The sequence below is a fragment of the Grampus griseus genome, assembly GCF_964374135.1.
Source record: "Grampus griseus genome assembly, chromosome: 1".
Lineage (NCBI taxonomy): Eukaryota > Metazoa > Chordata > Mammalia > Artiodactyla > Delphinidae > Grampus > Grampus griseus.
The window spans coordinates 91,618,879-91,763,057 of NC_139017.1; positions in this window are offsets into that span (position 1 = coordinate 91,618,879).

Consider the following 144,179-nt stretch of genomic DNA (forward strand, 5'->3'; position numbering starts at 1 on the left):
GAGGAATGTTTTTCTCTTTTTGCGAGATGCTGGTATTTATTGTACAAAAGCAGACTATTTTGCTAGTTGTCATAAGTGAAATAGAATGTTATAGTTCTAAAGTAACTATATCATAAATTAATTGCTAAGGCATGCATATGACCAGATTTTTCATTGTGGTATTATTGACTTACAAATATAACCCAAGATTTGAAAATCAGACACATCATATATTGACCCTTGGAAACTTTTCAGAATTTTTAATTTTTTCAAAATATCTCAATTATAGGAAGGCATATCTCTTCCCAACTTGTCACTGATTTTAGTATCAATTTTTAAATCTTATCCTCCTTGGTAGGACTCAGTATTGCTCCTTAGTCTCTTTCTATATAAACTGTCTTTATATGTCATTCATATATATATATATATATATATATATAATTATTGTGTGTGTTTGTGTATCTTTCTACACATCTGGCTTATCTTTTCCCAAATGTCAACCTCAGTAATTATAGGACATTTGGTCAGTATGAAATATATCTATAATCTGAACATGCTTAACATGAAGACAAGTACTTTTGTCCAAGTATCTAGGATAGTATCTGGCACATAGTATGTACTCAAGTAGTTGAGAGACTAGAATTATAATAAAATATTACTCTGAAGTTCTACCTATGCAACACTCTCTTAGAGTACTAGAATATTAAAAAGAATTGAGAAAGAATTCAAACTTGTTTTGCTTCCTTTAAAAAAATAACGAAAGCATGGATAATGCATGAGTAATATAATTATGTCAACAAACTAGTTTCCATCTCTCTTTTGATACATACAGTGGTCTTAAAGGTGTGAGAATCCAAAGACAAATAAAAGGTAAATGATGCAGGTTTGCCCTCAACTATCTGTAAAGTGCTTAGGTGGTAATAATAACCAACTTTACATACGGGGTTCATACATAACCTATGAAAAAGTGCCATTGCCAGCAGTTAGTGAGTATGGAAATTGCTCAGTTCCTCTAGTAAAACCAACTTTTATATAGCTACTAGAAGACTTTTATAGGTTAAGGTTTTGATATGTGAAACTTTGGACTTCAATTTTGGACAAACAGCAGAGACTCAAACCTAGCTGTTTAGAATACTTCACTAGAAATGTAATTACCTATATTTCCTTATGAACAACATATGTCCCCTTGAGGGCTGTCCTTCTCACTCTAATGTACTGCCATTTGATCACAACACAGCCTGTGTGGTTTTATAGCAGCATAAGAGAGATTAGTGACCTGATGTGTAGTTGCCAAATAGTCAAAGTATTGCTAGCAAAGCATACTCTCTGACATTAATCTCTCTCTCTTTTTTTTTAAACTGCAATGCTAATTTATTACAAATATGGCATAATGAACCCAGGTTACTTTTCTTTTCTAATTTTATTTATTATTTTGGCTGCATTGGGTCTTCATTACTGTGCACGGGCTTTCTCTAGTTGCAGTGAGCAGAGGCTACTCTTCATTGTGGTGTGCAGGCTTCTCATTGCAGTGGCTTCTCTTGTTGCGGAGCACGGGTTCTAGGCACATGTACTTCAGTAGTTGTGCGACACAGGCTCTAGACTGCGCAAGCTTCAGTAGTTGTGGCACATGGGCTCAGTAGTTGTGGCTCGTAGGCTCTAGAGCATAGGCTCAGTAGTTGTGGCGCACGGGCTTAGTTGCTCTGCAGCATGTGGGATCTTCCCAGACCAGGGATCGAACCCGTGTCCCCTGCATTGGCAGGTGGATTCTAACCACTGTACCATCAGGCAAGTCCTGACATTAATTTCTGAATATCTGCCTCAATAGATATATCAGTTAAGAATGGAAGCAGTAAACTGGATAAAAACTGTTTTTCTTTATTCTGCATCCTGAAAGACAAATACAATTACTGAATAGAACTAGTGACAGATAAAATGGTTTGAAATTATGTAGTTCAATGGTTCTTGACTCAACTGGCTGCATTTTCAAAATCACTACCTATCCACCAGAATGGCTATAGTAAAAAAGACAGCCAATAACAAGTGTTGGTGAAAATGAGAAGAAACTGGAACCCTCATGCATTGTTGGTAGGGGTGTAAAATGGTGCAACCACTTTGGAGAAAAGTTTGGCAATTGTTTAATATGTTAAATAAAGTGTTACCTTAAGACCTTAGCATTTACATTCCAAGAGAATTAAAAACATAGTCCCACAAAGACTGGTTTGCAAATGTTCATAACAGTGCCAATCATAATAGCCAAAAGTGCAAAGCATCCAAATGTCCCCAGCTGGTTAATGGGTAAATTTCATGTGACCTATTTATGCAGTGGATTTATATTTGACACTAAGATGGGTGAAATTACTGGTACATGTCAAAATGGATGACTTTAATAACATTATGCTAAGTGAAAGAAGCTGGCCACAAAAATCACATATTGTATCATGCCCTATATATGAAATGTCCAGAAAAGACAAGACTATAGAACAGAAAGAAGACTAATGTTGGCCTAGGCTGAGATGGGAATAAGAGGTGACTATCAATGGGCATCATGTTTCTTTTGGGTGTGTGGAGATCTTCTAAATTCGGATTGTGAGGATAGCAGCACAACTTTGGACTTCTACTAAAAATCATTGAATTGTATGATTAACATGGGTCAATTTTATGGTACATAACTCATACCTCAATGAAGCCTTAAAAATTAGATGCCAGTTATCTCCTTCTCAATTTCGTATCTGTAATTAATTAGTTATTTTGGTACAATGATTGTATATTCAATTCTTTAACTTTCCTCATTAGTTTTCTTCTATGAAAATTTTAATGCCTGTGTCTGTGTGTGTGTGTGTGTGTGTGTGTGTGTGTGTGTGTGTGTGTGTTTTAGATTATGGCTAAAATGTACCTTTATTTTATTTATTTTATTTTTTTAACATCTTTATTGGAGTATAATTGCTTTACAATGGTGTGTTACTTTCTGCCCCATAACAAAGTGAATCAGTTATACATATACATATGTTCCCATATCTCTTCCCTCTTGCGTCTCCCTCCCTCCCACCCTCCCTATCCCACCCCTCCAGGCGGTCACAAAGCACTGAGCTGATATCCCTGTGCCATGCGGCTGCTTCCCACTAGCTATCTACCTTATGTTTGTCAGTGTGTATATGTTCATGACTCTCTCTCGCCCTGTCACAGCTCACCTTTCCCCCTCCCCATATCCTGAAGTCCGTTCTCCAGTAGGTCTGTGTCTTTATTCCTATCTTATCCCTAGGTTCTTTATGACATATTTTTTTCTTCTTAAATTCCATATATATATGTGTTAGCATACGGTATTTGTCTTTTTCTTTCTGACTTACTTCACTCTGTATGACAGACTCTAGGTCTATCCACCTCATTACAAATAGCTCAATTTTGTTTCTTTTTATGGCTGAGTAATATTCCATTGTATATATGTGCCACATCTTCTTTATCCATTCATCCGATGATGGGCACTTAGGTTGTTTCCATCTCCGGGCTATTGTAAATAGAGCTGCAATGAACATTTTGGTACATGACTCTTTTTGAATTTTGGTTTTCTCAGGGTATATGCCCAGTAGTGGGATTGCTGGATCATATGGTAGTTCTATTTGTAGTTTTTTAAGGAACCTCCATACTGTTCTCCGTAGTGGCTGAACCAATTCACACTCCCACCAGCAGTGCAAGAGTGTTCCCTTTTCTCCACACCCTCTCCAGCATTTATTGTTTCTAGATTTTTTGATGATGGCCATTCTGACTGGTGTGAGATGATATCTCATTGTAGTTTTGATTTGCATTTCTCTAATGATTAATAATGTTGAGCATTCTTTCATGTGTTTGTTGGCAGTCTGTATATCTTCTTTGGAGAAATGTCTATTTAGGTCTTCTGCCCATTTTTGGATTGGGTTGTTTGTTTTTTTTTTTTTATTGAGCTGCATGAGCTGCTTGTAAATTTTGGAGATAAAATGTACTTTTATACTCCTGTTTTATAGTATTTTAGAGAACATTGATGGAAATTAGATATATAAACTTTCTAAAACCTTGTAAAATTTATAGGAAACAATAAGGAAATAGGAAATGCTATCAGTATGGAAAGAAAGACAAAATTAATATGTTAAAAAATCCTGAAAAGCTGATTAAAACATTTTGTGAAGGTTGACATTGTGAGTGACTGCTTCTAGTTCTTTATTATACTGCATGCACTCTGGTTTAAATGTCACTTACTCATCTCCAAAGGTCAGAAACAATCTCTACTTATGTTTGCATATGAAGACGGCACTGGGGAATGAAATTATAACTGCTCAAGAAACATTTCTCTAAAATGCATTTGTTTTCTTTAATGGCCCAAAGTATACAAACAAAATTCTCTGCCAAAATTCTCTATATTCATCAGCATCATAATAAAATGAGTAAAGGTAACATTTCAGTCTTAGATGGACCTTTATGCTCTTCTAGATCATAATCAGTTATATTTAATAATTAGTATTATAAAAGCATTAAAAATACACTGAGATCATTGTATATGGTCATTGATCTTGAGAGAAAGAAACCTCTGTGGGAACTTAATATAAATGGGAAGGAATCAGCTGATCTCATGGCTTCCATGATTCTTTATCCTGCTTTTTCATTTTCAATTACAGCTGTTTTATATTTTATTTCTACAGAATATAACACTGGTATAACAGGATAGTCTGATTTTATTCCAGTTAAAAGAGTGCTATATTCATATTATATACTTATAACTAATAAACACTGTTGAATTATCTGTCTTAATTGTAATACATTATTTATTATATAACTGTGTATGTCTCAGCCTCAGTGAGAAACATTAATTTTTAGCAAATATCTACTGGCAGATTTTGGGTTTTGGAAGTAATTTTGAGAGTATCTAGTTGCTAAGGAAGTGGGAAACTTAGTTGGAATGCACTGTTTTAAACAATGCTTGCAAAATATTCTGAAATAAAAAATAGTATTGAAAAATTATACTCATGATGTTAATTACATTATTGTCCCCAGAAGTCATGCTTAATAATAAACATGAACATTCAAAATCTTATGTAAAAATTATGAACTTGAGGGGCAATTCAGAGAGACAAATTCTAGGGAACAGCATTCAACATTTCCTCTTTCCTGCTGTTCAGCTTATATTTCTGACTTTCCCTTTTAATTGCAAGTTTTTAAAACAGAGAATTGTAAAATATAGAAATGACCCAGTTTGGAGACATGTATAAATGTTTCCTTCTTTCAACCAGCAATTTAGACATGAGGAATAATAGCTGGCACATAAAGAATAAAAATACTTTCCAATATAACTAAAATTGCATCACCGAGACTCTTTTAAAAAGCTTAAAAATTATTCAACCATCATCCTATAATATTCTTTGTACTGTCTCTAGTGTTATTTTTTATTTTTATTATTTTTTTTTGTGGTACGCGGGCCTCTCACTGTTGTGGCCTCTCCTGTTGTGGAGCACAGGCTCCGGATGCACAGGCTCTGCAGCCATGGCTGACAGGCCCAGACGCTCTGCGGCATGTGGGATCTTCCGAGACTGGGGCACGAACCCATGTCCCCTGCATCGGCAGGCGGACTCTCAACCACTGCACCACCAGGGAAGCCCTCTAGTGTTATTTTTAACAGGGAAAAGATTATGTTTGGCATTTATTAACTTCAACTTCAGAATTATTGTCAGAGCCACTAAGTCATGGCTTCTGTTTGTTTTAATGATGTTTTAATTGAATTTATATTATAAACGAGAAATCTGAAATATAGCTTTTTTAATGAGTGATCTTAGTGTCAAGGGGTTATTAAATCAGATCATAAAAAGATTCATGAGAAAGAGAATTCAAATGACATAAATTCCTAAGTTTTTAATTGCCATAAAATATCTCAGATATATACAAAGAGTAAATTCTGTGAGCCAGGCACTGTCTTGGGCAGGAATATGAGATCTTTTTTTATGAATCACAGTCAGTCAAAGAATAAAAGCAATAATATCTGTGGAAAAATATTTTGTAAGTATATGTAAAATAATACGTATTTTGACCTTTATTTTAAAATTAAAAACACATGGAATAAAATATTATATATTTATTATGTAATTGTATAATGCAAATTTAAGAACCTCACTTATTTTTCTTGCTTGTCTTGCTTTCCATATCATTTTGCAACACTTTCTTTCTTAAGCTTTCTTCCCTTGTCAACATTCTTCTTACATCATCACAGTACATAAATCCAGTAATTTCATCTTTAAATATTTACTTTCCCATAATTCCATATTTAACTCTTAATTATCTTTCTTATGCTTAGTGATTATATGATATTTTCCCCACGCTTTTACTTTCAACCTCTCTTTGCCTTCATATTTAAGTGTTTTTGGCATAAACAATTGTCTTGTTTATTTTTATCCTGTCTGACAACCTCTCCCTTTTACATGGAGTGTTTAGTCCATTTACATTTAATAGTAAGCATTGATATGACCATTTTTACATATATCATCTTGCCATTTGTTCCCTATATGCTTCATTTGTTGTCTTTTCCTCTCTTGCTTATTTCCTGTCTTGCTTTGGCTGAAGTGAGTTAGTTTTTGTAGTCTGTTTTATCTTCTCTATTTAACTGCTTTACTCTACATCTTTATTTTTTATATATATACATTTATTTATTTATTTTTGGCTGTGTTGAGTCTTCGTTTCTGTGAGAGGGCTTTCTCCAGTTGTGGAGAGCGGGAGCCACTCTTCATCGCGGTGTGCGGGCCTCTCACTGTCATGGGCCTTTCCTGTTGCAGAGCACAGGCTCCGGACACGCAGGCTCAGTAGTTGTGGCTCACAGGCTTAGTTGCTCTGTGGCATGTGGGATCTTCCCAGACCAGGGCTCGACCCATGTCCCCTGCATCGGCAGGCAGATTCTCAACCACTGTGCCACCAGGGAAGCCCCTACTCTACATCTTTTTACTAATTGCGTGAGAAATTACAACATGCATGCTTAAGTTATCACAGTATATCTTGAATTATAGTCTCCTCCACAAATAATGTAAAAACATTACAAGAGTACAATTCTATTTATTCTTACCATAGTTTGCATTCTTACTTTTTAAAAACTTTTACACATGTTCTGAACCCAAATGTACATTATTTTTAATTTTGCTTTGAGCAATCTTTTAATTGTTTTATGTATATACAGACATTTATATAATGAAGATTTTTAAATCCCTTTTTTATATTTACTCATATACTTGTGTGGTTTTTTTTCATGCTCTTCTGTTCTTCTTCAGATCTTGCTTTGATCTGTAATATTTCTCTTCCTTCTAAGAACTGTTTGCTGTTCTTATGCATAGATGAGCTAGAAGTGATGTCTGTCAGCTTTTATTTGGCAGAAAACTTCTTTATTTTGTTTTCATTTTTGTATGATATTATTTCTGAGTATAGAATTTTAGTTGGACAGTTTGTTTTGGAGTGTTCTTGCCTCTTTCCATTTTCTGGAACAGATTGTGTAGAAAGATATTAATTCTTGTTTAAATATTTGCCAGAAAATCTTCAGTAGAATCATCTGAATTTGGAGATTTCTTCTGGGGAAGTTTCAAATTATAAATTAAATGTCATTAATGGTTATAGTATTATCCAGGTCTTCATTTTGGTGGAGTTTTGGTAGTCTGTGGATTTTTTTAGAAATTGGCCTATTTCTTTTGAATTTCAATGGACAGTTGCTCATATAATTCCTTTTTACTTTTGTAATGACTATGAGATCTCCTGTTTTATTCATCATATTGGAGATGTGTCTTCTCTCTTTTTATATTTTTCAATCTTACTAAAGGTTTATCAATTTTATTGATTGTTTTAAAGAACGAGCTTTGCAATTCATTGATTGTCTTTATTTTTTTCTTCAATTTTATTTATTTCTACTCTTATCATGATTATTTCTTTCCTTCTGCTTGCTTTGAATTTATTTTGCTCTTCTTTTTCAGTTTCTGAAGGTTGGAAATTAGACATGGATTTGACAACTTTCCTCTTTCTTAATGTAAGCACTTAGTGCTATGAATTTTCCTCTCAGCACTGCTTTAGCTGCATCTCAAAATTTTGTTATGTAGTTTTTTCATTATAATTCTGATCTACTTTTGTTTCCATTTAGAGTTTTCCTCTTGGACTAATCAATTATTTAGCAATGTGCTATTTAATTACCAAGTGATTTGACAATTGCCTGTTTTTTCTATAATTGATTTATAGTTTGATTTCATTAGTGTCAGAGAACCTACTTTGTATAATTTTACTCTTTTAAATTTGTTAACATTTGTTTTATAACCTAGAAGATTTTCTATAATGGTGAATGTTCAATGAGTACTTGAAAGAGGTGTTTATTCTGCTATCATTGAGTAAGATGATCTAAATATGTTAAATAGATCCTTTGGTTTACTGTTTTGTTTCAATCTATATCCTTCCTCATTTTCTTTCTATTAGCTCTATGAGTTCTAGTAACATCCCCAGCTATAACTGTTAATTTATTTATCCTTTCAGCTCTATCAATGTTTGTCTCATGTAACTTGAGGCTCTGTTTTTGGATGTTTACACATTTAATAATGTTATATATTACTGTTTTGTTGTTTATTATTATATAATGTTCATCTTTGTCTCCAGTAAATTTCTTTGCTCTGAAGCTATTTTATCTGCTGTAAATATAACCACTCCTTCTTTTTAAAGTATCTCCTTGCTTGGGATAGCCTTTTCTATCTTTCTACTTTCCACCTATGTGTGACATTGAATTTCAAGTGTACTTCTTAAAAATGGCATACAGTTGGGACCTATTATTTATCCACTCTCAATCTCTGTTTCATAACTTATATTTTTAAATCATTTACATTAAATATATTCCTATATTAGGGCTTACTACTGTATTGTATCATTTCTTTTATATTTGTTTTTCTGTTTCTCTTTCCTTGCCTTCATGTGCATTATCTTGTATATTTTTATAAATTTATTTCATATTGATTTATTTAAAGTGTGTTTGAGTATATCATTTTCCATAGCTTTCTTATGAGTGGCTCTAAATATTTCAATACACATATGACTGTCAGTCTACTGGAATAAACATTTCACCACTTCAAGTAAAGTGAGGAAGGCTTATTTCTATTTAGCTTCCTCTATCCTCCTTACTTTTAAATATTATTGTCAGGAGTATTAGTCTGTGTTATAATTTCTACTTGAATTATTACATATATTTATAAAACACATGAGAAGAGTAATCTATTTCATTTAATCATATTTGCATTCTTTCCATTTTCTTTCTTTCTTAATACTCCAAGATTGTTTCTTTATCATTTCCCTTTTTTTGAAAAATGTCTTTCAGTCATTCCTTAAGTGTAGTGACATGTTCTGTTAATTTTCCTGTAGGTAATAATGTCTATTTCTTCATCTTTTCTGAAAAATAGTTCTCTGGATGTAAAACTTAAGGTGGATAGTTTTTTTTCTTTCAACAGCTGAAAAATGTGCCACTTCCTATCCCATCCATGATTTCAGATGAGAAATTCAATCTTCTTTTAAATCAGGGTTTCCCTAGAGGTAATGTTTCATTTCTCTTTGGCTCTTTTCAAGGTGTTTTTCTGAACATTAGTATTCATAAGTTAAATTATGATGTAGCTTAGCATAGATTTCTTTGGGTTTAGCCTACCAAGTGTTAACCCAGTTTCTTTAATTTGTGGGTTCATATTTTTGCCAACTTTCAGAAGTTTTAAGCTATCAATTCTTTGAATATTCTTTCAGCTCCACTGCCTTTCTCCTTGAACTTTTTGAACTCTGATGATTCAAATTTTTGATCTTTTATTATTGACCTGCAGGTCCCTGAGGTAGGATTTTTCTTCCCTTCTTCCCTCCTCCTCCTCCCTCTCCCCCTCACTCTCTTCTTCCTTCCTCCCTCCTTCCCTCCTTTTCTTCCTCTCTCTTTCTTTCTTTCTTCTCTCTGTTATTGAGATTGGGTAAATTCTCTTGATTTTTTTTTCATAAGTTTTCTTCACTCTACTCTTGATCTCATCCATCAAAATTTTACTTTTTGTTATTTTAGTTTTCTGTTATATTTCACTTTTTATAACATCTGTTTCTTTGCTTAAATTTTCTATATTTTATTTATTTTAAGAGAATTTGTAATTGCCTATTGAATGTTATGATGGCTGCTTTAAAATCCTTATTAGATAATTCCAACATCTTGGTGTTGGTATGAGTTAATTTCTTTTTCTCACTTGTTTTTATTTTCCTGGTTCTTATTAAGATGGGTGATTTTTTGTTGTTGTTGTGTTCTAGTTTTTTGGTCATTATGGTAAGAGACTCTTGGTCCTATTTAAAGTATTTTTCAGCAGGAAGTCACATAGTTTAAGTTTTCCATATAGGTCCTGGACAATTTTGTGGACTGTTGTTCCAATGATGATTTAATTTTCTGTCTTTGAGATACTATTTGGTCTGTTTGGTTTATCTCACACTAGTGGAGCTCACAGTTTCCTGTTGGTACTGCCTGAGGGGATGGAATACCCTTCACTAACTGGGCTATCTGGTGCTCCTAGCTGAGGGAAAGGCATCTCCAGCCCATGGAAAAAAGAGCACTTCTGGTTAGTGCATTGTTGTAGCAAAATCCCCCTTGCAGGTACTCTTGAACTGTGCAGGGTCTCTGGGTGGGTGAGGGAAGTATCAGGTCCAATGGCAAAAGAAGAACACTTCTTCTAGTGGCATATTATTAGTGTGCTCCTGTTGATCCTACTTGTCAGTTTTTCCTGACTTGCCTGATGTTTTCAGTTGGGTTCCTGTTTGATCTTGGTGGGAGGTGGGAGGTAAATCTACTTGGGCTGCCTTCTGTTGCTAGTTCGGAAGTCAGGAAATGCCAAAGTCAGTAAGGTTTTTTTTTTATTGAGTGGGGAATTGTAAGAAACCTTGTGCTATGTTTTTTGTTTGTTTGTTTGTTTTTTCCCCAGTGCTGGGATTCCTAACCTATATGCCTTCCTTCTTTCACCTGTCAGAATTTGTCTTTGGTTGTCTATTGCTCAGGGTTTATTGGTACACTTAACAAAGAGAAACAGGGAGAGATAAGTCCATGGCATTTTGTCTGGATCAGAAGTTTCTATTATTTATTTTGAACCTACACTTTATAGCAAACACTCTTTCTTTTCCTTTTCCAAGAATTCATGGCATTTATAATTTAGTAGAAAATAAATACAACTAATATTTGATTACAATAATCTGTGATACATTCTGTAATAAAGATATTATGAACTATTGTCAAAGTTCATAGCATGAAAACCTAATATATTCAATTGTGATAAGTCAAGACATTTTAGAATAAATTATCTTAAAACAAGAACTAAAGTTAGGGAGCTAGATAAAATCGGGGGTGAAACAGAGAGAATATCATGTGAAAGAGTTTGAATGCAGTAGATGCAGACACTGGATATCCTTGAAGTACCAGGAAACTAGTGAACAGTTTTAAGAAAAGGAATGATAAATATTTTGCAATATCACCCTGAATGCCATGTCAACTACTGAAATGGGAAAAAAAAGGAGATTGAATGGGAATAGATAATAATAGTATTTTGTTTTGTATCAAGAAATATAGGGCCTAATAGATAGTTGGGAATATTTGGTTATTTTGTAACACAGTTCATCAAAGTCTTCATCATGAGAAAATGCCTCTACTGAGTCAGAATTGATTCTGTATCTCTAGCATTTTGAATCACCATTCCTTTTCTATCTTCCAAAAGAAAACACCAAGCCCCACTGCATTTTTCAGCATGGTAGACAGTCCAGAGCCAGCACTAGATATAATGACATGGAGTCTGCATAAACAATTAGAAATAACACTGCTCTAAACACACATAACCAAGCATTTAATTTAAATTTAATGAAACAGTTCTTCTATGTTGTCTGATCATAAATATTAATGGACCTGAAGAAAGCATTTTGCTAAACAAAACAGTTAAGATCAATAAAATGACATGAAGAATACATGAAATTGAATATTCAAAAGGCTAACTATTTGTCAACAACACTATGTGTAGGGCATATTCTCTTTTTTAGTTATAAAGTAAATGACTATATTTTTCAAATTCTGGCCAAAGAAGAGTTTTCGTGCTCTTCTGGAAATAATTGACCATTAAAGAGATTATAAACACAACAGTATCTGCTGAAGCAGAATAGATCAAAAACAATCTATATTTGTTTAATGGAAACTACTTGGTTCATACCACTTAATTTTCCAACTGTATCAAGGATGAAATCTATGTTTGTTACATGGTTTGTGGAAAGATTACAAGAGAGAAGCAAGGCAGAGAAAGGGAGAAAGCTGATGTTATGCAATTAGTATTTGTGAGCACTAATTATTTCTAACAGTATGTTAGATAGTTTATTTATGACATTGAATTTTATATAAAATAATTACTCCTAATTTATAAGTAAGGAATTATATCTGTATCACACAACTATTAGCACACATTGTAGTAGGTGATTTGGACCTACAGTCTAATCTAATTCTAAGGCTCATACCTTCTATTTTTACCACACCGTATGGCTCCCCTCCCACATAGTAGATAGACAGATAGAGAGAAAGATAGATATTTCAAATTTTAAAGGACAGATGAATACACATTATATTACTTGTTAATTTTTTATAGCATATTTTCAGAAGCATCTTCCAGACAAAGATGATTATAATCACAAGCCCTCATAGTATAAGTAGGATAAGAGGGAAGGGCTTAAATTAAAACGCACTTATTTACTCAGAATGGGAGAAAATATTTGCAAATGAAGCAACTGACAAAGGATTAATCTCCAAAATTTAGAAGCAGCTTATGCAGCTCAATATCAAAAAATAAACAACCCAATCCAAAAATGAGCAGAAGACCTAAATAGACATTTCTCCAAAGAAGATATACAGATTGCCAACAAACCCATGAAAGGATGCTCAACATCACTAATCATTAGAGAAATGCAAATCTAAACTACAAGGAGGTATCACCTCACACCAGTCAGAATGGGCCATCATCAAAAAATCTACAAACAATAAATGCTGGAGAGAGTGTGGAGAAAAGGGAACCCTCTTGCACTATTGGTGGGAATGTAAATTGATACAGCCACTATGGAGAACAGTGTGGAGGTTCCTTAAAAACTAAAAATAGAACTGCCATACCCAGCAATCCCATTACTGGGCATACACTCTGAGAAAACCATAATTCAAAAAGAGTCATGTACCTCAATGTTCATTGCATCTGTATTTACAATAGCCAGGACATGGAAGCAACCTAAGTGTCCATCGACAGATGAATGGTTAAAGAAGATGTGGCACATATATACAATGGAATATTACTCAGCCATAAAAAGAAATGAAATTGAGTTATTTGTAGTGAGGTGGATGGACCTAGAGTCTGTCCTACAGAGTGAAGTAAGTCAGAAAGAGAAAAATAAATACTGTATGCTAACACATATATATGGAATCTAAAAAAAAAAAAAAGTTTCTGAAGAACGTAGGGACAGGACAGGAATAAAGATGCAGATGTAGAGAATGGACTTGAAGATACGGGGAGGGGGAAGGGTAAGCTGGGATGAAGTGAGAGAGTGGCATGGACATATATACACTACCAAATGTAAAATAGATAGCTAGTGGGAAGCAGCCGCATAGCACAGGGAGATCAGCTTGTTGCTTTGTGACCACCTAGAGGGGTGGGATAGGGAGGGTGGGAGGGAGACGCAAGAGGGAGGGGATATGGGAATATATGTATATGTATAGCTGATTCACTTTGTTATAAAGCAGAAACTAACACACCATTGTAAAGCAGTTATACTCTAATAAAGATGTTAAAAAAAAAAAACCAAACAACTCACTTATTTAATTTATCATTTTTTCCCTCCTCTGTAGTTGTTTAAACTAATATAATGTACATATACATTACTATGAATGAAATTATAAGATAGGTTGGAAGAGTATCAACATATATGAAAAAATATAATTTATCATGCCAATACTATGTGATATCACAAAAGAAATCTTGGGAAGGGAGAAATCAATGTGCAGTGACATATCAGGTTTCATGGGCAAGGTGATATTTAAGTTAGGCCTTGACTTTGGAGTAAGAAATGTATAGATGAAGGAGAGGGGAAAATCCTATCTCTGGATTTATACAGGGAACTAGAAATAGATAGATATAGTTGGAATAGATAATCCAATTCTAGAAAGTCACAGACTGAAGTTTATGATCACCTCTTCTTATTTTTCTTAAATCTGCAACCACTTGATTGAATGGTTTCAGGCTCAGTCTTGCCTGAGTCTACATTGTAAGATAGGCAGAAGGACGCGCAGGGGCTCTGGGCCTACAATTTCTAACTTAGCTGATAGACAAATTTACAATAAGCGTCCCAGTGTTATTGATTCCAAGCTCATTCTGCTCACTGCACAACAGACCAATAAATTAGGAGACGAGGTATTGGGGCAAGGAATAACAACTCTATTTGGAAAGCTGGGTCTGAGAAAATGGTGGACTAGAGTCTTAGAGAACCATCCATCTTACCAGGGTCTGGATGCTAGTTTATTTTATAGAACAGAGAGAGGAGGAGGTGAGGAGGTAAAGTAAAAAAGCCTATTAAGTTTTGCAACTATTTCCTGGTTTTGCCACACTTGGGGAAGGATGTGTTAATTTCTTCTTTCCTGCAGCCATTCACAGGTGGACAGGGTCAGGATGTTTCCCTTTGAGCTGTACAAAGGTATTTTAGTTTAAAGTTCAGGCAGAGGGGGCAGGGTTCCCTGAAATAGGCCATTATGTATGCATGTAGGCAACATTATGTATGCATATAGGCAACATTATGTTGTTATAGGCAACATTCCTTTAGTGAGTAACTTGTAACAAATGCAGCAGAAAGCAAAGGCTAAAGTTAAAGAAACAGACTTAATATGGAGTCAGATTTGTTCTTCCCTATTACACCAAGTCTTTGTTATTTTTCTGATATTTGGGCTTCCCCATGTTATCTTTAGTTTTGATAATGAATTTGTTGTTTGGTATATATAAATTAGTTTTGGTCTTAGTAAATGATCTAATAATTCATGCTCTGCAGATATTCTACTTGTCTTATTTTGTCCATGTATATTCCTGTCTGGAGCTCTTCTCTAGAAATCTAGCCCAGCAAATGTGTATGTCTATCTCCTAACAGCACTCTCAAATGCTGACTTGCAGAAAGAAAATATTTCTGAGTTGTTTATTTTTTTTTTCTAATCACCTTGTGATCCTGTCACAATATGTATCACAATATATAACCTGCCTGCCTATCAAAACATATAACTCCCCCCCACAAAAAAAGAATATATAACTCCCTCACACTCCTCTATTTTCAATTAGATTGGACCATTATGACTAGTCCCTAGCAATGTCAGATGTATCTCAAGACAGAGTTCTATCTGCTGGTATGGGTATCATTTCAGCATGTGCTCTTTATAATACAAGATAAAATCAAATTTACCTTCAACAACTAGCTTTTATGGTAAAATTATAAGTTAGGAATTATTATTGTTGTTATTTTCCAGATGAAGAAACAGATTCAAAGAAGAGGGAGAATCCAAATTTAAATCTAACCCTGTCTCCAGAATCTGGGCTCATTCTGCTTCATAACACTGTCTTGCATGTTACAGATGAGTCTGCTATTTGCCACATCTGTGTGCCACATGCCACAGAAATAGACCCATCTTGTTGGAAGAATATAGTACTTTCATTTGCAAGGTTTTCCATTTGCCCTATAGACCAGCAATTATTCAGGCAAGAGACCCACATGCTGTTATAAGAAAGAGTATATATCGAAGTGAAAGAGTTGATGGAATTTGTCTAGCAGTATTATACAAGATGGATAAAGTAGTGGTATTTTGGAGCTGTCAAGAGACATTTTCTAGTATCTTTTCTTAAGTCATTTAGTGATTTTACACTGGTAGCCTGAAATGGGCTATGGTGGGATTATTTACCCAACAGATATTGGCAGAGGCTTAAATTTGAGCATTTTCTTTTCAGAAAGCTTGTTGCTAAGCATGTGCTAGCATACCACAATATAAGGGGTTTTTTATGGCAAATTTACAGTAGACTAGTGGAGAGTGTGTAAAGTTATCCAGAGCCAAGACTACAATGTGGTAAAAGGAAATATAGAACAACAATGCAGTTAAGAGATTATCGAAATAAATAATTTATAGGATTATTAATTAGCTTTAGGAAATTAAGAAACTATAAGGCGATATACTTAGACGATAATGCCAACTCATTCAACAAATATTCAATGACCTGTTAGTACTTAAATTATTCTTACAAGGATGATCCTTGTAAGACAAATATTGGTTCCTTCTCTGTTCATGTAATTTGTCTATATATTTTATAAACCCTGCAATTCATTGTAACTGTTTTTAATCTAAATAGTCCATTATCTTTTTTTTTTTTTTTTTTTTTTCGGTACGCGGGCCTCTCACTGTTGTGGCCTCTCCTGTTGCAGAGCACAGGATCCGGATGCGCAGGCTCAGTGGCCATGGCTCACGGGCCTAGCCACTCCGCGGCACGTGGGATCTTCCCGGACTGGGGCACGAACCCCTGTCCCCTGCATTGGCAGGTGGACTCTCAACCACTGTGCCACCAGGGAAGCCCCATTATCTTTTATATAATAAGAAAATATTATTTTTTCATGTATTTACATTTCCAGTGCTTTTATTTCCTTTATCCCTTTAAATAAATCCATATTTCCATTGGGTATTATTTTTCTTCCAGCTGAAGAACTGCCTTTAACAACTCTCATAGTGCAGGTCTCCCGCTTATGAAATTTTTCAGGTATTGTCTGTATAAAAATTAATTTATTTTTGAATGATATTTTTGTTGGTGCAGATTCTAGATTGACAGATTTTTTTCTTCATTAGTATTTTAAAGATAATTGCATCATTGTTCTCTGACTTGTATTGTTGCCAATGAGAAATACGCTGTCATATTTATCTTTGTTCTTCTGTGCCTAATGTGTATTTTTTATTGTCCTCCTTTTAAGAATTTCTCTTTATTACTAATTTTAAGCCACTTATTTATAGTATGTATAGGTATAGTTTTTATGACATTTTTAGTTTTTGGTATTGATGTAGGTTCAGAGTTTTTATTAAACTGGTTAATACTAACTATTATTTATTTGTATATTTTTCTTCCCCACACCCCATTTCTCTCTCAGAGACTCTCATTACTTTTATCTTAGCCTGTTAGAAGTTGTCCCAAATCTCACTGATGCTTTACTCATTTTATTTTCAGACATTCCTTACATATTTAACTTTGCATAGTATTTACTGCCATGTCTTGAAGTTCATTAATTTTTCCTTTTGCAATGTCTCTTCTGCTATTAATTTCATTCCACAAATTTTCCTTCTGCAGACATTATAGATTTTATCCCTAGATGTTTGTTTTGGGTAGTTTTATATCTTCAGTGTCTCTAATTTTGCATGCTCAATCTTTCATCTATCTTCTTGACTATATGAAATACAGTTATAATAACTTTTTAAATGACTTTGTTTAATAAGTCTATCAACTGTGTCATTTATTGATAAGTAATGATTTACTTTTCTTCTCTGTATATATTTTTCTACTTTTTGCATTCCTGGAAATTTTTGATTAAATGTCAAACTTCATGATTTTTTTGGTAACCTTGTTGACTTCTTAATATTTTTTGCATTCTGATTTATTTTATTTATTTAAGCTTTGTTAGGCAGGACCAGAGAAACATTTTGTTTAAGGCTAATTTTTACCCACCACTGAGACAAAACCATTCTGAGTAATCTTCTTGGTGTCCTGTGAACAAGGTTTCTCTTTCTCTTCTCTCTGTCTTTGTCTCTCTCTCTCTGTGTCCTTCTCTGTCCCTCTCTCTCTGCTGTTGGGAAGAGGAACTTTTCCTGGCCCTATGCTAATCCTGAGAAATGTAACATATAATCATTTTGAGGGGTTCTTTCCGCAACCTCACAAACATGCACTGATCACTACTTAGCACAAAACTCAAGGATATCTTCTGTAGATCTATTGAAATCTATCTCTTTATAGCTTATTTCTCTCTCATCATATGCCCAGTGAAGTGTATCTGCCTTAGTCTACCTTGTGTCCCAGGTCTATCTACTCAACCAAGGTAGTCCACTGAGCTCTATCTGGGTACTTTCTTCTCTGTACTATTACCTGGAATTTCGCCAGGCAGTAAACTGGAGCAGTCTTGGGCTCATCCAGCTTGTTTGTCATTTTCATATTATTGTTCTAAAATGCCTAAAGCCCAATGCCTTGAAAGTTATCACTTAATATATTTTATCTAGTTTTTCTGTTGTTTTATGTGACAGGGAAAATAATATTCCTGTTACTCCATCCTAACCCAAGTTATATACATGACTTCTATCTCCATTTTAAATACTTTATTATACTTTTAAATTTATTTTAAAATTTCCTCCATATAATGTTACATGGATCTGAAGATTTATTATTGAGTTAATTTTAAGACAATTTTTTGCTTAAAGTAATATATATATATATATATATATATATATATATATATATATACTCACACTTTCTCTTACATATTCTAAGTAATTGTGATTAGTACTATAAGTGACATTTAAAAATTTATATTATTCATGAACTTTGTGATTTTTATCAATGACTTTAAATAATGGACTGTATATGATCTTGGCTTTGAAATGCAAGCCTTATAATCTGCAAAAACTATCATGTTGCCTTTTGAACTAATTTATATTTCCATAACTATGTTACTTCTTGCTAGAGGTTTTCTTCATTGTTTATATATTTTAATCCAACTTTTCAATCTTCTCTGTTTCTCTGTCTTCTCACTATTCTGAAAAATCATTCTAACATTTAAACAATTACTTCCACTAGGCCTCTAGACCCCCAACACAGAACTATGATGTATAAAATGTGTTTCAAACTACTGTGAAATGTTCTCTGTTTGATATCACAAAACATGCACAAAAATGTTTTTAATTTCAAATTGTGTTTCCTCAAATAGTGTCTGCATAATTTTCCAATTTTGGAAGAATTAAGCTAGCTAAAATTCAGCAGCTAGGTTTCTTTTCAAGTTCCTTTCATTACTGGGATTATGAAGATCTGTTGATTCCCCTGCCTTAAGTGGGGGAATTTTAATTCCCCTTATCTGAAGCATTAACCTCATTCAGGACTTGAATCCATAAAGATCTATGATTTTAGTTTGCTTTGTTTTTATGTTTCTGGTCCATTTAGGTCATTTTTCTTGGTGTAAGTAAATATGTCTTTCTTCACATTTTATTAATTATTGATCTGTGTTTGGAGAACTGGGTGTAGCAAAAAATGAACTGACACAACTGTCTTGACTGAGGTTCATGGTCCATTATGCATTTCATTAGTGAAGCACACTCTTAGGTGTGTGGATGTCAGTCAAGTCCATAAAGCAGAAAGCAAATCTTTATAACTAAAACAAGTATAGTGAGGATTTTTAATGACACAGTTTATATATTTAATATGTAAAATCTTTTCATTTGTCATTTTTCCAGTTTTACTTTTCCTACACATTCTGGTTCATTTGTGAACACTGGGATTTAAAATAACCAAATTACAATCGATAGAATTCTCAAGAATTTTCTGCTAAAATGATTTATCCCACTTGGAGTACTGCACTTAATTTCCAATGCCTCACCTATCCTCCTAAAACATTTTATTTGAAAATAAGTAATGATCTTTGTAAAGACTCATCACGCATCTAAAACTGACTCTGGATATTTTTAGTACGACTCTCAGACTGCCCCTTCTCCAATTACATCTACCTTATACAAAAGCCTCTATTACTCTTATCCAGTGAAAGCGTTATAGTTACTTCACAACCTGAGATTTTATAGTCAAATTTTAAAGCACATAAAGTGACTAATATAAATAAATATAAAGGATCAAAATTAAGAATTTACTGGGTAAGTTCCTCTTATCAGAAAAATTTACACTTGCATTTTCTATTCAGGAGAAACTCGTTTTACAAAAGTAAACATATACTTATATACTGTTTTTCTCATTGATTATTGTTTCTTATTAAGTTACTCAGTGGAACTCTTCCCATTTATAAGGGTTATCTGGCCATTAATGTGGAATATTTGACATGTGCTGAATGTGCTAATGAAAATTATCACTGACACAGCATTTCTCCAAGCTGTAAAATACAAGACACAGAAAAACTGATTAGTCACCATGACAGAATGAACACTTGAGAATTACTTTTCTTTGCATATCATTTAAAAAAATCAATTAGATGAATGTTAGAGATCAATATTATTTAGTGTAGGAAAACAAAGAAAAAGAGCACAACTCTGCCAGGTATTGCCTCCTAAATTTCTTCTTTTTGGACTGACAATCTTGGGAGAAGTCACTTAGAAAAAGATGTAATAAAGGTCACCTTTGGGTGCAAGAATTGCCCTTTTTCTTCTTTTCAGAAGCATGATGCTATCAAATCCAATGCACAGTGAAAAGGTGCCTCTTTGGATGACTGTGATATTTTATAAATAAAATTTGAAAATTGCTTTTTGACAGTAAACCAAAAAAGGAGTATTTTATTGTGTCCTTCCCTTTTCTCTTACCTAGAATTTATTATTGAGTTTTTCCTAGTCTTGTGGTTGCTTGTAAAAAGTCAAACCCAGCATTTGGTATTATTTTTGAGACCTATGAATGCCACATAGCAAGGTACTGAGTCTGAATTTAAAAGTCCCTGATACAAATTAATTCCATAATTTGATATGTTTTTGAGAAGTTCAAGAGAATTTTTTACCTTTATTATAAAACTATATACAGAAAGTAAATCTATGACTTTCTTATAATAAGTAGCATTATAAGAAATTGTATGGAAAGAATATCACATGATGTTTTGAGCAAAGCCCATATTTAAGCTTTGAATCATTATCTGACAGTTGGTTCTGGAGTTGATTTTGGAGTGTTATGATCTTTTGATCTAAGATGCTATAAATTATTTTTAAGCAACTTAAAAAAAAGATAAAATTCAAGGAACATAAATCTCTTTTACTATAATATTATTATAGTATAACAAGCTGCCATGGTCTAATTTGGAAATTTGTAAACAAGGTAAGCTATAGTTTTTGACATCATCTCACTTCTCTACAGTCCTATCTGTTGTTTACATAAGAATGATTTTTATAATTCTTTTAAAGATCTCAACCCTATGTCACTGTCCGTTAAAACTCCCCTATCCTTGTGTTATCTTTTTCCATAGTCTTATATCACTATGCACTTTATTTATAATGCTTATCTATCTGTTTTTTTCCTTTTAAGTATGTCACTTATTAATTTTTCCTTTAATTTTTTATTGAAGTATAGTTGACTTTCAATATTATATTAATTTCAGGTGTACAATATAGTGATTTGACATTTATGTACATTATGAATTGATCACCATGGTAAGTCTAGTAACCATCTATCACCATACAAAGTAGTTACAATATTATTGACTATATCCCCTATTCTATATATTACATTTCTTTGACTTATTTATTATGTGACTAGAATTTTGTTCCTCTTAATCCCCTTCACCTGTTTCCCCACCCCTACCCCCAGTCCTCCTCCACTCTGGCAAATACCACATTGTGCTCTGTATCTATGAATGTTTTTGTTTTGTTTTGTTTGTTCATTTGTTTTGTTTTTTAGATTCCACATATAAGTGAAATCATGTATTATTTGTCTTTTTATGTCTGATTTATTTCACTTAGCATAATACCTCTAGTTCCACACATGTATCATATTCTGTATTTCTATTTATTTTTGTGGCTATTAGATTTCTGTCTTACTTTTCACTATGCTGAAAGCAGCTTGAAGAAGAAGGACTGGATCTAGTTCTGTTTATCAATATATTTTCCATTACCTAGCACAGAATCAGTCATGTGACAAGTACCTATTGAATGCACACATTAATAAATGAAGGATCCAACCTTATATCTAATATGAAAACTCTCTATGCTCAGAGACCAGACTCACCTTCCAACATAAACATTAACTTTACTTTTTTCTGTGTAATATTCCATAAAGAATAGGCATGGGCCATTTAAAAATTTTTGCCTCTTTTTTTAAAGGAACATTCATATTCCATATGCTTTCATAACATTCAACATCTGCTTCCATTGGTTTATTCATAAATGTATTCTAACTCCAAATATTGATTGCTTAACAACACTTTATTTCTAACCCTTTGTGTTTAAAAATACATTGTGTCTTGTATAGTCGTTCTTAAACATATTCATCGCATTGTTTCCAGATTATTCAACCATTTCACAATCATTTTTACGTGCCTACAGTGTGGCGTACATTGACAAAATGAAGTTTAAAAAAGTATCTTTCGGGGCTTCCCTGGTGGCGCAGTGGTTGAGAGTCCGCCTGCGGATGCAGGGGACGCGGGTTCCTGCCCCGGTCTGGGCCCGTGAGCCAGACCGAGCGGCTGGGCCCGTGAGCCATGGCCGCTGAGCCTGCGCGTCCGCAGCCTGTGCTCCGCGGCGGGAGAGGCCACAACAGTGAGAGGCCCGCGTACCGCAAAAAAAAAAAAAAAAAAGTATCTTTTACAATGGCAGCAGAGAAATGCTGTCAGTGATTAGATTTTAATGTGATAAGGACTATTGTAGTGGTGGTTACCAGACATTATAAAAGTAGAGTAATAGGGACTTCCCTGGTGGCACAGTGGTTAAGAATCTACCTGACAATGCAGGGGACACGGGTTTAATCCCTGGTCCGGGAAAATCCCACATGCTGCAGAGCAACTAAGCCTGTGTGCCACAACTACTGAGCCTGCGCTCTAGAACATGCGAGCCACAACTACGGAGCCCACGTGCCAGAATTACTGAAGCCCCTGTGCCTAGAGCCCATGCTCTGCAACAAAGAGAAGTCATCGCAATGAGAAGCCCGTGCACTGCAATGAGGAGTGGCCCCACTCACCACAACTAGAGAGAGCCCATGTGCAGCAATGAAGACCCAATGCAGCCAAAAATAAATTAATTAATTAATTTTTTAAAAAGTAGAGTAATAAGATTTATATCAAAATTGATTCAGGTAAATCTTCCCAATAAAGTAATATATTAAGTTTATGGAAGAGATGGGGGTAAGGAAAAATAAGGAGGATTTACAAGCAGAAGTAATAACATTTTTGTACACACAGAAGAGTGTGGCATACTTCATTCTGGTTGGAGTAAAGATTATTGGTGGGCCATATTTGGTAGGGAAGATAATAGAACCAGGGATGGGCAGCATTATGAAAGGTCCATTGGTAAGGCTATTAGGCAGCAGAATTTTCTCCTTACAAAGAAAATAACTCATATTCAAAGTCATTCCTAACTTCCATATTTTTATACCTTGGACCTGATCTTGTGATCAGGTCTTATAAATTCTCTCTTTCAGTGGATTTAATATCTTCTCCTTCTCTTTATTACCTCAGGCACTTTATTGGTTCAGGCCTCCTTTACTCCAGAAAGAGTACAATAACCACCCACCTGTTCTTTTTGCCTTATATCTTGACCTTGCAGCCATCCTACAATTATCATACTGTCTCCTCAGAACTGTGTTCTCAGCCATTGTTCTTCCATATTGTACCTCTAAGCACTACAACTCCCCTCTTAGAGGATGGAGAATAGTCTTTTCCCTAAGAAAAGGTAGGATAAAGTTTAGATGGTACTTAAAATTATTGAAAATGGTAGATGGAAATGTTGATGTCATTTGTTTCCATGAAGTGGAAGGAGGTGGTGTTGAGACAGTTAGAGGAAAAAGGAAAACGTTTTGAAAATCTACTGAGTTAAATAGAACTAGGAATATAAGGAGGCACTGTTGGTCATCACTGAAGCTTAAATGTGATTTGACATTAAGAACTTACAGTGGCCAGATTCACATTATGTGAGTGTCTCCAGTAACTTTAGGAATTTGTAGGAATCAAAGAAAAAAAAAATGAGGAAAAAAAACAAAAGAAATGGCAACAATAATTTGCCCACACTTGATAGCTGATCAACTACTAAGACCTATGGATTTTATTTTATTTATCCATATTTTCCACTTACTTTAATTGAAAAACTCTTGTTTAGATCATAATGTTTTTCTGTCCTGGAACACAAAATGATTTCCTAATTTACTTCCTACTTTCTATCAACTATTCAAACTTTAATTCAATGATTATTTATTAATACCTACTGTGAGTCAGGCACCATGCTAGTCCTGCTATACAAAGGTAATTAAAAATAACTCTCACACAGTTTATAGTTTAGTATAGGCGATGGATTACATACACAAATGGGAAATCACAATAAACAAAGTACTACAAAGAAGGGATATATGTTGATATTAAATTTTATAATGAAGCATTTAACATAATGAGGGCAACAAGGGCTTCTCTGACAAAGTGAAAGTTTAGCTTACATATGAGTGATAAAAGTGAAGTCAATTAGGTTAGGAGATGAAAAACAGTCCTTGGCAAAAGGAATATTATAGCTATAAATACCGTATTGTAGAAGGATGGATGGTACTCAGGAAATGAAAAAGTTGGAGAAGCTAGAGCATGGAGAAGAGGATAGTATAACTCAAGAGAAAGCAGAAGAGAGAAATGAAGGAAAAATCCTTCAGATCATTGAAGACAAGAAGATAGGGCTGAAAAGTTACATAGGGGTCAATTCATTTAAACTTCTTTAGACCAAATGAAAGAACAGTGGGAACTCGTGAGTGATTTTAAAATAGATGTTTATTGTGGATGTGTGGCTGTTGGTGTGTAGGTGAGTATGAGTGTGAGATATGATTATTTTATATACAAATAGTCAACCAGATGCAGTGCAGGAATGATTAGAGACAGGAAGAGTAGATGCAGATGTATCCATTAGAAGGCTAATGCGTAAAATTAGGCTAAATTTAATCTAAATTTAAGTCTAATTTAATCTAAATTTAAGTTTAATCTAAATTTAATCTAAATTTAAGTCTAATTTTAATAGACCTATAGCCAGTTGGTTTACATTCAAATGACTTATGTTGACTTAGATTCACTTGGTAGGACTGGTGAAGAAGAATAGATTGCTAAGATGCTGGATTTATTTAAATGTTAAAATCAGCTGAAATATGGGTGTGGGGATAAAAGTAAGGGAGGTATCCAGAATTCTGTTTCAGGCTACATATTTGCCTTAGGTCTTTCCTACTGTATATCATCTTTCCCACTGCCACCAGAGTTGTAATTCTCAAACACTGCTAAGATTTGGAAGCTTCCATGCATAAAATCATTAAAAAAATATATCCTACACTATTTTAAAGCTAAAAATCCCTAGGATGTTATATTCTTTTTAATGTTTTCTACCACTCCCTAACATGTCTTTTTCTTCCAGTTACACTGAACTACTTAACTTTCTTCTTAAGCATAATGTATTTGTTCACCTCTTCTGGCTTAGTTTATGCTGTTCTTTATCACCTTCATCCTTCTCCATTGTTCATATCTATCAAGTCTCTGATGCCTGGCTCAAATATCAAATTTAATTGTTATATCATATGTGACTTAAATAAAATATATTGTTATCACTCCACTTCCACTCTATGAGCCCATGGAATTTTATAGCAGCAACTGAACAGCTTCTTTTATGTAGTATAGCTTGGTGTGTAACTCTCTGTGTCCTTCCCTAAACTTTACCATCAATCATGAAACCTAGAAGAACAAGGACAATTTTCACTCCTCAGTGAATAAAAATAGTGAGTTATTAGTATGTATCTATTATGTATGACACTCTCTGCTATTTATTTAGTATGCTATTACAAGTCTAATTTATGGTATATAATTTCCACTTCAAAAATAAGAATATTAAAGAGAGTCAGTGAATTTCCCAAATCAAAATTGATATGGGAAGAACTGAGATTTTATTTTATTTTTTTCTGGGTTTCAAAATCTGAGCTCTTTCAACTGGAGCAATTAATAAAACAAATCTTTAAACCAGTGTCCATTTAGCTAGGAGAAACAAATAGTATCAATCAGTATTTTACTCATTGTGCATAATGGATCTATGATAAGTTGCCATAGGAAGGGGTTAACATGTAATAAATGATTTGGAGAAATCATTTTTAAGGAACGTGTATAAATTTGTGTGTCATCAAAATTTAACTTAAAAAATTAAATAAATAAATAAATAGAATAACAACAACAACAACAACACTCTGCAATTTTTTCTTAACAAAGAAATTCTAATTCCTTTGCCCTATCCTCAAGATTCAGTAAGACTCCAGTGGGGGCCTAGAATCCACATTTTTAATATTAATCTTAGTTCCTTATTATATAACTAGTCATAAACAATATTTTGAGAACATTGTTCTAGAATCAGACAGTTATGAAAGTAGAGCTTGCTTTACTAAATGTGTGCAAATGTTAGAGGGAGAAATAGTTGCATTGTTCTGTTACTGGCAATCTGACTATAGTCAGCCATTGAGAATGTCTATACAGTTTACATCCAGGCTTCACATAAAGAATACTTAAAGAAAAGAAAATAGAGGGCATACATTGAAAGAATGTGTCATGCTTTATTCTCCCAGATTCTGACTAGAACTTGACAGACATACTTATCTATCTAGGACTTTGAAAGGAGCACAAGTATTTATCTCCACAAAACTTCAATAACAGAAATAGACTGTAACCTTTGTGAGATGCCTCACGAGACATGACCATATAAGACGTCCCCATTCTTTATTGCTCAATAAGTAAAAATGAAGTCTTTAGAAAGTTTACCATTTCTATTATTGATATAAAATAGTTTTCAACTATTTCAGAGTGTATCCAATGTATAAATACAATTTCTGGAACAAAGGAATTATTTGTATAAAGATTGCCTGCCTTAATAATGGAGTGCTTATAATTATACATGTAAAATATAGTGCATATAATATCTATCAACTTACTCATATGCTATGAATAGGTGTAAATAAATGTGACATTATTTAACTTATATTTTTGCATAGGATGGTATGGAGGAAATTACTTAAAAATTATCTGTTGAGTTTTGATATTCCCAATCATTAATATATCACTTCTTTCATCAATTTTTATAAAAATATATCAGACATTGATATGGGAAGCTTAAATTTTCTTTATATCCTTTTTCTCTTTTCACAGATTGATTGTTTTATATTCTATTACAACATCTCTACTTACTGTTTATAAACTAACATGTGTTTAATACTTAAAACAGGTCTTCAAACATTATAATCTATGTGAGATGATCTAGATTTTAAGATTAGAGTTTCCATGGAAATGTAATGTTTTCATCCAACCTTAAATAAATCTATGTCATCAAACTGGTAATGCACTTTAAAAATACAAATCTATCACTTACCCATTAATGGTATGTATTGCAATATACATGCTAAGTTTATGTCTTCAATGCTTGAATGATTGAATGTAGGTATATAAAACACATTTACTATTTCATAAAGTACTTAAAATAAAACTTTACTTAAAAGGCAATATATTTTAAAAGTACTTTAATGTTTACAATATCTTTGTGTGGGATCCTTATGAAAAGTTTTATGTACTGCAGCCCATATAATTAAAACTATATTGTAGAATATGAAATATCTAATGTCAGTCAAAGAGGAGATGATGTTCATTAAAGATTTTGTGTTCTGGGATCAGTTGTTTTTATTGCCATTGTTTTTCATGTCTTTAATTTTCTTTTAATGTTGTTTCAATGTCTTTGATTACCTTATGTTTGTCTGAATAAAAGCTTGAATACTAGATGCATTCTTAGTGAAGCAATTAATGTTTCATATCAAGAGGAAGAGCTACCAGTGAATAGATAAATAGACTGGTTTTGGGGAGTCACTAAGATTGAACACCAGTAGAAAAGAAAGAACTGAGAAGAGAAAACAAAGAACACTTACAATATCTCAAAGGCAAGAGAAAACCAAATGACAGAGAGAAAAAAGAGTAATACAAATGGAGTGGGATCATTTAATGAGATATATTGACAGAGGTAAGAACCTATAACTCTCACTAAGATAGCCTTGACATTCCCCTCAGCTTGACTAAGCTTTAGATAGTTTTTTTCCAGACCCCTGACCTCCCTCTTCTTAGAGCATTTAAACTTGCCATTATAAATTATTTCTCCTGTTCCTTTAAGAGGTAAATCTTCTCCCAGCCTCTTGCCAGTTCTACTTTAGAACTTGTCTTTCTGGAAGATTTGAAAGCCACACCTAATGTAATCATCAAGAAAGATAATGCCTCTGTCTCCCAGTCTCCATGTGCAGGTAGGAACCTAACTTCTAGGAAGTGTCAATTAGCAAACACAGATGACCTAATCACATTGACCAACCTCTCCCCTACTGTCCTCCAGTACTTTCCACTGGTTCAACCTAGTGCTGAAAAACTCTCCCAGTGTTTGTTTTAGTGAGGTTGATTCAGTCTCTCTCCCCTCTTGCAATAGTCTTGAATGTTTTCCTTGACTGTTTAACTTGTCTGCTGCAAATTTTCTTTGACAAATCTTAACAATATTATAAATGATAGACTCTGACTTTTTAAAATAAAATACATAGGGACTTCTTTTCTTTCCTTCTTTTATATTCTCCTTCCTCCTGGAGGTCTTGCCTCTCTTCTTATTTAAATTTGATGTATATGTCTTTTAAAAGTCACTATCTTGCTAAAAGATGATTGGTTCAGTTATGCCAAACAATTCTGCTGGAAATCAGAGGTGGGCCTTTGGAATTCTCCTTTTGATCTTCCAAGTTCTAGCACAGCTGACAAAGGCTCTTCTTGGTAAACATTCTTTCCTAAGGTAATGGAAATAACAGTAATATTGAATAAATTCTCAATAATTACTTCTATTTTTAAAGTTGTGAAAGGAATATGTATGTTATATATAACACTTTCTTTTCTACTCTTCAATACTGAACTAAGTGATTTTTTAAAAAAATTACTCATTAATTCTATGTTCAAAATAATCTTACTGTGCCTAATTGCCCTTTTTTCAGATAATTTTGAAGCTGACTGTTCTTTCTGACACTTTGTTTATAGTTTTCCTAATCCATTTCTTTTAACTCTCATTTTCTATATTTCTCAGTGTTTCCCTGGAGTCACTGTTTTAAGAACAGGCCCTGTAATCCCTAGGAAATCAGTACTCCCTGAAATATGATTTTCATCCTGATTAGCTATACTAAGACTCAAACTGGGCTCTTTGTTGAGCAGTGGGCCTACCCCAGTATACCCTGGTGAGTTGAGCTCAAAAGCTATTTGTTAGCTTAGTTAAAATGCAGTAACAGATTTGGTATATAAAATTTCTATTAAGTATATGTGATTCTTTGAAAACTAAGTATGCAAGGTAAAGCAATTTGCATTAATATATTCTAAATAATTATGACAAACAGTTGTTTACTTCCCTTTAGAACTAATGTGTGATTAATGTAAATATACTAAAGTATTCTGAGTTATTTAGATACAAAATATATTACATAATAAAAAAAGTTTAAATATCAGTCATATCTTTGAAGCATAAAGAAAAACATAGATAAAAACTCTGCAAATCTAGCTTAATTTTTAGTCCCTTCAAAGAGATCAGCTCATTAAAAGTTAACACTTTCTTGGGGACTTCCCTGGTGGTACAGTGGTTAAGCATCTGCCTGCCAATGCAGGGGACACAGTTCGACTCCTGGTCTGGGAAGATCCCACATGCTGTGGGGCAACTAAGCCCGTGTGCCACAACTACTGAGCCTATGCTCTAAAGCCCACAAGCCACAACTACTGAAACCCGTGTGCCCTAGAGCCCAAGTGCCTCAACAAAAGAAGCCACCGCAATGAGAAGCCCTCACACCAAAACAGAGTAGCCCCCACTCGCTTCAACTAGAGAGAAAGTCTGCACGCAGCAATGAAGACCCAACGCAGCCAGAAAAATAAATAAATAAATAAAAGTTAACACTTTCTTATTATAAACAATTTACTTTCAAATTATATTGCCCCTTACTATCAACTTCCACTGATATCTCAATCGACCATATGATTAAGTGTATTTTATTCAGTCTATTCCTGTCATACAATTTGAACTTTATCTTAATGACTTTTATTTTTATGTTTGTAAGTTTATTAAACTAACTTTGTCTTATTTCTTTTTTTTTTTAATTTTTTTTCGCGGTACGCAGGCCTCTCACTGTTGTGGCCTCTCCTGTTGCGGAGCACAGGCTCCGGACGCGCAGGCTCAGCGGCCATGGCTCATGGGCCTAGCTGCTCCACGGCATATGGGATCTTCCCAGACCAGGGCATGAACCTGTGTCCCCTGCATTGGCAGGCGGACTCTTAACCACTGCGCCACCAGGGAAGCCCCTGTCTTATTTCTTAATGTTCCATTATATGCTATTAAAAAAGCTTTAGCTTAACATAGACAAACATTACTGACTTTCCTACACAGTTTAATTGTTCTATTTATTTCAGGCATTTCTTTCATTGTTATTAGCTTCATAGTTTATTATATTTTAAAAAGTTTCCCCTAGTTTTATGTTTGTATCTTCATGTAAAGTCAAACTGATCACAGAGAATTTAAATCATTACTTAAAACATTATTGTTGCTGATTTTACAATATGACACCAGTTCTTTGTCAAAATAGTCTTTGTGAATTTGCACACTTTGTGAGCAACTGCTGTCAGAAAATACTCTTAAGTTGCAAATTTAGAATGTAAATGCCAAGATGTCCATGAAAAAATAGAGGAAACTTTAGAGACTCTGAAATTTTATTGATATATTTATACAAAATAGAAAAAAGTAATATAATTGTAGTTATAATAATGATTAAGCACAATATAAGGCTCACTATATGCTGGTAACTCTTATAAGAGCTTTACATATTTCAATTCATTTAATCTTCCAAATAACACTGTTACCATTCCCATTATGCAAATGTGAAAACTGAGGAAAAGAGAGTTAACTTCATACTTATACAGTATTAAAATGATAAACAAATCTATTATAAAAAATTGGTGGTGATCCTAAGAGGTAAATGCTACCCTTGTTAAAAAAGAAAAATATCAAATTTTCAATATATTTAGTTGATTTTGTTCAAATTTAAGTGTTCTACTAATTGTACCTGGAATTAAAAATGATTTTTCTATATTTTCTATTTTCATGATTTTGAAAAAATAATCCCAAAGTTATAGGCTGGATAGTAAATGTTTCTTTAAAAACAACATTACATAGCAATATAGCAGGATTTGTTAGCCAATAAGAACACTGTTGAAATATGTTACCATTGCTTGCAAATTAATTCAATGGCCTATGCAAATTTCCAAGGTCTTGTATATCAATATTTTCTCTGTTAAATAAAAGTATTAGAAGTCTGTGGCTGTTGTGAATTTTAAATAAAATAATTTAATATAAAACCACTACCATAGAGAAGGTACTTTATAAAATGTTACTAACCTTTCTCCATCCCTCCTTACCTGAAGTATTTAGGCGTTCTCATAATCAGGTTTTTGCTTCCTTCAGTACATCCCATGCCTTGGAAATTACTTTTTCTCTCTTATCATTGTGGTTGTCATGCCAAGTATTTGAATTGGTAGAGCTGCTGTTACAGAAACCACTTATTTTTATGACCATGAAACAAAAGTGTATTGGTAAACATAAGTGCTTAGATAAGACACATGCAATATCTAGCTTGAGATGTGCAAACATGACTATATGAAGGAAAGTATGGCATTACCAATTTTAAAGAATGGTTGAAATAAACTGTGGAAAGAAATTTGGATTTTAGGAAAGTTTGGAAACAGGAGCTTACGTACTGTCACTAATCTCTCTAATATTAAAGCTGTGTTTATATGTGTATAGTAAAGAATTTAACTTGCCCCAAAGAGTGGTTTGGCCTTTGCCCTTGGGTTCTGGGAGGTGATCTCTAAGCCTTTGGAAAGTGCTTGTTAGAGTAATTTTATTTGCCTGTGGGCTTGGGTCACTTCGTTATTTTAACAAGGTAATTTAGAATGATACTGGCAATAATCTGATGATATGGTTTAGGGTGAAGGCTTTGGTTCACATGGTATGAGTTTGACCTCCTGAAGGACTGGAGGCTGAGATTACTCACTTGAGAAGTCTACCTTGTTTATGTGATTGAGTCCCAATAAAGACTCTAGACTCAAAATTCAGGTAAGCTTCTCTAGTTGGCAATATTCTGTCCATATTATCATACATTAATATCAGGGACCTAACACTGTCCATGACTCCAAACATAGAAGATCTACATTTGGAACTTTTCTGGACGTTGCCCTATCTGCCTCTTCCTTTGGCTGACTGAAACATTTATCTTTTAGCCATAAGAAACCTTAACTATGATTATAACAGCTTTCAGTGTTCACTGCAAGTCTTTCTAGAAAATTATTAAACATAAGAATAGTTTGGGGTACCCTTGAACTTGCAATTGCTATCACAAGTGAGAGCAGTCTTTTTGGACTGTTCCCTGATTTTGCAGTATGTCAGTTTTATTTATTTAACACCTTGTGGGAAACATATCCACCAAGGATATTCAAGTTGTATGTTCTGTGGTAGAAATGGGTTAGATATTCAGCAAACCCTTTTCTTCTCTCCGCCTCACTGTTAAACATTGTCCAGTCTCCCTTATATCTTGGTAAGATCATGTGGCTAATTCTCACCACTGGGCTATGAACACAAGTCAGATATAACATAAAGGCTTAGACAGGTAATGATGGGAGTATCTACTTAAAGTCTTTCTGACTTTACTTCCAGCTATCAGCAAGATGCCACCAAGGCAGTCTTAAACATACATATGAAAGATCCTGGGAAGGAAGAAAGATTCTAGGAACATATACTACATGTGGCAATAGGAAAGTTGCCTGCTCCCTGAGCCGCAACCACTTAAAAACAATGACTTTGATGTGAGTGAACATATATCTTTAATTTGTTAAATAAGATTTGGAATTTTTTTTGTTACCAAGCATCTGACTAATCCATCAAACCCATGCTCAGCCAACATAGAGAGAATGACCAAACTCTCTCTGCTTCTCAGTGAAAAATTCAAGGAAAGATACACCGAGTGGCTTAGTTTGAGTCAGAATATGCACGCCCCACTCCCCACTCCCTGGAAGAGAGTAGCAGATCAACTTTTACTTACAAAGAGGATCCATAGGAAATGTATAGATAAGAGGAAAAGAAGACCTTAAAAATAGGTGATGGACAGCTAATCCTATTTGTGTCCATCATAGTGGAGTTTGGGACCTCAAGTTTGTTTCTCAGATGATTTGCTGCTACTATTGATAAAATTTATGTCTGCCGTGAATGTTCCTTTTATTGCTATATAAAATATGCAAGCTATAAATTAAAGTTGTAAGCTTAAGCTTATTGACAGGGTGAATAATATTGTATATCTGTATGTATAAGCATGAAACTTTGGTCACCTATGTGTTAATTGTCCCCTATTTTACTTGCATGGATTGTTTTCAATTGCATCTATGTAGAGAAGTTAAATTTAATCAAAAGTAAGAGCCATGATTGATCCAATCAGCCTGCTCAGTCTGTATGGGGCATTTTAGATCAAAGTGGGACTCTCAGATTTAATTAAATCCAGCTGTCTTCTATACTTGTTTAGTATTTACACAATACCCTACCTATGGGCTTGACTTTCCTTCCTTCCATATTGAACTTACTCACTGTTTTTAGTTTGTTTAGCTACAACATTTAGTCTGGGTAGAAGCCAGCCATTGCAGTATTTGTTTGTGAGGTACAAAGCTTTATTAAGATAATTACAAATGTAATACGTTCTGCAAATTCTGTAAAATGATCAGTAATATGTTTCATATCTTCCCAGGAGAAATCAACAAATGGAAAGAAAACTATTTCAAAAATGTTGATGCATTTCAACAATTCATAGAGCTGGCAGAAATTAATCAGGGAGAGTTTTCAAGCTGAATATTAGACATTGGTCTTTGTATATGAGTCTGACTGTGTTGGTTGTTCTCACAAATTCTATCTCATCCAATTTTCCCAATTCTATAAAGTAGGTATTATTAGCTTAATATTACCAATGAGGAAATTGAAGCCCAGAAAGATTAAGTAACTAATTTATACTTATATATTTAGTCACTGTGTCCAGATCAAAAATCTTGTCATCTGAAATTAAACCAAGTGTTTTAGTATGTAATTTTTAAATAAATTTAGATGAATCTACAACTATTAGGTTCACAAGTGATTATTATATATGAGAATATTATATGTTAAAACATTGATTTCCTCAAAAGGAACTTTATTTTTTTTGCTATTTAAAAAAATTTTATTGGAGTATAGTTGATCTACAATGTTGTATTTAGTTTCGGCTGTACAGCAAAGTGTATCAGTTATATATATATACATATATCTACTGTTTTTTAGATTCTTTCCCATATGGTAATTACGGAGTATTGAGTAGAGTTCCCAGTGCTATATAGTAGGTCCTTATTAGTTATCTGTTGATATTTTATATATAGCAGTATGTCAATCCCAATCTCCCAACTTATTCCTCCCTCCCCCACTCCCCCCACTTTCCCTCTGGTAAACATAAGTTTGTTTTCTAAATCTGTGATTCAATTTTTTTGCCAATCTGTATATCTTCCTTGGAGAAATGTCTATTTAGGTCTTCTGCCCATTTTTGGATTGGGTTGTTTGTTTTTTTGATATTGAGCTGCATGAGCTGCTTGTATATTTTGGAGATTAATCCTTTGTCAGTTGCTTCATTTGCAAATATTCTCTCCCATTCTGAGGGTTGTTTTTTCATCTTATTTATGGTTTCCTTTGCTCTGCAAAAGCTTTTAAGTTTCATTAGGTCCCATTTGTTCATTTTTGTTTTTACTTCCATTTCTCTAGGAGGTGGGTCAAAAAGGATCTTGCTGTGATTTATGTCATAGAGTGTTCTGCCTATGTTTTCCTCTAAGTGTTTTATAGTGGCGGGCTTTACATTTAGGTCTTTAATCCATTTTGAGTTTATTTTTGTGTACGGTGTTAGGGAGTGTTCTAATTTCATTCTTTCTCATGTAGCTGTCCAGTTTTCCCAGCACCATTTATTGAAGAGGTTGTCTTTTCTCCATTGTATATTTTTGCCTCCTGTATCAAAGATAAGGTGATCATATGTGCATGGGTTTATCTCTGGGCTTTCTATCCTGTTCCACTGATCTATATTTCTGTTTTTGTGCCAGTACCATAATGTCTTGATTATTATAGCTTTGTACTATAGTCTGAAGACAAGGGGCCTGATACTTCCAGCTCTGTTTTTCTTTCTCAAGAATGCTTTGGCTATTTGGGGTCTTTTGTGTTTCCATACAAATTGTGAACTTTTTGTTCTAGTTCTGTGAAAAATGCCATTGGTAGTTTGATAGGGATTGCACTGAATCTGTAGATTGCTTTGGGTAGTATAGTCATTTCCACAATGTTGATTCTTCCAATCCAAAAACATGGTATATTCCACCATCTGTTTTTATTATCTTTAATTTCTTTCATAAGTGTCTTATAATTTTCTGCATACAGGTCTTTGACTCCTTAGGTAGGTATATTCCTAGATATTTTATTCTTTTTGTTGCAGTGGTAAATGGGAGTGTTTTCTTGATTTCACTTTCAGATTTTTCATCATTAGTATATAGGAATGCCAGAGATTTCTGTGCATTAATTTTGTACCCTGCTACTTTACCACATTCATTGATTAATTCCGTAGTTTTCTGGTAGCATCTTCAGGATTCTCTATGTATAGTATCATGTCATCTGAAAACAGTGACAGATTATCTACTTCTTTTCAAATTTGGATTCCTTTTATTTCTTTTTTGTCTCTGATTGTTGTGGCTAAAACTTCCAAAACTATGTTGAATAACAGTGGTGAGAGTGAGCAACCTTGTCTTGTTCCTGATCTTAGTGGAAATGAATTCAGTTTTTCACTATTGAGAAGGATGTTGACTGTGGATTTGTCATATTTGGCCTTTATTATGTTGAGGAAAGTTCCCTCTATGCCTACTTTCTGGAGGGTTTTTATCATAAATGGGTGTTGAATTTTGTCAAAAGCTTTTTCTGCGTTTGTTGAGATGATCATACGGTTTTTATCCTTCAATTTGTTAATATTGTGTATCACATTGATTGATTTGCATATATTAAAGAATCCTTGCATTCCTGGGATAAACCCCAGTTGATCATAGTGTATTATCCTTTTAACGTGCTCTTGTATTCTGTTTGCTAGTATTTTGTTGAGGATTTTTGCCTGTATGTTCATCAGTGATATTGGCCTATAGTTTTTTTTTCTTGTGACATCTCTGTCTGGTTTGGGTATCAGTGTGAAGGTGGCCTCGTAGAATGAGTTTGGGAGTGTTTCTCCCTCTGCTATATTTGGAAGAGTTTGAGAAGGATAGGTGTTAGCTCTTCTCTAAATGTTTGATAGAATTCACCTATGAAGCCATCTGGTCCTGGGCTTTTGTTTAATGGAAGATTTTTAAACACAGTTTTAATTTCACTGCTTGTGATTGGTCTGTTTATATTTTCTATTTCTTCCTGGTTCAGTGTCAGAAGGTTGTGTTTTTCTAAGAATTTGTCCATTTCTTCCAGGTTGTCTATTTTATTGGCTTATAGCTGCTTGTAGAAATCTCTCATGATCCTTTGTATTTCTGCAGTGTCAGTTGTTACTTCTCCTTTTTCATTTCTAGTTCTGTTGATTTGAGTCTTTTCCCTTCTTGTATTGATGAATCTGGCTAATGATTTATCAATTTTGTTTTTCTTCCCAAAAAACAAGCTTTTAGTTTTCTTGATCTTTGCTATCATTTCCTTCATTTATTTTTCATTTTTTTCTGATCTGATCTTTATGATTTTTTTCCTTCTGCTAACTTTGGGGTTTTTCGTTCTTCTTTCTCTAATTTCTTTACGTGTAAGGTTAGGTTGTTTATTTGAGATTTTTCTTGTTTCTTGAGTTAGGATTGTATTGCTATAAACTTCCTGCTTGAAATCGCTTTTGCTGCATCCCATAGGTTTTGGGTTGTCATGTTTCATTGTCACTTGTTTCTAAGTATTTTTTGATTTCCTCTTTGATTTCTTCAGTGATCTCTTGGTTATTTAGTAGTGTATTGTTTAGCCTTCATGTGTTTGCATTTTTTACAGTGTTTTTCCTGTAATTGATATCTAGTCTCATAGCATTGTGGTCAGAAAAGATACTTGAAACGATTTCAAATTTCTTAAATTTACCAAGGCTTTATTTGTGATCAAAGATATAATCTATCCTGGTGAATGTTCCATGAGCACTTGAAAAGAAAGGATATTCTGTTGTTTTTGGATGGAATGACCTATAAATACCAATTAAGTCTATCTTGTTTAATGTGTCACTTAAAGTTTGTATTTACTTAATCTTCATTTTGGTTGATCTGTACATTCGTGAAAGTGGGGTATTAAAGTCCCCTACTATTGTTGTGTTACTGTTGATTTCCCCTTTTATGGCTGTTAGCATTTGCCATATGTATTAAGGTGCTCCTATGTAAGGTGCATATATTTTACAATTGTTATATCTTCTTCTTGGATTGATTCCTTGATCATTATGTAGTGTCCTTCTTTGTCTCTTCTAATAGTCTTTATTTTCAAGTCTATTTTGTCTGATATGAGAATTGTTACTCCAGCTTTATTTTGATTTTCATTTGCATGGAATATCTTTTTCCATCCCCTTACTTTCAGTCTGTATGCATCCCTAAGTGTGAGGTGGGTCTCTTGTAGACAGCATATATTTGGTCCTGTTTTTGTATCCATTCAGCCAGTCTGTGTCTTTTGGTTGGACCATTTAAAGCATTTACATTTAAGGTAATTATCAATATGTATGTTCCTATTACCATTTTCTTAATTGTTCTGGGTTTATTATTGTAGGTCTTTTCCTTCACTTTTTTTTCCTGCCTAGAGAAGTTCCTTTAGCATTTGTTGTAAAGCTGGTTTTGTGGTGCTGAATTCTCTTAGCTTTTGCTTGTCTGTAAAGGTTTTAATTTCTCCACTGAATCTGAATGAGATGCTTGCTGGGTAGAGTAATCTTGTTTGTAGGTTTTTCCCTTTCATCACTTTAAATATGTCCTGCCACTGCCTTCTGGCTTGCAGAGTTTCTGCTGAAAGATCAGCTGTTAACCTTATGAGGATTCCCTTGTATGTTATTTGTTGCTTTTCCCTTGCTGCTTTTAATATTTTTTTCTTTGAATTTAGTTTTTGATAGTTTGATTAATATGTCTCTTTGTGTGTTTCTCCTGGAATTTATCCTGTATGAGACTCTCTGCACTTCCTGGACTTGACTATTTCCTTTCCCATACTAGGGAAGTTTTCAACTATAATCTCTTCAAATATTTTCTCAGTTCTTTTCTTTTTCTCTTCTTGTGGGACCCCTGTAATTCAAATGTTGGTGTGTTTAATGTTGTCCCAGAGGTCTCTGAGACTGTCCTCAATTCTTCCATTCTTTTTTCTTTATTCTGCTCTGTGGTAGTTATTTCCACTATTTTTTCTTCCAGGTCACTTATCCGTTCTTCTGCCTCAGTTATTCTGCAATTGATTCCTTCTAGAGAATTTTTAATTTCATTTATTGTGTTGTTCATCATTGTTTGTTTGCTCTTTAGTTCTTCTAGGTCCTTGTTAAACGTTTCTTTTATTTTCTTCATTCTATTTCCAAGATTTTGTAACATCTTTGCTATCACTACCCTGAATTCTTTTTTCAGGTAGACTGCCTTTTTCCTCCGCATTTGCTTGGTCTGTTGGATTTTTACTTTGCTCCTTCATCTGCTGTGTATTTCTCTGTCTTCTCATTTTGCTTAACTGACTGTGTGGGGTCTCTTTTTCACAGGCTGCAGGTTTGTAGTTCCCATTGTTTTTTGTGTCTGTCCCCAGTGACTAAGGTTGGATCAGTGGGTTGTTTAGGCTTCCTGGTGGAGCGGACTGGTGCCTGTGTTCTGGTGCATGAGGATGGATCATGTCTTTCTGATGGGCAGGAGTGTATCCAGTGATATGTTTTCGATTGTCTGTGAATTTCTTATGATTTTAGGCAGGCTCTCTCCTAATGAGTGGGGTTATGTTCCTGTCTTGCTAGTTGTTTGGCATGAGGTGTCCAGCACTGTAGCTTGCTGGTTGTTGAGTGGAGTTGGGTCTTAGCTTTGAGATGGAGATTTCTGGGCAAGCTCTCGCTGATTGATATTACTTGGGGCCTGGAGGTCTCTGGTGGTCCAATGTCCTTAAGTTGGCTCTTCCACCTCAGAGACTCAGGCCTGACAGCTGGCCAGAGCACCAAGACCCTGTCAGCCACATGGTGTCTATGTGACTTTGAGCAAGCAACTTAACCTCTCTGTGCCTCAGTGTGTATTTCCTCATCTATAGACTGATGTTTGACAGAGATGCTTTACAGCTGTACTTTGAGAGATATACAGTGGTCAACTTCCCTGGAACCAGCTCCAATTTCAGGAAATGTACTCTGACATGTTGACTTCCAAATGGAAAAATCCTTTCTTTTTATGAATAAAGGTGACTTTTTTTTTTTTTTTGTGGTACGTGGGCCTCTCACTGTTGTGGCCTCTCCCGTTGCGGAGCACAGGCTCCAGATGCGCAGGCTCAGTGGCCATGGCTCACGGGTCCAGCTGCTCTGCAGCATGTGGAATCTTCCCAGACCGGGGCACGAACCCATGTCCCCCTGCATCGGCAGGCAGACTCTCAACCACTGCGCCACCAGGGAAGCCCAAAGGTAGCCTTTAAGATCCAGGTTTCAGGGAACTGGCCCACGGTGACCATCCCTGGATTCACATCAACATGATCTCAGGCACAAACCTTCTTGTTTTTCCATTTTATCTTTAAGTTACTTGTTGAAACAACTGGCCCGTGGTCCCAAGGACGATTGCAGCTTCAGCCGGTGGGGTCCCTCCAGAGCCTCCAGCCTCAGTGAGGTCACCCTCCCATTGGGCTCTGGGGCAGCTTAGTGACAGAGGAGGGAAGAGACCCAAGCCTGGAATTCATGTTTGTAGACATTTTGGTAATGGTCGTTCTGACCAGTGTGAGGTGATAATTTGTTGTAGTTTTGATTTGCAATTCACTGATAATTAGTGATGTTGAGCATCTTTTTATGTGCTTTTGGCCATTTTTATGTCTTCTTTGGATAAATGTCTATTTAGATCTTCTGCCCATTTTTTGGTTGGGTTGTTCGTCTTTTTGACATAGAGCTGCATGAGCTGTTTGTATATTTTAGAAATGAATCCGTTGTCAGTCGCTTCATTTGCAAATATTTTCTCCATTTGTTTATGGTTTCCTTTGCTGTGCAGAAGCTTTTAAGTTTAATTAGGTCCCATTTGTTTATTTTTGTTTTTATTTTCATTAGTCTATGAGGTAGATTAAAAAAGATATTTCTGCATTTTTTTTTTTTTTGTGGTATACAGGCCTCTCACTGCTGTGACCTCTCCCATTGCAGAACACAGGCTCCAGATGTGCAGGCTCAGTGGCCATGGCTCATGGCCCAGCCACTCTGCGGCAAGTGGAATTTCTGCAATTTATGTCAAAGAGTGTTCTGCCTATGTTTTCCTCTCTGAGTTTTATAGTGTCTGGCCTTACATTTAGGTCTTTGTTCCATTTCGAGTTTATTTTTGTGTATGGTGTTAGGGAGCATTCTAATTTCATTTTTTTTACATGTAGCTGTCCAGTTTTCCCAACACCACTATTGAAGAGACTGTCTTCTCTCCATTGTATATTCTTACCTCCTTTGTCATAGATTAGTTGACCATAGGTAAATGAGTTTATTTCTGAACTATCTACCCTGTTCCATTGATCTATATTTCTGTTTTAGTGCCAGTACCATATTGTTTTGATTACTGTAGCTTTGTAGGATAGTCTGAAGTCAGGGAGCATGATTCCTCCAGCTCCGTTTTTCTTTCTCAGGATTGCTTTGTCTATTCAAGGTCTTTTGTGTTTCCATATAAATTTTAGAATTTTTTGTTCTAGTTCTGTGAAAATGCCATTGGTAGTTTGATAGGGATTGCATTGACTCTGTAGATTGCCTGGAGTAGTATATTCATTTTGACAATATTGATTCTTCCAGTCCAAGAACACAGTATATCCTTCCATCTGTTTGTGTCGTCTCTGATTTCTTTCATCAGCATCTTATAGTTATCAGAGTAAAGTTCTTTTTTGTCCTTAGGTAGGTTTATTCCTAGGTATTTTATTCTCTTCAATGCAATGGTAAATGGGATTTTTTCCTTGATTTCTCTTTCTGATCTTTTGTTGTTAGTGTGTAGGAATGCAAGAGATTTCTGTGTATTAATGTTGTATCCTACAACTTTACCAAATTCATTGATGAACTCTAGTATAATAGTTTTCTGGTAACCTCTTTAGGATATTCTATGTATAGTATCATGTCATCTGCAAACAGTGACAGCTTTACTTCTTCTTTTCCAGTTTGGATCACTTTTATTTCTTTTTCTTCTGTGATTGCTGTAGCTAGACCTTCCAAAACAATGTTAAATAAAAGTGGTGATAGTGTACATCCTTGCCTTGTTCCTGATCTTAGAGGGAATGCTTTCAACTTTTCACTGTTGAGAATGATGTTAGTTGTGGGTTTATCCTATATGACCTTTATTACGTTGAGGTAAGTTTCCTCTTTTCCCACTTTCCGGAGAGCTCTTATCATAATTTTGTCAAAAGCTTTTTCTGTATCAATTGAGATGATCAAATGGTTTTAATTCTTCAGTTTGTTAATGTGTTGTATCACACTGATTGATTTGCAGATAGTGAAGAGTCCTTGTATCCTTGGGATAAATCCCACTTGATTATGGTGGATGATCCTTTTAATGTATTGTTGGATTCAGTTTGCTAATATTTTGCTGAGTATTTTTTGCATCTATGTTCATCAGTGATACTGGCCTGATACTGATACTGGTAATTTTCTTTTTTTGTGGTGTCTTTGTCTGGTTTTGGTATCAGGGTGATGGTGGCCTCATAGAATGAGCTTGGGGGTGTTCTTTCCTCTGCAATTTTTTGGAAGAGTTTCAGAAGGATAGGTTTTAACTCTTCTCTTCATAGAATTTGCCTGTGAAGCCATCTGGCACTGGACTTTTGTTTGTTGGAAGTTTTTAAATCACTGTTTCAATTTCAGTACTTATGAATGGTCTGTTCATATTTTCTATTTCTTCCTGGTTCAGTCTTAGAAGCTTACACCTTTCTAAGAATCTGTCCATTTCTTTGGTGTTATCCATTTTATTGGCATATAGTGGTTTGTAGTAGTCTTTTATGATCCTTTGTATTTCTGTGGTGTCAGTTGTAACTTCTTTTTCATTTCTAATCAAAAAGAAATTTAATGCCACTACTTTTTGAATGGAGGAATTACTGAATTCCTGAGTTGTACATACATACAAGATATTTCTCTATTTTAATGTATTAGAATAAAGCTCTTTTTTTAACATAGATTTTGAACCATTCTTGAATACTGAAACACTTCCCTCAGCCTTGTAACTATATTTTGAAAGCATATGTTTAGGCAATGCATTATAGAATGACTTTTTAATTTTAGTGAATTTGCTAAAGGAAAAATATCTTTGGAAAAATTACTAAAATTGATCAGGTATGTAACTACAGTTTAAAAATACTATTGATCTTTGTACTTGAATTCTCTACAGAACATAAAAATAAGAATAACTATCATGTACTGATGATTATTTCATAATTCATTCATCTATTGTCTTACTAAATGTTGAAGCTACTCAAAGTTAAGATTTAGGCCCTTTCTTTTTAGTCTGTTCTCTCTTCTTAAGTATCCACATATAATTTTTTCTCAATTTTTTTTGTTAACATTCTGCAGAGGGGCTATTATATTTTGAATTAGCTTTGTGAGACTGTGAGAACTTTTCAAGGACATTTTGTGTTTAGCTTATTTTTTATACCTTAAAGAGAAATAATGTCTCTGTAATGTATCAACTGCTTTTTAATAATTTCACTTGATAAAATTACCTAATAGTATAAGCTGTATATTTTAGTATTACTCAATGTAGAAACTTTAGGACACTGCAATTCATTAGTGGGTTACCTGGGAAGAAATATTACAGTACACTAAAATGTTATAAAGTCAGTGCTAGGTTTAAATTCTATCTCTGATCTTATAGTTCCTTTTCTTCACCTGAAAAATAAGGATAATAAATTCAAGATCATATGGTTATTCTGAGGCTTGAAAGAGATTACACACACACACACTTAGCATGCCAAAGACCTGAGAAGAAGACAGGCAATTACAATTAAGCAAATAGATGAGTGAGATAATATCAGACTCTTCATTTCTGATCTAAAATGTAAATTTATTATGACTTGGCAGCAGGTGGTGAGGAACCTAATTTATTTGATGGAGGAAGAAGGGGTCTAAGGAGAGGTGACATTTTTGTTGAGGAGCAGGAGATTATAGAGTTAATGGATATTTGAGGAGAGAAGAACATACTTTTGGTGAGTGGGAGAGCCAACAAACTCAGAAAATGTGATAAAATTTCAAGTCAATTTTATGTTTATTTTGGAAGTTGTGCTCAGAACATTAAAGTATATCCAATCATCAAAGCTACAAGTTTTTTCCAAATGAATTCAGCCCCATGGATGCAGGTATGTAGAGTAAGTGGATAATTGGGTCTAACCACAGCTGCTGTTGTTGTTTCTTCTTTAGGTGAATGTAAAGGAGAAAGCAAAAAGAAAGACCATTCAAGAATCATTATGCTGTACACCTTAAACATATAAAGTGCTGTATGTCAATTATATCTTAATAAAACTGGAAGAAAAAAAAGAGGTATTCAAAAGTGTTTACAAAGGAATAATTATAATTGATGCATGAAGGAAGTTAGTGATTACAAAGAAGGGTAGAGGTCAAAGGATAAGCAGTTTTCTTGAAGAGTTGTTTTGCAAAGCTCATTTGAAAAGTGAAACTATATTCTAAAGAAGTGTCCATCCAGTTCAAGTTCTATTTTGGTAATTTGAAGAACAAAACTTGTCTGTACAGAAAACAAAAGCAATAAATACTCCTTCATTAATATACAGTTTACCAGATTCTTAGGATGAAAGATTATATATATATATATATATATATATATACACACACACACACACACATGGCCTCAGATTGGTAATCAATTGCCAAATGACATTTAGCAAGTTAAAAGAATGCAAGATTTTGCTGGTCTTGAAAGGCAGGGATGCAAAGATGCTTGGGAAAGGAGAAGATGCAGTGTTTGCCTACCTCATTATTTTTGCATCCCTCATAATTTCACTGCTAAATTCAACCACTTCCTTATTCAACAGTTTGCTTCTCCTCTAGAGAATGTATATAATATGTTCTGCTTCTATTTAACTGGTACTCCTGAGTGTCTTAGAAGGGCAAGAGATAAAAAATAACAAAGTGGAAATTTTGAAAATGAATATGATAAAATCTGGGAAAAATGGAAAAAAGTTGAAAAGAGAGGAAAATAATATGGACAGGAAAAAAGGAAGAAAGGGAAAAGAAAATAATATGATGAAGGCATGAATAAGAGTAGAAAAATTTGTGAAACCTAAGAGAAGAGAGGGAATGAAATAAAACCTAATATAGGCTAGGTGAATACAAAAGAAAGCAAGAAAGTTATTGTGAAAGTACAGTGACAGAATTAGTTAAGTGGGCAATTTTTTTTCTACCTAAAGGAGCAACGGTTCTTTTTATGTGGTTTAGAGAATATATCAGTATGAATAATAGAGTTAACCCTCTTTGAAGCAGGGACATACTTCTTTGACATTGCAACAGACTGGAATATTGTGCAAGAGATACTAAACACACACACATGCACACGATCTCTTAATTTTTAAAAAATTTTGTCTAAATTACTACTGAAAGCTCAGCTGCTCTGGCCTTACCTAATCTGGTAGCACCTGCAACACCAGAAAAATCTCATGTCTGTTGCCTTCTTAAGCTCTTCTTTGACCTCAGCTGCTTGGATCATATTTTAGTATAAAGAGACCATGTCACTTGGGAGATGGTTAGTTTTATCTCATTTTAAAAACCAGAGTCACCTCAAGATGACATTTCTTCTTTCCTTTGACCTATTCCCTTTTTCTTTCTCAAAACCACAAAAATCAAAGGAAACACTGAAATCTCTTTCCTTTATGTTATCCAACTTGCTTTCTTAGTACTGTTCAAAAAAGTGATCTTGGAATTCTAAAAAGTCTAAAATGGCTTGGAGAAAACTTTCCAGCAGATGTTGCTTGATATGTTTTCAAACCAACACATTGCAGAAAGAGACTTGAGCTAATTGAAAACTCCACAGGCTCAATTCTTTTGTGTAATGAAATAAACTAAGTGAACTGTTACAATGTTTGGAATTAATATAGTTTGATACCAGAAAACCCAAATGTACCCCACTGGTTCTCTAAAACTAAATACACACAAGCCAAGCATTTCATGCACTAAAGTTGACTTTGGTGACTAATTTCTTCCTTGTTACTTGGTATTCCAGCTGTAAAGAAGGTGAATAGTCATTTCATGTTATTTGAAGTGCTAGACAAAATATCTTCTCTGAAATATCAATGGAAGATTTGTCATAAAGAATTAATTATCAATTCACAAGTGCTACAATTATTCATCAGCAACAACTCCTTAAGTTTCTGCTATAAATAGGCACTCTTCTAGGTCCTGGAGATGTGGCTCTGAGCAGTATGAATATCTTGCTGCTGTAGAGCTTATATTAACACACATAAGTTGTTTTAAATAGAACCCTGGTGCAGGTAAGGAAATGGCAGAAGGAGTGGCAGAAAGAACCTCTTGGGTACTACATACTCTGAAGGGTTTTCTTTTCTCATCAAAACAGTAAATCTAATGAACCCTCACCAAAACTACGGTAGGACAGGAAAGGTACTAATTGTACTGACAAGAATCTCTTGCAGAAAGGATTACTGTACACGTGCAATGTTTGTTATATTTGGGATCATGAACAGCTAGAACTATAGAGTGACTATTGATTAAATTTGCAGTTAAAATTAAAATGTAAACTTGAGAGACATTTCAGATACTAGAAATTCTATGACATTAGAATAGTGGCTCTCCTCAAACTGAGGAGAAATGCATTAATCAGCCTGTGCTATAGATTGGCCTGAACTTAGAGGACAATTAGAAGTTGAGGAATTATGAATATAAAAGAAGAAAATTTCAGAAAGGATTATGTCATATTCATTCTTTAGTTTTTCCTCACTAGTGACATAGCTGAGAAAGGACCACAATATCTCATAAAAAGAGCTAATTACATCATAATTTATGTCATTATAAAGACAAAAAATTCCCACAAGTAATCCCTCCATGTAAGTAAAGAAAAACTCAGAATATGCTAAGCAACATGTCAGGTGATCAGTGATGAGATGGCACTCTTGAGTTCAAGTTCAGGCTCTCAGAATTGCATCCATTTGAGGTGTAACTCCTTTACCTATAAATAAACAAGTAAGTAAACTAACTAGAAAAACAGCTTAATAATGGTACTTGGAGATGGCTCTGGGAAATCATACACAAAAATGGAAAAAGGTTCAAATCTGAAGTCAGAGAAAATGAGATGGCATAGAGTGGCCTCCCTTCACTTTTGAATGTGGCAATTATAGATGAATTTATGAACTATATGAAGGGCAGTCATATTTAAAATGATGCAATTTAAAACATTTATAAGGGATGTAGTGGTACATAGATACAAATATAGATGAAAAGAATTATCATTTGACTATTCAAATGAATTAATAGAAAGTGCCTTAATGTCATAAATCCCATGCTCTGATGTTTTTTTAAACATAAAGAAAAAAAAAAGCCATTTTCAGAATTGCTTCATCAATATTATAGTGTAAAATATCTTTATTTCCACTTAATAAAACTGATTTTTATTGATGGTATAAAATGTTCTGTTATTAGTTCTATTACTGTGAAAAAGAACATTAAATTAAATTTTAGACTTAATACTCATAAGTACTCAATAAAATCAAGAGCTTTCAATGAATTAAATTCTTTCTCTAATTAAATTCTTTCTCTACTTATTTATTGTACAATTATTTAAATGATTACATTTCCTTTGTCAGCACCATGAAAGAGTGCCAAACTTATATAATGTTTATTCAAAATAGAAATGATTCAGAATATGCTACATTTCTATCCCAAATTTAAAGAAAACAAATGTCTCTTTTATTTAAATTTATTATTTATAAATTTAATAATTTAAATTTATTAAATTTAAAGAAAACAAATGTCTCTTTTATAGCTATATATCAATGTTTGTATGTGTCATGTGAGTGGTGACATTATTATATAAACAGAAATAGATCAAATCATGTCTTATTCAACAATGCTTTTGTCAAATTCATTTTAGTTAAAGTAGAAAGCAGATCCATGCACATACATGTGTTAAGAGATTTTTCATGGCATATTATAATATTGTTAGTATTCATTTCTCATCAAAATAATATGAAAATCAAGCATGGTTATATTTTCAGTGAAAAGTGAATGGTGTTTCAATAGAATAGTAATACTGATAAGAATACAGATCATTTTCAGAGAAGAAGTTGAAGAGTAATGGAATTTGACTGCTATACTTAATTCATATCTTTTCCCTGAATTATTATTATTATTAGTAGTACTTCATCTGCCATTTGGAAAATAGCAGCATGGTATTAGAAAAAAAAAATTCTACATCACTCCTTTAGTCCAAACATTTGATACTTGGAGCTACTTGCATTTATAAAAGTTGTATTTTTTAAGAAATTACTTGTCCATTTTATTGCATTATGCATAGAATAGATTATTTTATCAAATTTCCTTACCTGAAAGTTGTCTCCTATTTAAATACAAAATTTTAAACTATTGTTTGATGGTATTTTATGCATTTTATTCAATATTTTATTCTAAAGAAAATTTGATATTTATTTGGAATTTTTTTTACTGAGCCACATGTTTAATTTTATATTACATTTTGTACACTACAGATGAAGGATATAAATCTGTAAAAAGATTGTTACTTTCCCAGTAAGGAGTATAATAGAACATGAATCCTTATCTGTCTGACTCCAAAGTCAAAGCTCTTTTGAACTTCTTATTCCATTTCTGATAGAGTAGTTAAAATCAGACCAATGCATTACTACTAAGAAATAAAAATAATAAAAATTTAAAATAAGAAATAGGAAAACAGTTTGGAAGTTCCTCAAAATATTAGTAATAGAACTAACATATGGTCCAAAAATTCCACTTCTGGGTATAGATCTGAACAAAATTAAGACACTAATTTGAAAAGATATATGTATCCCAATGTTCACTGCAGCCCATTTTATAATAGCCAAGATATGGAAGCAACCTCAGTGTCCATCAACAGATGAACGAATAAAGAGGATATGAGATTTTATATATATATATATATATATATATATATATATATATATACTAGCTATAAAAAGAATGAAATTTTGCCATTTGTGACAACATGGATGGACCTGGAAGGTATTATGCTTAGTGAAATAAGTCAGACAGAGAAAGACAAATACTGTATGCTTTCACTTATACGTGGAATCTAAAAAATAAGACAAATGAAGGAATATAACAAAACAGAAACAGTCTCACAGATACAGAGAACAAACTAATGGTTACCAGAGGGAAGAGGTGTGGGGAGAGGGGCAAGATAGGGGAAGGAGATTAAGAGGTACAAACTGCTAGGTATTAAAGAAATGTTACAAGGATGTAATGTACAGCACAGGGACTGTAGCTGGTACTTTATAATACTTTTATATGGAATATAAAGTATAAAAATATAGAATCACTAGGTTGTACAGCTGAAACTAATATAATATTGTATGTTAACTATACTTCAATTTAAAAAAAAGAAGAGATGAAGAAAAAAGAAGAAACAACCACATGACACTGGAGAATTGATGAAAAAGATGACTTGAGGGGATAACATCTCGGAGAAAGGTTTGGGAAAGCACTCAAAAAAATGAACCAAAATCCTGCAGTTACTTTTTCCTTCAGGCCATTTTCGGATACATTACCCATAGCAAGGATCCATGAAAGATAGTTAAGCTAGAGTTGCAGTGAAAGGGACAATGAACTGAGTACCACATTCTACTCTTTTTTCCTTTAAAGCTTCTTCTGATTTCTAAAGAGCATGGGACAGAAGCAAATGATGGGCATAAAAGACCTCACAAATGCAGAAATGTATGGACAGTTTCACATTTCTGGTGATAGAAGTATAGAAATTGTGTTGTAATTTGTAAACTGATACGCGTTGTGATTCATTTAACAAACATGTTTTATACTCTGTGAATACACAGAGAAAGAAATGATTTCAGCTGGAGAGTCTGTTGAGGAGTAGATAATTTGAAAGTTTTCTGGTAAATGAGCAGGCATTGAACCATTTTCAAATGTCCCCATATTCACCCATATGCAATTAGATATTCTCTCTTAAGTGATCCTTAAGTATTTTGCTCACACTTCTATTACATTACCTGTATTAATACATTTTAATTATGCTTTACACTTTTTATCTGACTCTCCTCTCCCACCAGCTTCTACTAGCCTGTGCTCATGTACAGGTAGAGATCTCATTTTATTCATTTTATTTCAATGATGTAAGAAAACATATGTAACCATATGCTCATTGAATAAGTGGAGAAGCTATTTGTGAGTCCCAGAGTAGCTAAAAGATTTCACAGAAGTTTGGGATCTAGGCCAATTCTTTTTTTTTTTTTTTTTTTTGCGGTACGCGGGCCTCTCACCGCCCTGGCCTCTCCCGCCGCGAAGCACAGGCTCCGGACGCGCAGGCCCAGTGGCCACGGCTCACGGGTCCAGCCGCTCCGCGGCATGCGGGACCCTCCCGGGCCGGGGCACGAACCCGTGTCCCCTGCATCGGCAGGCGGACTCTCAACCACTGCGCCACCAGGGAAGCCCTAGGCCAATTCTTATATTATGTTCGGGTAGAAGGTAATCAAAACGTAGAACTTCTGAGGAAAGAAAATATCAAGAACAAAAATGCCTAAATGTGAGGCATATGGTAAATCTTAAAAAGAATTCACACAGATATGAGCAAAGTTTGAGTTTCCAATAGGGCTGTAACACACAGTATGTTTTGGAAAAAACTGAGACTAGGAGATTGTCAAGTTACCTGACTCCCAGGCCAAGACATTTTGACATTTTCCTGAAGACTTTCTTCGGAATTTCTAATGTCATTAAATTTTTTGAGGAAAACAGAAATAAGATAAAATAGCCCTAAATAAACTGATCTAGCTGTGTTGTAAATTGGTCTTGCCTGTAATCTGGGAAATCTTTAAGAGAATCTTTAAGTTTTCTTCGTTGTAAATGTATGCATCCAGTAAATAATATACTCAGCATTAAGCTTTAAGCAAACTAGTTGTATTTTTTCAACTAAATGTTTTTTGCGTTGATAGTTCAGTGACTAATATTACTTTAAGAAGGATTAACTGTACAATAATATATGACTTGTTTTCTGGCAGATTCAGAAATGTTTTCATGTCACAAAATAAGTGCAACCCAGAAAATAGCACCACTATTAACTTGTAACTGGCCATTAATATAGATGTAATTTTTGTAGTTTTTTGTCTAAATATATGTATTATCTTGGTGGTTTGTGAAATGTTAGTGAGATCTGTCAGTTGCAAAAATTCCGTCACTGACGTTTCAAAAAGCAGAATAGTCAAACATTCCTTGTGTCTCTAATTAAAGAAATAACCATATCATTTACTATAAAGTTTCTATTTTAAACAGAATACTTAAAATTATATTTAGAAGAATTTTAAATTATTTGAAAAGTTAGGAAATGATACCGGTATTTCTCAGTATTGCCTTTGTTTGAAAAATTTATATCTATGTTTAGGCAGTTTGTTGAAGAAAAAAGTGTATATAGTTTTCTACCTTTTTAAAATTAAAGTGTTATTTTTCTAACAATCTGACAACCCACATAAATTCTGAACTGCTTTTATGATGTTTTTCCATTATTTTTTTGTTTCTTGCTAATTGCTTTTCTTGCCCAATTTCATTTGCAGTTTGAATAAATAAACTGTTACTTTCTGCCTGCAGGTTACTAGAGGAATAGTCAATATGCAGCTGTAATAAAATCATAAATTTCTTTGAACAGGCAATTTCCAACTTACACTTCCACAGAGGGTTTTTAAATATCTACTGTTAGAGAAACAACTCTATGAAAACTGCAAAGTTTTATGCTAATTCATAAAGTTTGGATTCAATGAAGATGGAATCAAGATGATGGGTTGTTATATTTTGACACGGCAAAGAATAATCTAACTGACAGTAAAGGTGGACCCTTTCTTCACATTTATTTGATATTTATATGCTTCTCAAATTTAGTGAACAGGAGACTTGGTTTTGGTAGTGATCATTTAGTATGTTATTGGTGCATCATCCAACTTGAAGGTTTGATAAACTTAACTAATTTTAATAGGTGGTATTCAAAGTCAAACTTCATTTGTTTTGTTTTCTATTTTTGTTCCAATACAACAGTAAACCAGTAAAATATATCCACTATAGCCAACAATTTCAGCCTTTGGTTTTACTTTAATAAAATCCTAAGTAAATTTTAAAACTCATGCCTATATTTCTAACTGCATTTGCCTAGGGCTGAGATAAAAAAATAATAAATATATAAAATCTTATTTGAAACATGATAAAAGATATGCAGGACTACATTAATAATAAAATTTAGAATCCTTTAGGGAAATTGCATTCTTATTTGCAATTGTGAGGCTTTAGTGATATTTGTTTTTCAAATATTCCACTTCACAAAAGGATACATACATCACAAGTATACTTTAGCATAAACAATTGTGGACTATTCAATAGCATAGTAAAATATATTTAATTTTTTTTAATTGAGAAGCACAAAACCTCTCAAGTTAAATTTGATTTTTGAAACTATAGACATGTATATTCTAATTATGTTCATATTTATTTCTAAAATATTCTATTAATAACTGTTTTCTTGAAATACAGAGGCAAATTCCAGGTAATCAACTTCCCTGAAATGATGTTAAGAACTGACTCTTATTCTATGAATCTCTTAAGGGTCAGATAAAGGACACATACTACCTCTTGAAGCCAATGGGTGATTTCTCCTCAGGTAAATTCTCTATTAAATGCTACATGGAGGTGATGATGTCCTAGACCTTCTCCCTTATTCAACAGTTTGGAAATATTTCATCAGTCTCTGCTAAGACTCCCCACTGGTTTTGGTTTTTAATAACATTAAAGTGCATATAAGTTCAGCAATTTCCATTTACATGGGAGGACAGAAGAAAGAGGGCTTCCAGAGCCTATTAGTGCAGGAAGATGTTTATGGAGAAGGGTCATATGCCTGGGGTCATTGTTCTAAAAACTTTCAGATAATTAGGCTAAAATTTGCATAAACATCAGAAATTTGGGATGCTCATCTGAAATGAGCTGTTTGAGGTCATTTGTACAATTTTACTGTGATGAGCATCAGAGGGCTCTAGCCATGAGCTGTAGTATTTTATTGATTATGAAAAAATAAAGAAGGGTGGACCAAAAGCAGAAAACTCCATATACATACAATGATTAAAGAAAAATAGAGGGGTTATGACACATAGGATGGGAGGTGGAAATAAAAATTAAAAGGCTTGAGAGTAAAAGGAATAATTGCAGAGAAGTATATTCTGAGAGATAAATATATCTGACAATAGAAAAATAAAACAATGTATCAAATTTAAATTAATTCAGGAGCAATTCTATATAAATTAGTAATGATTATGAACTATAGAATGATTTGTGAATATTTTATAAATTTCAAATATGTGAAATATCTGATAAGCAATATGAATTTCTAGGTAGAGCCCTGAAAACTGCTTTAATAATTTTCTGATACCTACTTATATTTAGCAAGATAATTGAAATATAAACAATTAATATACCAAAAACTTTAAAAAATATTGTTCTTCCAAGTAAATTAAAATTATTCTGTACAAACCTCAAGTCAGGATCAATTTACTAAAAATTTTGACTTATTAGATGCCAAAAGAAGAGTATTGTGTGTTGTAAAAACATATTTATAAAAATATATTGCATGAAAACTTTTAATTTAATACACTAAAAGAACACAAACAAATAGGAAGTTGTCTTATCTTGGAAAAAGTTGTGAAGATATGTGGGTTAAACACTATCATCTTGTGAGAAATAATGTTTTAAAATTTATTTTTCAAAAAATTAAAATTTGTAAAATTTTTGTTAGTTTTCATAGAGTTAAGAAGAGTCAAGAAAAAAGGGGGAAATTAACCTCATTCTGCTATGACACATCATTTCATTAGTAACAAATACTTCTTGAGACTTGGGAAAAAAATCAAAAGGCTTCTTTATTGACCATGAATCTGGACATCATTATATACCAGAAATAACATTGTCTCTTTAAATATTGTGGGAAGTTGTTCAGAGTTGTTGTAGATAGAATAACGGCTCCCCAAAGATGTTCATATTCTCATCCCCAGAATCTGTGAATATGTTAGTTTTTGTGGCAACAAGGAATTTAGGTTGCAGATGGAATTAAGTTTGCTAATCAGTAGATCTTAACATAAGGAGGTTAACCTGTATTATCCAGGTGAGACTAATGTAACTACAAGGATCCTTAAAAGTAGAAGTGGGAGGCAGAAGAGAACAATCAAAGGAAGATGTGATTAAAGAAGAATGGTCAGAAAGAAACAACATTGATGACATTAAAGATGGAGGAAAGGGGGCCACAAACCAACGAATGTGGGAGGCCCCTAGAAGATAGAAAAGGCAAGAAAATGAACTTTTTCTGAGAAGCTCCAGAAGGAAACACAACTCTGCTAACACCTGGATTTTAGCCCAGCAAGACCTGTGTCAAATTTTGAAACTACAGAACTGTAAGATTATATTTTTCTGTTGTTTTAAGTCAATAAGTTTGTGGCAGCAACATAAAATTAATATGGGAGTTGATAGGTTTTAAAACTTTTATTTTGAAATGCAATACACCCACAAACACACACATATACACAAAACATACATTTTATATAAAGAGTTACTCACTTTGCAACTTTTTTCTGTCTGTCTTGACTCATTTCACTTAATATAGTTTTACAATATATTTTTCTTCTGTGCATTTTTATTACATATTGTATGCTAGTTTAACATAATTTGATAATTTATCAACTCACTGTCAAAGGACAATAAGTTAATTCCCGTTTGATGGTAACAATCTTCTATGGCCATTTTTAAACATGTATCATAGTGCATATATTTATGAGTTATGCTGATATATTTAGTCAGGAGTAAAATTACATCCAATGTGGACAAGACTCCCATATACAAAGAATAACATAGATAATAATTTTTTCTGCTATCTGAACATTTTTGTTTTCTTTTCTTTTTAATTTTCAAGTGCCTGTGTATTATTTATCTATTTGTGGTTTTATTTGCATTTACACTGCTTGGGTATCATAGAGTTCTTGAGTTGGCGGCTCAATGTGTTATTTTTTATCAAAAATATTACAGCCAGTATTTGTTTTCAAATATCACATCTGACTTATACCAGTACTTTTTCCCCCTCTTCTTGTTGGAATACAATCACACATAAGTCAAAATCATTTTTCTCTATTGGTCCCCCAAAATTGAATGACAAGTTTTCCTAGATTGTCACATAATGGTTTATTGTTGTTGTTTAAACTTTAGCCTACTAATTCATCACAATATTTTAATTTTTTTAATACATTTAATGACTTAAAAGATATTTTGTTTTACTTTTTTATTTCATTACACCGGTAATGTAGTTCCTGATAATTCAGCTCTTTTCTCAGAACATGCATTATTAAGCTGTATTTTCTCTCTTTCTCTCTCTCTCTGTGTCCCTGTCTCCCTATAATATACATATTGTTGCACATGTGTGTGTGTGTATATATATATATATATATATTTGATGATGTTCCTTGATTTTATACTGACCCTTAAATATAGGCCTTTAAAGTGTTCTTAGCAATATAAGCATAAATCCTTATGAGCATACATTATAAATCATACATGGAGGATTGCTCAATTTACTTGAAATATGTATAATATTTTATGTAGCACAAATTTAAAATGTATGATTTTCAACTTATGTAAATGATAATTCTTTTCCAAAAGATTTTATAATTTCTTAGCAGTCCTGGGCTCTATGGTATAATATACTTGAAATAATAAAGAAAGAATATTGCTCTAATAAAACTTGGAAAGATCCCATACTCAATATAAAATATAAGAGATACTGAAAACCAGATATTCTAATTTAATCATCTATTTGCTAAGCAAGTACTGAAGAGCTACTACACATGAGACACAATTATATGTGCTAGTAATTCCTTGTCTAAGAAAAGAGACATAAACCTTGTCTTTAAGAAAAATGCAGTTTAGGTACTAAATTCACAGTACCAATATTTTGCTAGTTTATTGATATAATTGGATATTTATGGGTATCATTTTTTTTTTAAGTTAGAAAAAAGAAAACTTTTAGAATTGTCAGGTCATATTAGGTTGACTTCATGAAATCCCTATTCACCTTGGAGATTTTATTCCAATGTCTTGCCTACTTTTATTTAACGCTCAGGTTCTCAAAGTCTTATAACTGGATCATATGAAAGAAAATGACATCTCCAGGTGACTTTGCATTTATAAATTGGAAATTAATAAGAAATTTAATTTTATCTAATATTTAACATTTGATAAAATGTTAAATATTTTATCTGATATCATTTGAAGTTTGTACTTAAAAACAAAGTGTTGAGAATAGACTGACTATGCTGTTGTATTTCAAGATATAGAGAAGCTTTATTATAAAGATTGTAAATACTAAATACTTGAGTATATCTAAATAATCACACAGATAATTTCCTTAAATCTTCCACCCAGATGCTTAATATTCTTTAGAGGTTAGTTTCCTAAGCCATGTGCATTATGATAATTCACAGAGGTAGTATGTAGGAGCTGTGAATAATGGTATTGTATAAAATGCCTTATAATCTATAACTGCTAATAGGCCTCCAGTGACTACCAGCTCAAGATTTAAGAATTGGATGTTTCATCAAGAATAATTCACAACTGGTCAATGTTCTGCTGATGTAATAACATGACCTTGATCTCTGTACCAGATCATGATTGCAAAATAATTAATTCCATTCCTTAGTCCACACTAGTAGTGATGGATGACATCATTTATCAAGACATTGGGAAGTTATCTAGGAAAACTTATATCCTTAACCCCTCTGCTACCTAAAGTAAAGGCAGATTTGTAAGGTCGGTTTTTGCTATGTCTGGGAGGAGATTTATAATCATTGTTCTGTGCTGCCTGCATAATATATAAGCCTTGGGAGTATTCTAGCTATGTGCTTTCATTTCTGCTATAACTATAATATTAGAAAACATTGAATTAATGTGCAATTGGTATGCCTGGAGATCTCAGGTCAGGATCACCCATGACCTTACAATTCAGCCACAATGGGCTTTGATTCATGGTAGAACTTATAATTTTTACTATTTGAAAGTAGTTTTCCTAAATGTTTAACCTATTACAAGCAGAAATCTTGAATTAATTTCCACTTTTTTGAGCTGGCTCTACCTCAACTTTTGGTGCAGTATTTTGTCCCCTTGAATACTGACATGTATTGTAAAAAAAAGAGTGCATGCCTGTCCACATTTTTCATATAATACAAAATCCAGGAAAATGAGATCTAAACAAAAAAGATCACTGTAAGTAAGTAATTTTGGGCATTTGAGATAATTGTGGCAGACATTGGTCAATGTTTGAGGGTCTAGGAATGACTGTGTTCTGAAGCTGATTCATTTTCCTTGTGATTATGTGTGACCTTGAAAACTGACTAGATGTTCTCTCTCTTTGATAATGTCTTAATATACGGGTATAGTTTTAAATTTTTGAGGCCCTAGATACATTATGTAGTATCACACAATGCATTTTACAAAGAACCCAGACCATGCCTGCCAAATCACATCACCCTATTCAATTTATTTTCTCTTTATTTATAAGGACGTCAAAAACAGTGCGTTTTGATAATATTTCCCCACCTCAAGGAACATAAACATCATTCTGATTTACTCATTTATTTACTCTCCTTTATGCCAATTTCTCACTTTGATTCCCCTCCACCATAGGCAGTGATTCTATCCATAATATATTTAATGTTACCTTTAACTTATGTAAATGTTTTGGTTACATATATCCTTCTGTTTTTTTTTCAATTGATAGTACATTTTTAAATTGTATCTTTTCTATGTGTACATTTGCTATGTTGTTTCTAATTGTTCATGGTACTTGAGGGTGTTTATCTAATATATATTACCTCTTCACTCTTTAAGCAATAGACACCAAATTACTGGACAAATTCCTATTACCAGAAATAGTATTGAAATGAACATCCCCACTGGCCCCCACATGATTAAGAATTCTTTGAGATAAACATTCAGGAACACAATTGCCAGATCGTATTTTTATTTTGGTACCTAATTTGGCTGATTATTCACAGTGACTCCCTCCTATCCAGAATGGTTGCACCTTGAATTCTCACAAGAGCAGTGTGTAAGGGCTCCTCTACATGTACATCCTAGGTAAATATTTGCATTATACAGCATCCTAATTTTGTCTTTCTGATTGTTCCAAAGTGATACTTCTTATTGTCTCATCTTTTAATTACCCTGATAAAGATGAAACTAAAAGTCACTTTATAGTTTTACTAGAATTTGAATTGTTCCCTGGATACTGCCTCATTACATCCTTCAGCCAATTTTCTATTGGGCTATCTGGTTTTGGTTCTTTTTGTTGTTGTTGTTGTTGTTGTTGGCTTATGTGCTCCTATTATATTCTACTCTATGTATACCTTTGCCCAAGATGTTCTTCTCTGAGCAGAAATCTTTAATATCTGTGTTATCAAAACATTTTTTTATTTATCTGATACCTTGTATTTTTCTCATTTTGTTTAAGAACTTCCTTATGCTGAGGTCCATTGCATTTGCACTCATCCAAACAAGATCAAATTATAATTATTGCACTTGAATTAATACCTTTATCATTGCACTTGAATCCTATGTTTTGTTAATGTTCTTTTTGTTGTTGGTGTTGTGTTTTATTCAGTAGAATATATGTCATAATCATATTTATATATCCAATGTCTAGCACAGTACCAGCATATAGTAGGTTCTTAATAAACATTTATTCAAATAAAGCATTTGGACATAGCACTGAAAAGTGGACAGATGGTCAAGGGGAAAAAATGAAAAGTGAGGTGGTTACTAGTGATACGGGCAGATAGAGTCTGTGTAAAATCTTGCCCTCAGTACAGCCTCCAGTCAGGTTCACAGAGTTAGTTCATCAATATTTGCTTTCCTGGTGGTTCAACCAAACTTTTTCCTCCCACCATCTCCTATTGCACTTTTCCACTCCCTCTTATGCAAAGAATGCCTTCTACTCTGAGTAGTAAAATGATGTCTAAGGTGATCAAATAATCCTGCATACCTGCGTGTTTCTTTGTAGTACATAATTGGAATTACCCTTAAAGGGACAACTTCTTGTTTTCTCTCTTAAGCATAATTTAAAATTTCCTCAGTTATTTCCTTCCATCATTTACTTCATGAGAAACAGATTGAATATTCAGATTTTAGGGAGAGAGTGATTCTTGGGTTCAAATTACAAATCTACTATAAACTAGAAATATAAGCCTAGACTGTTTCTTTAAATAATCTTACCTTCATTTTTTTTTTTCATTCCTTGAATAAGATCTAATGAGGGGATCCATTCAAAGCTCTGAGTATAGAGCCTGGGCATATAATGAGACTCAGTATTAGTTTCAACCCATCAAGATAAAATTAGTGAAATTAAAAGAAACTTTGCAATATGAAATCCTGATGGACCTAATGCCATCTTTTCTCCTCCAACAGATACTTCTAGTAAGTGTGAATTATATGTGTCTCAGACACAAAGTTCATTAAAAACAGAAAACTGCATGGTTGTAAAACGTTTAATTGATGAAAAAGTCAATTTGGCTCATGTTATGACCCTGGGTAACATATATCTTTACTATTTACTCCACATATTGGGTATATTTCTTCAAAAGTTCCAGTATGAGATGCATTTAAACTATTCTTGTTTGCAAATACTTAGAATTTGAGACTGTAGAGATTAAATGGCCTTATGGCATAGTAGTACGATTATAAGATTTCTAGAAAGAGACAGTTACGGTAACAATTTTTTACGTTCACATTTGCACCTTCTCTCCAGCAGCAGAGCAGACTTATTGTTAATCGTTAACCACAGCAGTACATTTATGTTTCAGGAACAACATTTTATTCCTCAGATATTTCTCCCCATCCCTTTATTTTTATTCAAAACAAGAAGATAACAGAGACTACCATGCTTTATTTTGTCTTTAATTATTGATCATATTTTAAAACAGGATTGTAAAATAATGTCTATTAATAAAATCTTATATCAAAAATATAATTCTACAGTTATCTACTATATTTTCTACACTAACATCTTTTCCACCTCAAATGAATCTTTACTATCAGCATGGGACTATTCCATGATATTTCTCATATAGTGACCCCACTTCCCTCCAGCTTCTGTCCCAGTGCTCTATTCTATAAAACAAAAGGTCTTCAAGGAGTTGTCTATACTCTAATTTCAGTGTCTCTATTTTCTTTCATTATTTCTCAAGCTCCTTTTAATCATCTCCACCATCCTGTCAAAACTTCACTTGTCAAGGTCACCAATGATATCCAGGTTGATAAATCTAATTATAAATTTTCAGTACTTATCAGCGATATTGCCCAAATTTCAGCAATATTGGGTTCAAATTTCAAATCTACTATAAACTTAGACATTTTCTTTAAATATTCTTATTTTTGATTTTTTTCCTTACTTAAATGAGAGGTTAGAAGACCACTCCTTCCTATGGCAACCTCTTCACATGCTCTTAGATGTCACTTGTTTTGGTCCACCTTCTACTTCCTCAAGTACACTTTTAGTTCTTTTATTTCTCCTTATTAACGCTTTCTCTTTCTACACACAACTCCTCTGTGATTTCATTCAATCCTGTAAATTTAAATATATGTATAACCCAATGTTTACACAATTTATAGTTCTAACACAGCACTCTCTAAGTACAGTTAATATATACATTTGCCTACTTTCTCAGTCTGAGTATCTAGAGAGTGTCTCAAAAATAACACATGTAAAACCAAACTTGTGTCTTTCTCTTCTAAACTTATAGTCTTCCTGATTTCTATAAATAGCAATGTCATTTTCCTATTGCTCAGGGCAAAATCTTGAGTCTTCTTGACTCATTGTGATCATGAGATGCATAACTGCATGGGAGTTTTAACTACAGCAAAATTAATGATTAGGGTAGAGTTTAAGTCTATCCCTTGTTTTCTTTAATCTTTATTTTTCCTCAATCAGTAAAGTTTTTGTATATATGAAGGTAAGACGTGGGATCTTAAAATGTATGGAACCTGCCTTGCATTAACTAAACACTGAACACAAAGAGACATCTTTGAAGTATCAATCTAGAGATGACATATAACAAAGAAACTGGACAATGGCAGGACAGAGAATCATCAGCAGAAACATGCAACTCATAGGAATAACCACTGAGAAGACTCAAAGGAGAATGATAGATTGGGTTACATAATCAAGATCTTCTTAAAGCATTCTGACAAGATGGATACTATTATCCTTAGTTAGCAATATAACCAGTATTCAAAGCCATGGTTTCATTCAATCAATCAGTCAACAAATATTCATTGAATGAATATTATATGGCAAGTATTACCCTAATTTCTGAGTCCCTGTCTTCATTGATCTTACATATTCATTGATATTTTTTCATAGAAACATAATACCACAGTGTGACCAAGTGAGGGGAATGAATGCCACTATAAATATGATGAACACCAATAATAAATAAATTTCTGTAAGTAAGTAATTTATGCATTGTATTTATTGAATAAAACAATCCATTATCAAAGGACAAAGTTTACCCATACAGGAAAAATCATTAATGAATGGAAATGACTTACATCATTAAAATTTAAAAAAACCCACAAAACTTGAAATTATTGAATAACAGTTTACAGATTATAACATTAACTTAGTTGAACATAGTATTTTTAATATTTAAATTAATATATTGTTTTTATGAGAAAAATAGATATTATGATAGCATTAAAATATTTTAATTCTTCAAAACTTGACAAATTACAGTACCAAAAGAATAGAACCACAAAAATAAAAGGGCTTCTTCTAATGATTATATTGTGTGATAAAACATTATCATTATAGCACAGTGCTAATTTTCTAAGTATTTTCTATAATATGGGTTTCAATTAAAAAATAAAGGGTTATAAAATACTCAAATGTCTACAAATCCCTTTGGATGTTGGCAGGATAGATTTTCTCTTATTGGGAATAACAGAAAATTATTCAGAACCATATGTTCAATGTATTATTTGTGTGTAAAATGTCTGGTAGTTTATATGTTTACATTTCATATGTAAATAAGTTTTAGCTGAAAGTCATTAATATGAGAGGTATAAAAATGAAAAATGAAGGGTACCTCCTTACTTGAAGATCTTCCTCTTTTTTGGACTTGTCACATTGTTGAATGTATATAATTATATCCTTTCTCACTGGAACTATTGAGCAGGAACCCTGTTAATGTTTGATTTATTACATATCTGAAATGTTGTTGATACTCAGTGAGGCAGCGAATAATCTGTTCCCTAAAAGAAGTTACACACATTTAAATGTGTGAAATTTTCATTCCTCTAGAGCAGTGCTTTGCTAAATGTAAACAAGGGACCAGGTACAGGCAGCAAAATGCTGTTACTGATAATGTACTTATAAGATACGTACAGTGATTGAGAATAAGAATTTAAAACCTGTTATAGTTATTTACCATTGTCATGACATCCAAGTGCATGATCAGTCGAACTGTCTCTACAACAGGGTGTAGATGGGTCTAGATACTCTTTAACTCATATTTTGAGTCATACGTGGCAACTTGTTATAATATTTTGTCAGACTGTCAACTAAAGTGAAAAATCTGAGAAAAAGTCCCATTATTAGGCTTACTGTTACTAAAAAGATATATACAGTTACAGAGACATGAATAATAGATAGAAACAAAGATGTTTGCATGGAAATGTTATATGAATCTATGACAATAAAAATAGCTTGAATTCCATTTTCTAATGGTGCCCATTTTGTGACAGATTCAGGAAATAGCTAATGGTATGAAGAGTACATAGAGAGGGGAAGAGAGAGCTACAGATCCAGGGAACGCAATGCAAAATAAATACCCAAATGTCTACATATGAGCATATATTATTCAAGAAGATAAGCAAAGACAAAGAAAAAATCTTGAAAGAAGCAGGATTAAAAAAAATTTAAAAATAGAAGGACATGGATATGAATTACAGTGAATTTATTAGAAACCAAGTAAGCAAGAAGAAAGTTGAGCAAAATTTTTAAAGTGTTAAAAAATTAAGAAATAAAAAGCACCTAGAATTCTATATCCAAAAAATATATCATTTAAAAATTAAGGGGATATAAAGACTTTGTCAGATAAACAAAATGTTAGCAAACTTATAACTCACAAACATACCCTTCAAGAAAAAATAAAATAAATTCTTCAAAGAGAAGGAAAATGATAAAGGTTAGAAACTCAGATCCTACTCAAGAAAAGATATTTGTAAACAATAAAATGAAGCAAAAACCAACTGGTGATACTGGTAAAGTGAAATGATTCATACTATAGATATGATTGAAATCACAAAATAAAATATGACTAATTTTTATACTGAATAATATTAAACCTTTGATGAAATAGATAATTCTCTAAAAAAATATAATAAATAGTGTCTAGTAGAGAATTAGAAAACCTGGATAAATTAATAACCTAGAGGAAATTAAAATATAATGTTAAAATTCTCAAAAAGTCATTGTGTCCATGAGAATTTATTATTTTGTCTTCCAAGCTTTCAAAAAATAGAACATTCCTATACTATTTTAACTACTCCAAACATATGCATGTATATATGTATGTATTATGTATGTATACATGTGTCTGCATAAACAAACATATACACACTCACACATATATTTTTTTCCCTCTCTCACCTCAAAACATTTTATTAGGTACAGCCCACATTTTTTAACCATAAGTTTTCCTTGTTTCAGATTATGTGTTAATAATTTCAGAAAAATTTAAAAGATTACCATACTATGGCATTTATTAAATTGTTCTTTTACTAAATGAGGTTGTTAGGTGAAACTACTGACATTTAGTGCTTTATAGTTCCCGACCAAATTAAATCACTGGTCCAGGAAAAAAAGGGATTTCAGGGTGTTACTTTTTGTTCTATTATAAAAAAATTTCCGATATTTCTATAACCTATATAAACATGTAAATTTCTATACATTTAAATTGTTCATATATTTTTGAGTTCTATAATTTTATTTTATGATATCTCTTTTTTTAATAGCAGATTTATTTATTTATTTAACATCTTTATTGGAGTATAATTGCTTTACAATGGTGTGTTAGTTTCTGCTATATACCATAGTGAATCAGGTATACATAAACATATATCCCCATATCTCCTCCCTCTTGCGTCTCCCTCCCACCCTCCCTATCCTACCGCTCTAGTTTGACACAAAGCACCGAGCTGATATCTCTGTGCTATGTGGCTTCTTCCCGCTAGCTATCTATTTTATATTTGGTAGCGTATATATGTCCATGCCACTCTCTCACTTTGTCACAGCTTACCCTTCCACCTCCCCATGTCCTCAATTCCATTCTCTGTCTGCATCTTTATTCCTGCCTCACTCCTACGTTCTTCAGAACTTTTTTTTTTTTTTTGGATTCCATATATATGTGTTAGCATACAGTATTTTCTTTTTTCTTTCTGACTTACTTCACTCTGTATAACAGTCTCTAGGTCCATCCACCTCACCACAAATAACTCAATTTCATTTCTTTCTATGGCTGAGTAATATTCCATTGTATATATGTGCCACACCTTCTTCATCCATTCATTGGTTGATGGACACTTAGGTTGCTTCCATTCCTGGCTATTGTAAATAGAGCTGCAATGAACATTTTGGTACATGACCCTTTTTGAATTATGGTTCTCTCAGGGTATATGCACAGTAGTGGGATTGCTGGGTCATATGGTAGTTCTATTTGTAGTTTTTTAAGGAATCTCCATACTGTTCTCCATAGTGGTTCTTTCAATTTACATTCCCATCAACAGTGCAAGAGGGTTCCCTTTTCTCCACACCCTTTTCAGCATTTCTTGTTTGTAGAATTTTTTATGGTGCCATTCTGACTGGGGTGAAGTGATACCTCATTGTACTTTTGATTTGCAGTTCTCTAATGATTAGTGATGTTGAGCATTCTTGCATGTGTTTGCTTCCAATCTGTATATCTTCTTTGGAGAAATGTCTGTTTAGATCTTCTGCTGATTTTTGGATTGGGGTTGTTTGTTTTTTTGTTATTGAGCTGTATGAGCTGCTTGTAAATTTTGGAGATTAATCCTTTGTCAGTTGCTTCATTTGCAAATATTTTCTACCATTTGGAGGGTTGTGTTTTGGTCTTGTTTATGGTTTCCTTTGCTGTACAAAAGCTTTGAAGTTTCATTAGGTCCCACTTGTTTATTTTTGTTTTTATTTCCATTTCTCTAGGAGGTGGGTCAAAGAGGATCTTGCTGTGATTTATGTCATAGAGTGCTCTGCCTATGTTTTCCTCTAAGAGTTTGATAGTTTCTGGCCTTACATTTAGGTCTTTAATCCATTTTGAGCTTATTTTTGTGTATGGTGTTAAGGAGTGATCTAATCTCATACTTTTACATGTACCTGTTCAGTTTTCCCAGCACCACTTATTGAAGAGCCTGTCCTTTCTCCACTGTACATTCTTGCCGCCTTTATCAAAGATAAGGTGACCATATATGCGTGGGTTTATCTTTGGGCTTTCTATCCTGTTCCATTGATTTATATTTCTGTTTTTGTGCCAGTACCATACTGTCTTGATTACTGTAGCTTAGTAGTATAGTCTGAAGTCAGGGAGCCTGATTCCTCCAGCTCTGTTTTTCTTTCTCAAGATTGCTTTGGCTATTTGTGGTCTTTTGTGTTTCCATACAAATTGTGAAGTTTTTTGTTCTAGTTCTGTGAAAAATGCCATTGGTAGTTTGATAGGGATTGCACTGAATCTGTAGATTGCTTTACATAGTATAGTCATATTCACAATGTTGATTCTCCCAATCCAAGAACATGGTATATCTTTCCATCTTTCTGTATCATCTTTAATTTCTTTCATCACTGTCTTTAATTTTCTGCATACAGGTCATTTGTATCCTTAGGTAAGTTTATTCCTAAGTATTTTATTCTTTTTATTGCAATCGTAAATGGGAGTGTTTCCTTAATTTCTCTTTCAGATTTTTCATCATTACTGTATAGGAATGCAAGAGATTTCTGTGCATTAATTTTGTATCCTGCTACTTTAACAAATTCATTGATTAGCTCTAGTAGTTTTCTGGTAGCATGTTTGGGATTCTCTATGTATAGTATCATGTCATCTGCAAACAGTAAGAATTTTACTTCTTCTTATCTGAATTGGATTCTTTTTATTTCTTTTTCTTCTCTAATGCTGTGGCTAAAACTTCCACAATATGTTGAATAATAGTGGTGAGAGTGAGCAAAACTGTCTTGTTCCTGATCTTAGTAGAAATGGTTTCAGTTATAATCTCTTTTTTTTTATTATCTCTTTTTATAAAGAAAAAATCTGTCTACTCAATATCACCTCTCAAGCAAGTAGCTAGTTATGCTGTAATATGGAAATGACATATCCTTCAAAGCAGGAAGAATATGAAACTGATCAAAATGGAATACAGTGATGATAATAATGCAATGATGATAAAAAATGCGATTAGTGGCATCTGTGTTAATGGATAACACACACGGTGTAAAAAAGTAAGTGATATGAAAAAGAAATGTTTTGCTAAAAATTAAATAATTATCTTTATTATCTTATTTGTTTTATTACTATAGTATGATAGGATATCATAATGGTGTTTGAAGACATGGTATTTGAATAACAAGAATAAAATGTCACCATTTGTGGTCATATGTCTTTGTTTAAACTGGTGCAGAGTCTATGAAGCATGTATGGTTTGAAGCATTAACTCTAAACACATCAACCATTTATCTTTAACAACATATATACTGAGCTTACTAGATTGAAAAAGTCTATTTTGAGTAACTCTCCTTATTTTGTACTGTAGGAAAGAGAAAATGAATAAAGTAGTTTCATTTTAATATTTGCATATTCAAGTGATAAAGTCTTTGTCTAAACATACTAAGAAACGGATAGTGCATCCACACCACCCTTCTGGGGAGCCTGTGCAGCCGCCACTGCAAGGGTCCCGGGAACCTGGGACAACTTCCCCAGGCGAATGCATGGTGCGCCTCAGGCTGGTGCAACATCCCGCCAGTCTCTGCTGCCGCAGGTTTGCCCTGCACTCCGTGCCCCTCACTCCCCATGACCTGAGTGAGCCAGAGCCCCCTAATCAGCTGCTACTTTAACCCCATCCTGTCTGAGTGAAGAACAGACACCAGAGGGTGACCTGCATGTAGAGGCGGGGCCACATACAAAGTTAAGACCCGGGAGCTGTGCGAACAAAGAAGAGAAAGGAAAATTTCTCCCAGCAGTCTCAGGAGCAGCGGATGAAATCTCCACAATCAACTTGATGTACCCTACATTGGTGGAATACCTGACTAGACAAGGAATCATCCCAAATTGAGGAGGTGGACTTTGAGAGCAAGATTTATGATTTTTTCCCCTTTTCCTCTTTTTGTGAGTGTGTATGTGTATGCTTCTGTGTGAGATTTTGTCTTTATAGTTTTGCTTTCACCATTTGTCCTAGGGTTCTGTCCATCCATTTTTGGCTTTTTGTTTTTTATCTTAATAATTATTTTTTATTTTAATAACTTTATTTTACTTTATCTTAATTTTATTTTATTTTATCCTCTTTCTTTCTTTTTTATCTTTCTTTCAATTATTCTCCCTTTTATTCTGAGCCATGTAGATGAAAGGCTCTTGTTGCTGCAGCCAGGAGTCAGTGCTGTGCATCTGAGGTGGGAGAGCCAACTTCAGAACACTGGTCCACAAGAGACCACCCAGGTCCACGTAATATCAAATGGCAAAAATCTCATAGAGATCGCCATCTCAACACCAACTCTCAGGTTCACTCAACGACCAGAAAGCTACAGTGCTGGACACCCTATGCCAAACAACTAGCAACACAGGAACACAACCCCACCCATTAGGAAAGAGGCTTCCTAAAATCATAATAAGGCCACAGACACCCCAAAACACACCACCAGACAAGGACGTGCCCACCAGAAAGACAAGATCCAGCCTCATCCACCAGAACACAGGCACTAGTCCCCTCCACTAGGAAGCCTACACAATCCACTGAAACAACTTTAGCCACTGGGGACAGACACCCAAAACAATGGGAACTACGAACGTGCAGCCTGCAAAAAGGAGACCCCAAACACAGTAAGATAAGCAAAATGAGAAGACAGAAAAACACACAGCAGATAAAGGAGCAAGATAAAAACCCACCAGACCTAATAAATGAAGAGGAAATAGGTAGTCTACCTGAAAAATTATTCAGAATAATGATAGTAAAAATGATCCAAAATCTTGGAGATAGAATAGAGAAAATGCAAGAAACATTTAAAAAGCACCTAGAAAAACTAAAAAGGAAACAAGCAATGATGAAAAACAAAATAAATGAAATTAAAAATACTCTAGAAGGGATCAATAGAAGAATAACTGAGGCAGAAGAATGGATACGTGACCTGGAAGATAAAATAGTGGAAATAACTACTGCAGAGCACAATAAGGAAAAAGAATGAAAAGAACTGAGGACAGTCTCAGAGACCTCTGGGACAACATTAAATGCACCAACATTCAAATTATAGGGTTCCCAGAAGAAGAATAGAAAAAGAAAGGGACTGAGAAAATATTTGAAGAGATTATAGTTGAAAACTTCCCTAATATGGGAAAGGAAATAGTAAATCAAGTCCAGGAAGCACAGAGAGTCCCATACAGGATAAATCCAAGGAGAAATATGCCAATACACATATTAATCAAACTGTCAACAATTAAATACAAAGAAAACATATTAAAAGCAGCAAGGGAAAAACAACAAATAACACACAAGGGAATCCCCATAAGGTTAACAGCTGATCTTTCAGCAGACACTGTGCAAGCCAGAAGGGACTGGCAGGACATATTTAAAGTGATGAAGGAGAAAAACCAGCAACAAAGATTACTCTACCCAGCAAGGAACTCATTCAGATTTGATGGAGAAATTAAAATATTTTCAGACAAGCAAAAGCTGAGAGAGTTCAGCACCACCACCAGCTTTACAACAAATGCTAAAGGAACTTCGCTAGGAAAGAAACACAAGAGAAGGAAAAGACCTACAATAACAAACCCAAAACAATTTAGAAAATGGGAATGGGAACATACATATCAATAATTACCTTAAATGTAAATGGACTAAATGCTGCAACCAAAAGACACAGATTGGTTGAATGGATACAAAAACAAGGCCCATATATATGCTGTCTACAGGAGACCCACTTCAGACCTAGAGACACATACAGACTGAAAATAAGGGGATGGAAAAAGATATTCTATGCAAATGGAAACCAAAAGAAAGCTGGAGTAGCAATTCTCATCTCAGATGAAATAGACTTTAAAATAAAGATTATTAGAAGAGACAAAGAAGGACACTACATAATGATCAAGGGATCAATCCAAGAAGAAGATATAACAATTGTAAATATTTATGGACCCAACATAGGAGCACCTCAATACATAAGGCAAATACTAACAGCCATAAAAGGGGAAATCGACAGTAACACATTCATAGTCGGGGACTTTAACACCCCACTTTCACCAATGGACGGATCATTCAAAATGACAATAAATAAGGAAACACAAACTTTAAATGATACATGAAACAAGATGGACTTAATTGATATTTATTGGACATTCCATCCAAACACAACAGAATACACATTTTTCTCAAGTGCTCATGGAACATTCTCCAGGATAGATCGTATCTTGGGTCACAAATCAAGCCTTGGTAAATTTAAGAAAATTGAAATTGTATCAAGTATCTTTTCCGACAACAATGCTATGAGACTAGATATAAATTATAGGAAAAGATCTGTAAAAAATACAAACACTTGGAGGCTAAGCAATACACTACTTAATAACGAAGTGATCACTGAAGAAATCAAAAAATACCTACAAAAAAATGACAATGGAGACACGATGACCCAAAACCTATGGGATGCAGCAAAAGCAGTTCTAAGAGGGAAGTTTATAACAATACAATCCTACCTTAAGAAACAGGAAACATCTCGAATAAACAACCTAAACTTTCACCTAAAGCAAGTAGAGAAAGAAGAACAAAAAACCCCAAAGTTAGCAGAAGGAAAGAAATCATAAAGAGCATATCAGAAATAAATGAAAAAGAAATGAAGAAAACGATACCAAAGATAAATAAAACTAAAATCTGGTTCTCTGAGAAGATAAACAAAATTGATAAACCATTATCCATACTCATTAAGAAAAAAGAGAAGACTCAAATCAATAGAACTAGAAATGAAAAAGGGAAATTAACAACTGACACTGCAGAAATACAAAAGATCATGAGAGATTACTACAAGCAACTCTATGCCAATAAAATGGACAACCTGAAAGAAATGGACAAATTCTTAGAAATGCACAACCTGCCAAGACTGAATCAGGAAGAAATAGAAAATATGAACAGACCAATCACAAGCACTGAAATTGAAACTGTGAATTAAAATCTTCCAAAAAATAAAAACCCAGGACTAGATGTCTTCACAGACGAATTCTATCAAACATTGAGAGAAGAGCTTACATCTATCCTTCTCAAACTCTTCCAAAATACAGCAGAGGGAGGAACACTCCCAAACTCATTCTACAAGGCCACCATCACCCTGATACCAAAACCAGACAAGGATGTCACAAAGAAAGAAAACTACAGGCCAATATCACTGATGAACATAGATGCAAAAGTCCTCAACAAAATACTAACAGAATCCAACAGCACATTAAAAGGATCATACAGCATGATCAAATGGGGTTTCTTCCAGGAATGCAAGGATTCTTCAATATACGTAAATCAATCAACGTGATACACCATATTGACAAATTGAAGGAGAAACACCATATGATCATCTCAATAGATGCAGAGAAAGCTTTTGACAAAATTCAACATGCATTTATGATAAAAACCCTGCAGAAAGTAGGCATAGAGGGAACTTTCCTCAACATAATAAAGGCCATATATGACAAATCCACGGACAACATCATCCTAAATGGTGAAAAACTGAAAGCATTTCCACTAAGATCAGGAGCAAGACAAGGTTGCCCACTCTCACCACTCTTATTCAACATAGTTTTGGAAGTTTTAGCCACAGCAATCAGAGAAGAAAAGGAAATAAAAGGAATCCAAATTGGAAAAGAAGAAGTAAAGCTCTCACTGTTTGCAGATGACATGATACTATACATAGAGAATCCTAAAGATGCTACCAGAAAACTACTGGAACTAATCAATGAATTTGTTAAAGTAGCAGGATACAAAATTAATGCACAGAAATCTCCGGCATTCCTCTACACTAATGATGAAAAATCTGAAAGTGAAATTAAGGAAACACTCCCATTTACCATTGCAACAAAAAGAATAGAATATCTAGGAATAAATCTACCTAAGGATACAAATGACCTGTATGCAGAAAATTATAAGAAACTGATGAAAGAAATTAAAGATGATACAAATAGATGGAGAGATATACCATGTTCTTGGGTTGGAAGAATCAACATAGTGTAAATGACTCTACTACCCAAAGCAATCTACAGATTCAATGCAATCCCTATCAAACTATCACTTGCTTTTTTCACAGAACTAGAACAAAAAACTTCACAATTTGTATGGAAACACAAAAGACCCCGAATAGCCAAAGCAATCTTGAGAAAGAAAAACAGAGCTGGAGGAATCAGGCTCCCTGACTTCAGACTATACTACTAAGCTACAGTAATCAAGACAGTATGGTACTGGCACAAAAACAGAAATATAGATCAATAGAACAGGATAGAAAGCCCAGAGATAAACCCACGCACCTATGGTCACCTTGTGTTTGATAAAGGAGGCTATAATGTACAGTGGAGAAAGGACAGACTCTTCAATAAGTGGTGCTGGGAAAACTGGACAGGTACATATAAAAATATGAGATTAGAACACTCCCTAACACCATACACAAAAATAAGCTCAAAATGGATTAAAGACCTAAATTTAAGGCCGGAAACTATCAAACTCTTAGAGGAAAGCATAGGCAGAGCACTCTATGACATAAATCACAACAATATCCTTTTTGACCCACCTCCTAGGAGGAATGGAAATAAAAACAAAAATACACAAGTGGGACCTAATGAAACTTCAAAGCTTTTGCACAGCAAAGGAAACCATAAACAAGACCAAAAGGCAACCCTCCGAATGGGAGAAAATATTTGCAAATGAAGCAACTGACAAAGGATTAATCTCCAAAATTTACAAGCAGCTCATGCAGCTCAATAACAAAAAAACAAACAACCCCAATCCAAAAATGGGCAGAAGACCTAAATAGACATTTCTCCAAAGAAGATATACAGACTGCCAACAAACACATGAAAGAATGCTCAATATCATTAATCATTAGAGAAATGCAAATCAATACTACAATGAGATATAATCTCACACTGGTCAGAATGGCCGTCATCAAAAAATCTAGAAACAATAAATGCTGGAGAGGGTGTGGAGAAAAGGGAACACTCTTGCACTGCTGGTGGGAATGTGAATTGGTACAGCCACTATGGAGAACAGTATGGAGATTCCTTAAAAAACTACAAATAGAACTACCATATGGTCCAGCAATCGCAGTACTGTGCATATACCCTGAGAAAACCATATTTCAAAAAGAGTCATGCACCAAAATATTCATTGCAGCTTTATTTACAATAGCCAGGAGATGGTAGCAACCTAAGTGTCCATCATCAGATGAATGGATAAAGAAGATGTGGCACATATATACAATGGAATATTTCTCAGCCATGAAAAGAAACGAAATTGAGTTATTTGTGGTGAGGTGGCTGGACCTAGAATCTGTCATAGAGTGAAGTCAGAAAGAGAAAGACAAATACCGTATGCTAACACATATATATGAAATCTAAGAAAAAAAAGTGTCATGAATAACCTAAGGGCAAGATGGGAATAAAGACACAGACCTAGTAGAGTATGGACTTGAGGATATGGGGAGGGAGAAGAGTAAGCTGTGACAAAGTGAGAGAGTGGCATGGACATATATACACTACCAAACGTAAAATAGATAGCTAGTGGGAAGCAGCCGCATAGCACAGGGAGATCAGCTCGGTGGTTTGTGACCACGTAGAGGGGTGGCCTAGGGAGTGTGGGAGGGAGGGAGAGGCAAGAGGGAAGAGATATGGGAACATATGTATATGTATAACTGATTTACTTTGTTATAAAGCAGAAACGAACACACCATTGTAAAGCAATTATACTCCAATAAAGATGTAAAAAAGAAATGGATAGTGCATATCATTTTAGAATGTATAACTCTATCCATTCAATAACACATTCCAAAAGAGTTCAATGTTTTCTTTAAAGCCATATATCTAACATTATTGCTAGCATTACATGTTAAGATCAAAAAAGTCCATAAAAAAAAAACTACTTTACTTACATATAACCAAGTACACCTATTCCTAATAAGTTACTGTTTATCCCTAGCATTAACATACAGTGCTTTTTAAGATAAATCTCATAATATCCCCTGTAATGGACACACTGTATTTATGAGATCTTATAGCCATATTTCTGTTTCATTGGATAACTATTTATCAGCAGATGAAAACTCTGGCCATTTAAAATATAGACACAACAGTGGTATGCTGTTCACATTTTACACATCATTAAACATCGGTACTTCATATGAGCAATTTATAATGGAAGGCATAAATCTACATGTACAGATCACACTATGGATTTAACATATATACAGAGGATCAATAGATTGTCTTTTTGACTGGATTATATAAGCATTTTTTCCCACTGAATACAAAGTTAAATGCATTCAGTGTTTAATAGAGGGAAAGGACACTGTTAGCCAGGTTAATGCAACATATATTAAAGCATAAGGGTCAACATGCTACAATAATTTTTCTTTTGTTTAAAGGAGGGTGAGAAATTATTAATAAGTAGATTCTAACAGAAAACTACATATTTTAACAAGTTAAAGAAAATGCTGGGAATTATCTATAATGCCTTTAGATAAAGAAGCCGTGGATTTGATTGTGTTATGATTAATAGCTAATGACTCACTAACTACATTGGAATATTGACTTACATGCTATAAATTTATTGTTAATACATTGCAAGACAATGACCTGATGGACAAAGACTTTTTTAATGAAGAATAGAACACTGATTTTAGTTATTATTTAATTCACCTTAGCAATTTAAACACATTCATTAATAAACTTATTTTTACCATTATACTATACTTTGTGAAAAAATAATATTATGAATACAATTATTAGATAGGGTCTCTATCATACATAATTTTTATTCTACATTTCTTCATCTCCCAAATTAATCATCCTAATTTTTTACTTCTAAGAAATAAGATATTTGTTTGTAGACTTTTAATGCAATAAATTAGGGTTTTTTTCCTCTGTGCCTGTGTGTTTTTATGTGCATGTTATATAAAGTGCTGAAGTTTATCAAAGCCTGTGCAAAAAAACACATTTCAGTAGAGTGAATGCATTTTACATTTTAACAGAAATACACAACTGAAAGCATATTCCATGCTATTTTTCAAATGTATCTAAACTGTATTAGAAAATAAAATTTGTTTTTAAAGTTACTAAATTTAGACTAGCTATGATTGTATTTTCTCAAATTGTATTAAAAATACAAATATCATCAAGTGAAGTTTGATAAATTATTTCAATATTGAAGACTTCCTAAATGTCTAAAAATTTAGCAATGAATCAACCATAGATTTTGTCAAGTTAGCACTATGAGCTAGCTGGTGATATCTTTAATCCATATTATAACTTAAAGTTTTTGAAAAAAATACATGAAATAATGGGATTTCATTTTATGGTAAAAGCAAAATGAAATTGTTATCTTAAACACTTTACACAAATTTTTAAAAGGATGACTTAGCTGATGAAAAGCAAGGGAAAAATCCTGAGTCAAAAGCAAATAAAAGTTAAATTATAAGAAATTAATAATCATAACCATTCTTGCTATCACACACAACACTGTTATGTGACAGACACCATATTGAGGACTTTCCACATATTAATTCTTTCAGCCTTTGTACAATCCTCTAATTTATGCACTATTAGTATCTCTATTTTATAAATGCAGAAGCAAGGTACAGAGAGTTTGGATAAATTGTTGAAGACTACACAGCTGAACTTAGAGCTATTAATATTATCTTTTTAAAAAATGTTTGGTAATTTGTGTGAGAATTTGTTACTTGCATCTAAGTTGCAGAAGTTTTGATAAATAATTGTCCAAAATATTCCCTATTATCTATTAAATGTCTAGAATTTCTAAAGTAATGTCTTCTCTCATCATGATATTGGGGATTTGTGTTTCTTCTCCTTCTTTCCTGTTTGGTCTGGGTAAAGTTTTATCAGTTTTATTGATCATATAAAAAACAAGCTTGGTTTTGTTGATTTTTTATAATGTTTTATTTCTCAATTTCATTTATTTCTTCTCTGTATTACTTTTTTCTTTGCTTTGGGCTGTATTTGTTGTTCCTTTTTCTAATTTCATAAGGTGGAAGCATTATCATTGGTTTAATCATTAACCTTCCTAGGATTTAATGCTATAAATTTCTTACTAACAACTTTTAAGTTGCATCCCAGCAATCTTGATATATTTTGTTTTAATTTTCGTTGATTCTTTTTATTTAAATTTCTCTCACATTTATTCTTTGTAAGTTAATAGGAAGTGTTTTGGTTAATTTCAATATATTTATACCTTTATAAAAATTGATATCATTTTAATTCCATTTTGATTTATCCCATTCCTGAGCCCAGGATATGATCAATTTTGGTAAATGTTCCATGTTTTCTTTAGATGCTATTTATCCTCCTGTTTTGGGGTAGACTGTTCTATATATGTTTGCTAGGTTGAGCAGATTGATGTCATTCAAGATTTCTATAATCTTAATGATTTCATCATTTTGATTACTAAAATCTCCCATTATAACTTTGAATTTATTTCTCCTTGTATTTCTTTCAGATTTTGTTGTGCATTTTGAAACTATAGTAATTAGATACATAAATGTTTTGGATCATTAGTTTCCATTGAAAAATCAATCCATTTATACTTATGGAATGCCTTATTTATGTCATTTATTCCTTGCTTTCAAATTTATTTTGTTGTGACCGAGTGGTTAAGGTGATGGACATGAAATTACTTTATATTTTATGGCTATTCCAAGGCTCTATTGATTTGTGTTAGGGCAATGTATCTTTTTATACTTATATTAAAAGTTGATTTCTTATGAATGACATATAGTTAACTCTTACCTTTTTATCCAATTCGACAAGCTCTTACTTTTAATTTAATTTGAATTTAATGCAATTATGAAGATGTTTGGGTTTGCATCTGCCATCTTGCTACTTGTTTATTAATGATCCAGTCAATTCTTTGTTTCCTTTTCCCTCTTGCCTTCTTTCATATATATAAATATTTATACTTAATTTTCTTACTTGGTTTAATAGCTATACCTCTTTCTTTTGCTTTTTTAATGGTTTATAGTTGGCATCTTTTAGGTACGTTATATGCCTTCAAATAACATTTATCACTTCAGAAAAATGTATCTTTATAACAATTACTTCCATTTTCTCCCATCCAGCCTTTGTGGTATTGTTGTCATATAATTTACTTCTACATATGTTACAATACATTGGCAGTTATCTTTTAGAGAGACTTAAAAAATAAGAAGCGGGCTTCCCTGGTGGCGCAGTGGTTGAGAGTCCGCTTGCCGATGCAGGGGACATGGGTTCATACCCCAGTCTGGGAAGATCCCACATGACACGGAGTGGCTGGGCCTGTGAGCTATGGCCACTCAGCCTGCGTGTCCGGAGCCTGTGCTCTGCAAAGGGAGAGGCCACAACAGTGAGAAGCCCATGTACCACCAAAAAAAATAATAATAATAAAAAAATAAGAAGCAATCTTTATATTTGTCTGCATATTTACCGTTTCCATGGCATATTATTCTTTATTCTAGATCCAAATTTTCATCTAGTATCATTTTCCTTCACCCTGAAAAATGTCCTTTGTGTCAGGTTTCCTAATGCTGTTTTGCTAGCAATAATCTCAGGTTTTATGTCTAAAAAGGTCTTTTTGCCTTTACTTTTGAAATAACTTTTTACTAGATGTAGAATCCTAGTTTGATTATTTTTTCTTTCAGCAGTTTCAAAGATTTTCAGCACATGGTGTTGTCTATATTTCTACCTTTTCTTCATCTTGGATCTTTTCTACTGCTGCTTTACTTTCACTAATCTTTATTTCCACGGTTACTCTTATGCAGCTAAACACATCCTGTTTACTTTTCTTTTCAGATGATGTATTTTCATCTCTATAAGTTTTATATAAATCTTTCTTTATATCTTCCATACTTCTTGACGTGCTCATTCTTTCTTATATATCCAGGGTGTAGTTGTAACAGTTTTTTTTTTTTTTTTTTTACGTTCTTGTCAGCTAATTCTTTCATCTCTTATCTGGGTATGTTTCTATTGATTGATTTTTCTTCAGTATATGGGCCATACATTTTTGGGTCTTGACATCCCTAGTAATTTTTTTTTCTTTTTGTAGGCAGGCTGAAAGGAGCTTTCAATGTAGGGCTAATGTAACCCCATTTGAAACAATGTCCTTCAGATGACTCTGTTTTACATCCTATGTATTAAAAGGATTTTTCACTCTGCTGAAAACAGATGATTCCCAATCCTCTATGAGTTTCAGAGATTGTTCTGCTTTTATCCTTCCAGTGTCACCCCACCCCACCCCAACCCTTAATAATTTCCTCATATATAGACACAGAAGTACTCAGCAAAAGATAATAAAAGACCAATATCAAGATTTATTTGATAAATCTCTCTGCAGTTCTCTCCAATTTGGTTTTCTGCTCCAGAAATTCTAACAACTTAGTCTTCCTAGTACTCCAAACTCTCTCCTCAAATTAACAAAACTGCAAATTCTGACTACGCCTGCAGCTTCCTATTCTGTGGCCTGGAACTTCTCTCCAGTCAGTGACATAAGACTCTCACTATGCACAACTCATTTGTTCCCTTCCTCTCACTGTTCTTCACTGACTCTTGACTAATGTATGAAAAACATTGTTTTTGTTTGTTTGTTTGTTTGCTTTTGCAGTACGTGGGCCTCTCACTGTTGTGGCCTCTCCCGTTGCGGAGCACAGGCTCTGGACATGCATGCCCAGCGGCCATGGCTCACGGGCCCAGCCACTCAGCGGCGTGTGAGATCTTCCCGGACTGGGGCATGAACCCGTGTCCCCTGCATCGGCAGGCAGACTCTCAACCACTGTGCCACCAGGGAAGCCCAAAAAGATACTTTTATGTATTTGTTCTGTGTTTCTGATTGTGGAAAGAGGGAAGGTAAATTTAGTCTCCATAATTCAAACATTGCCAGTAGAATTTTAAATAGAATCAACCAGAAAATGACATGATGAATGAATTAATAAGTCAATGGAGAGTTTATTAGAAAGAGATCAAGAGGACAAATGAACTAGGGTTTGCACTTGAAAAGATTATCTGGAATATGGTATAGAATAATAAAGATGAAAAATATGAAAGAAAAAATAAGAACTACCCAACATTTAGTAGTAAGCATATAATATTTTTTTCTATTTTTTTATTGTGGTAAAATACAAAGAGTGTAAAATTTACTATCTTAAAAGTAAAGTCTATAATGCAGTACTGTGAAGTACATTCATATTGCTGTGGACCCATCACCACCATCCAACTCCAGACCTTTTTTTATCTTGCAAAACTGAAACTCTATACCCATTAGATAATAACTCCATTTCCTTAGTTCCTGGCAACTGTCATGCTACTTTATGTCTGTGATTTTGACTAAGTACCTCATATAAGTAGAATCATACAATATTTTTATGACCAACATAATTACATGATTCACTTAGCATAATGTCCTCAAAATTCACCCATGTTGTAGGATATGTTATAATTCCCTTCTTTTTTAAGGATGAATAATATTCTATTGTGTGTTTATAACACATTTTGCTTACCCATTCATCCATCATTGGACAGTTGGGTTGCTCCCACATTTTAGCTATTGTGAACAATGCTGCTATGAACATGGGTGTACAAATATCTGAAGTCGCTGCTTTCAATTATTTAGAGTATGTACCTAGAGGTGGAATTGCTGGATCATATGTTAATACTACCTTTAATATTTTGAGGAAATGCCATACTGTTTTCCACAGTGATTGTACCAGTTTGTATTTCCACTAATAGTGCACAAGGGTTCCAATTTCTCCAAATCCTTGTCAACACTTGTTACTTTCTGGTTCTTTTTGTTTGTTTGTTTGTTTTTGGTAGTGGCCATCCCAGTGGGTATGGGGTGGTATCTCACTATAGTTCTGATTTGCATTTTCCTAATAATTAGTTGAACATTTTTCATATGCCTATTGGCTGCTTATGTGTCTTCTTTGGAGAAATGTCTATTCAAGTTCTTTGCCCATTTTTGAATCTGATTTTACTGTTGTTGAATTTTTGGAGTATATATGTATTTTGAATAGTAATGAATATTTTGTATATTAATTAATTAAGGTATACAATTTGCAAATATTTTCTCCTATTCTGTGGTTTGCTTTTTACTGTGTTGGTGGTGTCTTTTTATGATCATTTTTTTTCATGAAATTAAATTTGTTATCTGTGCCTTTGATGTCATATCTAAGAAATCATTGCCAAATCCAATGCCGTGTGGTTTTTTTCCCAAGAATTTTACAAATTTAGGTCTTACATTTAGATAATATATTTAAACTGAGTTGATTTTTACATATGATTTTAGGTAAGGATTCAACTTCATACTTTTGCATCTGGATATCCAGTTTTTCTAGCACCATTTGTTGAGTAGGCTATCTTTTCTCCATTGAATGATTTTGTCAGTCTTATTGAAAATCATATATTCAAGGGTTTTTTCTAAACTCTTTGGTTTATTTTATGGACTGTTGCCTTTATCCCATTACCACACTGTTGGTTTACTGGAGCTTTGTAGTAAGTTTTGAAATCAGGAAATGTGAGTCATCAGCTTTGTTCTTTTTCAAAATTATTTTGCCTCTTTGGGAACCCTTGAGATTCCATATGAAATTTAAGATAAATTTTTCTATTTACACAAAAAATAGTTATTATCCTTTTGATAGAAATTGCAATATATCTGTAGATCACTTTGGATAGTATGTTATCTTAATAATATTGTCTTCCAATCTATGAACATGGGAAGTCTTTGAATGTATTTATTTCTTTTCAAATTTCTTTCCGATATTTTGTAGTCTTTATTGTTAAAGTCTTTTACCTCCTTTGTTAAGTCAATTCCTAAGTACTTTATTCTTTTTGATATTGTAAATGGAATTTATTTTTAAATTTCCTTTTCAGATTATTTATTTTTAATGTAAAGAATTGTGTGTTGACATTTTGTGTGTGCTACTTTGCTAAATTTGTTTATTAGTTCTAATAGTTTTTTGTGGGTTCTTTAGAATTCAACACATATAAGATCATCTCATATGTAAAGAGAAATAATTTTAGTTCTTCCTTTTCAATTTGAATGTGTTTTCTTTTTCTTACCTAATTGCTCTAACTAGGACTTCGAGTACTGTGTTGGAAGGAAGTGGCAAAAGTGGACATCCTTACCTTGTTCCTGATCTTAGAGGAAAAACTTTCAGTCTTTCACCATTGAGTATGATGTTCATTGTGTCCTTTTCATATATGCTTTTATTATGTTGAGTTGGTGTCCTTCTATTCTTAGTTTTTTTGAGTGTTCTCATTATGAAAGATGTTGAATTTTGTCACATTTTTTCTGCATCAATTCAAATGATTATGTGTCTTTTATTCCTTTATTCTGTTAATCTTGTGTATTATGTTGATGAGTTTTCATATGTTGATCCATCCTTGCTTCCAGTATTAATTTTCATGCTGTATAATCCTTTTAATATGCTTCTGAATTCAGTTTGCTTGTATTTTGTTGAGGATTTTTACATCAATGTTTATAAAGGATATTGGTCTGTAGTTTTCTTTCAGTGCATTTGTCTGACTTCAGTATCAGAGTAATTAATACTGGACTCATAGAAAGTTAGGGCATCTTCCTTCTTCAGATTTTTGTTAAATTTGATAAGAGTTGGTGCTAGTTCTTGAAATGTTTGGTAGAATTCTTCAGTAAATCTATCTGGTTCAGGAATTTTCTTCATTGGAGATTTTGGATTACTGATTGAATCTCCTTATTAGTTATAGGTTTATTCAGTTTTTCTATTTCTTCATCATTTTGTGTTGGTAGGATTTGTATATCTAGAAATTTGTTCAGTTTATCTAGGTTATACAATGTTTTGGCATTCCGTTTTCCACAGTGCTCACTTATAATCCTTAATATTTCCATAGAATATATATTAATGTCTGCACTTTCTTTTATGATTTTAGTAATTTGAGCCTTTTCTCCTTTTTTGATGGTCCATCTAGTTAAAGGTTTGTCAACTTTATTGATATTTATGGAGAATCAAATTTTGGTTTCATGATTTTTCTCTACTATTTTTCTGTTCTCTATTTCATTTATCTCTGCTCCAAGCTTTATCTTTTCCTTCCTCCTACTAACTATGGATTTAGTTTGTTCTTCTTTTTCATGTTTCTTAATTGTGAAATTAAGTTGTTGATTTGAGATTTTTCTTATATATTTTAATCTGTTTGTAGCTATAAATTTTACCCTTACCACTGATTTTGCTGTGTCCCGTAATTTTTTGTACTTGTGTTTTTATTTTTATTTGTCTGTAGTGTTTTCTTATTTTTCTTATTATTTCTTATTTAATCAATTGGTTGTTTAAGACTCTGTTGTTTAATTCCACAATATGAATTTTCCAGTTTTTCCTTCTGTTATTGACTTCTAATTTCATCCATTGTTGTTAGAGAAGATATTTCGGTATGATATATATTATTTTTAATCTATTGAGACTTAATTTGTGGCTAAACCTATGATCTATCCTGAAAAATGTCCCAAGTGCACTTGAGAAGAATGTATATTCTGTTGTTTATGGGATGAATTTTCTGTATATGTCTGTTAGATCCAGTTTGGTTATTGCATTGTTCAATTACTCTATTTCTTGACTTATTTCTGGTTGTTCTATCCATTACTGAGAATGGGGTATTGATGCCTCTAAGTATTATTTTAGAGGTGTCTATTATTCCCTTCAATTCTGTCAATTTTTGCTTCATATATTTTATTAGTCTTTTTTTAGTGTGTAAATGTTTATATTTTTATGTCTTTTTGCTGAATTGAATCTTTCATTAGTATATAATGTCTTTTTACCTTTTGCAACCTTCTTTGATATAAATTCTATTTTGTCTGATATTGGTATAGTCACCACTTCTCTCTTTTGGGTGCTATTTTCATGGAATATCTTTTTACATCACTTCATTTTCAACTTATTTTGTATTTGGACACAACCTAAGTCTCTTGTAGATGTCATAAAATTGGATCATGTTTTTTTTTTAATTCATTCTTTAAATCTTTGTCTTCTGATTAGAAAGTTTAATCAATTTACATTTAAAGTAGCTACTGGAGTAACTAAAGTAGTTACTGATATAAGGGACTTACTTCTGCTATTTTTCTATTTATTTTCTATACCCTTATATTTTATTTTTTGTCCTTCAATTCCTTCATTACTGTCTCTTTCTGCATTTAGTTGTTTTTCTGTAGTGAAGCATTTAAATTACCTTCTAATCTTATATATATGATATATATATATATATCATATATATATGATATATATATAAGCAATTTTCTTTGTGGTTACCACAGGGATTATATTTGATATCCTGAAGTTATGACACTCTCATTTTGTTTTATGTCAGCTTAACTTTATTGATATAAAAAGCTCTGCTCATTTAACAGGCTGTCCTCACTATTTTCAGTTGTTGATATAAAATTACATATGTATTCATTATGTGTCGAACAACATAAATAAATAATTTTTGATGCATTAGTCTCAAATTATGTAGAAAGCAAAATGCGGAGTTACAAGCCAAAATTATAACAATAATAGTTTTTAGACTAATAACTGTTTTCAAAAAAAGTATGTGTCTCTCAATACATGTAGATAACAGAAAGTGGAATTACATATCGTTGTTACAATAATACTAGTATTTATAATTTTCCATATATCTACTTTTTTAAGAACTTTATGTCTTCATAAGGCTTCAAGTCTCTAGGCATAAGGCTTCAAGTCTCTTCAAGTCTCTTTTATTTCAACCTGCCGAACTCCCTTTAGGATTTCTTGCAGGGCAGGTCAAGTTTAACAAAATCCCTGGACTTTTATTTATTTGGGAATGTTTTAATTTCTGTTTCACTTTTGAAGGATAGTTTTGTTCGATATAGAATTTTGGGTTATTTTTCTTTTAGCACTCTGAATATGTCAGCTCACTGCCTTCTGGCTTTTGAAGTTTTTGATAAAATAATCTGCTTATAGTCTTTTGAGGATAACTTACATGTGAAGAGTTCTTTCTCTCTTGCTGCTTTCAATATTCATTCTTCGGCCTTTGATAGTTTACTTTCTTTTTTTTTTTTTTTTTTTTTTTTTGCGATACACGGGCCTCTCACTGTTGTGGTCTCTCCCATTGCGGAGCACAGGCTCCAGACGCGCAGGCTCAGCGATCATGGCTCACGGACCTAGCCGCTCCATGGCATGTAGGATCTTCCTGGACCGGGGCACGAACCCATGTCCCCTGCATCAGCAGGCGGACTCTCAACCACTGCGCCACCAGGGAAGCCCCTTGATAGTTTACTTTCAATGTGTCTTGGTGTTGGTTATCTATTTATGGTTCTCATGAAATTTGGAGTTTCCTTCCATTACTTATTCAAAATTTCTCCCTGCCCATTTCTGTCTCTCTTCTTTCTCTGGAACTCCAACAATGCATTTGATGGTGTCCCACAGGTCCCTTAGGATCTTCTCACTTTTCTTCAATCTGTGTTCTTTTTGTTCATCAGACTCATAATTTCTATTGGTCATTTTCATGTTTTCTGATTTCTTTCTTCTGTCTGCTCAAATCTACATTTGTTTCTCAAGAGAATTTTTCATTTTAATTATTTTACTTTTCAGCTCCAGAATTTATTTTTAGTTTTTCTTTTTAGGTTCTCTATCTTTTAGTTGATACTTCTATTTGTTTACACATCATTTTCCTGATGTTCTCCAAGTCTTTCTTAGTTTTTTGAGCAACTTTAAATAGTCATTTTAAAGTATTTGTCTAATGTATCTAGTCTTTTTTTATGGATAGTTTTTCTTGTTACTGTTTTTCTTTTGACTAGGTCTCATTTTCCTGTTTCTTTGTATGCCTTGTGATTTTTTGGTGAAAAATGGATATTTGAATACAATATTGTGGCAACTCTGGCAATCAGATTGTCCTCCTTCCCCAGGGTTTTCTGTTTTTGGTTTTTGATCTTTTTTAAAATTGCTGTAGGTTGTCTCTATTTTAAGGGTTAGCCTGATTGAGCCTTCTCAATCTTTTCTGAATCTACACCTTTTCCTGGGCATGTATGGTGAGTTTCTAATTTCCATCATATATCCAGTTTATTTTGAATGTCTTAGTCTTCAGTATCTGGCTCCCAAAAGGGGAAAAAAAGAAAGTGAGAAGGGGGTAAAAAAAAAGGACCACTCTTTTAAATACGTTGTAATTTATTTTACCCAGAGGGATAGGGGCTTGCAACATTGGGAGAAGTTACTACAACGATGGCCACTCCCTCTTTGTCTGCATTTCTGTGATAAGAATCAGCAATCAGTGACCAGAGCACAGATTTCCCAGTATTTGGAGAACAGGGTCCTTTCTGCCTATCCTAGCTCCTACAAGTTGTGCACAACTTATTTCATATTCCCAGAATCCTCTCAAGTATACATTACTTGGGAAATAGAAATAAAACCTTTTCAAAATTGTCTACTTATCAATTCTTTCAGCACTTACACCATTTCAGAATCATTATCACAGAGACAATATTCTATGATCCTATCTGTATTAGTCTGTTAAGGCTACCATAACAAAATGCCAAACACTGGCTAACTTAAACAGCAGAAATTCATTTTCTCACAGTTCTGAAGGCTAGAAGTCCCAGGTCAAAGTGTCAGCAGATTCTATTTCTGATAAGAGCTCACCTCTCAGCTTGCAGACAGCCCCCTTCTCACTGTGGTCTCTTCTATGTATATGCACAGAGAGAAAGCTTTCTTGTATCTCTTCATTTTCCCATATTGACACCAGTCCTATCAGTTTAAGGTTCTACATTTAGAAGCTTATTTAACCTTTATTACTTTATAGGTCCTATCTCCAAATACAGTTACACTAGGGGTTACGGCTTCAAAATATGAACCTTGAGGGCACACAATGTGGTCCATAACACCATCCAATTAAATTAAAAAGCAATAAAGATTATAACTGTCAAACTCATACATATTATGAGATTAAAACTTACTTTAAATAATGATAAAATTAGATAAATCATCACTACTTTTACAAATTTATAACACCAGTTATTTGTTTTGCTTTTCTAAGGAAATGGTGGGAAGATGTTTACAGTTAGATTATTATAACAAAAGTTAATATTATTAACAGAGTAAACACATTTATTTTAATACCTTTACTTTTGTAGTTCAAAGTCCATCCTGTCTGGTTCAATTGATAGTACTGGGTTTAAAAATATTCTATTATGCATGTTTTGTTATTCAAATTATAAATATGTATATATATATATATGTATATATTCATAAATTTAGTTTTCACTGTTTGGTAAGTTGGAAGTTGGAAATACTTTCTTTAACCTCTGGATCATGGCATAGTATCTCCCCTGGCATAATAATTATTCTCTGTTGCTCCTCCCCTCACATGGTTAACTCCTCTACATTGTATTAGTAAATACGCTAAAAAAAAACCTTCCAAATGTATGTATGTATGTATGTATGTATGTATATATATATATATATATATACACACCTTCTCCATGTAACATTTAATATTATATTATAATTGCTCTGTAGCTCTTTCTATTCCTTTTTTATACAGAAATCTCAATGAGGCAAATAGACTCTCTTTTGATTAGTTTTATCCATAGAACTCAGTAAAAACAAGAATGATATACATATTAAATGTTCATTTTTTGAATTAAATAAGAAAAAATTCTTGATTTACCCTGTGTTACATCTCTCCAACTTTCAATGCAGGAGTACTGTTTCTGATTGTCAAATTAGAAAGCTGGCAATTCTAGTACACTACCAATTCTAGTACACTCAGGAATGTTTCCAGTTGTATTTCCTATGTAGATTCTAGTACACTTAGACTGTTTCCAGTTGTATTTCCTATGTAGACGTAATATCAAACAGACTAGAAAAACTCAAAAATAATTTAGGTCTTAGATGCTCATAATGAAGAATAATGTTCTAAATTTTTGTAGCACTTGATGAGGAACCCGTTGCTTCATTGTACATTAGCTTCTTTTACACAGTAGAAAACTTTGGTTGGTGCTAGTAACCATTATATTGATAAATAGAAACTGTCTAGGTGATGAGTAAGCCAGAAGATTCTACTCTGCTTTGGAGGCTTCTGAAACTCTTTAAGTACATTTTCGGGTGTCAAATTTGTAGTAAATATTACTGGTATTACCTTGAGTGTCATGGATGCCATGTGGCCTATCAGTGCATATGACAGCAAAGATGATTCCTGCCTTAAATACAAATAATGTCCAATTTGAGAATCCTTGACAGAGGATGAGAGGGAGAATTTCACTTAATATGCATTCTTTTTATGATACTCCAGGAATTAAGAAAAAGGTTTTCATTATCAGGCTGTCTATGCAAATTGCATTCTGTCTTTAATAAACAGTTAGTACTGCTAAAGAAAATAAAATTTAAAAATTCCTAGACTTTAAAAGCAACCTATTATTTCTACAAGTGGGTATATCTTTAATTTACTGCTGTTTTAATTTACTGCTACTCTACCTGAGTGTATTCTGTGTAATTAATACCACTCCATATAAAATTATTGCATTATTACCACCAACTATGTATATGAGGGAATCCCAATTACAAAGGTGAATCATTATAGATTCTTTTTTCAAAGCTGTGATGCTAAAGAAGATAAAATGATTTTTTATCTAAAGCACACAAAATGACAGGTTATATATATATTTAAATCTTTAGCACCAAATAATTTGGTGGTAGACTGGATGTGGAGTGTGAGAGAAAAAGAAATGATTCAGACCAAGTAGAAATGTGGAATTAAATTAAATGGGGGAATATTGAAGAACAAATAATTTGGGGAACAGAGAAATCAATATTTTTGTTTTGGACAACTTAATTGGATATCCATGTGGAGGGAATTGTTAAGGAGACAGTTGAATTTAAGGGACTTCACTTCAAGAAGACATTGGGGCTGGAGACAAAAAATTAGGAATTGTCATATTTCACTTTTAAAGTCAGTGTACTAGATGAAATTACTGAGGGAATGCGTATAAACAAAGAGGAATTTAGAACCTAGGAGAAAAACATAGAATGGTACTCTGGAGGCCAGATGAAGACACCTTCTCCATCTCCAGCCTCTGGTATGTAAGTTGCATGAGAATAAACCCTGTCAAGAATGTTCTCAGGGCACCATTAAGGTTTAATCAGGGCAAAGAGGAAAATGGGAAACAAATCAGAGAAAAATTACATGTAGGAGATTTTGTTAATAATTTACTATGCATTCAAGGCAGCACAGAGGATGAGTTTCTACAGTGAGGTGGGATATGTGACTGGACCAGAATAGGAGAATTACAGGGCTGTATGGGGATGAGAAATCAAACTATAAAGTATGACAGTTGAGTCTTGTGCTTCTTATGATGACTAGAGGTAAGCAGTAATGTCTAGTATGTTGGGAATATTCTTGATGATCTCTGTATGGCAAGGGTATGACCTTTCTGTACAGTGGTGAGGAAGGAGGGAAGAGGCTTTATCACTTGGAAAAAGTGGGTGTCCTTTTCAGTGACAGCAATGACAGTGACATTGGACTATGAAAATCTCTGTAAGCAAACCATGTTTTCTCCACTGATGATGATTTGTAGGCAGATGGCCCTAGATGGAACCAGGGCCATGTGAATTCTCTCTATTGACTTCTGTCAACTATTTGGCGATTCAGCCAATGTTCATAGTTATGCATTCTTACCAAAAGGCTGAGCTCTAAAAGTCCCAGATTAAATCAAGCTTTTATAATATCATAATTATTTTTAAAATTTGCTCAACACTTCATATAATTTTCTTAGTAGAGCCCTGTGCAATATGCAATTTAAAATTTCAATATGTTGAATTTCAGTGATGTGATTACCTGAAGAGCAGAGAGTAAATAAATGGCATGGTCAAGATGTTGCAAACTTGAGCATTCTGTTGGACACTCCCTTGTTTTTTCTTGAGGATCTAAATGTTTAATTGGCAATCTAATCTCATATTATAGCTTCATGAAACTATTGTCTGATATTGTTTTTTTCTTTTTTACTTTATTTGATGTTTTAAAAAAGGATATGAAAGTAAGCACACCTCCACTCATATGCAATACCTATTTTAAAATAATATTTATATTAATATATTCTTAGGTGATATTTAAAAATCAAGATTTGTAGAAAAGGGAATTGTAGAATTATTGGGCTATGTGATTGATTCTAAGCCTGGAATGGTCATAGTACTTCCTGTCTATAGGATAATTCATGCCCGGATTATTTTCAAAAGCAAGCATAAATCTACATAATACTCTTTCTGTAGGTGCACTTTTATTCAATTTACTTTCTGTTTTAGGAAGCAAAAAAAAAAAAAAAACAGACTATGAAGCTCAGAGACTGGTGATAATGCAATCAAAATTAAGACAAATTGAGTAAAGCATATAGAAATCAATATTACCAATGCTTACTATTACAATTAAGTGTAATTTAAGATTTTAAACCCAAGTTATGGTTTAAATCTAATATATATGAACTGGTGGCATACCATTAATTGATTTATCCATCTTTCAAACACTCATAAACTATCTCAGGATAGCATAACACAACTAAGCACTTTAAATCATGCATCTATGATACTACAGTCAGTGATGATAATTTTCATGGATGCATGTGTGAAGATAGGTGAAAATTTGTCACTAATAATAATTTTTAAAAACTAGCACTGACATTGTACTGTATTAGTACTTAAAACACAGAAGATTATAATGATAATTATTGACAGTGCATATTTATCTCACATAGTAAAAATTTTACTGCAAATATATTCTTACAAATCCAGCTTCAGAAATGCACTTGTTATAATTCATTATGGTCTTCATCTTTTGTTCCATTAACAGACAATAGACTTGTATATTCAAAGCCCTCTTTAATACAGAATGTTATCTACAAACAAACACTAAAGTTCCTTTGTGAGTAATAACATATGATAAGGTTCTTGATAGGATTCAAAATATACTACTGAATTTTTATCCCAATGAGCAACATGTTCAAATCCCAAGTTTTGGGACATTGTAACTCTAAGTTATAGAGAAAAAATAAACAAAATAGGATAGTTTCAATGAATATCTTTTCACATTCATCACTAATTTGTGCTCTGTAGATAATTCCACATCTGCTTTGATAACAGAGCTATTGTACTCACATTTGTTTTTAATAATGCTAGGCAAAAAGCAAATACTTGCAATAAATACATTGGTACACAATGCAGTAAATTTCTTATATGACCGCTATACCTTTTGCCATAGTATAAACCATGGTTTGTCACTGGTAGGCATATACCTACATACCTAAAGATTTAAAATTTTACATATCAATATTTCAAAAAAGTCTTTATTTGGCTTGATCCCTTTGCTCAAAAGGTTAAAAACATTTTAATGCCAAACCAAGTTTTCTGAACACATTGGAGAAAATACAACTGGAGAAACTGTGACTATTACGTACAGTAAGCAAACAAGGTCTTTAACTCCTCTTTAGCATGTTTCCTCCTATGTTAATAACTGGTCCACGTATATTAGAGAAATATTTCAAACACTTTATAGTTATGGAATGAAAGAAATACATTATTATAGCATGGAATATATGAAGAAAGTAGAATATGTCAATCCAAAATCTGAAAAAAAGACAATTTTTCAAAACAATTCATGAAAAAATAGATATGTTTAATTTAGTCATAGTAGATATAATTATTTGATAAATATGAAAACACCTTGTCTTCCAAAAATATAAACAAATAGTAGCAAAACAAGAAATGGGAGAAAATGAATATTAAAAGTCATCATTTATTGGAAAATAAAAAGAATATTTTTATAATTAATGTCATAAGCTTATCCAGCTAGTTTGATCAAAACTGTTTTGTAAAGTTGAAGTCCTTATAAAACCAAATACTAATAAATAAGAAATATTGTACTATTTAGTAGGAAAACATTCATAGAAGATTTGAATTGAATGTTGTCACAATTAGCTAATGTAATATACTAAGGTTCAATTTATATTGTCTTCATTTGTAGTATCTTTCTCTTTCTGATATTTCTAATCATACGTCTCTTGAATAAACCTGATTAGTGAGGTTGCATGTTACTTATTTAAATCACCACAGTATAACTCAAAGTAAATAATAGCTTTGGGCAACAATAAAATGTGACTGATGGCCCTGTTCATTTGAATACTGTAAGCAAGAAGCAGAATCACTCATGGAAAATCATGATTGGTGGAAGGAATAAGTGGTAATTGCTTCACATTAAATAAACAATAGACACTATCATATATTAATACATTCACAGTTTATTACAGTTTAGACAGATATTCTAATCAACACTGACAGCAATTGAATAGATTGGTTGCATCCAAAGGTGCTGTTTATTAATTTATCTTAACAAATAATGGTGTTATGTCAGGGTAAATTATGTTTCTTCATATGTTTCAGGTTTTTGTATTGAAACTTAAAATGAACAGAATGCTTACTTGTTTGTCCTTTTTTAATAAAATTACTTTAGATCAACATTTTACTGGGTTTTTAAAAGAAATTGTTTTTTGTTTTTGAATGACTTTAAAAAAATAGTAACAAAGGATACTATTCAAGCTGTTAGTCAAACTGTCAAATTTTATTGAGAATTTTATATTTACTTTTGTCTTACTTATATGTAAACTAAGAGTAGTAACCTGTCCGATTTAACTTTTAGTGTGTTTGAACATGTAAATATGATAGAATAGGAGAATAGTTGAAAGTTTAAAAAAATAGTATAATGATTATGATACAAGAAATTTAATTTAAAATAAAGTACTTTTAAAATACAACCAAAAAAAGTTGTATTTGTGTCCACTCCATAATATGTAAACAACTACATGTAACTAGGATCCTGCCAAACAATCTGGTGTACTCCAAATATATTTGCTTTTCCTTGTCTTTGTTCTATACACATACTGCTCAGAATAATTCCTTTTTACATTTTCTAATGTGACCAACCCTTTTTATTTATTTATGTGGTTTGGTAAGAATACTTAATATGAATCTATCTTCTTAACAAAATTTTAAGTGTACAATACATTATTGTTAACTAAAGGTATATTGTTGTATAGCAGACCTCTAGAATTTATATAATTGAAACTTTATACCCACTGAACAGCAGCACCTTATTTCCCTCTCCCCTCATCCCCTAGAAGCCACTATTTTACTATCTGGTTCTATGAATCCAACTATTTTTGCTACTATATACAAATGGAATCATATGGTATCTGTTCTTCTGTGAATGGTTTATTTTACTTAGCATAATATCCTGCAGGTTCATCCAAGTTTTCACATATGGCAGGATTTCTTTCTTAAGAGTGAACATTCAATTGTATGCCTATACCATACCTTGACTATTTTGTGATTATGCTGCAACAAATATAGGTGTGAAGATATCTTTTCAAGATCTTGATTTCAGTTATTTTAGATATATATTCAAAAGTGGGATTTCTGGATCATATGTTAGTTCTATTTTTAATTTTTTTAGAAACTTCTATACTACTTTCCATAGAAGCTGCCCCAATTCACATTCTCATGAACGATGTACAAGGTTCCAATTTCTCCACATCCTCATCAACACTTGTCTTTTTTTTTTTTTTTGACTAGCCATTCTAATATGTGTGAAGTGATATTTCACTGTAGTTTTAATTTGCATTTCCCAAATGATTAGTGATGGTGAACATTTTTTCATATACCCGTTGTCCTTTTGTACATCTTCTTTGGAGAAATGCCTACTCAAGTTCTTTGCCCATTTTCCAATCAGGTTATTTGTTGTTGTTGTTGTTGTTTGTCATTGACTTGTAGGAGTTCCTTATATTGTTCGAATATTAACTCCTTATTATATATATATAGTTTGCAAATATTTTCCTTCATCCTTCAGGTTTCCTTTTTATTCTGTTGATTATTCTATACTTTATTCAGAAGCTTTTTAGCCTGATGTTGTCCTACTTCTATATTTTTGCTTTTGTTGCTTGTACTTTTGGTGCCATATCCAAGAAATCATTGCCTAGACCAATGTCATGAAGATTTTTATGTACATTTTCTTCGAGGAATTTTATAATTTCAAGTCTTATGTTTAAATCTTTAATCCATTTTGAGTTGATTTTTGTGTATGGTATAAGATAAAGTTCCAATTTCATTCTTTTGCTTGTGGATGTTTTTTCCCACTACCATTTCTTGAAAACTCTATCCTTCCCCTATTGTCTATTCTTGGCACCCTTGTCTAAAATCAATTTACCATATATGTATGGGTTTACTCCTGAGCTCTCTATTCTAGACCCTTGATGTATATGTCTGTCATTATGCCAGTATCATAGTGTTTTAATTACTGTAGCTCTATAATGTGTTTTGAAACCTGGAAGTGTGATGTATCCACTTTTGTTTTTCTTTCTCAAGATTGCTTTAGCTATTTAGTGTCTTTTATGATTCCAGTTGACACTTAGAATTGCCTTTCTTTTATGATAAAAAAATGCCATTGGGATTTTGACGGAGATTGTATTGAATCTGTAGATTTCTGCAGGTAGCAAGGACATTTTAAACAATATTAAGTCTTCGAATTCATGAAAGATTCAACCTATATTTATGTTTCAAGTCTCAGCTACAATTTTTCTTTCCTGTTAAGAAATCTTTCCTGATACTCTTTTGTTTTCTCTTTAAATTGCTCTATTATAACATTTGTAACATTAAATTATAAAAGTTGCTTGTTTCTCCCACACAGTGGTATGTTTCTCCTACACAGTGCAGAACAACAGAAAAACTGTTTCCAAATGGAAACAAGATCCTCACATACACACACATATATATGTATATGCACGTACATATATATGTGATATATACACATGTGTATATATATATATACATATGTGTAGATATTATATGTATTCTCCATACATATTTTACTATATATTTTGTTTCTATGACAAATTTTATACTATTAAAATAATGCTTTGACTCTAATAAAATCACATTTTAGAATACACCTTCAAGCACTATATGCAAATATATGCAAAATATCTATTCATCTATGAAACAACTTTGAATCTCTCTCTCTATATATATATATTTCTCTCCATATATATATTATATAATCATATATATATGCATAATATACATTCTAAGTATATATGTGCTGTTATTGAACAAATAATATAACTTAATTTTCCAGGATAGTTCTCCCTCTGGCAGATTTGTAAAATCTTTGAAAACGTTAATTCAGTCTGCTATTCAACACATCTGTGAACTCTCTAGATATAGTTATTTACAATCGAACAACTAAAATAAGACTAATACTAATGTGGGAAGGGATAGGGAGTTTGAGTTTGACACGTACACACTGCTGTATTTAGAATGGATAACCAACAGGGGTCTACTGTATAGCACAGGGAACTCTACCTCATATCATTTAACAACCTAAGTGGGAAAAGAATTTGAAAATGAATAAATACATGTGCACATATAACTGAATCACTTTGCTGTACACCTGAAACTATCACAACATTGTGAATCAACTATACTCCAGTATAAAATAAAAAATTAAAAAAATAAAATAAAACTTTGGATTAACTTTAAAAAAAGACATACTAATGCATATATAAGAGGGTTTTATCATGAACCCTTATTCATTTATTAATTTATTTATTTATTCCATTCATTCAATAAATGATATATCTGTATGCATCAGGTATTTTACTTCATACTCAGCATGAAATTACGAGCACAGCATGCAAAGTACCTCTTCTCACAGAACTTAAAATCTAGATAAAGAGACACAAAGAAAGTAAACAATTAAATCAAATTAATATAATATTAATGTTTAGAAGAATCTGGTGTCAAGGATAAAGATAAGATGATGAAAGGAAATCTCTATGAAGAGGTAATGTTTATCTCTACCTGAGCATTTAAAAGGAGATAGATGTACAAAAATAGGAAAAATATTAATTTCTTTTTAGTAAAGGTAGTGACACATGCAAGTATCTCAGTCTAAATAATGCTTAATGAATGTAAAAACTAAAAGGTGAATAAATTTGAAAAGTATGTAGTAAAAAATGGGGAAACTGACACAGGTAAACATGGAAGCTAAAAAGGGGTAAATTATTAGGACCTTGTGGGTCATAGCAAAACATTGGGATTCAATTCTAATGTCAATGGAAAAAATCATTGAATGGAAACAGTGTGATCTGATTTCCACTTCGAAAGTTTAATTTTGTTGCTTATGGAGGATTGATTGGATTGAGTCAAGAATTGAAATGGAGATACCAGTTAGGTAACTGCTGTGTTCTAGACAGTAGATTTATCTATGCACCACAGATACTTTTTGCAATTGCTGTATGACGAGATGAGACAAAATACTAAAGAAAGAGCAGATGTGATTCTTTTTCAGAAATTATAGAATTACAATTTACTGATCAAATGAATTGTAAACATTTTACGTAATTCATTTTATTAATATGAATTTACTGGGTTATTGACATACACTATGCTACATTTTGCTTATATCTGCTCTATAAAAATTATAGATAACTATTGTTTCCCTGGGTACATTGAAAGGGTAGTATCTTTTGAGTTTAGATAGACACCAAAGAAAAAATTTGAAAGCTATCTTGTTATAAAGGTATTTCCATTGACATTTCACTACAGTCTAGAATTATTCAATTTTGGATGGAGTCACATTAGAAAATTTCACAGTCATCTTTAATTGCCATATGGATTGTAATATTTATTTTGAATTGACTAACAAGTTCTCATTTTGTAGGATGATAAAACCAGGAGAGATAAATATTATAAGCAGAAGTTTACTCTATAATAGAGTTAGTTGTATGATCTACCTTTAAAGCAGATAGGTATCATTTTCTTATCTTCCAATCATCTGAACCTAATAAAGAATGTGCAACCTTAAGACTTCATAGGATACAGAACTCACTTTTTAGTATAAAAGATGAAAAGTCTAGATATTTGCTTAATTGGCTACTCTGACTTTTAGAACAGAGCCATGGGGCCAAGGAATACCTAATTGGATTTTAAAAAAATACAAAACAAAACAAAGCTCAGTTATCTTGAATCCAGCATTAGTGATTAAATCTCAAAATAGAAACAATGAAGAATTTGAGCACTTTATATGATTAGCCATGAGTGGCACTCACCGATTGCCAGGCTTTAGGAAATCATGTAAGGTTTTCAGATTGCAGAAGGTGGGAGACTTTCTATTAGTCAGGTAACACTAACAGCAATTCTGTTAGGTCATTATTAGTGTCATTCTTATTTTACAAGTGAAGATAAAGAGGCATAGAGTGTTTACACAATTTGCCAAACTAAAAGGCGGTCAGTATGAAACAAGCCATTAGGGTTCGGCGTTTGTCCTCTTAATCACTACACTACATTGCCTTCTTCACCCATATAGAAATAAATGTTTTCCAAAGCTATTAAAACACTTTTCAAAGATTCTGACACATTACTTACTAATGAATTCCTCAAGGCTTTTGTGAAATAGACATATGAAGTGTCCTATAAGGGGATTTAGATGCAAAATGGTGATTTACAGATTATAAGCCCACTCTAACTTCTTTATTTCCATCATCTCTACTTGGAGATTACTTTCATTTCTAGTCAGTCATGAGAATAAACTATTAATTGTTTGCTTGGTTGATTGTCTGGGACTGATTCTCAATAGTGGCTGATGATTAATATGTATGCCATAATCCCTTAATATAATGACACTCTTGAAATTCACTTCTGTTGAAAATGGTTCATTGAGTTTAGTGGGCATGGCAGAATCCTGTGAGAGGCAAAATGACCAGGGCAAACTGAGTACTGTAAACAACAGGGCCAGGGTGAAAATTAGAAGCAACTCATGTGCAGGAGTCTTGAGTAGTAGCTAAGATCACATGATTGGTAACCTGCTAATATTCCATTATTAATAATTTTAAAAATAAAATAAAACTAGGCTTAGAAAATGGAACCTGGATTTCAAATAATAGAATCATGACTATTGAATTAATTCCTAAGTCAGTTTAGTTCACAGACTCAGAAAGACCTAGAATAATAAGACAAATACATCCTCAGAATCTTCTTTCTGGCCTTCTCCAAAGAGAAAGGAATAACTATACAATCAGAAAATGAAACCCTTAGATCTTTTGAGTATTTGTCAACAGTAGCTCTAATTTTATATTAATCTGAAGACTAGAACATCCTCTTCTTTTCTTAATTATAGTGGAAGCTAAAGTACCAAGCAAGGAATGAGGGCCTGAATGGAATTCACCTCATGGTAAGCCTACTTTGACTCTAAAACGAATCCATTATTCTTTCAAAAATTTACTAGATCTGTAGTTAAGGAATAAATATGTTCTACAATTATAAGAATTCACATATTGTCATTTGACCAAAGAAGTAAAGTCTATTATGAGAAAGTCCAAATGGAAACTCCTACAAACATGTCTTTATTTTCCAAAATAGTAGTTAGAGCACAGACTCTTGAATCAGAACACAGGTTAAAATCACAGTTCTAACACTAAATGCTTTGTGACCTTACACAAATATCTTAATGATTTTGGCCTTTAAATTCTATGTATGTACTTGAATATTATATATTTTATAGAATTGCTATGTATTTTATAGAGCACTTATAAAAATGTTTGGCACATAGCAATCATATATTAGTGTTTGATCACTCAATCAAAAACAATACCACTACTTTGGAAAAGTTCAAGGAAGGTTATTCAACCATCTAAAATTTTTAATGGAAGAAATAAATATTTCTCTCACATCCCCTTATAGTTATCAGTTACTAAGACTGACCTGGTCACTGCCACTGTTCACTCTCCAGTACCATAAACTTGAGAACCAGTCATCCACCTAGTGGAAGATGATCATATAGGAATCTTTCCATCATGAAGAGGGCAGAAGTTTATTTGCACCGCTGTAGACAGTTGTTTTGGATTATATTGCCTTCCCTGCCCCTGCAGGATTTCCATCCTTACATTTGGAGAATGTCATACACACTGCTCTGGCAGTCCACTAATGCTTCTTCTGAGCAAAAAACTTAATTTACTACAATGAAAAAAAATAAAGATGATCATCTGGTCTTATACATTTCATGACTCTGATATGGGTAGACTTTATTAAAACCTTTTAATTTCTCTTAGGATACAATTCAGAATGCTTAGTGTGGCCTACATAAACCTACATTATTTGGCTTCTGCCATTTTTTTTTTCACCTTTAGTTTTTTTAAATCAATTTTTATTGGAATATAGTTGATTTACAATATTGTGTTAGTTTCTGCTGTGCAGCAAAGTGAATCAATTATACATATTCATATGTCTACTATTTTTTAGATTCTTTTCCCATATAGGCCATTACAGAGTATTGAGCAGAGTTCCCTGTGCTATACAGTAGGTCCTTATTAGTTATTATTTTATATATAGTAGTGTGTATATGTCAATCCCAATCTCCCAATTTATCCCTCCCCTCCTTTCCCCCTTGGTAACCATAAGTTTGTTTTCTACAGCTATGACTGTATTTCTGTTTTGTAAATAAATTCATTTGTACCATTTTTTAGATTCCACATATAAGCAATATATGCAATATAAGCAATATACTTGTCTTTTAGATTTTTAGATTTTTTAGATTCCACATATAAGCAATATATTTGTCTTTCTCTGTCTGATTTACTTCACTCAGTATGACAATCTCTAGGTCCATCCATGTTCCTGCAAATGGCATTATTTCATTCTTTTTTATGGCTTCTGCCTTTCTCAAAGCCTAATCTCCAACTACTCTTTCCTCAATTCTCAGTGATTCAGCCAAACAGACTTTTTTTGCACTTTTCCCAATACCTCAACCAATATCAAAGCCCTTGTATGGGATGTTCCTGAGCCTGTAATTCTCTCTACCTCTCTTCCATTTCTTAGATAGCCCAAATTTAATCATTATTTAGATGTCAGATAAAATGAGGCTACCACAAAGAAATCTCCCCTTACTTCACAGACTGCATCAGGGTTTTTTTCCTTTCTGTACTTTTTCATCTTTCTTATCACAATGTAATTAGTTGTTTAATAACTATTTCTTGCATCTCTGTCTTTGGAATTCAGCCTGTAAGAGGATCATTTTTTACTTATCTATTTCTGAATTCATATTATCTAACACTATATTTATACATAATAGGTACTCAAAAATATTTTTGAATGAATGAACAATGAATAAATTATTTCACTGTAAGTTAATTTCTCACAACTTGTAGTCTTATAATGAATGAAAGAGTGGAAGGACATTCTTCCTGTCACATCTTCATCCTTTCATGATAGCAAGGTAGTAAATTACAAGGTGAGAACCCTTATTCTAACATTCCTCCCAACATACCAGCCCCATATCTCTACCCCATGTCACTTCATCTAACACTAATCAATACACTAGCAGCAGTCTCACCCATGGAGAGTACCCTAAGCATTTCAAAAATATTGCATCTTCAGTTTTAAGTCTACATCATCAAACTATTTGTGACTTCTTTGATTTTATGAGAGCACTTTTTTATTATGGGCACATAGAACATTTGTAATAAGCAAATTATCTGGTAAAGGGACAAATGTATTCCTATCTATTGAAAAAAGATAGTTGCACATCCAAACCCGATGCTCAGATTATGATGATACATTTGTCAAAATACAGTACAATTATGTTATGAATAAGAGGTTGATTTCATGTTTTAATTTTAATGGAGATTGGATATTTGAATTCTGTAGACATGTATCTGAGTTTAATAACCAGCAAATGCATGTTCCTATTGAATGACTGAGTCAATTATTTCTCCAAAAGTAGTTATGAAGAGAATTTTAAATGTGTAAGAATAGTAATAGAAAAATTCATGAATATTCTGTTTCCAAAATTAATCACAAGTCAACTTCATTGTTTATATTTGTGGAATCTTATTATATTATTTGGAGATACTGATTGAGTTACAAAGCAATGGAATGCTAATAACTTTTGGAAGGGGTAAAACAATTAAAGGATATTAATAAGCCAAGTAGAAATTAGCACAATAATCTCATCTGCTACATATTTTGGGTTTGGACTTCCATTTTTCTGAAAGAGATTATTTTCTAACCTATAGATTTCATAGTATTGGAAAGAAATCTTAAAATAGTAAAATATAATAAACAAAATTTTAGATTTTGTATGTTGTACTTTTAGAGTAGTAAAGCAATGGTTAAACGTTGTCTTTTATCTGTAATATACAATTCTTTATTACGTGATGTTTGTGTAGGTCCAGATTATTTGGAATATTTCAAACACTTTAAAGAGGGTATAGAAATGTTAAACATGTTTAAGACATGTTTGCCTGCCCAGCCACTCCACTAACACCATGTCCCCTCAGCGTTCAGATACGACTGCATTTAGATGCCACCACTGGTTGTATACAGGGAAGAGAAGGGAGAAATAGAAAGAAACGGGAAAATAATCATTATAATACAGCACAGTCTAAGGTTAAAGAAACATAAAGTAAATGTTTGGAATCTGATAGGATATTGTACTTCAGGAGATATGCCAACTATGTTTTGCTATTGTCTTGACAAGATCTGTAGGAATTTTTAAACCTATCCTGTCAAGAAAGGACAGGGAATAGGCTATTGCCTATGGAGCTATAGAAAGTACTGGTGATAAAAAGAAATAGATACCTATGATTGAAATTCAGAATATTTATTAAATGAGTTATGGTTTTAGAGAAGTTATTGATAAGGGCATTTGCTAAGAATAATTTTTAACTAAGCAAATATAGAAGATTAAAGTGATCATCTAATATGACAGTGTAGTATAACCTTATTCCAACCTTGAGTGTTAGCTTTCTTTTATCCATTCATAAACCTTTTTATCCATACTTCCATTATTTCATGCATTCAGCAGAAATTAAATAATTTTTGTGTTAACTGTGTTTCAAAGGAAGAATAAAACAAAAGTCTAATAAGAGAAAATTCTTGTCCTCAAGAAAATTTCAATTTTCTGTGGGGAGTTGGGAGAGCAAACATTTATATAGTGGAGGAAATTTTCAATGAGATTGAACTTGATTTCAAGGGAATGGTTATAGGAGACATCAAAACAAACTTGGAGAACAGTTAATAGTTCCATATTATTGAAGTATAATGTACATAGGTGAGAAATGGCAATAATTGAGGTCCAGAAATGGTTAGGAGAGATTGATCATGGTTGTCCTATCATAATGCCAAGAAATATATATTTTACTTAATAATCAGTGAGAAGAGATTGAAGGATTTTAGAAAGGAGATATTACTGGTGATGTAGAACACTGATTTGGTAAAAGACAAGATTGTAAGAAGTGAGTCCAGTTAGAGAACTGGTATAGTAGTTCAGATGAAAAATATTCTGCATTTTCTAATATCAGATTATTAGAGAAAATAGAAAAATATTTTAAATTTATTCGTAAGAAGGGGATCAATAGAGCTTAGTATCTGATTTTGAGGATATAGATATTAGCACTGGAGGTGATGAAAGGAAATAATTCAGGATAAATCCAAGATGCAAGTGACTAGGTAGAGATATTTTGACCAAGATGTAGAATAAAAGAAAACAAGTGAAGATTTTTAACTGTTTGGTTGGTGGTTTTGTTTATTTGGGGACTAGAGGTATAGGGTGATGGGGAAATATAGATGATAATTTTAGAGATGGATATAAATTTTAATGAATTTTGTAAAGGTAAATATATTTCCCAAACATATGGTAATTTGATAAAACATTCAGCCTTTATTTATTTATTTATTTTTATAATTGAATCTTTTTCTCTGTTCTTGTTTTTGAATGTCCCTCAGGTGAGAGAGCAAAGGCTTCATGGTTCGTGTATAATTTATTTCCAGAAATTGTGAGGGAGAACTAGCACTTATAGACAGTATTCCTAAAACTCACAAGGGAACTATAGATGTGGCTTAAACAAGGAATATTCAGAAAACTAAAGTTTTATTTTTGCTGCCATCATTTGGCAGTCCTTCCAGGAAGGCACAACTGTGGTTTTTCTCCTTCAAATAAGTCTTGTTTTAAATAAGACTAAAATACAAGGGGAAGGGGGTGGACTAGATAACTGTAACCAGCTATTTTTGAAAAAGATTAATGCAGCAAAATTTCATCTAATACTAATTTAGGTATAATTTAGAAAGCATTCTTGTGTTGCACCATCCATCATAGACACTGAATATAGAAAAATAAATAAGTAATTAACACATGTTTATTATTTTATGTAACTTCTTGATCCATTATATTCATCTAGGAGAGTTGCTAAAAGGGGAAAGGATTTGTTTTTCAAATTCAAATACATTTTATGGTACCAAATAAAGCACATTATAATGAAAGTCCTTTGCAAGTATTTCCTTTAGCATTCTAAGGTCAGTTCACTGAAAAACTAAAACACATTGTTAACTGTGTGTCCTATTAAAAGGAGAATAAACATTTGCTAATCACCTTTCATTTTGCCACACATTCTTCTAAATATTTTTGCAAACATTGTCTCAATTAATTATCACAGGGACTACTTAAGATAGAAATTATTGTCTCAACCTTTCAAATGAGGGAACAAATTTTCAGATTTTATTTTCTCTAGGTTATTCAGCTAGGAAGTAGTAGCTAGAATTTGAACTTGGACGATTCTTAATTCTATGCCATGTCCAATGGGTAAATAGAGAATGCAAAAAAAAAAAAAAAAGAGTTTAAAAGGTAATTCCCCAAGTGACTATTTTAAAATTTTGCCTCTGTACCTATAAATATGTCATCTTTTTCAAGTTCAGATAAAGCCTAGTAGGTCAGAGCAGACCAATGTTTCAGCAGAAAACTACTGCACATGAATGGTAGATTTTTAAAAATCACAGTTTTATAAGGATGAGTTACATTAATCAAGTGTTCATTAGTGATCCCATTGTTCTCTGGAAGTCTTCGTGGATAGCAACTTTAATGACACTTTATTTTACTTGGAATGTGTACCTAACTCAATTCACTGGAGTCTAAATTTCTTTAGGGAGGGCCCCTTTTATATTTGTTTTCTTATTCCTACTACCTCATATAATATTTACTGTTCTATAGTCATTTAACTAACTGTTCAAAAATGAATGGGGGAACAATTAAATGAACATAGACATTAATAAAAGAACAAACAAATGACTATCAAAATATGATTAGGAAATGCTTTTCAGTGCCATCTCAGCAACCAAAAGATAGTTTACATGGTACTTTTCACCGATTTCAATATGGCACATCTGTCAATACCACAATCATAAGTTGTTTTCGGTACTTTTTTGACTCATTAAGTAAATTATTTCATTCCCAGTGGATTTTTAAAAGAACATATAATTGTTAACCAAGATAGAAGATGTGTATTTCTTATGTTAAGAAGCATGGGGCACTTTTCAATATTTAAGTAAATTTTTTTTTTTTCAAAATTAGAGTTAAATCATTTGAAAAATAAATTGGAGCTTAACATGATGCACATGGTCCACAGAATCAACTCTGATGCTCTTCTGATTAGAGTGCCTTGCTGCAGCCCTGTTGCTGGGTGGTAGCATGATTGCTGTGTGATAGACTTTGCAATACTCAACTCCGTCAGTCAGTCATACAGCTGGAGATAGAGATAAATTCAGGACTCTAGTTATGTCTATGACCTTTGCTGATAATGAATCCTGTAGGCTCATTAGTTGAAATTTGAAGCATTTTAAAATTAGTTGCCTTTAGTTTAATGAAGTTTTTTCTTGCTTGGAAATCAGAGCAATGGTAAATACTTCAACAAACTTAACAATCGTTTATTACAGGCTAGTTGTGACCTTGAAGAGACCTTTTTTTTTTTTTTTTAATTGTAGTGCACATATTATATAGAGTACATAGGAAGGGCTTTATTTTAATTATTATACTCACTTTATGTATTAGGAACCTTATTATACTTGCAATCATGTGTACCTCACTAAGATATATTAAAATCTCTTCTAAAATCACTTACGCTCATATTCATGATTTTAGTGTTTCATTTGTTCAGCTTATTTGGCCATATGATTGTCATATTGCTCCAGGCACAAAAGCAACCACTCTGACACTCATTTTTTTAAAAAGAACATTCCATTATGTATATGCCTAATACAACTGGGAATCGATACCAACATTACAAAGGGAAAAAAAATCATGAAATGTAGTGTGACATAGAAGAATAATTTACTCTGGAGGAAACTGGAGTTTTTAATTTCCATATTTTAAACTTCTATTTTTATCTGTGCACAAAAACAAGTTGAAATATTTATTCATTGGATCAATTGCATAGTGTGTGTTTATAGATGAAAATAGTCATAATTTTTTCAGCCAGAGTTTGTATCTTCTGGTATTGACTATTCTATAGCTGCTAGATTATGATGTTTCATAATTATGTTGGGACATATTTTTCTATGCTTTTTAACTACAGAAGCCACTCACTCCATCATTCAGAGTGCATATACTTGAGTTGTTTTCATGAAAGTAAGATAAATTTTCAGTGCAACATTCATACACTGACTTTACCAAGGTATCACTCCTTTAGAGCTACCAAATGGAGATAAACTTTAGAATGGATTCAAAATTTCTGTGTATGAAAAAGTCTTCGTATTTCCCAGGGCCTTTATAAGAATTAGATGAGAAAATATCTCTGAAGCAATTAAAACAACTCTGGGACATAGTTAATCAGTGTCTTAGGAAGTTCAATAAAAATGTTATTGGTATAGTGAAATAATATTGATAAAATAGGTCCCATTTCTTGAACAACCAAAAAGTATAATTTTTATAAAAATCTTTCATTAAGTCTAGATGAATTTGAAAGACAGAATAAAAACATCCAATTAACTGTACATTAATATACTGATAAACTGTCTAGTTAGATTTTTTTCCCAATGTTGGCTCAACATATCCCTAGTTATTTATTGAATCATTTATTTTTCTTCAAATGGCCTTATATATTTTCTATATATTTACTTTAAAATATTTATCAAGTACCATCACTTTCAATTTCCAGCCCCACTCTTAAAATATTAGCACTTAAGACAGGAAAAAATATCCCAAATTTTTTGAGTATTTAAGCTAGATGGAACTTTAGGAATTTTCTACTCTTCCCTCTCATTTAAGTATGAGGAAACTGAGGTTGAGTGGCATGGGTGATATATATAAGGTCTCTTGCTTATTCAAATTTTAGTACACTGTAATCAATGCTATGGATAGATATGGACATTTTCAGAAACAAACACTCTTATTCAAATAGGTAGGAAGGAAGGAAGGGAGGGAAGAGAAAAACAGGGCTGGAAGGTGGGAGAAAAAGAAGAAATAGAATTACAAAGCCAAGCACATAAGGCAAGTAAAGGAAGGAGGTATGTGTGTCTTATGGCCTCAAAATATGATTACCCAGGAAGCCAGAATATCACAGCATTCAGACTCAAATGTGTATGTTAAAGCTGACTATGAGGTAAAAAAAATTACAAATAACACCACACTCTTGCATGTGTATAGATGCCTAGTAAAAGCAAACCAATAAGCAAACTTCTGTGCTCTGTGTGAAAAAGATTTCTAGGTGGTGGTGTTTGTTTGTTTTCTTAGTCATAATCCATATCAGTATTTTATTGTTTACAACAATTGAGATAACTTTTTTATTTTAATAATTGAGAATGTAGTAGGTAAACCTCATCAGAGCATTGGTGTTTAAACACTCCTTGAAACATTAAAATGGTTAATTTTTTGATGATAGGTATTTTCCTCAACAAAAGCATAGCAATGACTATGCCTTCAGTTCTGTATGTTGGCCATGTTGTACCTTTCAAGACTTTGCTTTGCTAGCATCATTACCAAGCTTCTAGAATTTGAATCATAGCTATGGCATGTGAAATTACTACATTCTCTCTTGTCATGTTCTTTTGTGATGACTTTTGTTCTAAGCTCTTTTGGTGTATGCAAAGAGAATGGAGTTAGAGCAGTTGGCCAGAAGTCCATAGACTCCCTTTGTGAGAGATGATGGGATACTCACTGGTCTAATCTTCTCTTTTATTTTATTTTTTTTATTGAAGTTCAGTTGATTTACAATATCATGTTAGTTTCAGGTACATAGCAAAGTGACTAGGTTATACATATAAATATGTATATACCTATACTCATTTTTTAATGCTTTTTCATTAGATTTTATTACAAGATATTGAATATAGTTCCCTATGCTATATAGTAAATCCTTGTTGTTTACTTAGTTTACATATGGTAGTGTGCATCTGTTAATCTCATACTCCCAATTTATCCCTCCTACACCTTTCTCCTTTGGTAACCATAAGTTTGTTTTCCATGTCTGTGAATATGTTTCTGTTTTGTAAATAAGTTCATTTGTACTATATTTTAGATTCTACACATAAATGATATCATATACTATTTGTCTTTCTCTGCCTGACTTACTTCAATTAGTATGGTAACTTCTAAGTTCATCCATGTTGCTGCAAATGGCATTATTTCATTCCTTTTATGGCTGAGTAGTATTCCATTGTTTGTGTGTGTGTGTGTGTGTGTGTGTGTTTATATATAGATATATAAAATGAAATATATATACCACATCTTCTTTTGATGGACACTTAGTTTGCTTTCACATCTTGGCTATTGTAAATAGTGCCACTATGAACATTGGGGTGCATGTATCATTTTGAATTAGAGCTTTCATCTTTTTTAGTTATGCGCTTAGGATTGGGATTACTGGATCATATGGCAACTCTATATTTAGTTTTTTAAGGAACCTCCATACTGTTTTCCAGAGTAGCTGCACCAACTTACCTTCCCACCAACAGTGTAGAAGGGTTCGCATTTCTCCACACCCCCTCTACCATTTTTTTTTTAATTTTTTTTTTGCTGTATGCGGGCCTCTCACTGTTGTGGCCTCTCCCGTTGCGGAGCACAGGGTCCGGACACACAGGCTCAGTGGCCATGGCTCACTGGCCCAGTTGCTCCGTGGCATGTGGGATCTTCCCGGACCGGGTCACAAACCCGTGTCCCCTGCCTCAGCAGGCAGACTCTCAACCACTGCGCCACCAGGGAAGCCCTACCATTTATTATTTGTAGACTTTTTGATGATGGCCCTCTGACATAAGGTGATAGCTCATTGCAGTTTTGATTTCTCTCATTTCTCTAATAATTTGCGATGTTGACCATCTTATTATGTACCTGTTGACAATCTGTATGTCTTTGGAGAAATATTTATTTAGGGCTTATGCTCATTTTTGGATTGGGTTATTTATTTTTTTGTTGTTGAGCTGTATGAACTGTTCATATATTTTGGAAATTAAGACCTTGTCAGTCACATCATTTTTAAATATTTTCTCCCACTTTATAGGATTTTTCATTTTGTTTATGGTTTCCTTTGCTGTGCAAAATCTTATAAGTTTGATTAGGTCCCATTTGTTTATTTTTGTTTTTATTTCTATTGCCTTGGGAGGCTGACCTAAGAAAACATTTCTACCATGGTGTCATGTCTTATATTTAAGTCTTTAAGGTCTAATCTCCTCTTGACATGAGAGGTAACCTTGGGTAAATAGACAATTGAAATTTGCCAGGAGTCTGAGTTAAGGATTATGTATTGTAAGTAAACCCTGAATCTATTTATTTACAATGCATGGCTCCATAGTCACAGAAGATATGTTAATGAGTCCATATGTTAATAAGCTCATACTGCTCGCTGCACAACAGGCCAATAAATCAAGAGACAAGTTGTTGGGACAAGGAATACTGACTATATTCAGAAAGCCAGAAGACCAAGAAGATGTTGGACTAGTGACCCAAAGAACCATCTTGCTGGGATATGGATGCTAGTTTCTTTTATAGAAGAAAGAGGGCAGAGGTAAGGATGTAAAGTAAAAAGGCCATACGTTGTTGCAAATATTTCCTGATTTTGGTCAAACTCTGGATGGGATGTGTTAATTTCTTCCTTCCTGCAGCCATTCACAAGTGGGCTGCATCAGAATGTTTCCTATGAGCTAAGCAAAGGTATGTTAGGTTAACAGTCAAGCATGGGAGGGAGGGTCTCTGGAGATGGGCCATTAGGTATACTTTAAGCTATAGGCAACATCCCTTTAATGATTAAGTTGTAGGAAAATGCAATAGAATACAAAGGGTAAAGTAAAGAAACAGATCTAATATGGAGTCAGATTTATCCTTGCCTATTACAGCTATGCAGTTTTCTGGGTTATAAAATAGAGATTTTTTTTTATAGCATAAATAATTTACCACATTTTAGTACAATAACTCACATACTTCATTTAGAGAACTCATCTATTCTGGGTCAAAGAACATTTAAGTAATGCAAGAAAGTGCTTTCAGTGTTCTCCAGATCTTTCACTGCTCTTAGCCCCTTGATTGCTTCGATTCTTTAAGTCAGTAGTAAACTTTGAGAGAAGATAAGATTTCTGGTTTTAATGAATCTGATTAGAAAATCTGAATCTTTGTATACTCAGTATTCCCCAAAAAAGTTTAAAAATATTAAATATGGCATTATTAAAAACAAATAGCAAATTAAATTTGAAACTTAAATACTTTGTGTGAGGCTAAAACAATAAAATGGTCTACTAAAAATGGCAAGCTATCATTGTAGGCCCTCTGAGGAATTTTGTTTTATACAATCACTTCTTTATCAATGCTGCATAGATATTTAATACAAAAATTCATATATCCAGTTGTATAATTTAAATTAGTCCAAAATAGATATTTAGTGAGATATTTCTACCAGAGAACCTATGGCAAGACTAAATGTTGCAATTGAACATGAACTTAATCACTGGTATTCTTCAGCTAAAAGCAATGTAAAAACAATCATCTCATATTTAAAACAGTAAATAAAAGAGGGTGTGCCATTTTTATATTAAAAGTTAGCCAACAATTTAAATAGAAAATTGGGCTAGTTAGCATTTTATGCTAAAATAACACTTGTGTCTCAGTCATGCATTTGACATGAACTAGATTATATGTATTGAAGGTTGAGGGCTCTTGCTACCTTAAGTTAATCGAACACCCACATCAAGGTCTTTTCCATTTTTAGGCCTTTAGATCTGCTTTTCTTCTGCCAGAAATACTCTTCCATTTTTCTTTACATATGCCTCCATTTGATGGTTAAGAATCGATTAATAGTAAGTCCCCTACATACAAATGAGTTGTGTTCTGAGGGCGGGTTCATGAGTGCAATTTGTTCGTAAGTTCAACAAAGTTAGCCTAGGTACCCAACTAACACAGTCGGCTATATAGTACTGTATTGTCACACAAATAATACACAAAAACAAACAAACACAAAAAATAAAACATTTTTAATCTTACAGTACAGTACTTTGAAAAGTACAGTAGTACAGTACAACAGCTGGCATACAGGGGCTGGCATCAAGTGAACAGGCAAGAAAAGTTACTGACTGGAGGAGGGAGAGGAGGTGGGAGATGGTAGAGCTGAAGGATTGTCAACAATAGGAGATGGAGGGCAAGCTGCAATTTCACTCATGCCTGACGTTGATGGCACAGGTTCCAGTTCCTTGCTGGATTCAATTCTATCTACCCTTTTGAAAAAATGATACAGTGATGTCTGGGTAGTAGCTCTTTTTTTCTTGTCATAGATGATACGGTAGCCCTGGATTGCATTCTGAACAGCTGCTGCAACCTTAATGCACTGTTCTACATTCGGGTCCTGTGCCTCAAAAGCTAACAGTGCCTCCTCAAATAAAGATAATCCCCTTGCCATTTCCTGTGTCATGAATCTCTTTGGTTCTTTAGTTAATTCTTCTTCCTCTTGTCTCTCTTCATCCTTTCTCTGGGTCTCCAATTCCATCAGGTATTCATTAGTAAGCTCCTCATGTTGCACAGTAAGGAGTTCAATGTTATAAGAACAAGCGACATCTACCATCTTTTCGCCTTGCTCCACTCTGTCAATTATTTTCACTTTTGTTTCCATCGTTATCGCTTGGTGCTTCTTAGCAATACCTGTTACATCACCGCTGCTTTTATGCTTGCTTCTGGACATCCTGGGCTTAAAATAAGATATTGTACTACTGTACTCTATACAGTGTTGTACAGTAAAGTACACAAAAGCACAACCACTTGTAGAGGATGCATGCAAGTGACAATGTACTCCAGACATGTGAACTAACTTATGTGATTGGACATGTAAACACACGTTCACATCTTTGAAAGTTTGCAACTTGAAGGTTCATATGAAGGGGACTTACTGTAATTGTAATCTCTGACAATCTTACTTAGCTAAAGTGTCTTCGTCCCCTCAGTCATGTAGTCACTCTATCTTCATGTTAGTGTTTATTGGACCTGAAATTAACTTATTTATTTAGTTGTTCATAAAATTATTTTCTCTCTGTCCCCACTAAAATGTCAGCTCCTGGAAGTCAGAGAGTTTGTCTATTTTGTTTACAGTTAAATTTCCCCAATACCTAAAATAAGATCAGGCACACAATAACAAATAAGGTAAATAAAATAGAAAAATACATAGACTAATTCATGGAATTTTCTAGAATTTTATGTATTTTCTAATGTAAAGTTCTTTTGATATGTTGATAAGACACAAATATGATAAAGTCATCTTACCAAGATGGAATTCATTTATTCCATCTTCAATGAAAGGAGGCTACAAGGATATCTATAGATAATACAAGTACTCAGTTTTCAAGTAGTCAGCTCGAGTAATCAGTTCAAATCCCAAATTTTTCACCCAAAACTTGCAGTCAGAAATACACTTTCATACTATTATTAAATCATTTACAGTCCATTGAGTATTTGTTTGCTTCAGTTGCCAATCATTTTCATCCCTTGGAAAAGACTGGATTTAACTGTGAACTTTTTCAGAAAATATGACCATTCAGCCACATCCCCAGAGATTTTGATTCAGTATATCTTGGATGGGACTGAGTGTCTATATTTTAAAACTTCACAAGTGATTTGTGGAGGCTACAGCACTAAGCATCATGAGCCCCTTGACAAAAGATATTTTTCTTTATTCATCTTTTGGATAGAGTGGGTTAAAAATAGTAAAACTGGAAAAAAAAAGAAATGGTTTGTAAATAAAGTGAATAGTTAAGGAATATAAATTAAGCAGTTCATACACTGGTTAATTATTCCTTGAGTACAAAATAGTTAATTTTAATTCCTGTATGATTTTGCATGGCTCATACCTTCTTAGCCCTTTGTACTACTACATGGAAAATACTAGGAATTGGTGGCAAAGAGAAGAGAGAAAGAAATGAAAGACCATATTAGTAAACCAACTGTAGTCAATGAATGCTCCTCTTTGACAGTGAAATATATTTCTTACTTTGCCTTCCAGTGAACTCACAGTTTCCAAAATTGACATTGAACTAATTTCTTCCTTGGTAATAAGACCCTGCTATGTTCCCAGCTAATTTGCTTGGTTCTTTCATAATGAAGTCTAGGAGACCTTGTCTTTCAAATTTATTTCTATCTGCAAGTTCTATAACTTCAGAAAGATACTTAAAACTTAGGGAAAATGTGCCTATTCATTCATTTACTTCAACTTAGCCTAAAGGAGTAATCTTAATATTCTTATTTATCTAAAGTGCAACTAATATTAAATATCCTGAGACATATAATGAAAACTTCGCTCAAGTTTCCCATATTTCCACCCAACCCCCCCCCCCCCCAAAAAAATATCTCACTTGGGTAAATTTGCTTGTGTAAATTCACTACATAGTTTTCCATTGCCAACCTGATCTATTATGCTTTGGCTTCAAGCCAATATTTTATTTTCCCTGTAATGTATACATAGAAACTTTGCAATTGTACCATGTTAAATTTCCATACACTCATAGTTTACCCAACTCTTTTTTTTTTTTCATATTCCTAATTCACTAGAACGTTTGAAAGAGAGGAATGCAAAGTTAGAGAGAAAGAAAAGTAACAAAGATGAAAAGCATTTTATTTCACTCTCTGGAATCAAAATAATTCTGCCCATTCAGGTTAATGTATTTCTATCCCATGTTTGTGCTAAATTAGATTATTCCCACTTTGTTACTCTTTTTGTATCCCAAAATATTTTGTTTTTTTAAAATTTGTTTTAGAAATAATTCATTTCTTTTCCTATAGAAAGTTTACAATGTTGAGGTTTTTTTCCTCTGGATTATGCCTACTAATAGTTCAGTTTTATTCACTTAAACAAATGTTTATTGTCCTTTTCTATGTACCTAACAACATACTAAATAGTATACAACAAGAATATAATGAAGTCACTGTCCCAGAGAAACTTACATTTTAGTGAGAAATATAGACATGTAAACACATTAATTCAGTTCTATAGTGTAGAAAAAGATATATGCTCGTATATCAATAGCATAAAGGCAGAGAAGTAGAAGCAGGGAAGCTAATTACTGAAACGAGAACGTTGAAGAAAAGAAAGCAACAAGCCAAGGGTAGATTCCTGAAAAGCCTACATTTGAATGGGCAAGAAGAAAGCAAAGAGCTTACAAACAGTCATAGAATAAACAATCATGGAGAAACCATGAGATAAGAAGAGAGATGTGCCATAGGAGTGAATGAGGAAAGAGTGTAATGAAGGGGGCATAGTTCAATAGAGTCAAATACCACAGAGAATTTCTGCAAGACATGGCTTTATAGGTTCATATGTTGTGGCAATATGAATGCAATTGATAGCCCTTTACTATCTAAGGAACTCTCTCCCAAATGGTGGAGATATCATATTGTTCCAAGTTGGAGGAAAAATAAGACAACAAAAGTAAACTGTGGGATCATAGATGTTGACTAATCTTTCAAAAAGCTGAGTCAGGAAGGGGTAATAAAACAAACAGAAACCCATGGATGATATTCTCTACCTTAAGGCTGAGACTCAGAATCTAGAGTCTATCAATGCTTCAGGAGAAATTACACTATAATTCCCTCCTGAAATGGTCTCCAAACTTCAATGAAAATATTTATGTACATAAATGGATTGTTCTGATAGTCCTGAGGAAAGAATGAGGGGATAAGGAGAAAGAAGAGAGACCTGACGTATTGTACTTTAGCTTTTTGCTGCCTCACATTGAGAAAGGGCATCCCTCTATCATGTGAATTAGCACCCCAATGTCCAGACAGAGCAAGGAGGCTGACACACAGCAGAGTTTAGGGAAGCAGGAAAGGACACCTTATCCAGAAAAACTCTTCAGAAAGGAAAACTTCAAGACAAGCAGCAAACAAAATGATTTGCTTAATCTTGATGGCTGATAATACTGACATGGAGAAGAAAAGTACTTGTACTACATTACGCATCTCTTTAATATCTTTGTCTTTCCCACAAAGTGTTAAATACTTATGGTCATGGATCTTTTATTTATCTCTGTACCTCCAGTATTTTTATATGATAAGAAGGTGAATATAAGAATTTTTTTAACATCTTTATGGAACATAATTGTTTTACAATGATGTGTTAGTTATAATTGCTTTATAATGCTATATAATTAGTTACAATGTTGTGTTTAGTTGCTTTACAATGTTGTGGGGTTTTTTTAACATCTTTTTTGGAGTAGAATTGCTTTACAATGTGAATCAGCTATATGTATACATATATCCCCATATCCCCTCCCACTTGTGTCTCCCTCCCACCCTCCCTATCCCACCCTCCCTATCCCACCCTTCTAGCACCGAGCTGATCTCCCTGAGCTATGCAGCTTCCTCTCACCAGCTATCTATTTTACATTTGGTAGTGTACGTATGTCAATACTACTCTCTCAAATCATCCCAGCTTACCCTTCCCTCGCTCCATGTCCTCAAGTCCATTCTCTACTTCTGCGTCTTTATTCCTGCCCTGCCCCTAGGTTCATCAGAACTTTTTTTTTTTTTTTAGTTTTTCTTTATTGCTAGTAGTTAAAATTCTTATTGGTGAGCTAATAGGATGTTACCCTTAAAAATAATCTAACTTGCATATTGTTATTAATAAAATGGCATCTTGTGGTAGAGTATTGGAAAGATAAATCAAAATAATAATTATTTTAAAGGATAAAAAATGTCCTTGAAAAATAAATCTTGCTGAAGTTGGCTGATGTATTGTGATAACTGATGACATTAACCAAACTTTGACTAAAAACAGTAAGACATAGAATGAAAAAATACTTAAATATTGCTTATGGTTTGAGGAAATAATAACAAAGAAATAACACTGATTGTTTATTACATGCCAAGCACTTTTTGAACTTTGCACTTAATAATTTTTATAATCATCACAATAACCTGAGACAGATACTAATTTATCCCCATATACAAAAGAGGTAATAAAAGCACAGAGTAGTCAAGAAACATACTCAAGTCTGTGAGACTAATAAGCAATGGAGCAAAAATCAAACTCAAGTAATTTAGCTCCATGTGTTTACATGTCTATACAAAATTAAACAGTATACCAATAGAGTTAAAAACATGGATATAAATTAATAAATTAATTAAATTTAAAAAATTAGAAATTAATTTGAGGGTACATACTGGCAATATTCAATCATGAATTATATGCAATTGTTTATGTCAAATACTATTTTTAAAAGTGTGTTAGTTAGGGTTGTATGTCTCTGTCCATATAAATATGAGAGAGAGAGAGAGAGAGAGAGAGTGGGAGAGATTGAGATTTATTATAAGCAGTTATCTCACTTGATTATGGAGACTGAGAAGTTTTAAGATCAGCAGTCCACAAACTGGAAACACAGGAATGTCAATATGTAGTTCCAATACAAGGCCAAAGGCTTGAGAACCAGGAGAGCTGATGTTATAAGATTTAGTCTGTAAACTGGCAGGCTTGAGACTGAAGAATAGCTGATATTTCAGTCTGAGTCTAAAGGTCAAAAAATTACCAATGTCCCAACCCATTTAGTCAGATTGGTTGGGATTTCTTCAGGAGGAATTTCTTCTTACTTAGCTTTTTTGTTCTATTCAGTCCTTCTAGCGATGGCTGAGACAGACCCACATTAGGGAGGAAAATCTGCATTACTCAGTCAACTGATTCAAGTGTTAATCTCATTCAGAAGCATCCTCACAGACACACCCAGCATAATGTTTGGTCAAATATCTGGGGACCTTGTTGGCCCAATTAAGTTGAAACATGAAATTAATCATCACTGACCTAACCCATGTCAACTTGGCAACGATTTGCATCAGTTAAACTACAAGGAAAGACAATAACAAGGTCATAATTCTCCCTAACATGATATAATGATCCTGTATACAGCTGAAAACTTACTAATCCTTTCCCCACAAGAGGAGAAAAAAGTCCTTGAATATTATTACTCTTCTCCTTGATATCACATAACTTAAATATTATGATGTCAAGTTAATATGCCTTTTGTTACATGATAAAACATTGAGAGGAAAGAAAATAAAGATATTTGCCATATGTACGTACATATACATATATTTGTATACCTACACACACACACACACAAAATATTCATAACAAAATAATGAGGACATACTCACGACAATTATAGTCCTTGTTTCCATAACTTGTTACATGGTTATAGCTGGTATTTATAACTCTAGCTTCTCCCATTACCCATTCTGTATTCTCTTTGCCTTCAGCAAGTACATCATCTCACTGTGGTTCTTTACCTGGTGGGGTGACCAATAAGTTCACCCTGAAAGGTCTCGACAATTAGTAGTCCGCCTGGATTGGGTTTTTTCTCAAATTAATTTATTTTATTTTAGTTTTGGCTACATTGAGTCTTTGTTGCTGCGTGTGGGCTTTCTTTAGTTACAGCTAGTGGGGGCTACTCTTCGGTGCAGTGCATGGGCTTCTCATCGTGGTGGATTCTCTTGTTGTAGAGCACGGGCTCTAGGCACACGGGCTCAGTAGTTGTAGTTCATGGGCTCTAGAGTGCAGGCTCAGTAGTTGTGGTGCACGGGCTTAGTTGCTCTGCGGCATGTGGGATCTTCCCGGACCAGGGCTCAAACCTGTGTCCCCTGCATTGGCAGGTGAATTCTTAACCACTGCACCACCAGGGAAGCCCAGATTGGGTTGTCGTAGTTTTCCACTTACCTTAATCATAGGGCAAAGTAAAACTAAAAATTGCACTAAAAGAAGCCCTCAGGGATCTCCTATATTCTAGACATACTCCATTGTAGAGTAGTAGTCCAAATTCCCCTTCATAGTCAGGATCAACCACCGAGCCAGCACAGCAACTCCCTTCTTCACCTGTTGATTGAAAAGCATGAGGGCCCCAAAGTGGCTGGACCAAAGTCTTAAATCTAGTTCAACGGAATCACTGCTGTGTCTCCTGGTGGAATCATTCCTCCTTTGGAGCTAGACCTCTAGGCTAGCAGAGCTTAAGGTTGCAGGAATAGGAAGCAAAATCTTGCTAGCGGGGCAGTAGGGGTTATAGTGAGTGGTGCTACTCCCACTTCCACTTCTGATTTCTCGACCTATGATTCCCAGCTATAGGAGAAAGAGCACCATATATTGGAAGCTGATTAAGAGCATATACATCCTTCTGAAGAACCTTGCCCCAGCCCTGCAAGGTATTGCCACATAGCTGGTACTATAATTGAGTCTTCAAGAGCCTATTCCACTGTTCTATCAAGCCAGCTGCATCAGGATGGTGGCGAACATAGTAACATCAGTGAATTCCATGAGCATAGGCCCATTGCTGCATTTCTTTTGCTGTGAAATGAGTCCCTTAATAGGAGCAATGCTGTGTAGGGTATCATGATGATGGATAAGGAATTTTGTAAGTTCCAAATGACAGTTTTGGAAGAAGCATTGAATGCAAGGAAAGCAAATCCATATGAAGAGTATCTATTGCAGTAAGAACAAAACATTGCCTCTTTCATGATGGAAACAGTTGAATGTAATCAACCTGCCACCAAGCAGTTGGCTGATTACCCTGGGGAATGGTGCAATATGGAAACTTTGGTGTTGACAGATTGATCACTCAGCAGTATCCTTAGTTAAGTTGACCTTGGTGTGAGAAAGTTCATGTTGCTGGGCCCATGACCTTGTCACCATGACCACTTTGTTCATGTGATTATTTGGGCAGTGATGGGATGACTGGGGAAAGAGGTTGCCTGGTATCCTATTCCTCCTCTGTGAAGTTACTATTTGATGAGCATTCACATAAGACACAAATATCTTCACATTTTTTTGCTCACTTAGAGAAGTCTATCCACATATCTCTTCCTCAAATTTCCTTGCAACTAATTTTCCAGTCACGTTCCTTACAAGTCCCTGATCATCCAGCCAAACCATTGGCCATAGCCTATGAATTGGTATATAATTGTGCATCTGGCCATTTCTTGTTCTAAGCAAAATGAAAAATCAGACTTATTGCTCAAAGTTCTGCCTACTGGGAAGATTTCCCTTCATCATAGTCCTTAGGGCTATCCAGAAAGTGTCTATAATGCTACAGCTGTCTACTTTTGGGCGGTACCTGCATACTGTACAAAACCATTAGTAAACCAGGCCTGTATCTTCTTTCCTCCTGTCAACTGATCATAGTGAACTCTCCTTGAGACCATAGGTACAAACTGAAAGAGAGAAAGAAATGTAGCAAGAGAAGGGACCAAGGGCATTTGAACCACTTCATGTAACTTACTTGTGCCTTTAGGTCCTGCTTGGGCGTGATATCATACACACCTCTTCCATTTTATGATGGAAGGCTGCTGTGCATGCCTGACTAAATTTTGACATTGGGCTGGAGAGTTGATATATCCCAGAGGTAAGACACTGAACGTGTATTGCTGGCTTTGCCAGCTGAAAGCAAATAGCTTCTGAAAATCTTTATTGACAGGGATGACAAATAAGGCATTTTCCAGATAATAGTTGCATGCCAGGTACCAGGGGATGTATTAATTCACTCAAGCAATGAAATCATATCTCGTATAGCAGCTGCAATTGGAGTCATCACCTGGTTAAGTTTATGAAAATCTACTGTTATTCTCCCAAGATCCATATGTCTTTGGCACAGGCCAAAAGACAATATGAATGAGGATGTAATAAGAATCACCACCTCTGCATATTTCAAGTCCTTGGGTATGACAGTAATCTTTCTGAAATCCCTCCAGAAAAGTCATATTGCTATGGGTTTGTTATTTTTCTAGGTAGAGTCAGTTCTAGTGGCTTCTCCTTGTCCTTTCCCAACATAATAGCCCTCACTCTACATGTCAGGGAGCCAATGTGGAGATTCTGTGAGTGACTAAGTACGTCTATTCCAGTTATGCATTCTGGAACTGGGAAAATAACACAGGATGGATTCAGGGGCCCACAGAGCCACTGTGAGACAGATTTGAGCTAAAACTCCATTGTTCACCTGACTGCTATAACCTCTTCTGACTTTAGAGCTATAGTGATGTTCTGGGTCTCCTGGAATCAAGGTCAGTTCAGAGCCAGTGTCCTGTAGTCCCTGAAAGAACTGAGTATTTCCTTTTCCCCCAATGCACAGTTACACTGGTAAAAGTCCATAAGTCCTTTTGGAAAAGGAAGAAATCTTAAGATACATTTATGGCAGTGTACTGGGGTCTTTCCTCAAAGAAGACCCAGTCTTCCCTTCATTCAAGGGTTCCTGGGTCTATAAACTGGCTGAAATCTGGGAATTAAGGGACCATGACTCTCTGTTTTTATGATTCAGGTTAGACTTGTGTTCACTTGACTTCAAATTTTTCTGGGTCTACAGATCAAGTAACAGTAGAATAGGCTTCCTGTCTATTCTACTTCTAGGAATACCATGATCAACTAACACCATAGGTCTGCACTAGTCAGACTATTCTGATTGCTGCTTTGACTCTGCTGTCCATTGCAGTAACCAGTCACATCTTGCCTTTGGCGGTTAAAAGCCAGCACTTGACCCCTGCTACCCTAGGACCCAATTACTACCATTGCATTTAAGTTTCTCAATTCAGTGACTGCAGTTCCAGCTGTGAGATCTGTGAAGAACAATCACAGAACTCTTTAAGGATATGAGGCTCCTCTCACAAATTTATTTCTCATAGTTGTGGTGAAAGGTATGTCCTCTGGACCTACCCAATGTGGATGAGTAGGTCTTAAATGACAAATCCACTCTAATGTTCTAATTTCCCTATACCTCTGAATCCTTTTCTCTGCACTAAACCAACAAAGGTTTCAACTTGCTCACTGTGGGCCAGCTTTTGGTCCATATTTCAGTCAAACAACCAAAAGATCTGTCAGAAGGGGCTTCCCTGGTGGCGCAGTGGTTGAGAGTCCACGGGACACAGGTTCGTGCCCCGGTCTGGGAAGATCCCACATGCCGTGGAGCGGCTGGACCCGTGAGCCATGGCCACTGAGCCTGCATGTCCAGCGCCTGTGCTCCACAACGGGAGAGGTCACAACAGTGAGAGGACCGCGTACCACAAAAAAAAAAAAAGATCTGTTAGAGCCCTTTCTAAATTCCTGAGCTACATTAAATGCAGAGTCTCTGCCATGTCAATAAATTTTGCCTGATCCAACTTTGTGTTCTTTCCACCATTATCCCACACCCTCAGTAGGCATTCCTACACATGTCCTCTGGATTTCAGTCTATATAAATTAGAAAACTCAAGTAGTTCTTTTGTAGTATTGTGCACCTCTTCATGTACTTTGTACCTCACCTTTGGAGGGCTGCTAGGATGTGAGTCTAATTATAAGACTAAAAGCATAGTGGAGTGATGCCAGTGGGTCCCGAGGACAATCAGTATGGTCTTGTATAGTATCTACCTGAAGGAATGCCATTATTGTTTCCCCAGGCAATATAGGGTTAATTCTCTCAGAGGAGGGTGGAGAGGCACTGGGGGTAGGAAGGCCTCTTCCATTGGCAAGGAAAACTCATCAGAACTTAGGGACTCAATATCTCCAGCTTCATCAGAGTCTTCCCACATGTCCCTATTCCAACATTCAGGACCCCATTCCTCCCCAGTCAGTGGATCACTTTAAGGGTAGACACACTGTGTGGCTGGGAGTTCAACTCTCATTGAAATTAGGTCAGGTAAGACTGAGATTCTGAGCTGGATTTTCAGCAACTTAAGGGATGATGATGTTGACCTTTTCTGACCCTTGTGACTTCAATCAAATAAAGCTTGGACTCTGTCAACCTTTGCCCCAATTCTAAGCTGAATTCTCCTATGCTCCAGCCCTTTCATGAATATGCATGCACCACCCAAGCCCCTTCATGAGTATGCATGTACCCTTAGCTTAAAACTTCCCCAATTTTGCTGTTCGGGATACAGTGCTTTGGGAAAGATCCCTGGTGTTCTCCTTACTTGTTGCAAGCACAATACTATATCCTTGCTTCTCCTGATCTTTAGCTTGGTTGTATCTTTTGACTTGACACCTACAAGAGAAGAACCCAATTTTTGGGTAACACTATGGTGATACTTTATATATTTCTATTGCCAGGTCATGTCATATACTATCAGTTTTCTCCTTACTACTAGAAATAGAATCATTAGCATCTTTAAATCTAATCAGATTAGAGAGCCAATTCCAGAAACTCTAGAACCAATCAGAAAACTCTTCCTTGAAACTGTATTCTTCTAGAACCATCTTAGATGCTAAAATCTGTATTAGTCATAACTCTCCTGGGAAACAGAACCAATAGGGTGCGTGTGTCTGTGTAAATGTATAGAATTGACACATGTAGTTATGGAGGCTGTGAATTTCCATTACCTGTAGTCAGCAAGGTGAAGACCCAAGAAAGCTGATATCTGTGTCCACAGGCCTGAAAACCAGAAAAGCCAATGAAGTAAGTTCCAGTCTGAAATCTGACAGGCCTGTGACCCAAGGAGAGAGGTGTTTCATTTTAAGTCTGAAGTCCATAAAAGCCCAAGTCCCAGCAGGAGGAGTTCTCTCTTACTTAGCCTTTTGGTTTTGTTTTATTCAGGTCTTCTATTGATTAGATGAGGCCCATCCACATTAGGGAAGGCAATCTGCTTTACTTAGTCTTCTGATTCAAATGTTAATCTTGTCCAGAAACACCTTCACGAACATACCCAGAATAATGTTTGACCAAGTGTCTGGGCACCCTGTGACACGGTCAAGTTGACACATAAAATGAACCATCACAGATCGTAAATATTCATTTGTTTAGTTTCAGATAAAAATAATCATGAGATATTCTAACACTTTCTTCTTGTACCACAATAAAATATCTTGTAGTGTAGTGTAAAACTATTACGCTATGCTAGACTGCTGCTCAAAATTGTCAAAATAATGACCACAACAATGTTATTGATGAAGTAGCAGGCAGAGCAACTGAGAAAAATAGTAATTGGAAATTAGTAAAAATTAACATGTGTGCTGAAAGCACATACTAGAAAATAAGTCATGTTTCCTCACTGCATGAGGGAAAACATAATGATGTGAAGAATTTTTCATATAAAAAGAAATAAATCATTGTATTACAGAGAATGCATAGAGTAGAGAATGTAGGGGAAAAAATAACATGCATAGTTTTAAAATCTAGATTAGAAAGTTTGTGTAATAACCTGACTTAATGGGAAGATGTGGGGAACTTTAATTGCTTGAAAAAAACTGGTACTAGAAATGCTAGGTAACCTAAATGAATCTCATCATTCATTTTGGGAGAATTTCTTTAAATATGTAAGGCCCATTTATTGAGATGTCATTGAACATGGAAGAGCAAAATAAATTAAAGGTGGTGGGGGCAGTGGATAAAAGATAAGCTAGGCTAAAAAAGCACCAAAAAAAGAGAAAATATATAAAGTAAAAGAGACCTATTAAAAAGGACTTCCCTGGTGGCGCAGTGATTGAGAGTCCGCCTGCCGATGCAGGGGACACGGGTTCGTGCCCCAGTCTGGGAGGATCCCACATGCCGCGGAACAGCTGGGCCCGTGAGCCATGGCCGCTGAGCCTGCGTGTCTGGAGCCTGTGCTCCACAATGGGAGGGGCCACAACAGTGAGAGGCCCGTGAACCCCCCCCCCAAAAAAAAGGGAAAATAATGTGTATGTATATAGTTTAGAATAAACATGAAATAATACTATTAGACAAAGCATTGATGAAATTATTCTAATCTTTAATTGTGGCTATTTGACTCATCATTTATTAATTTGAGCAGGAATTACATTAAATACAGTGGGGAAGTAAAAGTTGTAGAATGTGTTATTTTGGCCCTCATTACTTTTTTATTCCAGAAAGTGAAATAATAAATAAATAAATAGATAAATATTCACATGCATAATTAGAGGTGTTGGTAGTAGTGGTGAATTCTAAGCATATTAATTTGGGGCGGGAGTTAATTTGTGAAAAGAAAATTCTTTAAGAATGAGAGAATTCAAGGATGAGTTAGCTGCGAGAAGGGGTCAGAAATTATAGCATATGATTATAAATCTCATTATAAAGCAGTCAGCTGAATATGAGACAATTCATCCTTAACATATTCCTATATCCAACATACTCTTTAAGCTAAACTGTTAGGAAGAAAGATTTCCTTGGGGCTGCCAGCATAAATTAGACTTTAAGATAAAGTAGACAAATAAATGTTTCCTTATTTCTCATCAGCTGAATATTGGAATTCCTCCACTTATTAGGGTCACCAAACAGATCTAAAAAGGAAAAAATAATTAAATAAAATTATGGCTCAGTGGAAGAGAGGATTAGTACACTGGTTTTTAGTCAGATTAAAATGTCTACAATTAATCATGGAAAATCCTCCTCCAACTCCTTTATTGGGTGACTTAGAAGGCTGCAAGATTGAGGGGTCCCAGAATAAAATAGTTTTACAGCTGTTCTAGACTGTGATGTAAGCTTCCCTGCTGCTTCTGCTCAGGTTATATGACTTAGAAGATCCAATGTTACTTGAGGAATCCATAAAACTAGAAGTTTTTGTAAAGTCCTCAGCAAGCCTTGATAGAAGTCACAAATCTGACTCCCAGAGTTTTGGAAACAGAACACATCTCCTGATCCAAAGCAATACTATTTAAATAGCAGTTCCTGGTATGCTTCTGGGACCCATTAAAAACTAAGCATCTGGCTAGAGGACACTGACTATGAAGTTAATTGTCTTTCTTAAGTTGGATATTTGCAGGATCAATATATCATAAGTTATAATGGATACAAAAATATCACTCTACAATGGTAAGAATATATTTGACATTTGTTCCAATCAATTCCAAATAGCACAAGTAAACTACACAAAGAGGTGGACCCAGACACCCATTTTACTTACCTCGGTTGTGCCAATGCCTGTCCTTCAACTCAATGCTTTTTGCTTGGTGGAAGTTTTCATGTGACCAGTAGGCAGGAAGGGAAAAACAAACAAACAAACAAAAAACAGTCCTGGTTTAGTGATATATGTTTGCTTGAAATGTAGGTATTTGCTAAAAATGAAATATCGTCACACTAGAGCCTCACTCAGTGGTGTTCCTAATGGACAGTGAGGAGTGGAAATCATTCAAATGAACAGAGATACATACAAGCAGTGTATGTGGCGCTTCCACTTTGTATGGAGGAGGAACTAGCCTGAGATAAGAAAATAGACAAATTCAAGGGCAATAATAAATGGTTTGGCTGATGGGTCAGGCATCTAACTAGCAGATAATACACAAAGAGTTCTGGACAAAAAACAAGTGAATTGACCTGTAGAAGTGAGTAAAAATTCTGTGGATCTTTTTGTCTCACTATCAAATCCCACCAGAGAGCATCCACTGGAGAAGAAGCACTCAACAACCAGGTAGATGAGATTTATTTCTCAGTGACCTTCAGTTAACTCTATTCTTAGATATGCTGATGTTTTGCAAGGGGCTGCAAATGGAGTAGCATGGTAACAAGGATAGAGGCCACGTAAGTGTTCAACAGAATGGCTTCTCTGACACCAAGACTGATTTAACTACTGCTGCTGTTGAGTGTTCATCTGGCCAGTAGCAATGAATGATGCCAATTCCTTCATATGATAACATCTTGTCAAAAAAACAGCCTGTGATTTAGAGGAAAGTTAATTACATCTGTCTCCTTCAATCCTGGATGATTCAGTGATTCATCTTTATTGGAAATGACACTTGCTCTAGATATAGTTCTCTGCCTATAATTTCTCTGCAAATTATAAATTCACTGGCTTAGAGAATTCCTGACTTACATTCATGGGATACCATATGATAAAATCACCAACCAAGGGAGACATCTCATGATGAAGGAGATGCAAAACTGTGCATGACCACAGGATCCAATTATTTTGTACATCCTCATTCAGAAGCACTCATTCTAATAAAATAGTGAAATAGCCTATTAAAGACCCAAGTAAAGCTCCAGTTTAGGTATGACACACTCTGTGAGATTGGACTGCAGTCCTCATAATGCAGTTTATACATGAATAAACAACAAATATATGATGTGTTTCTAATAATATAATACACAGGTTTGGGGGAAATGGGCTGAAACGGGATTATTTCCTTGCATCATCACTCTCTCTCAGTGAACAAACTTATTATTTGTGCTTCTCATTTGCAAAATCATGGGTCTCATTGGATTAAAGATCCTGAGAGAGACTGTATTTTTCAGGGGAGCCTGTAAGGACACAGGAAGTTTCAGTGAACCTAAAGCTATTACCTAACTGATTAACTACTACCTGACACTTACGGACCAGCAGACCAAGAAAAGAATTACTCTGCTGAAAGAGTTAATTGAATGTGTGGAGCTAGTGTTGCCACAACACAATGGGGACCAGGATGAGTAGGTTAAAAATTCAGTGAATTCATCAAGATTTCTCTGTTAGTCTTTGCCTGATGATAACAATGAGCTGGCATGGACAAGGTAACTAAGAGCTTGGACTGTACAGCTTAGTGCAGTTGAGGTACTGAAAAAATTACACAAAATCCAAGAAAGGGATGATGAGTATCAATTAGGGCTCTGAGACAAATTGCAATAATAAGGATTGTAGTTTGCTCCAATAACCACAATAGTTAAGTTTGTCTTTGAGAGATTCCTGCAATTTAAAGCCCATATGGCAGAGATTTATTGATGGAAGCATAGATTGTGGCAGACATTTTTGCTGTACCTATCACATCCTTTCAGCTTACCATGATTTTAGCTGTAATTGCCAGCTGGTCCTGTAATGTCAGTTTCTTCCAAACTAAAATGAATACTGTGGACTTTTCCAATTTTTTCCTCAGCACCTTCTCCAAAACCACAGGATACAAGCTCACCCAAGAAAAGCCCAAAATTGATGAGGGAAAATAACAGTGTTGTAGTTAACCCTCAATTAATGGGCAAAAGGAGCTGGTGGATGAATGTCCCAGCCTTCTGTCTTTTGGAAAGACAGTGTGGAAATGATTCTATATATTTAAGATCCTCAAAAAATTTAGCCCCAACTATTTAAAGCAATATTTCAATAATGTATCATTATTTTTTCTTTTCTTTATTAGCTGTGTCACTCTGCCTACTTCCTGCTCTATCTTTGAAATCATCGTGCAAATAAACTACCTACATTCCAGTCACTGTGTTAGGCACTACTATCAGCGGACTCCAAACTGAGAAAGGCAGAGGATGTCTTATTTGCCATTGTATTTCCAGTTTTCTAAAAATCAATTCCTGGTATATAGTAGTACCCAGTGGTTATTTATTTTCAAATACTCAAGATTATTGACCATAGGGGAAACAAATATTTAAGAGACCAAATAGTCTGACTAGAGTGGAAACAATAAAAACATTGTCTATATGTGTCCCTAAATTTTTTTCTGAACAGAGCAGAAATTAGAAGGATATAAAAACTGAGATATATATAATTAGATGATAGATAAATTACTGAATAAAAGCTCCCAAAAAACAAGAGAAAAAGGAAGGGAAAGTAGTAACAGTCCTAAAGAATTGGAAAAAATAGTGATTAAAATGTTACTCTTTAATCTCTCACCTCACCACCACTCTCTAATTTCTATTTGATTCATATGCCTGTATAATTATTCTATTCCTATGCACATCACTTTGCTGTTATTGATTTTGTTTTCCCTTGCAATAGCCCAATGTGACTTTCATAGCTCTAGTTTTATATTGATATCAATTTCTAGTTCAAGTTTACAATGAGACTGTCTGAACTACAAATCTTAATTTATGAACAAGCAAGTTTTCTTGGTGTAACTGTGGCTATAGCAGTGTGGTCCCATATCCTGCTTCCCACTCAGCAGTGTAGAACAGCAGAATTCCACAAGAACATTGGCATTTCTCTCTCTCTCTCTCAAAAAAAAATTATATATATATATATATATATATGAAGAAAATGATTGCTAAATATACTTCATAGCAAAATAATATTTTTCCATTTTAATAGTGGATCTTTATCTGTATAACTATAAGTATTAAATAATATAGAATTTCCTTTTTATAAACAAGTGATTCTTTAAAGCAATTAGTTGAGAAAATTTGAATTTCACAGTTTAAGGAAGTTTTACTTGGACTCATGAGACTGCTATATATAATTTTATTGAATCTTTGTTATATTCCATGAATATTATAACTAATATGAATGTGATGCATCATCTTTGATATGGTATTTTAAAAGAATTGCAGAAAATTTGATGTTCACGTGTGTAGTAAAGTTTAATGCTTAAGAACATATTGATAATTATATTATATATATATATATATTTAATTTATATGTGCAGAAAATACCCAGCAAAAATACCAATATTATGCTAGAATTTTAACAACAACAACAAAAACCTGGTGAATTCCTTGAGCTATTCTTGACCTAAAACAGATTCTTTTTAAGCAAAATTGTATATGCTTTATGGTGGTTGGCTGGAAAATTCAAAATTTCTTTGTTGAAAAATTGGTTCATCATTGTTTCACAGCTACAAATTTTCCTGTCTATACTATTGTCAGGTCAAGAGACTTTGTATTTTATTTTTCTCTTTTTTTGCTAAGCAAGGATGACCAATTAAGGATGTTAGAAAGAAAATGTTTTCCTTCTAGAATTTAATTAGTTTGACTTTAACTCAAGAAAGGAGATTCTGCTAGCTGTCAGCTACTACTTGGATAACTAGCTAATTAAAGCTCCAAGGAAACCTATTAAAATTGTTCAAAAGTCAAGTCCCCTTTAAAAAATCTCTAACTTTGCCATACGAGTGATGGTGATATTATTGCTCACATATCTTGTTTATTGCACTTGTGAGCCAGGATATACCATCTATTTAGCTCTCCCCTTTTTTTCCTTTTTTAAAAATTCTTTGAAATACATCAACAATTGATATATAGCATTTTTATTAGGCTGAAATATATCGTGATAAAACATATGTAAGAGCAATTTAAAGTCCCTTTCTCTGGGACAATTGCCAAGGTATTCCATTTTGTGTATGTGTGCTTTCAGAACACTAGTTATTACACTAATAAAAAATCCTGTTAAAATAGAACATGGAAATTATTTACCTATTTTTCTTATTCAAGGCACGATCAATTTAATAATTTGGATCTGGTGGGCTCAGAGAGGAGGCAATATCTAGAGTGAGATTTTTAAGCTTGAGACTTGTTAAGGAAATAAAATGATTTGCTGTCCATGACATTTGTACATTTTAGAGTATAGAGTTTGTCCTCTAATAGAAGTCTCTGGTTTCCCCCTTGAGAAATAATGTGACAGTCTCCATAGAAAAATAAAAACATAGCTCTAGGTAAATTCACATACACACGTATGTATCCTTTCCATTTTTTTCCTATTTCTACTAGTTCTGCTCTATGTTGTGGTATCTGCTTTCTACCTGGGGACATTGATTATGAGTCTTAGTCTTTGTACATGCATGTGCTCAAAGATTAATTTTTTTTTACAGTTTTAACTTCACTGTTTTAATACCATGAAATACTACAAAACATTGTACAAGTATACTCTTTACTACATGGAGATGGAATAATACATTTGTGTTTTTACCAGAATCTGTATCACCCAGTACTAGCCACTGTACCAATGGCTTTCCATAGTGATCTTCTACTACTCTTACAAAGTTTTATCATGAATAAAAGCTATAAATTGATTTCTATGAGAAGCTTTCCTTTCTCCAATATTTTCTGCAGGGTGATAGCTATGACTTTGAGATATTGCAGCTCTCTTTCCCTCTGAACTTACCACATGGGTTGCATTGTCTCTGGAATGCAAGTCAGCTCAAAATTCATAAACTAACACACTGAATAAGGAGGCTGTAAAACCCTTTCTGTCAGGAAGAATTCATTTCTATTTAGAATGACACCTGGAAACCAGTGCTTAGTGTTTTAGCAATAGAAATGCCAATATAATTTCTGGAAAAGACAATCAAACTGTCCCTAGGAATGCTGGCCAAAATTTTACTTGTTTATACCTCCATGTAAATCAATGCTTTATTCTTAGTATAGTAACAAGTACCAAGTACCAACTTCATAAACATTGGTTAATAAAGTGGTCTAGCCTCTATGGCATCGCCAAATGAATGCTTCATATCTCATTTTAGAACTGGTATGAAGGATAGCATAGGCTTCTAATTTAAGAGGGCTAAATCTGGGAATCAGTTGTTACAAACTATATATTGATAACAGTATTTATATATGTAAATTTTTTGAGAAGAGAGACAATCTTCTCTAGACTCTCAATAAAAGCTTTATTATTTAGAAATTTTTATTGTTTTAGAGCATTATTTCTTTGCATTAAAAGCCCTCTTCACAGTTGCCTAATTGGAAAGAGATAATATGCCTTTTATTCACCAAATCAAAAAATGGGAGAGGCCAGCTAGTGGCCATAAGGAGGACTGGAACCAGAGACTTAACTTTATTCTCTCTCTGTCATATTACCCTAACCTTTCACTCTGTGAGTTAGCTTGTACCAGAAGCTCTGAGCTTAACTCTTTATAGACTTACATCCAATAAAAGGAAAAAAAAACCCTTTCCTTCCTATAACATTGTTTTTAATCCCAGAGAAGGTTTCTGTTAGTCCAGTCTCGATCATTTACACCATGTGCAAGAATGTCTAGGGAGTTTGATACATGAAGAAAGATACTGGTCAGGTAAAATCATAAATGTTCTAAACACAGCCCAATACATATTAACTGACTATTTGAAATGATGAATATAAGAGAAGGAATTTGCCGTATTAAAGGATTCAAATTGCTAAGTGAAGTTCAAACAGTCTGAAAGAATAAGTGTAAGACGATAGTGAAACACAAAATATAGATATCTACATACAGTTGGCAACTCAGATCTGGAAATTGGATTGTAGTCATCAGCATAAGGATCGTTTCTAGTAACGTGAATAGGAGTGGCATGCAAAAAAATCCACAGGCTGATGATGGGGCAACATACAGCATAATGAGGATTAACAAAGGAAAACACATGTGGTTAAAGAAATAAGAGAATCAAGAGAGTGTACTGTCAAAAAAAGTCAAGGGTGAAGTGAGTTTCTGGAAGGCAAAATCATAGAGTTGCCAAATACTACTTCAAGAGCATTCTCTATACTTAAAGACTAAGCAAAGTTCATTAGATTTGTTTACTAGTGAGCTTGTAAAAAGGTTATTTTGTTAGTGAGTGTGGGGGAAAAATTGAGTGGAGTGAATGAGTACTTTTAAAAAGTAATATGTGTGTATGGTGGCGGTAAAAATAAAAACCAAAATTTTTTCCCCTGAAATTATAGAGTTATCAAGAAAAACTGGTGAAGGGGAGGAAATTTAAAAATATATTAGGGCAGAGAAATGGTAAGTAGAAGAGAGAAGATTCCAGTGAAAAGTGAAGGACTAAATATTAAAGGACGGCAAATTCTGGAAGATAAAAGAAGGAATTCAATCAAGAGGATAGATTAAAAACATTAGTATTGAAAAGCATGGCTGTTGCTTTTCCTCAAAAATTAAAAAAATGCAATATTTAAATTAATAATCATCTAAAACTGATGAAAACTATGAAACCATAGTCCGGAAAAGAATATCTCAAGCAGAAGGTAATAAAGAAGTCTACAAATAGCTTTATGGACATCAAAGGCAGGGAGAGAAGACAGATCACCTAGAAAAGAATCACAGGTCAGGAGACATAATCTGGGAGGGAAAAAGCAAAACAAAAACATTCAATTGGAATTGTATACTCAACATACCTAAAGTTAAGGAACCAAAGTCAAAAAAATCACAGAGTAAAACAATAACAACAAAATTAAAACTAAGGAAGAACATTAGCAGAAAATTTAAGAAATTAAACTAGAAAGAAAATAATTCTAGAAAGCCAACCTAGAATGTAAGAGAGCATGGTGAACAAACATGAAAGGTAATGATTAAAGTAAATCCAAAAATTACTGCCTGTATAAATAGTAACAAATAGAAAATAGTAGAGTATGGGGGTGTGTGTAACAAAAAGTAACAGTATTAAAATAGTTTATAGCAATGTTATTTAAATCAGGCTAAAGTTTTATAAATATTATTTTTCAGGAAGGACTGAACAAGTTATTGTTTGATTTAATGAAAACTCCTTTAGGTTAGTACACTTATAAACAGTAATTCTACTTCTAGGAATTTTTAATGATAATTAAGTGGAACTATGAAATGCTAAAAAAAGAAAGAAAGAAAGAAGCCTGCATGTTAGTTTAATTAGACAAATATCAAAACTATACAACCCAACATAGAAAATGGTAATTGATGTTCTTATAAAACACAATATTATCAACTATTTTAAATTATTGTAACTCAAATAATAAAAAGGGAACAAAAGTTTATATGTATACATTCATTATAACTATTATAAAATACAACAAGAATAAAACTGGTTTTCACTAAAGATAAAGACTAAGAAAATATATCACTAAGTGTACTGTACTTATCTTCATTAGTAAGACTAAGCATTATAGGTTAATTTTGTGGATGTATCTAATTTTCTCTTTAGTTCTATTAACTTTTATTTCCTGAATTTTGAAGTTTTTAAATTAAATTTGTGTACAGTTAGAATATTTTAGTTTACTTAATGAATGGACATACTTTTCATTATTAATTGTCTTTATCTTTGGGTATTCTTCCTCTTGAAGTTTCCTTTTTTTGAAATTCAGAGAGTAATATTAGTTTTTTTCATGCATAGTATCTGCATGTTGTATTGTTTTTCATCATTTAACTTTCAACCTTTCAGTGTCTTCATACTTAAAGCAATTTATTTAGTCAGCATATTATAAGGTTATGCATTATTATGGAGCCTGACAATCTGTCTTTTAACTGGAGTACTTAATACAATTACACTTAATGTGAGTATTGAGATTGCTGGTTGTAGATTATTATTTTACCCTTTGCTTTCTCTTTTGCCTGTTTTTTTGTTTCCTTTTCCCTGTCTTAAATTGGGTTAATCAAGCATTTTTTAATATTCCATTTAATCTTATGTTTTAATCTTTTTAGCTATACCTCATTGTGTTAGTTTCCAGTAGTTATGTGAGATTTAAATGTGCTTTAAATATGCATCATTAACTTATAATAATCTACCTTAAAATCTATTATACTACTCTACAAAAATTCTAATGTCTTTATCAGAGTCTGTTTCCTATATCCTCCCATTTTGTGCTCCTATCCTCATGTATTTTACATCTCCATAATTTACAAATGATACAATATATTGGTGTTTTTCCTTAACCAGTCAATAAGCTTTTTACTATTTTACAATATAAAAATTAAAGATGTATTAATTTGGGTACATATATACATTTCTATAATTATACATGGCCTTCTGGATATTTGGGCTTTTTCTTCAAACTTAAGAGCTTCCTTTAGCATCTCCTATAGTAAATACTCACAGAGATAAATTTCCTCAGCTTTTTATTATCTGAAAATATGTTTATTTTATTTCCTTTTTTTTGTGGTTCTCCTAAATATACCCTATTACAATATAATTTATATACTTTTCTGAAAGTTTTGACAAATATATACAGTTGTATAACAATGACCATAATGAAAATGTAGAATGGTTCTATCACTCCTCACATTTTCCTAGTGCCCATTTATAGTCAAACCTTCCCTCAATCCCAGCCCCGGGCAATTCATGGATCTGTTCTTTCTCCGTATAGTTTTGCCTTTTCCAAAATTCATATAAATCGAATCATGCAGTATGTGAACTTTTCAGTCTGCCTTCTTTCCATTAATAGTATATTATTTGTTATTCAGCCAAGTTGTTGCTTGTCTCAAGAGTTTGTATTTTATTTTATTGGTGAGTAGTATTCCATTTTATGGATGACAGACAATTTGTTTATCAATCCATCAGAGAGCAATTATGAATAATATGCTATAAATGTTATCATACAGGTCCTGTGTGAATATAATTTTTCATTTCACTTAGAGAAGTGAATAGGATTGCTGAGTCATGATAAATATGTTTTACTATATGAGGCACTATCAAAGGATTTCCAAATTGGATGAAGTATTTCACATTCCCACCAATACCATATCAGAGTTGCAATACTGTTCTACACACTTCCAGCATTCTCATCAGCAGTTGGTATTGTCAGATTTTTTAAAATTTGATTTTAATTATTCTAATTGGTATGTAGTAATATTTCATTGTGGTTTTATTTTAAATTTTTCTGAAAATCAATAATATTGAGAATTTCTTCATGTGATTATTTGCTATCTGTATATCTTCTTTGTTGATTTATCTATCCAAATATTTTGCCCACTTTTTAACTGGGATGTCTATATTCCAGTTATTGAGTTAGAGAGTTATTTTTATATCCTAGATATAATCACTTAGCAGATACTTCATTTCTAAGTATTCTCTCCAAATATGAGGCTTGTAGTTTCATTCCCTGAAGAGTGTCTTTTAAATAGCAAATGCTTTTATATTAGGAGTCTAATTTATCTTTTTCTTGTTTTCCTTCTGTGGATTATATTTTTGAAGTTGTATCTGTAGAATCCTTGCCTAATCTAAAATCACAATAGTTTTTACTTCCAGGATTTATATAGACTCAAGTTTTATTTCTAGATCTAGAATCAATTTATAGTTTAATTTTTCTACCAAATGAATTGGTAAAAATTATTTATATATTGCACAAGATGTATACCTAAGAATTTGTAGCAGTGTTTTTGTAATCTCAAAATTTATGAAGCAATTAAAATAATCTAGACTTTAAGTAACAAGGTTGAATTGCACAAGCATATTTTGGAAAAAATCTGACAGGAAACACATACAATATATCACCAATTGTTATAAAGAATTAAAATATACCAAAGATCTCTATATATCAGTAAAAGTACTGATAAGTGAATCTGGACTATAAACCACTAATTAAAGGATACTATTTCATTCTGAAGATGAGAGAGGAGAATAAAATTGGGAATGTGTACAAAAAGACTTAAACTATATTTGAAATGTTTGTTGCTTAAGCTGTTTTATGGTTATGTGGAGATTCATTATACTGCTTTTAAAAATTTTAAGTGATATAAGTTTGTAAAATTCCAAGGCATTAAAAAAGAAACCAATCATATATATATATAAATTTTAAATGTATACATATAATATTTAATATATATTACATAATACTGAATATATAATATAATATATTAGCTATTATAAATTTGCTAATTTTAGCAATTATAGTTATCTTTCATTAGTTTCTCAAGTTTTTTGTATTTTATCCAAGTATAATATTCTAGAAACAAGTTTATAAGATAAAGCAAAAATAAACTTTCAAAAAAGGTTGCTAATAATTTCTAATGTTATGTCATCCAATGAATCTAAACCCAAATATCTATAAAACAGATGGAACTTAATTTGGATTCATGAAACATATGTTTCTGTTAATTGGTCTATTTTATCTATTATTAGTATTTCTAAATATCTTCAATAATGAAAGGAAATATATATTGCCTTAAATTCCCTTGATATTGTTCAATACTGTTTCATGTCAGGTATAAAATTAAATTTAAAATTATAAACATGCATTATTATGAGAAAGAATGGCATTAATTAGAAATAAAACTATGTTCTAAATTATATTTTCAGTGAAACATAAATGACTTGGGACAGTAATTTGATAATAGCATCCTAAATGTACTTGAGTTACTGAAGATGCTTAGTTAATCCTACAAGTGCTTGTAAAAAATTAATTAACAGAAATTTCAATTTCCCAGCAAGAGTTAGCCAATGAGAGACTGTCACAACCCAGTGAAAAGCCATGGACTCTTTGTTTACTATAGCCCTCTCAAATTCCCTCTCCGCTCTGTAAGAGTTCTGTAAGAACTCTGTAAGAGTTCTCTTTATTTCTGCTGGACACTTGCCACCATGGTTAATGACCCCCCCAATGTTGCAATTCTTTTCTGATTCTGAGAAAACACATTTTTTGGCTGAATAAATAATTGCCAGTCTATTTGTTTTAGATAAACATGCTCAAACATTTAAATTATCAACAAAAGTCATATTTTTGGATGGCCGAACAAGAGATATAACTTCATACAAACTTAATATTGCTTCAACTAGATCTCCTAAGTTGAGATCAAGCTGGCCAGAGGGAGTTAAAAATAAGTAAGCTAATCGCAGCTCTACCTTGATTACATTGACTTTGTTTTATTGATTGATGATAGCAACTAGGATTTTTGAATTGTCACAGATTAATTATCATCTGAGTCTATCATTGTTGTAGTTTCTTGGAATTGTGAAGTTTTCCTACAGGTATGATTGAATACTTTTACGTGTAGCAATAAACATAAGTTTCAAAATAATGAAGTATCAAATTGAGAGTAATTTAAAATAATTTTTAGACGATATTTGAGATGTATACATGCATCTTTTTTATTTTTTTGACATACATCTTTTTGAACCATTTTTTAAATTGAAGTATAGTTAATTTATAATGTTGTGTTAGCTTCAGGTGTACAGCATAGTGATTCAGATTGTTTTCCATTGTAGGTTGTTACAAGATATTGAATATAGGTTCCTATGCTATTCAGTAGGTCCTTGTTGTTTATTTTATATATAGTAGTGTTTATATGTTAATCCCCAATCCTAATTTATCTCTCCCCCCACCCTACTGTCCCTTTTGGTAACCATAAGTTTGTTTTATATGTCTGTGAGTCTAGTTCTGTTTTATAAATAAGTTCATTTGTATCATTTTTTTCTTAGATTCCACCTATAAGTGATATCATATGATATTTTTCTTTCTCTGACTTACTTGACTTAATATGATATCTTTAGGTCTATCCATGTTGCCACAAATGGCATTATTTCATTCTTTTTTATGGCTGAGTAATATTCCATTATATATATATATATCATATCTTCTTTATCCATTCACCTGGACATCTAGGTTGTTTCTGTATCTTGGCTATTGTAAATAGAGCTGCAATGAACATTGTGGTGTAAGTATCTTTCTGAATTATGGTTTTCTTTGGATGTATGCCCAGGAATGGGATTGCAGGATCATATGGTAATTCTATTTTTAGTTCTTAAGGAACCTCCATACCATTTTCCAGAGTAGCTTCACCAATTTACATTCCCACCAACAGTGTACAAGGGTTCCTTTTTCTCCACACTGTCTCCAGTATTTATTATTTGTAGACTTTTTTTTTTTTTGCAGTACATGGGTCCCTTACTGTTGTGGCCTCTCCTGTTGCGGAGCACAGGCTCCGGATGCGCAGGCTCAGTGGCCATGGCTCATGGGCCTAGCTGCTCTGCGGCATGTGAGATCTTCCCAGACTGGGGCTCTCAACCACTGCGCCACCAGGGAAGCCCCTATTTGTAGACTTTTTATGATGGCCATTCTAACTGGTGTGAGGTGATACCTCATTGTACTTTTGATTTGCATTTCTCTAACAATTAGTGATGTTGAGCATCTTTTCATGTACCTGTTGGCCATGCGTGTATCTTCTTTGGAGAAATGTCTATTTAGGTCTTCTGCCCATTTTTTATTAGGTTGTTTGTTTGTTTGTTTTGATATTAAGCTGTATGAGCTGTTTGTATATTTTGGAAATTAATCCCTTGACAGTTTCATTTGCAAATATTTTCTCCTTTTCCTTAGGCTGTCATTTTGGTTTTTTATTGTTTCCTTTGCTGTGCAAATGCTTTTAAGTTTAATTAGTTCCATTTGTTTATTTTTATTTACATTACTTTAGTAGATTGATCCAAAAAAATATTGCTGTGATTTATGTCAAAGACTGTTCTGCCTGTGTTTTCCTCTAGGAGTTTTATAATATCTGGTCAGTCTTATATTTAGGTCTTTAATCCATTTTGAATTTATTTTTGTGTCTTGTGTTAAAGAATGTCCTAATTTCATTCTTCTACATGCAGTTGTCCAGTTTTCACTTAATGAAGAGACTGTCTTTTCTCCATTCATATTATGGACTCCTTTGTTGTAGACTAATTGATCATACATGTGTGGGTTTATTTCTAGGCTTTCTATCCTGTTCCATTGACCCATATGTCTATCTTTGTGCCAGTGCCATACTGTTTTGATTACTGTAGCTTTGTAGTATAGTCTAAAGTCAGAGAGCCTGATTCCTCCAGCTCTGTTCTTCTTTCTCAAAATTATTCTTGCTTTTAGGAGTCTTTTGTGTTTCCATACAAATTTTTAATTCAAGTTCTCTGAAAAATTCCATTGGTAATTTGACAGGGATTGCACTGAATCTGTAATGCCTTGGATACTGTGGTCATTTTGACAATATTAATTTTTCCAGTCCAAGAATGCAGTATATATTTCTATCTGTTTGTGTCATCTTCGATTTCTTTCATCAGTGTCATAATTTTCAGAGTGCAGGTCTTTTGCCTCCTTAGGTAGGTTTATTCCTAGGTATTTTATCCTTTCTGATGCAGTGGTAAATAGGATTGTTTCCTTAATATCTCTTTCTGGTATTTCATTATTAGCATATAGAAATGCAACAGATTTCTGTATATTAATTTTGTATCTAGAAATTTTACCAAAATCATTGATGTACTCTAGTAATTTTCTGGTAGCATCTTTAGGATTTCCTATGTATAGAATCATGTCATCTGTGAACAGTGACAGTTTTAATTCTTCCTTTCCAATTTGGATTCTTTTTATTTGTTTTTCTTCAATGATTGCTGTGGCTAGGAATTCCAAAACTATGTTGAATAAAAATGGTGAGAGTGGGCACACTTGTCTTTATCCTTATCTTAGAGGAAATGCTTTCAGCTTTCCACCATTAAGTATGATGTTAGTTGTGTGCTTGTCATATGTGACCTTTATCATGTTGGGGTATGTTCCCTCAATGACCACTTTCTGGAGAGTTTTTATCATAATTGGATGTTGAATTTCATCAAAAGCTTTTTCTACATCTATTGAGATGATCATATGGTTTTTGTTCTTCAATTTGTTAATGTTGTGTATCACTTTGATTGATTTGTTGATATTGAAAAATCCTTGCATACCTGGGATAAATCCCACTTGATCATGGTGTATGACCCTCTTAATGTATTGGTGGATTTGGTTTGCTAGTATTTTGTTGAGGAGTTTTGTGTCTATGTTCATCAGTGATCTTGGTCTATAATTTTCTTTTTTTTTGTGGCGTCTTTGGCCTTGGCCTCAGATCAATGATGGCCTCATAGAATGAGTTCAGAAATGTTCCTTCCTCTGCAATTTTTTGAAATAGTTTTAGAAGGTTATGTGCTAACTCTTCTCTAAATGTTTGATAGAATTCATCTCTGATGCTTTCTGGTACTGGACTTTTGTTTGTTGGAAATTTTTAAATTACTATTTCAATTAGAGTACTGGTAATATGTTCATATTTTCTATTTCTTGCTGGTTCAGTCTTGGGAGATTGTATTTTTCTAAGAATTTGTCCATTTCTTTTACGTTGTCTATTTTATTGGCATATAGTTGTTTGTAGTAGTTTCTTACGATCTACCGTATTTCTGTGGTGTTGGTTCTAACTCCTCCTTTTACATTTCTTTTCTTAAAAATTTATTTATGTTAGTTATTTTTTTTTTGGCTGCATTGAGTCTTTGTTGCTGTGTGTGGGCTTTCTCTAGTGCGGCAAGCAGGGGCTATTCTTCATTGTGGTGCGCAGGCTTCTCATTGCAGTGGCTTCTCTTGTTGTGGAGCATGGGCTATAGGTGCATGGGCTTCAGTAGTTGTGGTGTGTAGGCTCAGTAGTTGTGGCTCATAGGCTCTAGAGTGAAGGCTCAGTAGTTGTGGTGCACGGACTTAGTTGCTCCGCAGCACGTGGGATATTCCCGGACCAGGGATCCAACACGTGCCCCTGCATTGGCAGGTGGATTCTTAACCACTGCACCACCAAGGAATCCCTCATTTCTGATTTTATTGATTTGGGCCTTCTCCCTTTTTTTCTTGATGAGTCTGGCTAAAGGTTTATTAATTTTTTTTTTATCTTTTCAAAGAACCAGATTATAGTTTCACTGATTTTTTTTGTTGTCTCTATTTCATTTATTTCTGCTCTGATCTTTAGATTTCATTCCTTCTACTAACTTTGGGTTTTGTTTGTTCTTTTTTCTCTAGTTGCTTTGGACATAAGGTGGTTTATTTGAGATTTTTTTTGTTTCCTGAGGTAAGCTTGTATCACAATAAACTTTCCTCTTAGAACTGCTTTTGCAGCAACCCATTGGTTTTGGGTCATCGTATTTTCATTCTTATTTGTCTCTAGGTATTTTTTGATTTCCTCTTTGATTTATTCAGTGATCCATTGGTTGTTTAGTAGCATATTGTTTAGCTACATGTTTGTGATTTTTTGCAGTTTTTTTCTTGTAGTTGACTTCTAGCCTCATAGCGTTGTCATCAGAAAAGATGCTTGATGTGATTTCAGTTTTGTTAAATTTTCCGAGGCTTGCTTTGTGGCTTAGCCTGTGATCTATCCTGGAGAATGTTGCAGGTGCACTTGAAAAGTATGTATATTCTGCTGCTTTCAGATGGAATGCTCTGTAAATACCAATTAAGTCCATCTGGTCTAATGTCTAATGTGTCATTTAAGGTCTATGTTTCTTTATTGATTTTCTGTGTGGATGATCTATCTGACGTGATTTTTTTTTTTTTTTTTTTGGTACGCAGGCCTCTAACTGTTGTGGCCTCTCCCATTGTGGAGCAGAGGTTCTGGACGCGCAGGCTCAGTGGCCATGACTCACGGGCCCAGCCGCTCTGCGGCATGTGGGATCTTCCCAGACTGGGGCATGAACCCGTGTCCCCTGCATTGGCAGGCAAACTGTCAACCACTGCACCACCAGGGAAGTCCTGACATACATTTTTAATAAGAGCTAGTTGGAAACTGAAAAAGAGCATTGGGTGTTTTTTTCTTCTTAAAATGTCAACTTGTCAAATTAAAAGATAATTCATATAGAAAAAACTTATTTTGAAAACTATGAATGTATAGATTGAAATGTTAATTCCTAGTGTGGTGATATGATTTTCATCAGAAAAAACTACATGAAATGGAATAATGAGGATAGATATTAATTATGAGCAAATTTAAAATTAGTCACAATTTTCTTTCTTAAGTCTCCCTCTCAATTTACTTATGACTCAGTTAATATGTCATATAAGGCCATCAACAGAAAAAAAATGTTATTAAGAAAAAGTCCCATTTTATGATCATTTTAAGGTATATCCACTTATTTCTACTTTGTAGTTTTTTTGCTTATTTTTTATTATGTTTTATTTTATAAAACAAAAGATAAATAAATTTAAGAAATCAGTTTTAACTATTTCATGTATTTCACAATATTATGACCACTTACAGGAACATGGAAGTGAGAAAAATCTTAAGTTTTGAACAATACTATTGTAGCAAATTCAATTTTCTGTGAACAAGTGGCAGGATTGATAGAAAGTCGAGTGTTTGGGTCTTAATGTATCAAGGACAATAGGAAAGTTAAGTGGAGATGGCTATGTCTGCACTTATAAGTGTTTACATTGTATTATTCACAATACACATGCATTTAAAATACAATTAAGTATGCACAGAAATTCAAGGGAAAATTATGTATGGACTATACAGAAGTCATTAAAGGTGGTTGTTATATACAACAAATAACAGTTATTTACTATATACTTCGATATTTTGACATACTTGTACACCTGTGAGGTCATCACCAAAAACAAGATTATGAACATAACCATTACCCCCAAAACTTTTTTTGCATACCTTTGTAATTACCCTCTCAAGCCTCTCCTATTCCCATGACTGATCTGCTTTCTGTGTTTTCTAGAATTTTACAAGAATATAATCCTACAACTTTGGAGATTTTAAGACTAGCCTCAAATATGCCAATTTGTATCAGGAAGTACACATCTCAATAGTTGACTAAACTCAGAGTTAAAATTTACATAGCAAAAGGACACAAAGCCAGAGCCACAGGAAAAATGAATGAATTAGGTGATGACCAAGGAAGCCATACACAGGTTTCCACATTCTTTTCCCTCTGGGATCTCAAAGGGTGTGCTTTTCTCTTTGGCTATGAATTAAAGGGATATGTGTGCAGTATCCTTCCCCAGAGAAGTGCACCTGAGAGTCAGGGTCCAAGGTTTTTATAAAACTGAAGCTCAGAACCACAACAATGAAACCAATTAAATATCAAAAATGTAGACAGTCCTGACAAGCTGGTACAGCATGCTCCTTTGCTCCATATGTGCACAACAAACTCATCAATCATTAACATAAAAGACTTGCTGAGGTCTAGATTCCCTGAGGTTCACCAAAGTCAATCTTGGGTCCAGGTTCTCTTGGAGACATGAAGGGCTAAGCAACAAGACCTGCTGTGTTAATCCTTTTCTCACAAATACATACTCTTTTTTGTTTGGCTTCTTTCCCTAAGCATATTTCATTCATCCATATTATTGTGTTTATCCACTGTTCTTTCCATTTTATTACTATAAAACATTCTATCATATAAATATACAAAAATGCATTCAGTTGTTGATGCACATTTGGATAGTTTCCATGTTTTTTCTCTTAAAAATAATGCTCCTATGAATATTTGTGTACAAACTTTATCATTTATATATGCTTTAACTTTATTGAATAAATACATAAAAGTAAAATAGATAAGTCATATAATAGGTGAATCCTTAACTATATAAACAATTCCAAAACATTTTTTTCAAAGTAGTTATCCCATTTTGTATTTCCACTAACAGTAAATGAGATTTACAGTTGCTTCACATTCTTACCAATACTTGGTATGGTCAGACTCTTTAATTATTGTCATTCAAATAAATATTTCATTTTTAACTTGCATTTTTATATTAAAGAATAATGTTGGTTATAGTTTCATGTGCTTATTTGTCATCAACATTGTTAACTTCTTTGGTGAAGTAACTGTTTAAACTATTTGCTTATTTTTTATTGAGTTGCTTGTATATTTATTATTTAATTTTTTAAAGAAGAAAACTAAACATAGTTACAGTTTATTAAGCACTTTCTGTTAACCAAGTACTAGAACAGATATTTTACATTTGTTTGTTAATTTTCTGCCCATTACAACCCAGGAGGGCTGATATATATACATATACATGTATATGTATCAATAAATATTAATTTATATACATTTAGTTGAGATATAATTCAAATCTCATACAATTCAAATAACATACAATTTACCCATTTAAAGGGCATAATTCAGTAATTTTTATATTAATAGAAATGAGTAATAATCACCACTATCTAATTTCAAGATATTTTATTAACCAAAAAGAACCCCCATAACTATTAGTAATCAGTCTCTCTTCTCCTCTTACCCCAGCCACTGGTAACAACTAACCTACTTAATGTCTTAATGAATTTGCCTTTTCTGGAGATATCATTATAAATACAATCATACATAAATACAATATAAATACAATCATATGGTCCATTATATCTGGCTTCATTCATTTAATTTTTTCAATATCTACCCATGTTGTAGCATGTAAAAGTACTTTATTCATTTTATAACTGAATAATATTTTATTGTTTGGATATAACATATTTTTGCTTATCCATTCACTGAATGATAGACATTTGGATTGTTTCCAGTCTTTAGCTATTGTGAATAATGTTCTATGGTCATTTGTGTATAAATTATTCAAGGATACATGCTTTCATTTCTTATCAGTATACACCTAGAAGTGGATGTGCTGAACTCCGTGTCTAACTTTTAAAGTAACTGCCCAACTCTCTTTCAAATAAGCTGCCATTTTATATCCCCACCATCGATGTATGAAGATTTTGGTTTTCCTCATGCTCCCCAACACTTGTTATTGTCCATCTTTGACTGTTTTAATTTTGCCTTCCCAATGGGTGTTAGTGGTAGGTATCTCATTGTGGTTTTTATTTATTTATTTAATTTATTTAATTTGTATTATTATTCTTTTAACATCATTATTGGAGTATAATTGCTTTACAATGTTGAGTTAGTTTCTGCTATATAACAAAGTGAATCAGCTATACATATACATATACATATATACCCATATCTCCTCCCTCTTGAGTCTCCCTCCAACCCTCCCTATCCCACCCCTCTAGGTGGACACAAAGCATAGAGCTGATCTCCGTGTGCTATCTGGCTTCTTCCCACTAGCTATCTATTTTACATTTGGTAGTGTATATATGTCCATGCCACTCTCTCACTTCATCCCAGATTACCCCTCCCCCTCCCTGTGTCCTCAAGTCCATCTTCTACATCTGCAACTTTAATCCTGTCCTGCCCCTAAGTTCTTCAGAACAATTTTTTTTTTTAGATTCCATATATGTGTGTTAGCATATGGTATTTGTTTTTCTCTTTCTGACTTCACTCTGTATGACAGTCTCTACATCCATCCACCTCACTACAAATAACTCCATTTCGTTTCCTTTTATGGCTAATATTCCACTGTATATATGTGACACATCTTCTTTATCCATTCCTCTGTCAATGGACATTTAGGTTGCTTCCATGTCCTGGCTATTGTAAATAGAGCTGCAATGAACATTGTGGTACATGACTCCTTTTGAATTATGTATTTTTCAGGGTATATGCCCAGTAGTGGGATTGCTGGGTCATAGGGTAGTTTTAATTTTAGTTTATTAAGGAACTTCCAAACTGTTCTCCATAGTAGCTGTATCAATTTACATTCCCAGCAAGAGTGCAAGAGGGTTCCCTTTTCTCTATGCCCTCTCCAGCATTTATTGTTTGTAGAATTTTTGATGATGGCCATTCTGACCACTGTGAGGTGATGCCTAATTGTAGTTTTTATTTGCATTTCTCTAATGTTTAGTGATATTGAGCATTCTTTCATGTGTTTGTTGGCAATCTGTATATCTTCTTTGGAGAAATGTCTACTTAGGTCTTCTGCCCATTTTTGGATTGGGTTGTTTGGTTTTTGGATATTGAGCTGTATGAGCTGCATGTATATTTAGGAGATTAATCCGTTGTCAGTTGCTTCATTTGAAAATATTTTCTCCCATTCTGAGGGTTGTCTTTTTGTCTTGTTTATGGTTTCATTTGCTGAACAAAAGCTTTTAAGTTTCATTAGGTCTCATTTGTTTATTTTTGTTTCTATTTCCATTTCTCTAGGAGGTGGGTCAAAAAAGATCTTCTTGTGATTTATGTCATGGACTGTTCTGACTATGTTTTCCTCTAAGTGTTTTATAGTGTCTGCCTTACATTTAGAACTTTAATCCATTTTGAGTTTATTTTTGTGTATGATGTTAAGAAGTGTTCTAATTTCATTCTTTTACATGTAGCAGTCCAGGTTTTCTAGCACTATTTCTTGAAGAGGCTGTCTTTTCTCCATTATATATTCTTGCCTCCTTTATCAAAGATAAGGTGACTATATGTGCATGGGTTTACCTCTGGGCTTTCTATCCTGTTCCATTGATCTATATTTCTGCTTTGGTACCAGTATCATACTGTATTGATTACTGTAACTTTGTAGTGTAGTCTGAAGTCAGGGAGCCTGATTCCTTCAGCTCCGTTTTCTTGTTCTCAAGATTGCTTTGGCTATTTGGGGTCTTTTGTGTTTCCATACAAATTGTGAGATTTTTTGTTCTAGTTCTGTGAAAAATGCCAGTGGTAGTTTGAAAGGTATTGCATTGAATCTGTAGATTGCTTTGGGTAGTAAAGTCATTTACACTATGTTGATTCTTCCAATCTAAGAACATGGTATAACTCTCCATCTGTTTGTATCATCTTTAATTTGTTTCATCAGTGTCCTATAATTTTCTGCATATAGGTCTTTTGTCCCTTAGGTAAGTTTATTCCTAGGTGATTTATTTTTATTCTTTTCATTGCAAAGGTAAATGGAAGTGTTTCCTTAATTTCTCTTTCAGATTTTTCATCATTAGCGTATAAGAATGCAAGAGATTTCTATGCATTAATTTTGTATCCTGCTACTTTACCAAATTCATTGATTAGTTCTAGTAGTTTTCTGGTAGCATCTTTAGGATTCTCTATGTATAGTATCATGTCATCTGCAAACAGTGACAATTTTACTTCTTCTTTTCTGATTTGGGTTCCTTTTATTTCTTTTTCTTCTCTGATTGGTGTGGCTAAAACTTCCAAAACTATGTTGAATAATAGTGGTGAGAGTGGGCAACCGTGTCTTGTTACTGATCTTAGTGGAAATGATTTCAGTTTTTCATCACTGAGAATGATGTTTGCTGTGGGTTTGTCATATATGGCCTTTATTATGTTGAGGTAAGTTACCTCTATGCCTGTTTTCTGAGGGTGTTTATTATAAATGGGTGTTGAATTTTGTCGAAAGGTTTTCTGCATTGATTTAAATGATCATATGGTTTTTCTCCATCAGTTTCTTAATATGGTTTAACACATTGATTTGCGTATATTGAAGAATCCTTGAATTCCTGAGATTGATCAACCCCAGTTGATCATGGTGTATGATCCTTTTAATGTGCTCTTGGATTCTGTTTGCTAGTATATTGTTGAGGACTTTTGCATCTATGTTCATCTGTGATATTGGCCTGTAGTTTTCTTTTTTTTGGTGACATCTTTGTCCGGTTTTGGTATCAGGGTGATGGTGGCCTCATAGAATGAGTTTGAGACTGTTCCTCCCTCTGCTATATTTGGAAGAGTTTGAGAAGGATAGGTGATAGCTCTTCTCTAAATGTTTGATAGAATTCGCCTGTGAAGCCATCTGGTCCTGGGCTTTTGTTTGTTGGAAAATATTAGTCACAGTTTCAATTTCAGTGCTTGTGATTGGTCTGTTTATATTTTATACTTCTTCCTGGTTCAGTCTCAGAAGGTTGTGCTTTTCTAAGAATTTGTCCATTTCTTCCAGGATGTCCATTTTATTGGCATAGAGCTGCTTGTACTAGTGTCTCATGATCCTTTTTATTTCTGCAGTGTCAATTGTTACTTCTTTTTCATTTCTAATTCTATTGATTTGAGTCTTCCCCTTTTTTTTCTTGATGAGT